Source organism: Dromiciops gliroides, chromosome 1 (genome assembly GCF_019393635.1).
Source record: "Dromiciops gliroides isolate mDroGli1 chromosome 1, mDroGli1.pri, whole genome shotgun sequence".
NCBI classification, from domain to species: Eukaryota; Metazoa; Chordata; class Mammalia; order Microbiotheria; family Microbiotheriidae; genus Dromiciops; species Dromiciops gliroides.
Window position 1 is genome coordinate 94,336,921 of NC_057861.1, and position 144,179 is coordinate 94,481,099.

The following is a 144,179-nucleotide window of genomic DNA, read 5'->3' on the forward strand; positions in this document are numbered from 1 at the left end:
TGGCCTTAGACACTAACTAGCTGTGTGAGCCTGGGCATTTCATTTAACTGTTTCCCTCAGTTCCTTATTTGTAAAATTAGTGTCTCCAGGATCTTTGCCAAGAAAGCCCCAAATGAAGTCACAAAGAGTCAGACATGAAACCACATTTTAATTTTTATCAAATTGACTCAGTCTATGTGCAATTAATATTTTTCCAATTATTTAAGCCTGTATTTATTATAATAAAGAGTATCTCACAATTATATTCACATAGTTCCTGTGTGTATCTTAGTAGATAGACTCCCAAGTATTTCATATATTTTGCAGTTATTTTAAATGGAATTTATCTTTATATTTCTTCCTTCTGGCTTTTTGTCATATACAAAATTACTGGTGATTTGATAGATTTATTTAATATCCTGAATATTTGATAAAGTTATTATTTTAATTCTTTTTAGCTAATTACTATAAGGTTCTCTAAATAAACCACCATGTCATTTGCAAGAAGTAATAATTTCATTTCTTCATTACCTTTGCTTTTTCCCCTCATTATTTTTTCTTATCTTATTGATACACCTAGCATTTCTAGCACTATATAAAATATTGGCGATTGGGGGGGAGGAGAGCCCAAGATCTTGGAGAACCTTGGAGAATATCCATATATCAGAACATGGATATTTTGCTTTAGCTAGGTCTCCGGTTTATCTCCATTATGTATAATACTGGCTCTTGTTTTAGATAGATAGCATTTACCATATTAAGAAGAAGTCCATTTATTCCTGTGCTTTCTAGTGTTTAAAAAAGGCATAAATGGGTATTCTATTTTATCAAAGATGTTTTCTGCATCTAGTAACATATTAATATGATTTTGGGTTTTTTATTAATGCAATCAATTTTAAAATAATTTTAACAATGAATTAACCTTATATTTACTCTGCTATAAAAACTGCTAAAGAAACTGGAAAATAATCTGGAAGAATGAAGATTTAGATCAATACCCCACACCATATACCAAGATGAGCTTCAAATGGATATTAGACTTGTATATCAAATGTCGCATCACAAACAAATTAGAAGAATAAGGAAGAAATCATCAGATGTATGGATAGAAGAGTTTGTGACCAAACAATGGATAAAGAGTCTCACAGATGACAGAAAGACAATTCTAATTATGTGAAATTTAAAAGTATTTCCACAACAAAACCAATGCAGTTAAAATTAGAAGGTAAACAGATAATTAGGGAAAATCTTTGCAGCAAGTTTCTCTGATGGTCTCATTTCTAAGATGTATAAAGAATTGATTCAAATTTATAACGATAAGAGCCATTCCCCAATTGAAAAATTGTCAAAGGATATGAGTAGGCAATTATCAAAAGAAGTTCAAACTATTAGTAGCCATATTTTAATGCCCCAAATCCTTAATAATTACAAAAATGTGAATTAAAGCAACTCTGCAGTTCTACCTGTTGCTAACAAAAGAGCTGGAAAAAAGTCTAATCATAGATCACAAAACTTTATTATCTGAGAAAAAGTTTTGCAGGGGAGAGAAGATCCTGCAAGAGAGGAGAAAGGGAAAGAGAGTTCTCAGCTGTTCAAAGAGTGAAATAAGATAGTTTCTAGAGGCTTTCAGGTGGGGTGGATGTAAGAGAGAAAACATCTGTAGACACAATAAGCCAAGATGTTTAGAAAATCCCAAACAAGGTACTGAGTCAGCAGCTGCTTCTGAAAGTTGTCCTTGAGCTGTTTGATTTCTGGGAGCTACAGCCATCTCCAAATTCTGCTAGAGTTCACTTGCAAAAGTCACTGGTATGTTAAGTAGTTTGGGGCTTCAGAAGCCTTTGTCATTGGCTAGTTGCTATGTAACTCTCACAGGTTAGTATAGTTGTTATAAATCCCATGTTGACACTGTCATATTGGCAAATTTGAAAAGGAAAGTGACAAAATGTTTTAGGGGCAGTGGGAAAATAAGTGCACTGATTCCTTTTTAGTGCAGCTATAAATTAATGGTCAAGCCTTTCTGGAAAGCAATTTGAAATTATGTCCCAAAATCACTGATCTATATATGCCCTTTGATCTAGTGATACTATTGCTAAGATCATACCTCAAAGAAATCTTTGAAAGAGGAAAGGGACTCCTGTGTACAAAAATATTTCTAACAGCTCTATTTTATGATGGCAAATAACTAGAAACTAAAAAGGTTTCAATAAATTGAGGAATAGCTAAACAAATTACAGTATATAATATAAAAAATGACAGAGGATGGATGGTTTCAGAAAAGCCTGGGAAGACTTATATGAACTGATGCAGAGTAAAATAAGTATGAACCAGAAGAACAACTTATTCTAGAATAATACATTGTATTAAAGTAAACAAGATTGAAAGATTTAAAAATTGATCAATGCATTGATGAATCATGATTTTAGAGGACTGATTATAATTATAATACTATTTATATAGCACTTTAAGTTTTGCAAAGCACTTTACATATATTATGTCATTTGACCTTCATGTCAGCCTTGTGTTATACTTGCTGTTGTTATCCCCATTTTACAGATAAGAAAACTGAGACTTAGAGAAGTTTACTTGCCTAAGTACACATGACTAGTAAGAATCTGAAATAGAATTTGAATTCAGGTCTATACTGTAAATATAGCACCTATCCATCTCATAACAAGAGTATCCACCTCTTGTCAGAGAGGTGAAGGTCTGCATATGCAAAATGAAACATATTTTTAGACATGACTGACCTGGAAATTGTTCTGTTTGACTATAGTAAAAGAGTTTTAGTTTGAATTTTTCAGTTTGGGGAAGAAAGTAAAAGGGAGAGAAAATGTTAATTGAAAAATAAAATTTAATTTTTAAAATGGCAAATTACTTAACAATGCAAGTTGTCTTTTCTCTGCAGATAGATTATGATCTCCCTCAGGGAAAGGCAATGACAGATCCAAAATCTCAGATGCAGGGTCACTACAGTTTATTGCTACAAGAGATCTCAGAAGTCACCTAATACAAACCTGTAGGTATCGGGAAACCCCACCTCTGCACCATCCTTAGCACTGTGCCCTTGAGCAACTAGGTGGTGTAATAGATAGAGCACTGGCCCTGAAGTTGGGAGGACCTGAGTCAAATCTGACCTTAGACACTACTAGCTGTGTGACCCTGGGCAAGTCACTTAACCCCAATTTCCTTAAAACATCTGGGACCATTTCTAGTCATCCTATATATATATATATATATATATATATATATATATAGTCATCCTATACTGTATATATATATACACACACACATACACATACATATATATACATACATACATACATATATATATATGTAGTCATCCTATACTGTATATATATATACACACACATACACATATATACATACATACATACATACATGTATGTATATATATATATATATATAGTAGGCTTCTGCAGTCAAGGACAACCACGGATCAGCACCTTGAAGAGCCATAGGCCACAGTGTGGCTGTGCAGTGCGATACGGGAGCCACAGCTCCTGCCGCAATGAGGACATCGGAAAACTGCACTCTCTGTTACCCACAGGTTCCTGCGTCTCATTCGTTTTTCTTTCTCCAGAGCTTGGAGGCCCACCTCAGCTGCATGCAAACTGCTCCTGAGTACTGAGCGCCATCGAGCGTGGTCCTTGGCCATCTCCTCCCAGCTGCCATGTCTATTCCCAGAGCCCTCAAGTCTTGCTTGCATACATCTCTGTAGCGAAGCTGGGGGAGTCCAGCAGGTCTTTGGCCTGAAGCTAAAGTAGAGTAGGTTTTTAGAAATGTGCCCGTCTTGCATGCAGTGCACATGACCGAGCCAGCGCAGCCGTCTTTTTTTCAGTAGCGTGTAGATATGCATATATATGTATTTATATACACACATGTATACAGGTAATATCTATATGTGTGTTCTCTAAGCTGTTATGGATGATACTGGTTAGATAGATGATAGATAGATAGATAGATAGATAGATAGATAGATAGATAGATAGATAGATAGATAGATGATGTAGATGTAGTAGATGTAGTAGATGTAGTAGATGATGTAGATGATGTAGATGTAGATGTAGATGTAGATGTAGATGTAGATATAGATATAGATATAGATATAGATATAGATATAGATATAGATATAGATATAGATATAGATATAGATATAGATATAGATATAGATATAGATATAGATATAGATATAGATATAGGTATAGGTATAGGTATAGGTATAGGTATAGGTATAGGTATAGGTATAGGTATAGGTATAGGTATAGGTATAGGTATAGATATAGATATAGGTATAGGTATAGGTATAGGTATAGGTATAGGTATAGATATAGGTATAGGTATAGGTATAGGTATAGGTATAGGTATAGGTATAGGTATAGGTATAGGTATAGGTATAGGTATAGGTATAGATATAGATATAGATATAGATATAGATATAGATATAGATATAGATATAGATATAGATATAGATATAGATATAGATATAGATATAGATATAGATATATCAGGATGACTAGCAATAGCCCCAGATGTTTAAGGTAATTGGGGTTAAGTGACTTAGCCAGAGTCATGCAGCTAGTAAGCATCAAGTATCTGAGGCTAGATTTGAACTCATGTCTTCCTGATTATAGGGTCAGTGCTCTATCCACTCTACCACCTACCTGCTCTAAGGTCTAGTAGGATAGGACAAATGGGTTGATAAGTATAAAGCATAATACTGAAAGATAATTGCATTAGTGAACTATAAAATTAGGTGATGTACAGTGTTCAAGGGGAAAGATATTGCAAATCTGCTGGAAGGGGTAAAAGATTCTTGGAGAAGGCCATTTGAGTAAAGGTTTTTTAAATGAGCCAGAATTGGATTAATAAAGAACATGAGGGAGGACAGGCATCCAAGAAGAGGAAACATCTTAGACAAAAGCACAGAAATATAACACGAGATGTGCTGAAGAGAGCTGAGAGTCATTTAATTTAGCTGGCCTCTGCCTCAGAGCTCTTACACACATTTGAGTGCATGCATAAACACATAAACACATACACACATTTACTTCTCTAATTTTTCCAGGCTGATTTCCTTTTTTTCTGTTATTCTCCTGAAAAATAATATGGCAATTTTTTGCAAACAAGAACACGGTTCCTGGAAGTTAACAATTTGTTCCTTAGCACCTAAAAATAGTCTCTTCTCTTTAGGTGTCAAAGGTGCCCTCCCTCAAAGGATGAAAGTCTTGGTTTGGTTCTAAAATTACATGGAAAGGTTGCCCTCCATTCATAGATCTGACATCCCTATTCCTCCACACAGGATTTTCCTCATTGCAAGGCACTACTCCAGACGTATGTTGGCCTCTGAACAAATCCCACACGGACACTTGACAGCCAGTATTCTCCCCAAAGCCTCCCAACTCCTGCACTTGGCTCGCAGTCTTGATCCCCTTCCAATGTCACCAAGAGAAGGTTAGCTGTGCTTCCCAGGGCCAGGGGCAGTCAAAGCTCTGATTATTCAGCAGCATCTCAGGAGAGTTGATTCTCATGTGTCTTTGCTGGGGGAGGACAATTGCTTATTGATGGGCTGTCACATTAAAGGTCATCTGTGCTGTTCAAGGCCATTTATATTTGTTAAGGAGAACAATGTCCACAGCTGGCAAGCAGAGTAGTGGGCCCTAGGGGGACTCTAATCCAATGGTTCTCTGGCATGCTAAGTAACTATAGCACTTTACAGATGTGTGAAATGCCTTGGACTTTAAAAGATAGAAGTCTGGTAGCTGCAGTATTTTGAAAAGAACATTAGAACTGAGTAAGAAGATCTGGGTATGAATCCCAGTTCTGAGGAAAACTTGGACAAACTCCTTAACTTAGGTACACTTTGTTCTCCACACGAGTAAACCAGGAGAGAAATCTTTACACTGCTAATGTAGCACCAAGGATCCTCAATGCCCATGTAACCCTTAAATGCTTTCCTAGGTCCAAGGAACATTGCAGGTATGGATCAGAAACCACTCATCACCATAGTTCACAACGCTGTAGATATGTTTCTTTTACCAGTATACCAAAGGACATGCTCTTCTTTCAAAGCTATGAACCTTAGTTCAGTGAGATTTAAGATCATAGAAAGATTAAATGACAATAAATAAATCCCTAATTTACACAGGGATAAACATTCCCACTTGTTACCACACCACCAGTGAGGGGAGAAGACAACACACATGGCAGAGCACTAATCCATGCCTCACATGCTGCATAACCACCAGTGACCTCTGGTGATATCTACAAAGCTAGAGTTAGTCGTTTGACAATCACTGACCCTCAGTAGATGTCCTGGCTGCTGCTACTGCAATTGCTGCTCTCTGCTACCATCTGATGGTCTTTATGGGAAAAAGGATCTGCCAACTCTTCAGCTTGCTAGCCTCAGGGGTCATCTTGATCTCCTTTGTGATATAAACCCTAAACAGCTAGCTAGAGAAGTTCTTAGACATCTTTTAGTCTGTCTTTTGAACTCAGTTTTAGATATGTCTTTTAGACACCATCCAATTCTTACCAGAATTATTATCAGAAAATTCATTTTATTTCCTAGCATACCCATGGTCTGGGAAAACCATTCCCAAGGACTCAAGCTATCAAAACAATCCAAAGTCAAGAACGAGGTTTCACATGCCAGGCACTGAACTAATCATTTTACAAAGATTATCTCATTTAATATTTATAACAATTCCGGGAAATAGGTGGTATTAATATCCCCATTTGATAGAAACTGAGACAGACAGTAGCCAGATTTTAATTTAAGTCTACATGATTCTGGGACCAATCTTCTATCCAGAATTCAGGTCTATTGTTTTCAAATCTAGACAGACAGAGGTTAAATGACTTTCCCAGGTTCATACAACTAGTAAGTATCTGGAGATGAGATTTAAACTTGGGTCTTCCTGATTTTAGGCCCAGCACACTATCCACTGCACCACCTAAATGCCTAGGTCAAGGAAGATCTAGCACAACCCTGACCATGACACCCTGTCCTTCTTCACAATTGTACTCAAGGTCTTTATATTTTTTTCCCTCAATCTTTGTATGGATTTAATATTCCTTGAAATTTTTGTTTCTACCTCACTGTGGTACATTAGGCATAGGAAACAAAAAGGCGAGCCTGGGCAACAAGGCAATGTTCACTTTGACCAAAACAAGTCCAGTGCCTTGCCCTCTTTTGGTTTGCCTCTCCAGTGTCAACCTCTATTCTCTCTTTTTTTTCTTTTTTTTGGGGGGGGGGTTGTTTTTTTGTTTCTGCAGGCAATGGGGGTTAAGTGACTTGCCCAGGGTCACACAGCTAGTAAGTGTCAAGTGTCTGAGGCCGGATTTGAACTCAGGTACTCCTGAATCCAGGGCCAGTGCTTTAACCACTGCGCCATCTAGCTGCCCCCTCTATTCTCTCTTTCTAAAGACAGAAGGCAATCTGAGCAGCAACCTTATGACAACTTAAGAAAAATTAATCTCACATCTTTTGTGTTGCTCATAAGATCCTAGGACCATAGATTTAGGACTGGAAGAGACCTTAGAGATCATTGGGGCCAAACCCCTCATTTTCCAGATGAGAAAACTGAAGCTGGAAGTGGCTAAATGATTGAACCAGAATCTCATAGCTAACAAGTGTCTGAGGCAGGATTTGAACGTAGGTCTTCCTGAATCCAAATCCATTGCTCTATTCACTATAAAATACTACTTAAGAACCATCAATGACTTCCTATTTTCTCTTACTACATCAAATCTAAACTACTCAGACTTATTTTTCCATAATCTATCCCATTTCAACCATACAGACTGATTTCCTTCTTTTTTATGGGGCAATGAGGGTTAAGTGACTTGCCCAGGGTCACACAGCTAGTAAGTGTGAAGTGTCTGAATCTGGATTTGAACTCAGATCCTCCTGAATCCAAGGCCAGTGCTTTATCCACTGTGACAGCTAGCTGCCCCCAAACTGATTTTTTTTCTTGCAATAATTACCCTCTACTCCAGCCAAGCCTATCTCGTCATTGTTGCAAGAGAATATTCAGGAAGGCCCCTGACTCTGCCTCTGTTTCTATAATTTTTCTCACCTGAAATACCTTTCCTTACTGCTTCCCCCTACCAAAACTGTGCCTGTTCTTCAAGTTCTAGTCTCCATTCCACCAAACTGCTTGTGCAGCCAGCGTCTTTGATTGCCATTGACTCTGAATTCCTCTAAAACATACAATATGTATTATACAATTTACCACTAAACTGTAGGCTATTTTGGAATATTTACTATTGTTTTATGTAGGTAAGTTATGTCTACCCAACTAGACTGTGAGCTTATTGAGGAAGAGGGACCAGATCTTAGAGAGTCTGGGAATCAAAAAATAAAGTGAAGAGTTTGACAGTATTTTATCCTTTCCTTGTGGAAAAGATATGAGCTAGATGAGAGTACAATAGTGTGGATTTGGAACTGTTTGAGTGGTAAAGCTCAAATAATAATCATTAATGACTCATTTACAAGTTGAGGGAAGGACCCCTCTATAGTCTCCCAGGAGCTGTCCTTGGTCCTATATTATCAATATTTTTATCAATTAATTGGATAAAAGTTTAAATGGCAGATTTATCAAATTTTCAGATGACACAAATGTGGGGGGATAATTTAGCTAACTGGATGACAGTCAAAATCAAAAAAGATCCTGACAGGTTAGAGCCTTGGGCCAAATTGAATATGATAAATGCAAAGTCTGTATATTTGGGTTAAGAAAATGAAGGTCACCAACACAAGATGGGGAGATCTGTTAGACAACAATTCATCTAAAAGAAGGCTGGCATTTTAGTGGACAGCAAGTTCAATATCAGTCATCAGTGGGCTATAACAGGCAAGAAAGCTAATGTAATCCAGGGCTGCATGAACAGAGACAAGAACAAGAAGCTGATAATTCCTCTATCTTCTGCCTTAGTTGTACCACAATGGGAGCACTTTGTTCAGTTCTGGGTGCCATGTTTTATGACAGTGATGGGCTGGAGAATTTCCAGAAGGGAGAGACCAGAAAAGGACCTTAAAAGCAAGTGATGCAAATATTGAAATGCTAGTTGGAGGAACTAAGAATGTTTAGCCTGGAGAAGAGAAGACTTAAGTATGGGAGAAGGGGGACAAGATAGGTGTAATCAAGTATCCAAAGGGCTATCATATGGAGGGGAGAAAGTATTGATTCTGTTTGTAAAAAGGGAACAGAATCAGGAATTTGGGAGTGGGGATCTTTGGAGAAGCCAATAGCTGGCTCAGTGCCAAGCAAATCTTTCCAATAATTATAGCTATATAAAAATGGAAATGGGTGTTCTTGGAAAATAGTTGACTCCATCTCATTAGCGATCTTCAAGCAATTTCTAGAAGATTACTTGCTGAATGTTCTGTAAAGTTGATTCTTTTTCAGGCTAAGATGAAGTAGCTGATCTCTGAGGTCCCTCTCAACTCAGAAATTCTGCAATTCTCTAATACCCAGGAGTTACTACCATTATTAATTACCTATTTAATTTTTAAAAGGTCTTTTCTTGTCATTGAACGATTCCAATAGAACCTCAGTTTCCTCACTTGTAAAATTGGGGAGCAGAAGACAGGAGATTGATTTATATGAATGGGAATAACTAGCATTCAGGTAACATTTTAAATTTTTCAAAGCCTTTTGCAAGGCAAATATTATCTCATATGATCCTCATAACAATCCCGGAAAGTAGTTGATATTATTTTTCCCATTTTACAGAGGATGAAAATGAGGCAAACAAAATAAGTAACTTAGCTAGAGAGCCTGAATCAGGATTAGAATTCAGATCTTCCTGACTCCAAGTCTATTTATCCATTATACCATGTTGCAGCCTAGGTATATTGGATCATCTCTAAAGTCTCTGCCAGCTCTAAATGCTATGACTAACAGGACTCTGCTTAAATCCTCTAGCAGAACTCAACTTTTCCCAAGGCAGGCCATTTCGTTGTTGCATAATGTTATTTGTTTTCTATATCTCCCCACATGCACACCCCCTACATCACCCAGCACAAGCCTAAGCACATAGTAAAGGTTCAATAAATAAATACCTGTTGATTGATTAATGGTTCAAGATATAAGGTTCCCTCTAGGATATTATATCTGACTCTCCTTTCAGACACTTTTGAATGAGTCACAGCCTTCCAGAGCTGAAGGGGCTGGATGACAATGGCAGGGTAATGGTTACTCCTGAATGTAGGCTTTTCAGATAAATGCTATTATTGTCATTTAACTTTTCTGTTCCCCTTTATACTCTGAGTGCTTTATGACAACAAACTAGTGATTAGTCACCTAATGTTATTTTTCCTTAGTGACACAAGGCTGGAATAAAAAAACCTTCATTTCTGGCTGTATATGAAGTTACATTTACCCTCCCTCCTCACTTCAACCTTTATACCACATCATCCCACAATAGATTGTCAATTTCCCATGACAGGATGAGCCAGGGTAAAAAAGGTAGAGGAAGGGGGAAATGTGGAGGGGTGGAAAACCACCACTCTACCAAGTACCATCTATCTACTCCTCCGAGATTTACCACCCACCTGAAGACACACACACACATACTATATATACATACATATATACACACAAACACACACACACATACATATAGAGAGAGAGAAGGAGACAGAGACAGAGACAGAGAGGAGACAGAGAGACAGGGACAGAGAGACAGAGGAGACAGAGACAGAAAGACAGAAAGAGCAAGAGCCTAGTGATGGAATATAATAGAAGCTTTAGAGGAGTGTGTTGTGCCCAGATATCCTACACTGGGAAGTGATGTGGTATGATGTCATACAGGATTGGCAGCAAATTATCAAAAGAGGAATATTTATTTTAGAATAGTTCAGAATATAAGATCACAAGTCCTTGAACTAGAAGGGAGTTAGAGATAATCTAGTCCAATAACCTTTTATAGATGAAGAAAGTCAAGATTAGAGTGGTCAAGTGCCAAAGGTCACATAGGGAATATGCATTACAGGTAGGATTTGAACAAAGGCCTTTTTACTTCAGAGCTAGTGCTCTTCTGTAACTGGAGTCAAAAGACATATGTTCAAATCCCAGTTTTGAGAATTTACTCCTAGTGTGATTTTGAGTAAATCACTAAATCTTCCTGGGCATAAATTTCTTCATCTGTAAAATAAAGGAGTTGGACCAGATGGCCTCGGATATTCCTTCAACCCTAACTCTATGATCATCTCTAATTCATTTCCTTATTGTTAAGATGCAGTCAAGGTGGGGCGGAGCCAAGATGGCGGAGAAGAAGCAGCAAGCTGCCTGAGCTCTCCTTCTGTTCCCTCAAAAAGAACATTAAATCAAGTCTCTGGACGGATTCTGAAACCACTGAACCTGCAAAGAGACAGAAAGACACAGTCCTCCAACCAGAGATAATTTAGAAGACTTCAGGAAAAGGTCGGTCTGACTCGGGCAAAAGGGAGGCCCAGTGCAGGGCAGGCAGCTCAGTGCCGAGGGGGTTGGGGCAAGTCAGCAGGAGCTGCGGGCCACAGCCGAACAACTGAGGCCCCTGGAACCTGGTTCAAAAATCTGGTGGCCAAGAATGACAGTGGAAAAACCTACCTGCACCGGCCGAGAAGGCCACGAACGGGTCAGGCGGGAACAAACGCTGGGGTCCAGCACCTGGCTGGCCAAGCACAATCAGACAGGAAGTGCAGGGCAGGGGATCTCCACACACCGTAAAGGCTTCAGAGTAAAAACCCAACCGGGTGTGACCACACAGCACCTATACCCCTGCACAAGAAGCCCAAAACAGGGACCCTGGTGCCCCCAGAGCAGACCTCAACTTAAAGAATAAATAAATAAGCTGAAATTATGAGTAAGAAGCAAAAAAGAGCCCTCTCCATTGAGAGCTTCTGCATCAATAGGGAAGAAGCCAACACAAACTCAGATGAGGACAATAGCCTCAAATTGCCTATATCTAAAGCCTCACAAGGGAAGGTGAATTGGTCGCAAGAACAAAAAGCCTTCCTGGAAGAGTTCAAAAAGGATTTTAAAAATCAATTGCAAGAGGTAGAAGAAAAAATGGGGAGAGAAATGAAAGCAAAACAAGAAGACTATGAAAAAAGAATCAGCAGCTTGGAAAAGGAAGCACATAATTTCACTGAAGAAAACAAAGCCTTAAAAAATTCATTTGGCCAAATGGAAAAAAAGGTGCATAATCTCACTGAAGAAAACAATGCCTTAAAAATTAAAGTGGGACAGTTGGAAGATAAGGAATCTATGAGACACCAGGAATCAGTCAAGCAGAATAAAAAAAATGAAAAAATAGAAGAAAATGTGAAATACCTCATTGGAAAGACAACTGATCTGGAAAACAGATCGAGGATTTGAGAATCATTGGACTGCCTGAAAGCCATGACCAGAAAAAAGAATCTAGACACCATATTCCAGGAAATTATTAAGGAGAACTGCCCTGATATCATAGAATCAGAGAATAAAAGACTCAAGAGAAGTTTAAAAAGGTAAACAGAGGGGGAAAAAAAAGGTTACCCTATTAGGTTAAACTGTTTATATCCCTACACAGGAAGATAATACTCATAACTCTGAAGAATTGTAAATGTATTTGGGCAGAGAGAAGGACTTTACACAGAGGGTATAAATATAAATTGTCTTTGATGTGATGATACAAAAAAGAATTAAGGGGTTAAAAAGGGGAGTCTATGGGGAGGAGAGGAAAGGGGAGGTGGAATGGGATGAATTATATCATATGAAGAGATGGAAAAAAACCTATTACAATATAGGGAAAGAAAGGAGGGGGGAACATGGTTTGAACCCTATTCTCATTAGATTTGACTCAAAGAGGGAATAACATATACGTTCATTGAGATAAAGAAACTTAACTCATTCTTTAGGGAAACAAAAGGGGAAGGTAAAGGGGGGGACTGATAGAAGGGAGGACAAAAGCAAGGGAGAAAAGGGTAAAGAAAAGAGAGGGGGGTGATAAAAAGGGAGGGCAGATCAGGGGAGGCAGGGGTAAGAAGTAAATGTCGGTGAGGAGGAATAGGGTGAAAGAAGGGGGGAAAAGTACAAAGGGGGTAAATAGAATGGAGGGGAACAGACAGTCAGTAATAATAACTGTGAATGTGAATGGGATGAACTCTGCTATAAAACGGAAGCAAATTGCAGAGTGGATTAAAAACCAGAACCCTACAATATGCTGTTTACAAGAAACACATTTGAAGCAGAGAGATACACACACAGTAAAGGTAAAAGGCTGGAGCAGAATATATTATGCGTCAGATAAAGTAAAAAAGGCAGGGGTAGCAATCCTTATCTCAGACAAAGTGCCGGCAAAAATAGATCTCATTAAAAGAAATAAGGAAGGAAATTACATCTTACTTAAAGGTACTATAGATAATGAAGTAATATCAATATTAAATATGTATGCGCCAAGTGGTATAACATCCAAGTTCTTAGAGGAGAAGTTAAATGAGTTACAAGAGGAATTAGACAGTAATACTATACTAGTGGGGGATCTGAATCTCCCCCTCTCAGAATTAGATAAATCTAGCCACAAAATAAATAAGAAGTGAAAGAGGTGAATGGATTACTAGAAAATTTAGACATGCTAGATGTCTGGAGAAAATTGAATGGGAATAGAAAGGAATATACCTTTTTCTCAGCAGTACATGGCACATTTTCAAAAACTGACCATGTATTAGGGCACAGAAACATCATAGTCAAATGTAGAAAGGCAGAAATAGTAAATGCATCCTTCTCAGATCATGATGCAATAAAAATTACATGTAAGAAAGAGCCAGGGAAAAGTAGAACGAAAATCATTTGGAAACTAAATAATTTCATTCTAAAGAATGAATGGCCCAAACAAGAAATCATAGAAACAATCAATAACTTTATCCAAGAGAATGACAATAATGAGACAACATACCAAAATCTATGGGACGCAGCCAAAGCAGTGCTTAGGGGAAAATTTATAGCTCTAAATGCTTACATGAATAAAAAAGAGAAAGAGGAGATTAATGAATTGGGCATGCAACTTAAAAAGCTAGAAAAAGAACAAATTAGAAATCCCCAATTAGACACTAAATTGGAGATCCTGAAAATTAAAGGAGAAATTAATAAGATTGAAAGCAAAAAAACTATAGAATTAATCAATAAAACTGAGAGCTGGTTTTATGAAAAAAAACAATAAAATAGATAAAATATTGGTTAATTTGATTTAAAAAAAGAAAGAAGAAAACCAAATTACCAGTATCAAAAATGAAAAGGGTGATGTTACCACCAATGAAGTGGAAATTAAATCAATAATTAGGAATTATTTTGCCCAACTGTATGCCAATAAATTTGACAATCTAAATGAAATGGATGAATATTTACAAAAATACAAACTGCCCAGGTTAACTGAAGAAGAAATAAAATCCTTAAATAAACCCATATTAGAAAAAGAAATTGAACAAGCCATTAATGAACTCATTAAGAAAAAATCCCCAGGGCCAGATGGGTTTACAGGTGAATTTTACCAAACATTTAAAGAACAATTAATTCCAATATTATACAAATTATTTGGAAAAATAGGTGAAGAAGGAGTTCTACCAAATTTGTTTTATGACATAAATATGGTGGTGATACCAAAACCCTGCAAAGCAAAAACAGAGAAAGAAAATTATAGACCAATTTCCCTAATGAATATTGATGCTAAAATCTTAAATAAGATATTAGCAAGGAGATTACAGCAAGTGATCACCAGGATAATACACTATGACCAGGTGGGATTTATACCAGGAATGCAGGGCTGGTTCAACATTAGAAAACCTATTAACATAATCAACCACATCAATAAGAAAACCAACCAAAATAATATGATTATCTCAATAGATGCAGAGAAAGCTTTTGACAAAGTACAACACCCATTCCTAATAAAAACACTGGAGAGTTTAGGAATAGGTGGAGCGTTCCTCAAAATAATAAACAGTGTCTACCTAAAGCCATCAGCAAGTATTATATGCAATGGAGATAAATTAGAGGCCTTCCCAATAAGATCAGGGGTGAAACAGGGATGTCCATTATCACCCCTATTATTTAATATTGTCCTAGAAATGTTAGCTTTAGCAATCAGAGAAGAGAAAGGAATTAAAGGAATTAGAATAGGCAAGGGAGAAACAAAACTATCACTCTTTGCAGATGATATGATGGTATACTTAAAGGATTCTAGAGAATCAACTCAAAAATTACTTGAAACAATTAACAACTTTAGCAAAGTAGCAGGATATAAAATAAATCCACATAAATCATCAGCATTTCTACACATGACCAACAAAGTCCAGCAGCAAGAGATAGAAAGAGAAATTCCATTTAAAGTAGCAGTGGATAATATAAAATACTTGGGAGTCTACTTGCCAAGACAAACCCAGGAACTCTATGAACACAACTACCAAACACTCTTCACACAAATCAAATCAGATCTAAATAATTGGAAAGATATCAATTGCTCATGGATAGACAGAGCTAATTTGGTAAAAATGACAATACTGCCTAAATTAATTTACTTGTTCAGTGCCATACCAATCAGACTACCTAAAAATTATTTTATAGAGCTAGAAAAAATAATAACAAAATTCATCTGGAAAAACAAAAAATCAAGAATATCCAGGGAAATAATGAAAAAGAATTCACAGGAAGGTGGGTTAGCAGTACCAAACCTGGAGCTTTACTATAAAGCGGCAGTCATCAAAACTATCTGGTACTGGCTAAAAAATAGAGTGGTAGATCAATGGAATAGGCTAGGCACAGGAAACACAGTAGTAAATGACACTAGTAATGTAGTGTTTGATAAACCCAAAGATTCCAGCTTCTGGGATAGGAACTCAGTATTTGACAAAAACTGCTGGGAAAACTGGAAGATAGTATGGCAGAAATTAGGCATAGACCAACATCTTACACCTTATACTAAAATAAGGTCAAAATGGATACACGATTTAGACATAAGAGGTGATACCATAGGTAAATTAGGAGAGAAAGGAATAGTCTACCTGTCAGATCTTTGGAAAGGAAAACAGTTTTTGACCAAACAAGAGATAGAGTATATTATAAAATGCAAAATGGATGATTTTGATTATATTAAATTAAAAAATTTCTGTACAAACAGAAGCAATGCATCCAAAATTAGAAGGGAGGCAGAAAGCTGGGAAACAATTTTTGAGCCCAGTACTTCTGATAAAGGCCTCATCTCTAAAATATATAGGGAACTAAATCAAATTTATAAGAATCCAAGTCATTCCCCAATTGAGAAATGGTCAAAGGATATGAACAGGCAGTTTTCTGATGAAGAAACCAAAGCTATCTATTCCCATATGAAAAAATGCTCTAAATCTCTAATGATTAGAGAGATGCAAATTAAAACAACTCTGAGGTACCACCTGACACCTATCAGATTGGTTAAAATGACAAAAAAAAGAAGATAATAAATGTTGGAGAGGCTGTGGGAAAATTGGAACACTAATTCATTGTTGGTGGAGCTGTGAACTGATCCAGCCATTCTGGAGAGCAATTTGGAATTATGCCCAAAGGGCGATAAAGCTGTGCATGCCCTTTGACCCAACAATTCCACTTTTAGGTCTTTTTCCAAAGAGGTCATGGAGGGGGGAGAGGGACCCACATGTACAAAAATATTTATAGCTGCTCTTTACATGGTAGCAAGGAATTAGAAGTTGAGGGGGTGCCCATCAATTGGGGAATGGCTGGACAAGTTGTGGTACATGAATACAATGGAATACTATTGTGCTGTAAGAAATGATGAGCAGGAGGAGTTCAGAGAATCCTGGAGGGTCTTATGTGAGCTGATGATGAGTGAGATGAGCAGAACCAGGAGAACATTGTACACAGTATCATCAACATTGAGTGTTGACCTACTGTGATGGACTATATTCTTCTCACCAATGCAATGGTACAGAAGAGTTCCAGGGAACTCATGATGGAAGAGGATCTCCAAATCCAAGAAAAAAAAAAAAAGAACTGTCGAGTATGGATGCTGATTGAACCATACTATTTCTATTGTTTTGGGTGCTGTTGTTTTTTTTTTTTTCTATTTTGAGGTTTTGCATCACTGCCCTGATTTTTTCTCTTATAGCAGGATTAATGCAGAAATAGGATTAATGTTATTATGGAGATATATATATATACATATGTGTGTGTGTGTGTGTGTGTGTGTAGATAGATATATATATATATATATATATGTATATAGATATATAGATATAACCTATATCAGATTGCCTGCTGTCTGGGGGACAGGGGAGGGAGGGGAGGGAGGGAGAAAAATCTGAAATTGTAAAGCTTGTATAAACAAAAGTTGGGAACTATCTTTACATGTGGCGGAAAAAATAAAATACCTTATATGTAAAAAAAAAAAAAAAAGATGCAGTCAAAGTAATTTTTGTAATGTTGTTCAGTGATCAGCACATCCCAACTCTCTTCTTGAAGAAAGTACTGGCGTTAAATTAAACTCTTCTTTGTAGTCTACAAGCCAGTTGAATGAACCTCTATGGCAAATTTGTGGCACAGACAAAGTCAACGCTAAAGAACTCCATATTTTCTACCATAACGGTCATTATGACAGCATTAAAAGAATCAATGATGATTCAGAAACCCCTGCCACTTTGGCATGCAGAGAATTGGGGAACCAGTTTAAAAAATATGGTGTACCCCAAATTCTAGCATTGCAAGCTTTTACCTTAAACAAGCTTTTCCTCCTACAAGTGAAGAACTTCTCCACCAAGAAGACATGGCTCTGTCTTCTAGAAAGGGTTATTGAACCTTATTGCTTGATTTATAAGGCAATTAATGAACATATTGAAACTCACTGATGTTTTATTTCCTTTTGATAAATTGTTTATCATTTCAAGTATCTGTTATTGTCATTGTACTAGATAGAGAATTCATGGACAAGATGATGTGGTTTACTTGCTTAATGAAGATTCTGTAATAATGTTTAATAATATCAGCCATTTACATTCATTTATCATTTGTATGTCATTGTGACTATGTATACTCTGGGTATGGTTTGGGATTATATATATATATATATATTTCAAGTATATCCTAAGTTATGCGGTGTAGCACGCATTTTTACCATCAAATTGTCTTTGGTGAAATTAATACGAGATTTAGGATTTATGGAAACTTACCATTTCAGAGACTAATTGCTCTTACAATGAGCTTAATGGAGATGGTTCAACTCCACATTGCAGGCCCTGGAGAGAATATATGTACAACAGGAGGGGAGACAGGTACATGTAAGATACTCTGATAGAGGCTGAGAGAACAGCCAAATACATTCAGGAAGTCCATAGTTTGCTTATGAGAGCAGCTATGTAGAGCACAATTGCTAGACATAGTCCAGTTTCTTCCTCTCTCACTCCAAAAACGTTCTGGTGTCATCTTAGCCCTAATGCATGCACCTAGTTTAACTTAACTTGGCTTCTTCACTCAATCTGGTGGCATGGTCAGAACTGATCCACCTGAGGCCTAGCACAATTATTAGATATCTATGCACCACGAGATGTGGTATGGTAACCTTTCCATAACATTTTCAGGTGTCATCATGGACACATAACTAAATTTGGCCTTGATCCAGACATATAGTGGTGAAAAATGCTAGTAATGCCATAACTCTCAATTTTGTATTGCGTATGGATATGAGTATCCTCCAAAGGGGGGACTCCAATATGCTGTATATATCAAGTTTAAACTAGTTTTGTATATTTTGAAGAACTTTCATTGTTTAATTTGAACATTTTTGGACAATGCTATGCTAAAGATTAATGAAAATCCAGCAGTTCCAGAGACAACCAGAATCCAGAGACAGCCAGAATCCAGACCAGAGTCCAGTTCCCCTGATGACATCTCAACCCTCCTTTGAAGACAAGATTTTAAGTACTTTAAATGGACATTTTTGTTTTTCCTTCTGTTACTATATACATCATCTGTAATATGTATTTTCCCTTTCCTATATTGTTATTAGTATATTGTTTGTTAGCATTGGTTATGATATTCTGTTACTTTTTAAAATTTATTTATTGTTTATTGCTTATTGTTCCATCAAGGAAACACCCCGTGTTTCTTGACGAAGCCAAGGGGGGAGTTTAAAGAATTGTTATTTGGGGTTTTTATGCCTCAGCAAGCACTGGCCTGGGGCTCCACAAACTGCACAGTGCTCCATCCACTGGTTGTAGCCGTCGCCAGGACTCTGGCACCTCACATCATCACCACTCGCCGACGCCTACATGGGCCTGGCAAAATTATAATGATTGGAAGCCTAGTGAGGGCAGTCATGTGACTGTCAGAGTAGCCATACCATTGGCTGGGACTGTGTGGGGTGTTTCTAGGTTTGGGGGAGGAGAATTGGGCATTCTAGGTGTAAGCTGGAAAGCAACAGGCATTCTGCTGCGTATTTTCAGCTGATTCCTGGGCTGTGGTATTTTTCAGGTATTATAATTTCCCTTTCCCCATTTTATTTCCTTTCCCTTGATCCTACTGATCCTGTTTGTGTTTTTTTTTTAAGTTTGTTCTTGTTAAAATAAATCTTGTTCTGTTTTGAGGGAAGTTGCCAGTTTCCTTCCTTGCCCCAATATTGCGGCGAGCCGCTTAGCTAGCACTCCCCAGTTAAAAATTGGTCCCCACAGTTTTAAGGATAGAAATTCAAAAGGTGGAGTGAGGAAAGGCATTCTACATAGGAAACAGTGTGAACAAAGGAAGGACAATGGGAAAGTGTGTTTCAGATGCAAAAGCAGAATAACAAGTATTTACATTAAGACTCAGAAGGCAAAACTAGGAATAATGGTTGGAAGTCACAAGGCAGTCAGTTTTTAGCTCATTGTAAAACAAATTCCTAACAAATGGAGCCATCTGAAAAATGGAATGGTGTTTCTTAAAGGGTAGTGCATTCACAGGACCATTGAGTTTAGAGCCAGAAGAGACCTTAGAGACTACCTAGCCCAATGCTCTCATTTTACAGATGAAGAAATGGGATTCAGAGAGGGGATACAAGTAACCCAAAGTCCACAAATAGTAAATTTACCATCACTTGAAAGTCTTTAAGCTGAGATTTGCTGTTGTTGTTCATTCTTCTTTCTTGAAGAAGATCAATGACATTAGGAGGGTGATGCCTTGACTGGAAAGTGAATTGGATTTAAGTGAGGCAGATTTTTTATAGTTATCAGCCTCACTCTCTCCTCCAGAGTTATCCATGCTGAGACTTAATAACCACTTGTGAAGATGTTGTACCTTAGGTGTTGGCCTAATATTCCCTCTAGACCAGAAATCCCAAGATCCTAGAATTAAAGAGACATTTTATACAGTGGAAAACCATGTAGAAACATGCAGTTGAAAAGTGAATTGATGAGAAGAAAGCCCACTAAATGGCTTCAGAAGGTACCATATTCTCTCCTTTACTACCATATGGGTGTTTAGCTAAGGTTTGTTGATTATCCTGTTAATGAGGTCAAGATCATGAATTTGATACTAGTATATTAGCATAACTTTGCCTCACCTAATTACATTAAACTCGACCTGAAACCTTACAATCATCTAGAAATCTGTTAGTGTTGAGTGTGGATGACTGGAAGACTATCTCCCCCCACTAATGAAATATAAATTCAAATCACATGCTTTATAATTACTTAACAAGAAGCATTTGAATTGCCTTCATCTACAAAATGGAGCAGCTAAGTGGTATAGTGGATGGAGCACTGGGCTTGGAATCAACAAGACTCATTTTCCTAAGCTCAAATCCAGTCTCAGACACTTGCTGTGTGACCCTTGGCAAATAACTTAAACCTATCTGCCTCAGTTTCCTAATTTGTAAAATGATCTGGAGAAGGAAATAGCAAATGATTACTGTATTTTTTGTCCAAAAAATGGGGTCACAAAGAGTCAGATATGACTGAATACAGATTGTTTATAACTTCTTCCTTTAGTTTCTTCTAGAACCTAACTAACATACCATGTTCTTCTGACTGTCTCTATCTGCTCTTGTCATCTTTCTGTCTCTCTCTCTCTTGTCTCTCTGTTCCTCTCTCTGTCTCTGTGTGTCTCCCTCTGTGTGTGTATCTTTCCCCCTCTCCCTCTCCATCTTTCTGTCACTATTTGTCTGTTTCTCTCTCTATGTATCTCTGTATGTTTCTTTCTCTTTATGTCTCCCTCTGTGTGTGTATCTCCCTCTTTCCTAAGTTGAGGCAATTCCCTCCTCCCTCCAATTGTACTTAAGTCCTTCAGTCATTCAGCTTTCTTCACCTGGAAAGTAATATCACTGTACATTTTAAAGAGCTAGGTCTTTATTCTTCGTGGGCAGGTAAAAACAAAATATGAGTTTAAATACTTAGGTTCACACAAATATAAAAGGCATTAGACATGTATTTGCCTTGAAATAATTACTCAAAGATTGATGGATTAATTGTGTCTAAACCATTCATAGTGAGAGAATTATAGAATCTCAGAGTTGTGAGGAACCTTAGAGGTCATCAAATCAATCAATCCCTGAGAAAGAAAACTCTAAAAATCCATGACAAGTGATTATCTGGCCTATAACTGAAAACTATCTCATAGGAGAGCCCATCCCTTGCTGAGTAGTACTAATTATTGGGAAGTTCTTCTTCCTATTGCTAATAGTTCTGTCTCTGGGAGCAAACAAAGTAAATTTTATTCATCATCTGTCCAGCAGAGTTTCAAATACTTGAAGACAGCTATCATGCTCTCACCTCCACCACATCATTTTCTTCTTAAGGTTAAACAACTCAATTCCTTCTACTGGCCCTGTGATGTAGTTCCCATTCTGCTCACTATCCTGGAGAAGAAGGAGACTAAAAATACATGGCACAATCGAGAATCCAAGTGTCTGCTTGAGACCTGAATAAGAATTTTTTCAGTTGTTCTATAATAGCTTACATTTCTATACTTCAACATTTACAAATTATGTCCTTTCAAACAACTCTATGTAACTGTATTATTACCCCCATTTTACAGAAAACAAAATGGAGACTCAAAGATGTGAAGTGCTTTGCCCATAGTCAAAGAAAGAAAGACAGGGTAGTGTAATGTATAGAGAGTCAACCTTGGAACCAGGAAGGCCTTACTTTAAGTCCTTCTTCTGAAACATACTGATGATGTGATCCTGAGCCAAATCACTTAACCTCTCAATGCTCTGAGTAACCCTAAAAGTATAAATTGCAGATAATACATGTAGAAAGCATCTTCTCATCTAGAAAGCTCCATAGACAAATGAAACCATAGGTCCACGTTTATTCCTGCCTTCTCTAATCTAAGGGGCTACAATTCTAACTAGAATGTCTAAAAATCTAATGAGTGGTTGCCTTAAATTAGAAGTGTTAGCAAGAGTTTAGACTTTTAAGCCTTTATTAAGGTGCATTAGAATCTAGTGATCAGAGAGAAAGAGGCCAAGATTCCTTCATCTATCTATCTAAGGGAGCCAGTATGTCCGCTCTGGCCAAGCTGAGGTCCTGGGCAAAAAAGACCTTGTTTGCTCCTTCCTCCTCCCAGAAGCCTCCTCTCCAACAGGAAACAGGACTATCCACACACACACAGCTCCAAGCTAATTGTCTGGTAGCTCTGATTGACAAGTCCCATGGGTGGTTCTGTAGATGTAACTTCCAGATGCCGGGCAACTTCCATATGCTAAAGTCACATGGTCTCTAAATCACATGCTTTCTCTTCATGGCAGAGTCCCACTACAATACCCTTCCCAGCAGGGGGTGTTATTCCAATTATCAAACTATATAATGACAAAGTTATAACCAGGACTCAAACATGTCTTCTCACTCAAAGTTCCATGCTCCTTCTACAAGGTTATACTTCCTTACCATACCTTCTTTCTGGCCTCACTGAGAATTCCTATCTCTTCATATCCCCCCAGCAAATTCTATTGGGTCTATTATTGATAAGGTGGTATGGTATACTGGGAAGATCCTGGGATTGGAAGTCAGGAAATCTGAATTCTAGTAGCAGCTCTTCCACAAATTCAGCACGTAGCCTTGAGAAAATCACTTTACTTTTCAGTCTCAATTTCATCATCTATATAAAAATCAGAGGATTAAATGCTATATGAATATTGAGAGAGCATCTAAACTAGTGTGGAGGCAGGCAGTAATGCATGTGGTCTCTTATGTTGGATTGAAGTGAATTGAATGGAATTGAACTATTTGATACAAACATGGAACAGTTCCATCAAACAATAAACTGGAATTTTATTTTGCTGAGTGTTGGAAGAAAAAAACTTCACCATTTTAAGATGCAAGTTTGTATTTCTTGATTTGTTGCTTCTGTCAACATTGTCGATTTTCTTTTTGTGTCTGCATCAGTTCCTTCCTTCCCAACTGCATGGCAGATTTCTCAAAAGGAAGGAATGTGTCCCCTGCTACCATTTGCAAAAACAATAGACTTGAAGTAAAGGGACCTGTATTCAAATTCCAATTTCAACATTTTCTACTTGTGTGACCTTGGACAACAAAAGGAAAAATTCATTAAGTACTTACTATATGTTAAGCATGACAGATAAAAAGTTACCATCCTCCCAGAGCATGCAGTCTAGTAAGGAGATATAACAGTAAACAATGGTAACAATAAGATTAAATAATACTGATAATTATATTAATGAAGTGTGAAGAACTAAATGAGAGGGGCAGAGCCAAGTGCAGAAAGAAGTAAAGATAAGACTTACTCCACAACTCCTCCATGGAGATCTAGAAAATACACCAGACTGAGTCCTGATAAGGAAATACAACAACAACAAAAAATCATAGTGAGTCATTTTCTTTTTTTAAAATTATTTTTAATGTATTGTCTTTTCTTTCTTTCTTTCTTTCTTTTTTTTTTGGTGGGGCTATGAGGGTTAAGTGACTTGCCCAGAGTCACACAGCTAGTAAGTGTCAAGTGTCAGAGGCTGGATTTGAACTCAGGTCCTCCTGAATCCAGGGCCAGTGCTTTATCCACTGCGCCACCTAGCTGCCCCCCATGGGTCATTTTCTATCCCAAGTCAGCAAAGGGAGAAAGAGAGGTCTACAGATACTGGAGGTGAAATCTAATCATGAATGGTTGCACAAAACTTTCCAGTAAAGAAGAAGCTGTACACCAGGACAAGAAGAGATCATCATAAGAAGAGTTCTAGATCTAGGGATCCATGAAAAGCGTCCTGTCTCTATAGGGTCAAGAATAGATATCAACATTGAATACTGAAAAATTTTAAATTAGCTCAAAATGTTTAGTTCATAAGTATAAGAACACCTTTGAAATACTTTTGGAATTTAAATTAATCCCAAATGAGTACCTCTTGATTAATATTAGTATAACGCATTCCAAAAGAATTAATGATTAGTACTTTATGGTTAAGTGTTACCACCAGGCCATGTCTTTCTTTATTCATGTGTTTATATTTATATTTGACTTTTGTCTTGGTAATTCTCTATGGTTATTAAAGTCTAATCTTTGACTTCCCTTTCCACTTGTATGGGGGGGGGGTGATTTCAAATGAATAAATAAAACATGTAAGAAACATGGCAGCCTTAAAATATAGATATCAACTGATTGCTCTGTTGTTTACTATTCACTTATGGGTCACAGATCCAGGGCAGACTGAGAAGGGAGCCTATGCTTAGGGTCAGCATTCCATAAGGAGCAGTCACGAACCCCAGCCTATGCACTAAGGAAAGGTCAAGTTCAGAAGCAAGTGATGACTTGGTGGCTCTGAACCTAGAGGCAGAACAATATCTCAGCTTCAGGCTCCAGTCCAGTATAAAACCTGCACAGGAGGGCAGTGGCGACAGGAGTGGGGGCCATGGCGACATCAAGCGCGCAGGCAGCCTGACATGCCTGAACAATGTGAAGCAGCCCAGTGCTGAAACCCAACATGCCCCTGATGCTGGCCAACCAGGTCGGGGTGGGATGCCGTGAGTTCGGGGAGGCAACCTGTATAACAGAGATGTCTCTGATGATGGCTTGCTGGAAGCAGAATGAATTTAGTGACACAATTTGTGCCAAGGAAATCAAAGACCAAGGCAGAGTGGAAGCAGAAAGCAAAACAGGAGTTGCTGGGCCCCTCTGGGAATCTGACTCCCAAGAAAACAAATTGTTGGGGAGGTTTCCTAATATATCCTACATCATCTTAAAAGGTGTTCAATAGCTTTTTTTTTCCTTTTCTTTTCTTTTTTTGTGAGGCAATTGGGGTTAAGTGACTTGCCTAGGGTCACACATCTAGTAAGTGTTAAGTGTCTGAGGCCAGATTTGAACTCAGGTCCTCCTGACTCCAGGGCCAGTGCTCTATCCACTGTGCCACCTAGCTGCCCTGTTCAATAGCTTTTTAAGGACTGACCTCATGGAAGCAACTTGGTGGTGTTTGGACTGAGCGGCCTCTTAATGGCAAAGGGCATGGTCTCACCCCTGTAGGGTTGTGATTTGGGTGAGAGTTCTGCTTTACTCTGAAATAAAATCCTTACAAGAGAAAAAAACCTGCACAGGAATAACAAAAGCAGGAATCTGTGGCCAAAGGGGAGCCTACCTTTATGGCATTCTGAAATAGCACAGCTTTCCAGATAACCGGTACTAGCTGAGTCTAGCAATGGCCTACTGGAAGTCCAACCAGAGTCAAGCTCATTAACATTTTACTAAAAACTCAAACCCTGGTAAATGTAAGGAATTAATTGTTATTTGGGGTTTCTATGGCCCCATTTTTGGCTAAAATTAGAATCCCCAAATCACAATTAGTTCTTTACATAAGGAATTTGTAGGGCATAATGCAGGGCAGTGAACAGACTTTGACCCTGGTTTAGACCATCTTGGGAGCACTGACAACTTCTAGGTCCCCAGCTTGAGCTATCTCTGAGATCCTAGAACTCAATACCCCAGAGACACAAAGTCAGCCCAAACATTCCTTCTAAAAATATGTAGATCCTGCCCTTAATACAGATTCTAAAGACAGAAAGTAGGCTGGAGGAATGAGGGGAAAAATAATCCAACCATAAAGGGCTAATATGATGATAGGGACACTCAAAACAAAAACGAGAAGAAGAAAATTAGTCCAATATTTTACAAGAAAAACCTCAACAAAATTTACACCTTGGACACAAGTTCAAGAAGGATTCCTAGAAGAAATTAAGGATGAGGTTTAAGAGTTAAAAATGTTAAATGAAATGATAGTACTGAGAAAAATGGGAAAAAATAGTGATAGAAGAAATAATTAGAAAAGGAATTATCAGCTTACCACAAGATGTACAAACTTTCACCTTAACAACAAACTTCATGAAAATTAGAATGGACAAAATAGAAGCCAATGATTCCATAAGGCAGCAAGAAATATTCAAAGGCAAAATCTCATAACAAGAACAACTAACCTTGAAAGCCAACTGAGGAGAGATAATTGAAGAATAATTGGATAACCTGAAAACCATGTCCAAGAAAAGAGCCTAGACATTATTTTTTTTTTGGTAAGGCAATTGGGGTTAAGTGACTTGCCCAGGGTCACACAGCTACTAAGTGTTAAGTGTCTGAGGCCGGATTTGAACTCAGGTCCTCCTGAATCCAGGGCTGGTGCTCTATCCACTGCACCACCTAGCTGCCCCTAGACATTATATTTTAATAAATTATAACAAAACTTACCAAATTTCTTAAAATCAGAGAGCAAAGTAGAAATAGAATCTACTTGTTATCTTCTAAAAGAATTCACAAAATAAAAGCTCATAGGAATATTATAGCAAAAATCCAAGGCTTTCAGTTCAAAGAAAGAAAAAAAAATACCTCAAGCCACCAGAAAGAAATCATTCCAATACCAAAAAGTCACAGTCAGGATTACATATGATATAGAAGGTACCACTTTAAAGGATTAGAGAGCTTGGAATATAATATTCCAAAAGGAAATATTACTCAGCTTACAACCAAGAATAATTTATCTGGCAAAACTGAGTACAGTCTTACAGAGGGGAGAATGACTAATGAAATAGAGGACTTGTAAGCATTCCTGATGAAAAGACCAGAATTGCACAAAAATTTTGAAGCGCAAATACAAGAGTCAAGAGAAACATAAAAAGATAAACATGAGTAAACAAGCAGAAGGGACTAAACTGGAATAAACTGCTTACATTTCAATATAAGAGAGAATTCTCCATACCCTTAGAATTCTATCCTTATCAGGGGACTTTGAGGGCCTGAGAGTTGTTGAGTCACTTCAGGTGTGTCCAACTCTATATGAACCCATTTGGGATTTTCTTGGCAAAGGCACTGGAGTGGTTTACCATTTCCTTCTCCAGCTCATTTCACAGATAAGGAAAATGAGGAAAACAGGGTTAAGATAATAATTGTTATTTTTTAATTATCTAATCTTGAAAGAAAAATAAAAAGGTAAGGAGAAAGGAATATAACAAGGGAAGAAAGGAAGAGGAAGAATGGGGGAAAATATGTCACATTAATAAGATGGGCAAGTAAAAGTCTATACAAACAAGGAGGAAGAGATGTGTTGGAGGAAATAGAATATCAGTCTCATCTGAAGTGATGAAAGAATACACACACAGAATTTAATATAGAAATACATCTATTTCACACACCAATGAAAAAAGAGGGAAAAGAGAAAGAGGAAGAAGGAATAGAGAAATAGGGATGGTGTGGTGAATAAGAGAGGTTGTATGAGAGATTTGCTTAGGATTAGTGCGGAACAAAAGGGTTTTGTCCTAAAGTACAAAAATATTTATAGCAGCTCATCTGTAAAATGAGAGGGCTGGATGAGATGATCCTGAAAGTCCTTTCCAGCTCGAGATCCAATATTATTTTTGTGTATTTCTCATCCCCTCCCAAAGGGTCCTGTCTGGTGCTCATTGCATACAGAAGGTACTCTATATGGGCTTGAAGATCAATTAAAATCCTCCAGCTTGTCAGAATTGCTCAGAACCTGATCTCTTGTTGAATTCTACGGTAAGGAAGTTCCCAGACCCCGTGTGTATCCCTCGTTTGCCCCCCAAATTGGATTTCTCCAGCTGATAAGACATAGGATGGACGGCTGCTTAAGCTGGAGTGTTGTTCTATCTATGATCCTGATTGATGCTGACACCAATTAGTTGGAAGAGAAATTTTTTCAGATAAGGGACAGGAGGTTTTATTAAGCACTTAATGCCAAGAGGCAGAACATGGTGCAAAATTCATTAGTGTTTAGAGCGGACGCTCTTATCCACTCTCACCCAGGGGTTAAAGGGGAATGAAAACTATATAAATAAGGGATACTGGGGCCTGTTAAATCTTGGCTTTCACCAAAATAGAGTTTCCATCTCTTTAATTTGTGGTCTTAGTCCCTTGGTGAATCAGAACTGTTAAGAGTTTAGGCTTTTCTTATTAAATTGAACGCCTCTCTTGTGGAATTTTTATTCACTATAAATTATATGTCTAAACTACAGTGGTTAGCCAATCTCCAATTGGAACCACATAAGAATATCATCTAGCTATGTTGGTTTTCTCTTTGGTATCCAAATGGCCTTTCTTTTTTAACAAATAAACCTTATGAGTTATTTCATCATAAGTTAGCTTGTACATAAATTCTAATTGTCTTAAAAATTATATTTATAAACCAAATTATTGCTGCTTTTGAATCACTCTTTTGATGTCCTTATACCTTCTAATGAGAACTAATAGCCCCTGAAGATTAATCTTTACAGAATCATAAAATGTTAGAAATAGAAAATAAAGATCATCTAGTTCAATTTCCTCATTGTGCAGGTGAGGAAAATGAGTCTATAAGAGACAAAAGTGACTTGCCCAAGATTTCACAATACTTTCTAAGTCTAGGTATTATAGTAGATGGACCACTAGAGACCTACATTAAAATTTGGCCTTAGTCACTTAGTAGTTGTGTGACCCTGGGCAAGTCACTTAACCTTTATCTTAGTTTCCTCTTCTGTAAAATGGGAATAATAATTATTAGTGTCTACCTCCCAAGGTTGTTGTGTGGATCAAATGAGATAAGATTTATAAAGTACTTTAGAAATCTTAAAATACTATATAAATGCTAGCTATTAGTACTGATACTTGGTGATATTGCTCTATCCTGTTTCTCCATCTACCATATTGACCACTATTTTTCAGTCTCCTTTGATGAGTCTTCATGCAGGTCCATCCCACTAACTGTGAGTATCCCCAAAGGGTGTCACTTGTCTCCCAGTGTGGATGTCCTTACACCCATCCATGACTTATTTCACAGTGAAGTGAAAGGAAAAAGGAAGTAGAGGGGAAGACCATCTCTCATGACAAAGTGTCTGATTTCCCCACCCACTTTCCCCAGCCTATGGTTCCATTTTCCAGTAGTTTAGAAGACAGAACAAAGGACCATTTCCCTGCAACCCTTAACAGGTTTTTTTTTCCTTTTAATTTGTTCCTTTCTTTCCTTCTTTTCCCTCTTCCCCTCAGAGCTTCTCAGACATAGGTCCCTTAGACTGAGTTTCTCAGGAACACTGCTGATGCCCCTTTAGCTCCCACCATCCTGAGAGCTACAGCTGTGGGTGCTTTTAGATTTGCCACTTTAGCCTTTAGTGTTTCTCCCCCATAAGGCCTGGGTTCTACCCTTGGATATATAGATACAATTCCACTGGGTCTATGGAAGGGAAAAGTATTTAGCCCAAGGAACTGAACTCTGTGAGTCCCTCCTCCACCATGAGACCAAGAATCAATTTGTGTTCCACTGTAGCCTAATACAGTAAGAGAAAAACCTTATAGGTTTAGCCAATCTGACCCCCTTCTCCAGGAGAGATCTGTCAATCTTAGCAAAGCCACTTAACTTCTACCTGTCTCAGTTTTCTCAACTGTAAAATAGGAATAACAATAGCACTTACCTCCCATGCTTATTGTGAGGATCAAATGAGATAATATTTGTAAAACACTTAGCATAGTGCTTGACTCATTATATACACTCAATAAATAATTGTTCCCTTCTCCGCTATACTTTCAATTGGTGACTTCATCACTTCCCATGGGTTCAATGATCATATATGTATATAACTATATATCAGTGATCATATATGTATATAAATATACACATATACCAATTATCATATGTGTATATATGGGCAGGTGGGGCTCATTAGCCTTGGCAGGCAACCCGCCTAGGGGAAGGAAACCCTGATTTTAAACCACTGCTGCCTTGCAGCTATACCAATATATGGGAAAGGCTTCAGGAGTTAACCCTGAGGAAAAATCAGGAGTCGGAGTCCCTTAGGCATTTGGATGTTGGATATCACATCCCTCTGGCAACTCCTGGGGCAGCACTAGTGCCAAACTGTATTGGCTCTGCCTCTCCTTTGGATCCACCAATGTCACGGAGAGGGGAAACCTGCTGCATGGGCAACAGCTTGTTTTCCATATTGATCTGCCCAGGCCAGCACCCTGGAGAGGACACTCCAGCTACTCCTCGTGGTGTAGATACAACACAGGATGTGGCAGTTACCGGTTATAAGTCACTCAGGAGCTGTGGCTCCTGTATCAGACTACACAGCCACACTGTGGCCTATGGCTCTTAAGGCACTGATCCATGGTCATCCGTGACTGGTGGAGGCCTACTACTACTACTAATACGACTACATAAATATGAATATAGATAGATATATAGATATCTCAACTACCATTCTCCCAGCCACTCAGGTTCACAATTATAGAGTCATTCTTTGAATCCTCACTCACATTCATCATACAAATGCAATATGCTGTCAAGTCTTATCAATTCTGCCTTTGATTCCACCTTTGCAACCTCTCTCATACATTCCCCCTTTTTTCACCTGACACTGAAATCACCCTAGCGCGGGCCCTCATGCTGGGACTATTGAAATAGTTTTCTGGTGGGTCTCCCTGCCTCACGTGCCTCTTCACTCCACTCCATCCCCCATTCAGCTGCCAAAGGGATTTTCCTAAAGCATAGCTGTGACTATAACACTTTTTCCCCCAACAAACAATAAACTCCAATTGCTCCCTACTACCTCCATGACCAAATAAAACTGCTCTGGTCTTTAAATCACTTCACCAGCAGGCCCTTCCTGCTTTTCCAGTCTTCTCATACTTTATTCCACTTCATGTGCCCTACAATCCAGTTATCCTGACTTACTTGTTGCTCCTCATATACAATACTGTTTTTCCTGACTGTGTGCCTTTTCACAAGCTGTCTTTGACTTCTGTGTATCTTCATTGCTTAGTTCAATTCCTGGCACATAGTAAATGATTGTAGGTTTATAGTTGCCCTTAAGTCATATCTGACTCTTTATGACCCCATTTGGAGTTTTTTAGCAAAGATACTGGAGTGGTTTGACATTTCCTTCTCTTGCTCATTTTATAGGTAAGGAAAGTGAGGCAAGCAGGGTGAAGTGACTTGCCCAGGGTCACACAGCTAGTAAGTATCTGAGGCCGGATTTGAACTCAGGAAGATGAGTCTTCCTGCCTCCAGGCCCAGCATTCTATCTACTGTGCCACCTAAGAAGGCTGTTAAGGGCTAAAATTCTAGCTATTCTGTCTAAAATATCTAATGAGTGGTCGCCAATAAATTATAAGCTTCAGCAAGAGTTAGGCTTTTAAGCATTTATTAAGGAGAATAAGAATTTGGTAAAGAGAGAGAAAGGCCTACATTCATCTATCTATTAAAGGGAGAGCACGTTTCTAGCTCCGCTCTCTGCCAGAGTCCCCAGGAAAGAGAGCGAGTCAGAGCACCCAGCTCTTCCTTCTTCCTCCCACTAGCAAACGTCACTTCCTGATGCCAAAGAAAAGACACATGTTCTTGCCCTCAAAGACCTTCCTTTCATGGTGGAACTTTTCTACAGTAAGTCTCCAGCAGGTGGCATCATTCCAATCATTACAAGGCCAAACATGGAGTTAGGAGACACGGTATTCAAAGAGTCCAAAAGCTAAATCTTTCACACAAAGCTGGTAGCTTTAAGAAAATATTTCATAGATGCTTGTTGACAGATTGACTGAATTATATGAGCAGGAACAGTAGTAGTGGTAGCAGCAACAGCAGTAGTTATATGATAGAAATTGATATGTGTTTGTGTGTTGCTTTAATTTTTACAAACTGCTGTAAAAAGAATTTATTAAGCTCTATATCATGTTCCAAACACTGTGATGAGTGCTGGGGATACAAGACAAAAGGAGAGACAGTCATTCCCCTCAAGGAACTTTTATTCTAATAAGGGAAACAACATTTAGGAGGGGATGGGAGTTTTGATTTGATTATTGATCCAGAACTGGAAAGCAGGGGATGGGGTAAAAGGAGAAAGGTAAGAATTGTTTGGGAATCCAACTGCTGAGAAGACATGAAGCATCGATGGAGGCCTCCTAGATATAGTGAGATATGGGAAATAGTCACCAATTAGGATAGTGGGACCCAAACACAGGAACTCTTCCTCTTGAGCTGAAAGGGTTAAGGCCTCCAGGGTGTGGTCCCACATCTTATGTCTTTCTTAAACTAAAACTTCCTTAAACTTTTACCTTTCTAAAAATTAAGTGTCTGGTATATAGGAAGTAATCACTTCTTATATGCTCATTCCCTCCCCCCTCTACACTATCACATATGGTGACCCATCAGTTCCCATGACCGTATATATACATACATGTGTATACACATACATGTATAGGTATAAGGGTATAAATCATTCTTTATGATCCCCTGTTCAAGAACCTTCAATCATTGTCTCTTCTACTATATTAAGTCTAAATTTCTTACGCGGGCTTTCAAGGACTTTCACAAGAGTACAAGTATAATGTAGCAGAAAGAACAGCAGACCCAGAGTTAGGAGACATGGTATCTAAAGAATTCACACAAAACTGTGGTTTTGAGCAATTCACATTCTCTCTCTCTCTCTCTCTCTCTCTCTCTCTCTCTCTCTCTCTCTCTCTCTCTCTTTCTCTCTCAACTTTTCTCATCATGCATGAGAAGAAGGAGTTAGACTACATAAGGACTCTGGTCCCTTCCAGGTATAATATTTTAAATTCTAACCAAGATGTTTTCCCACTGTTTGCTAATGGTCATTCTCTTTTTCATTCATGTGGAGGCCAGGAAGGATGATCTAGGCTTCTCACAGTAATTCTGAGTAGAACCATGGACAGAGATAACATCTATCCTAGGCTTCTTCTGTGGCCCCCATGTGTAGGTGAACCATCAATATTTGTTAAATAGAACCGATTTAGCTGGATTGGCTTCTGCTTCTGTGTAATGAGAAGCAATCTAGCCTAGCCCCTGCTTAGGCAGGAATCCCATCTAAAATACAGTGTTCATACAACCTGCTCTTAAAGACCTCCAGGGTCCCTACTACCTCCCAAGGCAGCCCATTCTTCTTTTGGATATTGCTAATAATTCAGGAATTTCCTCTTAGAGTATAAACCTAAATCTGTCTCTTTATAACTTCCATGTCTTTGCCTCTAGTTTTGCCTACTTGGGCCAAATAGAACAACCCCCCCCAAAAAATTAGCTGATCTCATATGCCCAAACCATGCTTCATTCTATCCAGTCATCAAGAGGCAAGGCCTAGCCATTGGAAGCTTTTGTGATCTGCCCTACCAGCCCATATGTAATCAGTACCTTTAGACAATGCTTTTCACCTCTTGTTTCAAAGACAATAATTAGTTCATTGGAAAACTAGGTCGTTCAGTGGATAAAGCACTAGGTCTGGAGTCAGGCAGACTCATCTTCCTGAGTTCAAATCCAGCCTCAAACACTAACTAGCTGTGTGACTCTGGGCAAATCATTTAACCCGTCTGCCTCAGTTTCTTCATCTGGAAAATGAGCTGGAAAAGTAAATAGAAAACCAATCCAATATCTCTGCCAAGAAAACCCTAAATAAGGTCACAAAGAGTCAGATATGACTAAAATGACACAATAACAACAATCATAATAATACCATACTACTGAAAATGTTATGACAATCTACTGCTTTATGGTTCCATCACAATCACTTTGACAACTGCCTAGACCAAAGCCCCCTTCCTGGGCCACCACTAACTAATAGGCACTGTATACCTGAGTAGAATGTAAGCTCCTTGAAGGCAAGTACTATATCACTCTTATATTTATATCCACAGTAGCTAGCACAGCATCTCATACGTAAGAGTGTATTTAATGAATGCTTATTTATTGATAGATTGATTTTGTTAAGGGGTCCCCCGAACTTGGCTTTTTGAGTTGCCATATTTTCCAGAAACACTGGACCTGTAGTATGCAAAAGTCCCTGAATATGTCAAGGATATAATCCCCATCCCAACTGACATAATTTATTTTTGCACCCCTTAACAATTCATAGAAGTCTAATTCCTTCTCCATATTATATCTATTTATATGAGTAAAAGGATCACATTCTCTACATGTTTTCTCTTCTCTAGGATTATCATATTCAGCTCCTTTATCTGATCCCATATCTAGCCAATTAAAGGGGGAGGAGAGGAGACAAAGATGACCTAGTAGAAAAGATAAGACACACTCATAAATCAGTACACTACCCAGCTTTATGTGATAAGTGCATAAGAGAGATACGATTGTTCAGAACAGTCCCCTAGTTTTCTCACTGTGATGGAAGGTGGGCCAAATAAATCTTTCCAGTGACTTAGTGGAGGCCGGGAATGGCAAATTGATGTATCAGAAGTTCAACTAAAAGAATTGGGTTTCAGATTCCCAATATAAGTAAGTTCAAAGGAGAGAGTGATGACAGGAAAGAAGAAATTGGATAATGGCATTATATTGACAGGGCTAGCCCTTACAAGGAGGTAAGTACCTATATGCAGTAATTTGCCAAAAAGTTCCCCACTTTTGAAACATCTCTCCTTCCTCTGACTATCTTTAAAAGGATATGAAACAGACTTCTTAACTTGGCATGGCATGATTTGAATGGTGCTGACCCGGACTCTCTTTCCTAAATAGCAACCTAATCACTAGTCATGGTACCTAGACATCACCTCACAACACACACACACACACACACACACACACACACACACACACACACAAATACACAGAGAAATAACATTACTGTTTTGAATCTTTTCCCCCTTTTTTCCTATTTTTAAAAAATTAATAAGCATTTATTTTCTTTTCCATTCCTATGCCAAATGATAAGGGAAAAAGAAAAACAAAACCTTACTAACAGTATACATAATCAAGAAAAAGAAGTTCTCACATTAGTCATGTCTAAAAAATTCATGTCCCATTCTGTACTCCGAGCCCTTCACCTCTCTGTTAGGAGGTACATAGCATGCTTCTTCATCGGTTCTTTGGAATTATTATTGGTCACTGAGGTTGATCAAATCTCTTAAGTTGTTCAAAGTTATTCACCTTTTGATCACCAAAAAACCCTATTAAAATTCAAGTATCCCTAGAAGAGGTAAATGACCTTAGTAGCCATTAATGGAAAGCCTAAAGCCTTGATGGACTGAGATTAACATGTTGCCATAGCAAGGGATAGCAGGGGGAATGGGAGGTTGAGACTGGTAAGAAGACCATAAGTAAGAAGGGCACATTGAGAGAAGAATAAAAGGACACTATGTCTGCTTCTCAATTTTGCCAAGGTCTTTTTTCCCATTCTAGCTACAAAGCAGGACTCTGCCTGAACAATCCTGTAAACAAAGTAAGGAAAATAACACAACTGAGCTGCAGGGTCAAGAATAGAGGCACTACCACCAACGACCCAAGGAAAAACATTAGCTTCTCTTCTACACTGAAGACTCTCAAGTCGAACTTGAATTGAATTGAATTGTTGTTTGGAAATTTGATCCTATGACACTGAATTTGCGCTGCTATACAGTGCTACAACGCCCTAAGTGTTCAATAAATGTATTTTGAGTTGAGAGGTGGAAGTACATGTGGCTATTTTTTCCAGTGGAGCAAATAGATAATAGGAAACAAATGCTTCTGGATGTTCTTCCCTTTGTGTTCTGACTTGTCCTATATCTTGTGAGATGGGTGTCAGGGGAATAGATAGAGAAAGATAGAGAAACAAAGACAGAGACAGAAAAATAGGAAGAAGAAGAAGAAGAAGAAGAAGAAGAAGAAGAGAGAGAGAGAGAGAGAGAGAGAGAGAGAGAGAGAGAGAGAGAGAGAAATAGCTGCCTGTTTGCCAGATAACCTCATTAAGGTGGCATGAAGCTAATAAATCCACTGCCTCTGCCTGAGCCCTGATAGAGACCAAAAGGCTAGTTTACACCACGGTGATCTACAGCAGAGGCAAGAGAGATGGGCCTGCATTCGAGTGATTTACACCGTTTTGAAGCCTGTAAAATGGATGAACCCATCATCTTTTTCTCCCTCCCTATCAACTCCCTGATCTACCTCACCCCTCCACCATCTCTTTTATTAACTTCTGAAGGCAAAATCCTTCTCAGAGACAGAAAGAATCTGGGAAGCAGAAAAGGAATTGGTAAATGACAACAAACCTGACAACTTCCCTTCTTCCTCTACTGCAATGGTCAAGTTGGGGAAGGGGCTCTTTTCTTATGTTAGGAGAGTTTTACCATGAAAAACATGCCCCACACCTCTACCTTCCATCTCCCCTCCCTAAGGTTTGACCTGTGGTGACATGGGAGATAAGATTTCCTTATATTGTCTCCTTCAGGGTTTTTGTCTATGGGTGGGGGGGGGGAGTATTGGTGGGAGGGGCCTCTTCCTGATTGCCCTCCCTTCCTTTTTTTAAGCCCATGTTCCCATCTAACACTCCAAGGGTTTGATTTTGATCAAATGAACCAAGAGGGAAAATGCCCTCCTTTTCACCACACTCTCCCCTAAAGTGATTTGTATCACTTTATATTGTATTTGAGCTACTGGCCTGATCAATTCATAGGTTTGTGGGCAGCAGAAAAAGCCATGAGAAACATTGGATTTTGGTTCAATGAACATTCATTTGGGCAAATAAGCAATTTTGTTGTCTTTTGTTCCCTCTTAAAAACATCAATGAAGTGGCCAGCAGTTCCGCTGACAGCACATATCATCATTTCATTGCAAGGAAGAATGTTGTCACTTTTGAAGCTATTTATATCTGACCCCTGCATGTTCCCTGCTTCTGCTTTATAGAGTCTTCTGAGTGACCGCCATGACACAGTGTACTTATTACAATCCCTAAACAATGTGGTAAAGACCCTTTGGGGAGGCAAAAATGTAACTAATGTATATCAGATTTGACTGCAAATAAGCACACTAAAAAGAGACCTGGGTTCTGGTTCTTACTAGCTGAATGACCTTGGGCCAGTCATTAAACTTTCCTGAGTCTATGTTTTGCCCTCCATAAAATAAGAGGTAATTTACCAGCCCATTTTGATATACTTCACCTCTTAAAACAAACCATATGTAATGAAGCACTGGTAGTAACCCAAACTTGCAGAGTTCGCCCCCAGGCAAGACTAGCCGAGGTTCAAGATACTGTGTGGGTTTACATCTAGTCAAAACTGCTACAGTGAAGTGGGGGTCAGAGACCAATTACAAAGGCTTGAAAAGTGAATGGGAAAAGAGGAAATAAAGGCAAATAGAGTCATCTTCCCCCCACCCCCAGCACTTTAGATGTTAGAGGGAACTAATGACTCCCAATAAGTTAAGTATCTGCCCTCTCCCCGCTGCATCCCTCCCACCTTAGGTCTACATTTTTTGTAAAGAGGAACAAGTTTCCAGCAGGGATTCAAGGTCACCAAATTATAGTTTTAGAGCTAGAAAGGAAGGAGAAGAGAATAATCATTTCTCTATCATGAACTATGTGCCAGGCACTGTGCTAAGCATTGTTTTACATAAATTATTTCATTTTATCTAACCAGAAGGGACATTAAAAATCATCCAGCCCAATTCCTTTGTTTTACAAATAAGGAAACTGAGCACTGAAGAGACAAGGTCACTTGGACATGATCACACAGATGCAAGATTTAGTCTGATATGGGGGCAGCTAGGTGGTGCAGTGGATAAAGCACTGGCCCTGGATTCAGGAGGACCTGAATTCAAATCTGGCCTCAGACACTTGACACTTACTAGCTGTGTAACCCTGGGCAAGTCACTTAACCCTCATTGCCCTCCCCAAAAAAACAAACAACAACAACAACAAAAAAACACTATTTAGTCTGCTATCCTCTGACTCTTACTCCAGTGTTCTTACTAGGGAAGAAAAGGCTACAAAACAAAAAGGCCTATAATGAAAGTTGTAAAACCCAAGAATACTGGAAGGGCTTGCATCAACAAGCCTCTATGCTCCCTTTGAACTCAAAATTTATAAGACTCTATGGTAATAAAACCCAATTTGTTCCAAGATACTTTCAGATGTTCATCCAAAAGCACATGGTTCAATTTACAATTGACTGGTGACTTTATGAGAAACCAGACAGAGTAAAGCAAATCCAAATGAATAAAAAAGTAGAGGGCAATATAAAATATCTCCTTGGAAAAACAACTGACCTAGAAAATAGGTCCAGGAGAGATGATTTGAAAATCATCAGACTACCTGAAAACCATGACCAAAACAAGAGCTTAGACATCATCCTCCAAGAGATTGTGAGGGAAAATTGTCCTGATATTCTAGAAGCAAAAGGCAAAATAGAAATTGAAAGAATCCACCAATTACCTCCTGAAAGAAATCCCAAAAGGAATACCTCCCAGAATATTATAGCCAAATTCCAGAGCTCCCAGGTCAAGGAGAAAATATGGCAAGCAGCTAGAAAAAAAGAATTCAAATACTGTGGAGCTCAAATAAGGATAAAACAAGATCTAGCAGCATCTACATTAAAGGACCTGAGGGCATGGAATATGATATTCCAGAGGGCAAAGGAACTGGGACTACAGCCAAGAATCATGCACCCAGCAAAACTGATTATATTCAGAGCAAAAAATGGGACTTCAATGAAAAAGAGGACTTTCAGGCATTTGTGATAAAAAGACCTGAACTGAATAGAAAATTTGACTTTCAAATACAAGACCCTGGAGAAACATAAAAAGGTAAACAGGAAAAAGATTTCATGAGGGACATTAAAAGATTAAACTGTTTACATTTCTACATGGGAAGATAATACTTTGAACTCATAAGAACTATCTCAGTAAGGAATTCACAGGGAACACAGGTCTGAACTGAACATGAAGAGATGATATCTGTAAAGCATTTATGTTTTATTCTTTATGGGGCAAACAGGGTGGGGTGTCTTATGTCTGGGGCTGGATTTGGGCTTGGGGCCAACTGGGTCCAAGGCTTGCGCTTTGTCCAATGTGCCACCTAACTAACCCATGATGACATCTTTAAAATAGGGTTGAGGGGTAGGAAGAATAGACTGGGAGAGGGGAAGGGGAGAGATGGTCTGGGGAGAGGTAGTTCACATGAAGGAAAGAAGAGTGGGGAAGTGAGTGAACCTTAATATCATCAGAATTGGCTCCAAGAGGGAATAACATACATACTCTAGTGGGTATAGTAATATATTTTTGCCCTAAGGGACAGTGGAAGGGGATGGAGATGAGATGGGAGGGGAGAAGAGGAGAAGAAGGGAATGGAAGATTGGGGGAGAGAGCAGTAAAAAGCAAAACACTTTGAGGAAGGTGAAGATATTCTGCATAACTGCACAAGTATGACATATTCAACTGCTTGATTTCATAGAGAGGGTTGAGGAGGAAGGGAGGAAGAAAAATTTAGAACATAGAATTAGCTCAAAGACCTTAATCTCATCAAGGTGGGCTCAAGGAGGGAATAACATTCCCACCCAATTGGGGGGAGTAATCTATCTAACCCTGCAGGAAAGTAGGAGGAGAAGAGGATAGGGAGGGAAGGGTGAAAACAGCGAGTGCAGAGTGGGGGAGGGCAAAGTCAGAAGTAAAATACTTTTGAGGAGGAATAGGGTAAAAGAAGATAGAAAATAGAGGAAATATCATGGGAAGGGAATAGGATGGAGGGAAATAGTTATGATGATTGATTATAATGGCAAAATGTATGGAACCTATGTTGCTGGGCTATTATGAAGAAAATCCTTTGTCAAGTTTAAGGTACTATATACAGGTTATGATGAACAGGATACTATCAGAAAAACCTGGAAAAACCTACATGAACTGAAGCAGAGTGAAATGTACTATATACAAAATAACAGCAATAGTGTAAGATGATCTGCTGGGAAGCATATTGGTATTTTCAGCAAGGCAATGATCCAATATAACCCTGAAGGATTTTTGAAAATTGCAACCCATCTACAGAGAAAGAACTGATGGTATCTGAAAACAGATGGAAGCACATTTTTTTATTTTAATTTTTTTTCTTTGACAATTCCTTAATTTGAAGTTTTGTTTTTTAACTGTTTTCTCCCACAACCTAGCTAATGTGATTATGTTTTCCATGAACACTCATGTATAACTTTTTTTGAATTGCTTGAATTCCTGTGGGTGGGGGATGGGAAGGGAGGGAGGAACAGAAGTTGGAACACAAAGTTTTAAAAAATTGATGTCAAAATTTGTTTATACATATATTTTGGAAAACAATAAAAGGAAAATGAAGCAGGGTGTAGATTTAAAGAAAAATTTTTTTTTTTAAAAAGAAGATGTTGGGCTCAAATTCCACCTCAGATACAGTATTACTAGCAGTGAGACCATGGACAAATCTCTTCATTTCTCTATGCCTAATTTTTCTCATATGTAAAAAGAGGCAGTTGGACTCAGTGGACTTTGTTTCCTTCCAGCTCCAAATCTATAACCCTCTGTCCCACATAACAACACCATTTAAGCAAAAAGTACAGTGATGAACCAGGGCTAAACAGAGCTCCATGCATCAGGCCCTCTCTCCATAAATTTCTGGGAGCCAACTCTGTGACAATGAGTAGAGTTAATTGAGTAGAGTGGATGGTGCCAGCTGGAATTTAAGGCCCTCTGCCATATCTTTCAACCTGCCTTTCAAGGCCTATTTTACATCTCTCCTCATTATGCACACTATGTTCCAGTCAAACTAGGAGACAGTGACCACTCTTTCTTGGGAAGAAGTGACCTTTCTATTTTAGAACTTTTGAGAGAGAAGGAGAAAAAAGCTTCCAGTTTTCTGTTTCCCAGATAGAAGGGAAGAGATATTTCAAAGAGTTCAGAGAATGTGTGGCTAATATCCCTTGGCCTAGAAGCCTAGATTAAGTTAGTCCAAGAAGTATAGAAACTCTTAAGAATAAATTGTAACGGGGGCAGGTAGGTGGCACAGTAGATAGAGCACCAGCCCTGGATTCAGGAGGACCTGAGTTCTAATCCGGCTTCAGACACTTAACACTTACTAGCTGTGTGACCCTGGGCAAGTCACTTAACCCTCATTGCCCTGCAAAAAAAAGAATAAATTATAACAAAACAAATGGAGGTTATTTTGATTAGAAGGAAAGGAAAGGGGGCAGCTAGGTGGTGCAGTGGATAGAGCACCGGCCATGGATCCAGGAGGAACTGAGTTCAAATCTAGCCTTAGACACTTGACACTTACTAGCTGTGTGACCCTGGGCAAGTCACTTAACCCCAATTGCTTCACCAAACAAAAAGAAGGAGGAGGAGGAGGAAAGTAAAACTATGTTTAAAAAACCCAATGTAGGGGCAGCTGGATGGCAGATAGAGGCCTGGGCCCTGCAGTCACGAGGACCTGAGTTCAAATCTAGATTCAAACACTCTCTGTGTGACTCTGTGCAAGCCACTTAACTCCAATTGCCTCCAAAAAATAAATAATGTGCATTCATAACAAACACAGCAACCAGCTTAAAAGATGTCTAAGAGATGGAAACAAGGTCAAGGAATAGAAGAATGTAAACACATAACACAGTTTTGTTAGAATAGCATCAGTATCCCTTAATTTGAGAAAGAACTGAGGCAAGTGATAAATCTAAGAAAATCTAAAAGGGCTTTTTTTAAGCTGAAAGAAGGGGAAGGTACCAGAAGAATATTTTTTAAAGGGATGGAATCACTGATCATGGAAAATTAGATAATGGCAACATGATTGGAGAATGACAGAACTGTTTAAACTCTTCTTCAAAACTCTCTTCCAAGGAAAATGATTTTTAGACTGGAAAGACTGTAGTAAAGTTAACAGACATTGAATCCAGAATAAGTAAAGAGATGAAGACACTTAAGTGCCCTCTGTTCGAGTAAACAAACCTGTGAGGAAAAATGAAATCCAAGGACACTGAGAGACCTGGAAGTTCTAATTACTGAGCTAAAGTGAACAGCATTCAAAAAATCATAAAGAATGGGAAAGGTACTTCAGGACTACAGACATCACTACAGTTGTCCTGATTTTTAAAAAAAATTAAAAGGGAAGAGGGTGGAATCTTCCAGCTGTGGTCCAGTGAGCTTGATTTCAATTCTTGGTAATTATATAAAATTATCTAAAATGTATTACTAAAAGGATGGTGTGTGAATATTTAGAAAGCAAATCAGTGATCATTAAAAGCTAATGTAACTTCATCAAGAACTAATCACAACATACTAAACTCAATTCTCTTTTTTTAAAAAAATATATAAGTCATAAGGTTGGTTAATCAGGGAAATACCATAGACACAAAATACATGGATTTCAGCAAAATAATTGCCAGTTCCTTGTACTATGCATTTGCAAGATAGAGAAATGTGGACTAGACAACAGTATAGCTAAAAAGAGTCTGGAAGCATTTCAATGGCCAGATCAAAAGTAATCATTAATGTAGCCATGTCTACTTAGAGGAATATTTGCAGTGTAATAACCTAAAAAGCTCTCCTTGACCATTAATTACTTATGATTTTAACAGTGACTTTGATGAAAGCATAAAGAGCATGTTTATAAAAAATTGTGTTGATACAAAATGGGAGAGAGCTAACACATTGAATGACAGGATCCAAAAAGATCTCAGCAGGTTAGAATAGAATAAGATAAATGGAATGAATAGGATAAGATGAAACTTAGTAGGAACAAATGTAAAATCCTAAATTTAGGTTTAAAAATTCAATTTGATGACTACAAGATAGGGAGTATAGTCGTGGCTAAATAACAGGGCATATGAAAAAAGCTCTGGGTGTTTTAGTAGACAACAAGCTCAATATGGTTCAGTAGTATAAAATAGCAGGCAGAACCATGAATGAATAATGAAACTATAAACATTGAAGAAATTTCCAGAATAAGGAAGGCTACACAATCCCTCTGTTTTAAGCCACATATGATGTATTTCATTCACTTTTGGCTGGAGGGAAAGGGGAAGAGAGAAAAGGAAAAGGAGTAAACATTTATAACATTTATAAACTTTGGCAGGCAGTGTTCTAATTACTTTACAAATATTACCATATTTGATCCTTACAACAACCCTGAGAGGTAAGTGCTGTCATTATCCCCATTTTACAGTTGGGGAAATTGAGGTAAGCAAAGGTTAAGTGACTTGCCCAGGGTCACACTGTTGGTAAGTGTCTGAGGCTAGATTTGAACTGATATCTTTCTGACTTCAAACCCAGCACTCTACTTTGGCACTTAGCTATCCCATTCTTAGGAAGTATTATGAAAAATTCAAGCAAATCCAAAAAAAAAATTACTAATGTCAAGGGGAGTGAAAATACTGCAACAGAGACTGTTGAACTTGAGAAAATTGGAGATATTTGTCCTGGAGATGAAAATTAGGCGGGGGTGGGGGGGAATGATGATAATAATAATAACTAGTATTGGGAGCAGCTAGGTGGCATAGTGCATAAAGCCCCCTGTATTCAGGAGGACCTGAGTTCAAATCCAGCCTCAGGCACTTCACACTTACTAGCTGTATGACCCTGGGAAAGTCACTTAACTGACATTGCCCCACAAAAAGAATAGCTAGTATTTATGTAGTACATTATGAGGTTTGCAATTTTTATTGTATTTAGTCATTTTCGATTGTCTGATTCTTTGTGACCTCATTTGGAGTTTCTTTGACAAAAATACTACAGTGGTTTGCCATTTTCTTATCCAGTTCATTTTATAGATGAGTAACTGAGACAAACAGGTTAAGTGGTTTGTTCAGGGTCACACATCTAATAAGTATCTGAGGCCATTTTTGAACTCAGGAAGATAAGTCTTCTTGACTCCAGACTTTGCACTCTATCCACTGCACCACCTAGCCACCCCAAAGGTTTGTAAAGTCCTTTGCAAATATTATCTCAGTTTCATGAAAACCCTGGGAGATATGTGTGATTATTATCCCCATTTAATGGAAGAAGAAATGAGAATAACAGAGGTAAGTTACTTGCCTAGGATTACAGAGTTAGCAAGTCTCTGAATCCAGATTTGAATTCAGGTCTTCATGACTCCACTTCCATTTCACTATCCATTGTGCCATATAGGTATTTTCAAGTAACTGGAAGACTTGTCATGTGAAGAGTGAATTAGATTGCTTTGCTTGGCTCTGGAGGGCAGAATAAAAAGAAATGACTTGAAGTTTCATAATGTCAGATTATGACTCAATATAAGGAAAAACTTACTAGCAATTAAAGCTGCCTAAAAGTAGAATAGACTGTCTCAGGAAGTAGAGAATTCTCCATTGCCAGTCTTTAAGGGGAAGATGGAAAACTACTTTTAAGGAATAATACAAAGGGAATTTCTGCTCAGTTATGAGTTGGACCACATGAATCATTTCTAATATTAAAAATGTTACTAATTATAATAAAGCCTCAATACTTTGAAAGAGACATGATTTCATTGGTTTGGGTACCCTCTCTCTCCATCAGAACAGACCCTAGATGACAGTTTATTTCATGCCTTATTAGACAATTTTCATGAATTGCTATGTCAAAAAAAATTGCTGCCTGGTTTCCCAATCTTTAAGTGAAAAAAACCCTTCCACACTTAACCAGCCTCCTCCTTGCAAGCTCATGAGGTTTCTCCCCACAGTGTAAATGGCCATAATCTCATAGCTCATACCTCTGTGTTACTCCTTTCCCACCACAAATTTAATGTCCATCGCTGACAAGTTGCTTCTGCCTCCAGGGCCTCTGGATCTAATCTATAAAAGCAATATGTTTCTATGTCACTCTTCTCTTGGCTAGTTAACTTCATAGTAACACACATTCACAATCAACAACAGCCAGGGGAATAAAACCCTAAGTGTCAGAAGCAGGGAAGGTGGATCTTAGAACAAAGAATGTTAGAGCTGGAAGGACCTTAGAATAACAAATTTAATTCAACAAGAATTTATTAAATACCTACTATGCTTCAGACATAGTAGGGTACACAGATGAAAACAATGTAATCCTTATTCTCAATGAGGGTTCATCTATCTTTTAATGGAGCAATGTGACATACATAAATAATAATGATACAAAATAAATTCCTTGAGTTCTGTGCTAGAAGAAATATTGGACTTCATCCACAATGACACCCCTCATTTTAACTCTCAACCAGAGAAAATAAGTTGTCTGTTCAAGGTCACAAATGTGGTCATGAACTCAAGTCTTCTGACTACCAAGTTTATATTCCCTTTCCACTACAGCATGTGAAAAGAGTACAAGAGAAATCCAGACAAAATGCATTAAGAAAATTTGAGAAGGGGCATGTCACTTTCCATTGGAGAGATTAGAAAAGACTCTCTGAATGTGATGGCACCTTAGAACATTGAACATGTGATGCAGGGCTAAAAGGAACTTAAAAGACAGGCCCGTAGCATGCAGAATATAAGAACACCAGGGGACCCTGGCAATTTTGGATTCCAACACCCTCATTTGACAAATGCAGAAACTAAGACTCAGAAATTCTAAGTGCTTTGCCTCAGTCTATACAATGATAGATGGTAAAGACTCTATCTTCAAGTCCTCTGCTTTTTCCCCTACACTGAGCAGAGCATCATGTTGCTTCTGGGCATTAGTGTTTACATAAACAAAAGCAAGCAGAGAAGAGTTGGGGAGTGGAAGAGAGACATTGATTCTGACTCACCAGGAAGCTCTGAAGTTTAATAGGGAATGAAGAGCCAACCGTCAGCCAAGAAGCCAAGATACCCAGGGCAGGACTAATAGACTTGGTAAGCAGGTTATAATTGTATCTGCCACGACTCCTGGGTACTCGGAAATCCAAGAAGACATGCTCTCTGACAAGCCTGAACCTCCAGGAAGCACAATCATTAAGAACTGTGAATCCTCCCCCACACACTCTGGTCTAGGGAAAGGATTTTGTTGGCAATATTTTCAGGCCAGTCTACATTTTTCTTTATAGGTCTGCAAAAGTGCTTTGCATAAGAGCAAAAGTAAAACATTTTTCCCATTTGGAAGGATGGTCTTTTGTTGTTGTTGTTATCACTGTTGTTTTTAATCCTCTATAATCCATTTTCCTTCTCATAACATTTAATTTAGTGAAAGGTGTTTTGGATTTGTAGTTAGCAGACCTTGGACAGACACTGTTCCTCATGCCTAGAATTGCCTTCCTACTTTTGGTGGATTCCTAGCCATCCTCTAATACCCAACTCTAATGTTACCTCCTCTAGGAAGTCTTCCCTACCCTGTACAATCGTCTTTTCCCTCTCAGACTTTACATAAGGCTTTGGTTTTTGATCTTCCTAATACACTTATCATCTATCATTTTGCATTATAGTTTTCAGTGGTTGTATTATATTCCCCAAGCAGACTCTGCTCCAGTTAGAGACAGATGTGCTGACATCTAAACTTAGTTGTCGAGTCATTTTTCAGTTATGTCTGACTTTGTGACCCCATTTGGGGTTTTCTTGGCAGATACTGGAATGTTTTGCCAATTCCTTCTCCAGTTCATTTTACAGATGAGGAAACTCAGGCAAACAGGGTTAAATGACTTGCTCAGGGTTACACAGCTAGTAAGTGTTTGAGGCCAGATTTGAGCTCAGGAAGATGAGTCTTAGTGAATCCTCTTTCCATTGTGCCACCTAAGAGCCCATCAAAGGTTTATATCTCCCCTTAGTTTAAATCTCCCCTTAGTTTAAATAAGGAAGAACGTGGGTTAGATGCTAAAGGATGGATGGAATTTACAAACACACGTAAAAAAATATAGAAAAAGCTGGGAGTCAAGAAAAGTATTCAACACATTCTGAGGACAGTCAGAAAATATTCCAGCCCACATTCCCCGGTTTCATTGTCATCCAAAGTTTTCAATTCAATTCCTTTGCAAATGTCTATCCTGGAAGGGATAGATATGAAGTTTAGATTTAAACACTGTCCTGATCTCCGTACAGTCTAAGTACTCAAGAAATTGGACTCAAGCTAAGATGGAATCCTGCTGGATAGGGTAGAAATCCCTAATATATTCTCTAGCAGCTTTTTTAAAATGTTTTTTTATATATTCTCATTCAAGAACTTTAAGGAGATATGACTAGTTCTAAAAGGAGAGACTCCTCTCCTCTCATCATTAATGAAGGGCAGAGCTGAAATCTCATGAGAAGCAAGCAAATATGCTAAAAGGTTGTGGTGAGATATTTCACCATGCAATATAAATGGGCCCCAGAAATGGAACATCTCACAACTACCCCCCACTCCCCACTTCCCACAAAGATACGTTTGCATACTTATCCAACTATACAGCTCCCCCTTGTCTTTAGGATGAGGAGAAGAGACTTGGATTTTTTTCCTTTCTTTTTCCTTTTTTTGCTTAATTAATATCTTTAGTATTATATTACAAATATTTACAGATTCCTCCCACTTCATGAGCGATCTCTTATAGCAAAGTAAAATGGTTAATTAAAACTAATAAAAAATATGGTGATCTCATCTGAAAGTACATATAGCATTCCACATAGTATCCCTCACCTCTCTTTAAAAAAAAAAAACTAACAGAAATCTATTTTCTCTCCCTCCCACCCATACCTCATTTAAAAGAAAGAAGAAAAAACAAATTTGTCATAATAAATATGTAGAGCCAAGCGACATCTCACAGCTTATACAAACAGAAGCTCCAAATGAGCATATGACCTAAATACAGTAATGTACACTTTTAAGTTTATCTACATTTTTGACATTTTCTCCATCACTTTCTTAAGTCTAGACAATCAACAAACAACAAATGAAGTAATGATTTGTACTGTTTGCTTATTGCTGAGGTATAAATGCTCACGAAAATTTCAATAATTGGCAGAGTCAATTCCAGTTGGCTCCAGCACACCCTTGCCTAAATATAAAAGATCATATCAGAAACAGATTAGAGAAACATGGGAAAATTACCTATTATATCTATGCATGGAGGTGGAGGGGGAAAGTTCATGACCAACTAAGGATTAGAGTGGATGCCAGAAGATAAAATGAATAATTTTGAAACTATCTCACAGGATAATAGATACAGAGTTGGAAGGGAACTCAAAGGCCTTTGAGTCTAGCCCCTTCATTTTACTGATGAGAAAATAGACACAAAGAGGTTAAGTGACTTCCCCTAGGGTCACAACACCTAGTAAGTGGAGAAACCCAAGTCATCTTAACTCCAAGTCTAATGACATGCTGCCATTTACAATCCTTGAATCAGATTTCAGTCTTGCCCTACAGACACCAATCCTAGCAGAATTCCAATTCCTTGGATAAGAGGAAGCTAGGTGTCACAGTATCCCAGCACCCAGCCTGAAGTCAAAAGACTCATCTTCCTGAGTTCAATTCTGACCTTAGACACTTACTAGCTGTGTGACCCTGGGCAAGTCACTTAGCCCTGTATGCCTCAGTTTCCTTACCTATGAAATGAGCTGGAGAAGGAAATGGCAAACTACTCTAATATCTTTGCCAAGAAAATCCCAAATGGGGTCACAGGGTCAGACATCACTGAAACAACTAAACAACAAAAAGGGCATATTATGCTTAGGGAGAATAATACATGTCTGAATCACCCAGATACTTAAATGCTAAGTGCTGAGGTATAAAACAAAGTATGACATGAAATCAAGGGGAAAACTTTTTTATTGAGAGAGGAAAACAAGAGTAGCTTCATGGAGAAGGTGGCATTTAAACCTTTTCAAACAAGGCTTGTTCTACTTGTTCTGGATACTTGTTCTAGAGATACTTGTTCTAGAGATAAGCACACCCAAGGGAAAATTTTCTATTGTTGCTGTTGTTATTGTTATTATTAATGTATTCTGTGCCTTAAGCTTTGCAAAGTACTTTATACATATAAATTCATTGGATTTTTCAAATACGTATTAATGTCCCCATTTTACAGTTGAGGAAACTGAAGATGAAAGTAAAAGTTGTCCATGGTTATATAACTATTGAGGGTCTGAACTGAAATTCAAATTCAAGTCTTCCTAACTCAACTTCTAGTGCTCATGCCACACTGAAACAAACTTCTGCATGCCCTCTATTTCCTTACCTCCACTGCCTCCCAGTGATTTATACTTTTACTTGGTTTTCCCCTCTCCCCACATCACTCTCCAAGTAAATAGAATTTGTCCCTGAACTCATGAAAACATTGGAGATGAGCAGGTAAAATCCACAAAAATGTGGAGGAATTTTTGTCTCTCTGGCTTTGAAATGAAACTTGAGGCAGTTTTATAGGCAATTGCATCATCTTTATTAAGACACAGATGTGGTGTGTTCTAAGCTCACAGTGTATAAAGCCCTCACAATGAATGTCTCCTTCCTCCCCTCATAATGTACAAACAAACTCGCAGAATCACATCCTCATACAAGCAGCCTGGGGACTCACAAATACTGGATCTTCTCCTCCCCTGGAACCTGTAAAAATCAAATTCAGAGGAAGGTGCCAACCCAGATATCTATGAAGAATAAAACCTTCATATCCTCCTCTTATTCTAGACTGATGTTTCTATAGCATTTTCATTGTCTTATCCATTCCTTTTCATTGTCTTATCCATTTCTTTTCATTGTCTTATCCATTCCTTTTCATTGTCTTATCTATCTTAGCTCTTTGGTTCTTTCAAGGGTGTGAGTCTTGTCTCTCCAACTAGTCTGTCAAGGAAGTGACTGCCTCTAAGAATTTTCTTAGAGCAAGGACCCTATGAATAGTGGTACTCAGAAATGAATGAATGAAGTAAAAAAAAAAAAAGATGGGAACATGGAGAAGTGAGCATATTTCAGAGAGTTCAGAGAAAGAATAGACAGAATCACCTAGCTTAAGATTCTCCAAGGGATATCACCTCAAAAGGTTTGAGGCCTAAAGCATGAAATTCTGAAAGAGCTAATTATTTCCATAAGGAAGAAAAAAGAGGATTTGCCTAAGGATATTAGTGTGGCTGCATGGGAAACTTATCGATCATTAAACATTTACAAAGTGCTTGCAAGGTGCCAGGCACTATACTAGGCATTTTACTAGGTACTAGAGATGCATAACAAGGAACCAGTGCCTCCCTAGTCTTACATTTTACTCCTTTCCATATACTCTCTGCTCCAATGACACTGACCTTCATGTTGTTCTCACTCATGGATTAAATTTATTCTGTAGGGACCCAAATGACAGACCAAAGAATAACTAATGGAAGTATCCAAGAGACAGATTTCTATATAAGAAAAAGTTATTTACAATTAGAGCTGTCCAAAAGTTCCCCAGTGCTAGGGATATTCAAGTGGAAAGCATGTGTCCACTTTTTACATGTTGTAGAGGGGATATCTCTTTAGATACAGATTGAACTCTATAATTTATATGCTATTCTATGATTGGAAGAGTCAATGTATCATAACGAATGGATAAAGGGCCAACATTAAAACAATGGATCAGGTCCTGCCAATCACACGTGCTAGCCGTGTGACCAAGAGAAAGTCACTTATATTTCCATTGCCCATTGCAAATCTCTAAGACTATTAAGTTATAGATGAGTTTCAATCAGCCTTGGTGGGGGAGTTTCCACTATATATACAGCATCTATAAATACAAACATCCTAGTTTACATCTTTGACTGATTGTCTAGGACTTATTAACACTTGATTTAATCATCACCCCTTTGGTGGATCGATTCAATAAAAAAAAAATAGAGGGACCTATAACTTCATACCTAGTTCATGTCTTGGATGATTGATTCTGTAACTGAATCAGAGTATTCTTACTTTATGAAGGTATTTGTTTGAATTACATTAAATGTTAGCTACATTCATTGTGGCTGAATATATGTTGGGCTAGATGGCTTCTTAATCCCCTTCCATCATGGAATTTCTTTGTTGGAATATCATCCTGATTCATATACTCACTATGTCACCTTTGTCAAGTCTCTCTGGGTCTCAGTTGCCTTATTTATAAGATGATGATAAAAATATTCATCCTGTCTTCTAATTCTAAATACAATGAACTTTCTACCAATTATTCCACTGAAATGTTCAATGCAAAAATTAGAAAGCCTTCATAGAGGAGATAATTTTTAGGAAGGAAGAATTTAACTCTAAGAAATATATAAGTGCCAGCCACCACCAAAACTTCTGAGTTTCTGATTTTATGATTGGGGTCCAGAAATCTCAAATCACCTTTAGACACCCATATGATCCAGAGGAATTGTTATGTACTTATCCGAATCCAAAATGTGAAGTTCCAAAACCTTTTTCTCTGTAAAATAATCGACCTCAGAGATCATCTAACCTAAAGGCTTCGTTTTACAGTAAAGGAAATTGAGGCTCAGAGAGAAGTGACTTGCCAGGATCACACAGCTACTAAGTGGTAGAGATCCAAGACAAAAGCCTGAATCACCTGACTCTGCTACGGGAACGTGAGTACATACCCTCCTCCCTTGACAGTTTCTAAATGCAGCTGCACAAGTTCCAGATGCTGCTTGCTACTTTGCTGTCTGTTGCCCTTCTGTCTTCACCTGAGACATTTCGTGGCAACCTAGGAAAGTTCAATCATAGCCATTGGTAAACTGGGACAATCATGCAATGTGGGAGCTGAGCTAAGCAGAGCAGGGCCTGAGGAGGCATGACAATAGTCAGAGCTGCTGTGAGCTGGGTCTCTGGGCAAAGTAAGTCGGGAGAAGGGGGGCTGTGAGTGGTGGAGGGGGAAGATGGGAATCAGAGTCAGGCACTGGAGTACGTTCCCGTGCCTTTCCAGCACAGCAGCCCCAGGAGCATATGGCCCGTAATTAGCCGCCAAGGAGATGATTATTGTGTCACAAATGGAGAATTATGACTTCAGGTGAGAATAAGCAGCAGGAAACAGGGAGCTCCAAAGACTCAGAAAATTCTGTTTTCATGCAAATGCCCTCAATAATAATAAACAAAGGTAGACAAACAGAGACACCCGAGATAATCTATGAGGGGCCCAGTTCCTAAATCAAACGTGCGGGTGCGTGTTTATTTGTTTTCCACAGGGATTTCTGTGAGGCCCAGCAGGTTTTTAATAACATTCATCCACAAGTAACATTTAACAAATCTGATTTACCTCATTGTTCCAATGGGGAGCTGGGGCCAGTGAAGGATGAAGCAAAAACATTTGAGCAGTGCAGTCCCAGAGTGGTTTTTGCATGGAGGCATCTTGCTTAAGGTTCAGTAAAGCTATCTCAATGCCTGGAAATTGTGTCATCCTTACTCACTGACGTGCAAGGTCACCCCACAGCTCTGTTATCTTCTCTGCTGATTGGTTTGGGGATAAGAGGACCTGGGTTCAAATCCTACCTCTGCAATTTATAGACTGTATGACCTTGGGCAAATGACTTAATCTCTCTGGGCCTGATTGGGAGCTGGAGGGGAACATAAAGGGCATCTGGTCCAACCCCCTCATTTTACAGATGTAGAAACTGAATCCCAGTGAGTCTAAGTAACTTGACCAAGATTACAGGAGCAGAGGCAGCTAGGTGGCACACTGGATAAAGCACTGAGTTCAAATCCAGCCTCAGACACTTGACACTTACTAGCTGTGTGACCCTGGGCAAGTCACTTAACCTGCAATGCCCTGCAAAAAAAGACTAAAAAAAAAAAAGATTATAGGAGCAAGATTTGAATGGAAGTGTTGTGACTCCAGAGCCCATGTTCTTTCCACTACACCATATAGTTTGTAAAATAAAGGTATTGGTCCAATCTGTCCCTAAATCTATGATTCCATTATGCTGACATTTTTGGTTGGAAAAAAGTATTTTGCCACCGGGCAGTTTTTTTGGCTGTCCTTCATGCCTGGAATACTCTGACTTCCTTCAAGTCCCAACTAAAATCCCATCTTGTACACAAAGCCTTTCCTAATTCCTCCTCTCTTTAATTATCTCCTATTTATCCTTTATCTAGCTTATCTGCTTTGCTCTTTGTCTTTGCCATTAGACTGTAATCACCTTGTGGACAATAACTATCTTTTGCCTCTTTTAATATCCTTAGTGCTTAGCAAAGTACCTGATACATAATAGACACTTAATAAATGTTTACTGCCTGACTGACCTTCAGTTCCTACTTCATCCATTGTACCAAATAGTGATAATGTAAGCAACTACTTGACTAGCATAATTCCTTCAGTCCACTGAAGATCACATGATGACCTACTCTGTGAGTGCTGGAAAAAAAAGAATAAAACATGGTCACAACTGATTTTCAACATAGGCAAAATAGGCTGAGCTCTCTCCTCTTTCACTGAACCCAGGGAAGAAACCTCAGGACCTAGATCTCAAGAAGGATGCAGGGGGCCTTAGCCCAATTCTACTTCTAATCAGCTATAGGACCTCAGACCAACCCCTTCCCATAGGATCACAGCATGAGAAATGGATCACAAAGGGAACCTAGTCAATCTATACTGAGCAGTATCCCTTTAGAGCATCCCTGACAAGTAGTCATCCAGCCCTGGCTTGAAGATTGCAATGGGTTCTTCATCTGTAAAATGAAGGAGTTGGAGGCAGGGTCAAGATGGCAGAATAAGAGAAAACAGTATAGCTTAACTTGCCCACCAACCTCCTCCAAACAGATCTAGAAAACTGATCAGACCAAATTCTGATCAGCATCCAAGAAAAAGTTACAGTGATACTTTTCTCAAGCCAAATGGAGCTTAGGGAGACAGAGAGGTCTATAGACACTGTGAACAATGAGGACACTGGGGATAGTGGAGACACTGAGGGGCAGACCTGGTCAGAGGCATACCACTTGGAGCATTCAGCACCCAGGGGTCAAAAGAGAGCCAACATTGGGTACTAGGATACAAAGCATTGATCCAAAAGAGATCTGGGGGAATCTCCTGAAGCAGTGTAGGGTACAAAAATGGGTGCCACCTGGCAGCTTTATTTTGGGCTTTATTCAGGCCAAAGATTCAAGGCAGAAAGAAGCAGTTCCAGAGGAGAGGAGATAAGTGTGGGTCCTAACTGAGTACTAACCAAGGAACAAGCTCTGCAAGTAAACAGTACCTGTGTGGCTCAGATCCCGGGAGTACAGCAGAGCCATGTTTCTAACTTACAGCCCAGGGTGGAAGCCTGCAGCAGAAAAGCCAGGGAAGAAATCCTAGAACAAAGTGAAGCCTGAAGTTCAATCTCTCTGAAGCTGCAGAGCCTGCCAGCAGGCTAATAGTGGCATGCTACTAGTCACAGTCACAGTCTACTGAAACTCTCAACTAGGAACAAGCCAACAGATGCAAACCTGAGTTAGGAATTTGCAGAGTTCAGACCAGGAGGTAGTGAGCAGACTTTGTTCAGGATCATATCACTTTGGGGAGAGTGAAAGCTTTCAGGTCCCCAGCCTGGGCCGTGAAAATAGAAGAAGGATATGAGGATGGAAGCTTAGCCCAAACATTCTTCCTGTGGGTAGACAGTGCCCAGCACTAATATAAAGTTCAAAGTAAAAAAGTAAACTGAGAAAATGGCAAACATAAGAGAATCCTATCAGAAAGAGCTGATTTGGTGACAAGGAAGCTTGAGACACAAACCCAGAAGTATAACTTGAAGAAGAGAATCTATAAACAAAGCCTTAAAGAAAAATGCAGTTTGAAGACAAGTCCATTGAGAATACCTTGAAGAGTTCATGCTAGAGGTTTTTAAAGAGTTAAAATGATTTTTTAAAAAACAGTGGAAACTATAAGGGAAAGCTATGAAGAGAGAATTGAGAGTTTGGAACAAGAGGTGTGAAACCTTACCCAAGAAAATAATAATTTGAATCTGAAAGATAGAATCAGCCAATTTGAAGCTAATGACTCCATATAACATCAGGAAATACTAAAAACAAAATCAAAATACTGAAAAATAGAAGAAAACAGGATGTATTTCAGAGTAAAACAATTAACTTTGGGGGGAAAAGTTTAAAAAAGATAATTTAAAACCACTGGATTATCTGAAAGCCATGACCAAAAGGGCAAGAAAAAAACCTAGACATCATATAAAAAGAAATTATAACAGAAAACTGTCCAGATATCTTTGAACTAGAGGGCAAAGTAGATATTCCCAAAAATCTAACCAGTTACCTCCTTAAAGAAACCCCAAAATGAAATTTTCAAGAATTTTTAGCCAAATCCAGAGCTCCCAAGTCAAAGAAAAAAAATCCAGAAGCAGTTAGAAGGAAAGAATCCAAGTACCAAAGAGCCACAGTCAAGATCACACAAGATTTATCAGTCACTACTATAAGAAACAGAAACATAATGATCCAGAAGGCAAAAGATCTCGATTTACAATTAAGGAAAAACTTACCCAGCAAAAATGAATATAATGCTATGGGGTGTGGTAGGGGTTGGGGGAGAAATAATGTTTAATGAAACAGAGGATTTGTACCTGATGAAGAGACCAGAATTTAGTAGAAAATTTGACATAAAAACACGAGTCAGGAGAACCATAAAAAGGTAAACATAAACATCATAAGGAACTAAACAGGTTAAATTATTTACAATGTGATACAGGAAGATGATATTTGTAGTCTCTCAGATTTATATCATTATTTGGGGTCATAGAGAGAATCTGAGGCAGCAGGTGACAATGGATAAAGCACTGAGCCTGAAGTCAGGAAAACCTGAGTTCAAATCCAGCCTCAGACACTTCCTAGCTGTTTAACCCTGACCAAGTCACTTAACTTCTGTTTGCCGGACTAAAAGGATCCCCTGGATCCACTGAAGAAGGAAATGGCAAAGCACTCCAGTATCTTTGCCAAGAAAACCACATAAACAGCTATGCCATGGGTCACAAAGAGGTTGGACACTACTGAATAACAACAACAAAGAGAGAATTTAATTTGACAGAGAGCCTGGAATGATTTAAAATGGAAAGAATGGGGAAGAAAAGTATTCTGAGAGAGGGGAAATGGGAGAGTGTAAATGGGGGGAAATCTCATATAAATGGAGTGTGTAAAAGAAGGAGGGAGAAGCAGCCAACACCTGAACCTCACTCTCATTGGAACCAGTCAAAAAAGGAAGAATTCACATACAAACTTGAGTACAGAAATACATTTCATTCAACTTGGAAACAGGAAGGAAAGGGGGCTCACAGAAAGGGAAAGAGTAAGAGAGGCCAACTAGGTGGCACAGTGGATAAAGCACTGGCCCTGGATTCAGGAGGACCTGAGTTCAAATCCAGCCTCAGACACTTGACACTAGCTGTGTGATTCTGAGCAAGTCACTTAACCCTCATTGCCCGGCCAAAATAAAAAGAGTAAGAGAGAAGGTAGATTAAGAGAAAAAAAAATAGTTGAAAGCAAAACAAGAAGGTGTCCCAGAGACATCCCCAAAAAAGAGAAAAAGATTTATTTGTACAAAAATATTTATAGTAGCACTTTTTGTGGTGGCTAAGAATTGGAAATCAAAGGAAGCCCATCGATTAGAGAATGGCTCAACAAGCTGTGGTATATGATAGTGATGGAATATTATTGTTCCATAAGAAATGACAAGCAGGATGATTTCAGAATGCCCTGGAAAGACTTGTATGAACTGATGTATAGTGAAGTAGCAGAACCAAGAGAATGCTGTGCACAGAGACAGTGATATTGTTTGATGAAGAATTGTGAATGACTTTAACTATTCTCAGCAATACAATAATCCAAGACAATCCCAAAGGACTAATGATGAAGCATACTATCCACCTCTAAAGAAAGAACTGATATTGATTGAACTCAGACTGAAGCATGCTGGTTTTCACTTTCATTTTTTCTTCTATTTGTTTTCTTATACAAAATGACTAATATGGCAATGTTTTACATAATTACACATGTATAACCCATATCTAATTGCTTACGGCCTGAGGGACGAGGGGAGGGGGAAGGAGGGAAGGAGAGAAAAAATTTGGAAATCAAAACTTTAAACAAAAATGCTTACTTTAAAAAAAAAAAAAAAGAGGGAGCAGAGAGCTCCCTGAAAGCTTTCACTCCTCCCAAAGTCATATGGACCTGAAGGAAAGACTGTTCACTACCTCCTGGTCTGAACTCTGCAAGTTCCTGACCCAGCTTTGCATCTGTTGGCTTGTTCCTAGTTGAGAGTTTCAGTAGACTGATTGGGACTATTAGCATGCCACTATTAGCCTTCTGGAGGCTTTGTAGTTTCAGAGAAAAAGATCTTCAGGCTCCATTTTGGTCTAGAACTTCTATCCTCGTTATTCCACTGCAGGCTTCCACCCTGGGCTGTAAGTTAGAAACAAGGTCCAACTCTATTCCAGGGATCAGAGCCATACAGGTGCTGTTTATGTCCCAGAGCTTGTTCCTTGCTTAGTACGCAGCTAGAACCCACACTCATCTCCTCTCCTCTGGAACTGCTCCTCTATGCCCTGAATCTTTGGCCTGAAAAGAGGGAGTGCCAAAATAAAGCTGCCAGATGACACCCATTTTTGTCCCTTACACTGCTTCAGGCATTCAATAGGATGTCTTTTTTCCCATGTTTTGCACTCTTGTACCCTATCTTGGTTCTCTTTTGATCCCTTGGTGCTAGAATGCTCCAAGTGGTATGCCTCTGCCCAAATCTGCCCTTAGTGTCTCCACTATCCCCATTATCCTCATTGTCCCTGGTATTTGCAGACCTCTCTGTGTATCTCCCTAAATTACCTTAAGCTTGAGAAAAATATCACTGTGATTTTTTTCTTGGATTTCTGATCAGAATTTAGTCTGATCAATTTTCTAGATCTGTTTGGAGGAGGTTGGTGGGCAAGCTCAGCTATACTGTTTTCTCTTACGCTGCCATCTTGACCCTGCTCCCAACTCCTTCATTTTACAGATGAAGAACCTGAGGCTCATTGCAATCTTGAAGCTGAGGCTGGATGACTACTTGTCAGGGATGCTCTAAAAGGGATTACTGTTCAGGTATAGATTCCCTTTGTGATCCTTTCCCATGCTGTGATCCTGTGCTTCTGTGGGAAGGGGCTTGTCTAAGGTCATATAGCTAGTTAGAGTTAGAATTTGAGCAAGGCACTCTGCATCCATTATAGGAAGTTGACCACTGATGGGTAGCAGGTAGGTGGTCTAGTGTATAGACCATAGGAGTTGGAGTGAGGAAGACCTGTATTCAAATCTGGCCTCAGACACTTCCTAGCTATATGATCCTAGTCATCATTTAACTTCTTTGTGCTTCAGTTTCCTCAAAAGTAAAATTACAATGAAAATAGCACCCCGAGCTACTGTGAGGATAAAAAGGGATAACTTTGCAAACCTTAAAACACTATATAAATGCCAGCTATTATTATTGAATGTGTTGTCCTCAATGTATCCCTGGATTCTACATGTCAGGAAAGACAATCTCACATAAATATTACAAGCTTATATACCAATGGTCCAAAGACATATAGACATTTGCTTAAGGTCATACAGTGAGTTTGTAGCAAAGATATAGCAAAAACTTGATTGATTATTGTTTATCGATTGATTGGCAAGTTCTCAAGAGTAAGAGAAAGTTAAGCCTCAGTACTCTCTTGCCTAGTGAAGGATGTCCTTGTAAAGCCTAGTGAAGAACATTAAATCTACAGTGTCACGAGTAACACTATATGTGGCCGCCCTATTTCTGTTCCAAGTGTAGGGAATTTTAGTTGGGGTTTATCATACATTTGTTACTTAGAAATTAGAGGCTACTGAATCAGTTTGGGGCATTAAGCATTTATTAAAGTATATTAAATATTAGTAAAGAGAGTGTGCATGGCTCTGAAAGATAGGAAAGCCTAGCTAAGATCTAGGGGGGAGAGAGAGAGAAAAAATGGGGAACCCTAATGGCCTGTGTCAGTTCTCACCCAGTTCCCACGCCAATGAGAACAAGTGTCTGTACAAGCTTGCTGAGGGCAGGAGCAGAGCCCGCCCATACACATTTTTCAAAGCTAATTAGCTAGCATCACTCAAATCTATTGCTTCACTGGATTATGAGTAGAACGTGCTGAGGTCAGAATTCAGAGAACACACCCCCTGTTGGGAACAAGGCTTTCAGATAGGTGTGGTTTTGAATGAGGTAACTTAAGAAAGGTCAGGCCAGGCTCAGCAGGGCTTCTGGGGAGTCCTATAACCCCATTATTTTCTCACAACAGTCAAAAGACTTATCCAATCACAGAGTCTAAGAGTTAGAAAGGATTACAGAGGCCATGTAGTCCAATCCACCCCCAAAAGGAATATCTATTATGGAATGCCTGAGCAGTCATTCACCCTTTGCTTGAAGACTTCTATTGAAAGGGAGCCCATGATTTCTCAAGGCAGTCTGCAGTACTTTCATATGGTTGAATTGTTAGGAAGCTGGGTTTTTTCCTTCTGTCAAGCTTAAATGTACCTCTTTGCCACTTCAATTTGTTGCTCCTCCTTCTGCCCTCAGTGACCAAATGCAAAATTTCTGATCCCTCTTGCAAAAGGTAGCCCTTCTATATTTGGTCCAGAGAATAGAATACAAGTTCTAGAGTCAGGAATATGAGCTCAAATACAGCCTCAAACACTTCCTAGCTGTGTAACCCTGGGCAAGTCATTAACCCTGTCTGCATCAGTTTCCTCATGTGTAAAATGGGGATAATAATAGCACCTATCTTGCCAGGGATTTTGTGAGGATAAAGTGAGATAACAACTGTAAAGTGCTTATCACGGGTCCTGGCACATAGTAAATGCTATATAAATGTTAGCTATTATTATTATTATTATTACTATTACTATTATTATTAAATATTTTAAGAAAGCTAATAGCATGACTCTGAAGATGCAGTCTCAAATCATGTCTTTGCAGGGGGAAGATAGGTGGCACAATGAGTAGAGTGCCTAGCCTGGAGTCAGGAAGACCTGAATTCAAATTTGGCCTCAAACATTTCCTAGCTGTGTGACCCTGGGCAAGTCATTTAACCCTGTTTGCCTCTCTTTTCTTATCTGTAAAAAATGAGCTGGAGAAGAAAATGGCAAAACACCCTAGTACATTTGCCAAAAAAAAATAACCCAAATGGGGTCACAGAGAGTTGTACACAGCTGAAAAAACTGCACAACAATACTACTACTATTGCTATGTGACCATTTCTCTGGGCCATAGTTACCTCAGCTATAAAATAAGAGGGTTGGACTAAATCAGTGGTTCTCAAAAGTTTGGTCTCAAAGTATGAGGCCTTTGAGCCCCTATCAGGGGATCTGTCAGGTCAAAACAACTTTCGTGAAAATACTAAAAAATTTTAATTTCTAATATGGTAAACATCAATTGATATTAAAACGAAAGCTGTTGGGCACAAGGTTATGCAATATTTTTGAGAACATAAAGGGATCCCAAGACTAAACAATTTGAGAACAGTTAGTTGAAAGGATCTCTAAGGTTCCTTCCCCCTCTGATATTCTGGGGTTGGCTTGTTTGTACCTCATCTTTTCCCCTTCAGTAGCCTCTCTCCATTGCTAGTCCCTCATCACTGTCAGACTTTCCTTGCTTTCACTCTATCAAACAAAGAAGTGACAGCAAAAAGTTAAGTTTTCTTCGCCAAAAATTACTCTTCTTTGTGTGCAAATCATTTTCCCCCACTTGCCACCTGGATCCCCCACAACATGACTTGCTCCTCAGTTCCCCAAAGGAAAACCTGCCACTGAAAACTGGGCCAGCCTTTTGAACCTTAAGCAGCTCTAAGCAACAACGCTATTCATTGCTGTGGCTTTTATGCTGTTGTTTTGTTCGGTTTTTTCTTTTTCTGCTTTCTTTTGTCAAATCTTTGAATTTGAGCTGCTGAGAAAGGGTGGAAACTGGCAAGGGATTGCCATACAGAAACTGAAGAGAAGCTAAAGACTGCTGCCCAGCACACATGACCAGACCCGCTCTGTCTGACAGGGCCTTGGGCAGCTCCAGCGTTTGTGGACCAAATCGATTGTCTGCTAGCTTCTCTGGAATGCTTTTGGGATCTAACGCAGACAATCCAGATGAATTATTTTTGTGTTATTGATGGTGGATGTGGCTTTGCGATCGCTTTTGACGAGCTTTTTTTCTTTGTTTTCTGTTTCTTTGTAGGTCTCTGCCTTATTTTGGCCAAACAGGTGGTTAAGAACCTGTACTACTGGGATTTCATGCTCATAATGTACCTAGAGCACTGTAAGATCCAAAGAAGTAAAAACTAGGACATGGTTTGTTTGTCTGCCCTTTACTCCTAAGGTCTTTCTGAGGGGACTGAATCATGATTATTGAAGACAGACTCACAGGTTAGAATAAAAAAAGTTTGTACTATATTGATCATTAGACTTAGAGAGGGTATGGAATTGGGAAACTATCTAGGCTACTCCCCTGATTTTACAAAAAGAAAAAGAAAATGAAGGCCTCAAAACAATGATGGTGGTGCTGGTGATGATGATGGTAACAACAGTAATAATAATAATGGGCAAAGTACTCTACATATACTTTTTCATTTGAGCCTCACAACAACCCTGATATCATCTTCATTTTCCAAAATGAGGTTACCAAGGCTCCAAAAGTGTAAGCGATTGACCCAAATTCAGGCAGTAAGTGCTAGAAGCAACATCTAAGCCTGATTCTCTCCTGGTTGCAAATCTTGTGACCTTTCCACTGTACCAGAGACAGCATGGTGTAATAGAGAAAGTATTACACATGAAGTCAAAAAGCTATGGATTCAAATCCCATCTCTGTTACTAGCTGTGTGGCTGTGGGCAAATCGATGACCTCTCTGTGTTTAAGTTTCCTCATCTGCAAAAAGGAGTAATAATAGCACTTGCCTCCTAGGGTTACTGTGAGGATTAAATGAAATCATGCATATTAAAAACTGCCTTGCAAACCTTAAAATGATAAATAAATGTCAGTTATTGTTAATGATAATAATAATCATTACTATTATACCATACTCAGTCCTAGGACAACATCATGAAGATACCATTTACAACTTACTAGCAGGCAACTAGATGGCACAGTAGATAGAGTGCACGCCCTGGAATCAGGAGGACATGGGTTCATATCTAGCCTCAGACACTTATTAGCTGTGCAACCATTGGCAAGTCACTTAACTCTTCTTGCCTCAATTTCCTCATCCATAAAATGAGCTGGAGAAAAATGGCAAACCACTCCAGTATCTTTACTAGGAAAACCCCAAATGGGATCATGAAGAGGCAGGCATGACTGAAAAGAATGAACAACGGCTATATGTACTTGGACAAGAGACTTGAAGTTCATAAAACTTAACTTATTTTTCTATAGTTGTATAGTTAATAAATTTCACAAGTAGGCTTTGAGTTCATGTCTTCCTGATACCAAATTTCACATGTTGTTTGATAGATAAGAAGTAATAATAAAGCCAAGAGTTTAAGCCAGATCCTCTGATTCCAAACACCATAGTTCTTTACATTAGTTGACAGGAGGGTGATATCCAAAATAAGTAAGAGAGCATCTATTTGTTCTTAATGAATCCAAATAACATGATCCTGATGATCTGTATCTTCAGGTTCCGAAAGAATTTTCAAATGTGATTTGTTGAGCCATTGTTAGTAATATTTAAAAGATCACAGAAAATAAGAGTCACCAGATGGGAAAGAAAACCTTAAAATAATATATAAATGTCAGTTATTATTAATGACAAAACATCACTATTTTTATACCATACTGTGTCCTAGGCTAACATATGAAGATACCATTTTTCACAAAAGGGAAGAGAATGCAGTCTATAAACCATAGGCCACTGAGCTTGACTTCAGTTTCTGGGAAAATTCTAAAACAGGTCACTAAAGAGCTAATAGGTGAACATCAAGAAAGGGAGGTGGTGATTCCAAAGACACATTATGGTTCCATAAAGAATAGGTCATATTAGACTATCTCATTTCCTTTTTTGACCTGATTATTTAACTAACAGATTAGGAAAATACTATGTAAATAATTTACATAGATTTTAACGGAGCTTAAAGTATTTCAAATTATTTTTGTAGCAAAAATAAAGAGATATTGTCTAGATATTAGTACAATTAGATAGATTCAGACTTCATTGGATGTTGCTGTTGAGTCATTTCCATAGTATCTTATTCTTCATGATTCCATTTGGGGTTTTCCTGGAAAAGATGCTGCAGTGGTTTGCCATTTCCTTCTCCAACTCATTTTTCAGATGAGGAAACTGAGGCAAACAGACTTAAGTGGCCTGCTCAGAGTCACAAAGCTAGTAAATGTCTGAGGTCAGACTTGAACTCAGGCTTCCTGACTCCAGGCCTCGTGCTCTATCCACTGTTCTACCTAGATGATTGGAAGGTCAGATTCAAAAAGTCATTATTATTGGTGGTATATCAACATAGCAAGTTTCTAGGCTTAGGCTTCTGTAAAACTAGGAGGGACAGCTGACACAGTGGATGCCAATCAAGATCCAAAATTATCTAGACAGGCAACAAGCATTAGGGCGAATCTAATCTAGTACAATGTAGTAAGGGTAAATAAAGGTAAAGGAAAATTACACTGGGTGCAATCACTAGGATAACATGGAGGAAATATGATTAGATAGCTGTTTGAGAAAGATCTGGAGGTTTTAGTAGACTACAAACTCATTATGAGCATATAGATGAGACTCATATTGAGTCTCCCTTTTGCCTTAGAAGACAGAGCCAGAAGCAATAGGTTGTTGATGTTGATGATGATCCTTTGTTTCTGAAGAAGACCAATGATATCCTGAGGTGATGTCTTGACTCATGTGTTAATTGGATTTAAGTAAAGCAGAGTTGCACCAAGTTGTCAGCTTCTTTCTTCCAGGAGTCATCAAAACCCAGTGACAGGACAAAAATCAAGATGACTGTCAATGGCTCAGGATGCAATGGGTGGAAATCACAAAGGGGACAATTTAGCCTGTATGTCAGAAAAAGCAGCTTGCTAGAAGAGGAAATATTGCCTTGAAAGGAGGTGGACTTAGAGATGTGGTACAATTTCTCCTCTACTGGGGATGTATATGTTGTACATGAATTACATGGTCGATTAAAACATTCTTGCTCTTGCCTCTAAATAACAGCAATGGCAGATGGCCAGAAGGTCTCCCCAATTTCTTAAGACAGGGTCATAAATCCTGGGGACATTTGAAGACACTGATCCATTTAGGGAAATCCTTCCCATGCCATGTGACTGCTGAAGTAGCAAAGGAAACTCTAAGAAGCAGTCTGAGGATTTCATCATGCTCACATTTGCTCTGGCATTCTGGCAGCTGAGGTTTTACTTATTTAGATGCTACTTAAAATCTTCTCTATTATCATCAAAGTATGTAGAAGAGGGTAGGAAGGAGCAGATGTCAGTGTCTTTCAGTCCCTGATGACTAAATTACCAATGAACTACAGGACAAGAGCAGTCTATCACCTAATTAATTAGGAATAATTATCTTGAAAACTATGACATCTCTGGTTGTTGAGCCATCTTTGGGCAAAAAAGATTATTCCAGTTGGTCAGATTACCAAGGATGAATTGCAGAAGGGAGAGACCAATGTTGACCACTCAATAGTTATGATAGAGGATTCTTTCTTTAGGAAAAGGCTTACATAGATAACCTCTGAGGCATAGCAAAGACCATAATTCTAAGATTTATAGAATCCAGAACTAGGGAGATGTTGTTGCTCAGTTATTTTCAGTCATGTCTAACCCTTTATGACCCCATTTGGGGTTTTCATGGCAAGACAGGAGTAAGTCACCAAACCTCTGCCTACATTAGTTTCCTCATGAGTAAAATGGGAATAATAATGCTTATAGTACTTACTTAAGTTTTCATGAGGCTCAAATGAGATAATTTAAAGTTCCACATAAATGTCAACTATTATACACATGAAGAAGCAGAGACCTGGAGGAGTAAAATGATTGTCCAACATCACACAGCAGTTGGAAGTAGCAGAGCTGAGATGTGACCCCATATGCTCTGTCACCAAAACCAAACCTCTCCTTTATTACATTGCCTCTTAACTACAACCCAGATCTCCCAATAACCATGACCCAGACAAAGAACTCTTTCTACCTTTCTCCTTACAGCACAAGCTTTAATATTCTATGATTCCTGGAGTAAAAGTAGTTTGGGGAGTATTTGACTCCTACCCCTAAAGTCCCTTTCAGCTCTGAGGTTCTATGATTGTTTCCTTTTAAAATAAATTCATATATTTTTATATCACCTTAATTTGTAAATAAATCCCTGCCCCTTCCCTACCAATAGAACCCTACCTTGTAATAAGGGGGTGGGAGTGAAAAGGAAGAACTCAGCAAAAGTAACCAACATTTAATCAAGTTGGGTATTTTTTTACCCAAAGCCCTCAATTCTGTGTGTGTGGGTGTGTGGGTGTGGGTGTGTGTGTGTGTGTTTGTGTGTGTGTGGGTGTGGGTGTGTGTGTGAGAGAGAGAGAGAGAGAGGCAAGACTAGACATTATAATAACACAGTGTTCAGTTTTGTTGTTGTTGTTTTCTTTCTGTTTATATTGTTGCAGCCATTGTGTATATTATTTGTCTGATTCTACTGACTTTGCTCAACACTAATTCCTGTAAGTCTCCCCACCCTTCTCTGAATTCTTTAGGGTTCCTACCTTGAAATAATGTTTTATTACATTTTTGTATCACAATTTGTTTTACTATACCCTAATTTCCTCCACCCCCTTTTTTTGTAGAATTACTAATCCAGCAAATGTTATAGAAGTAGCATATCTTTATTTAAGCAATCAGTCAATAATCATTTATGAATCACCTACTATGTTCCAAGCACTGTGTTAAGTGCTGGGAATACAAAGAATGGTAAAAGACAGTCTCTGCTCACAGGGACCTTCCCTGTAATGGGGGGGAAACATGCAACTAATTATGTAAAATTATATATACATATACATATATATAATGTGTATGTATGTATATATGTATATGTGCATATTATATATACACATGTGTACATATACATATATATGATATACTGGAAATAACCAACAAAGAGAAGACACTAGAAATGAGAAATTGGGAAAGGCTTGGGATTTTAACTGAGACATAATAGAAGTCAGGAGGAAGAAATGAGAAAATAGAGCCTTTCATGTATGGGGGATAACCAGTGAAAATGCAAGGCCTTGGACAAAGTGTTCCCTGTTACTCATGTGAAAAGAAGGAGATATGTAACTTACTTGTAAGGTGGTAGCTAAGTGCATACAGAACTGGCTAAATTCTCAGACCCAATGACTCATGATTAAAGGATCTGTGTCAATCTGGAGGGAGATCTCTCTGAATGCCCAAGGATTCTTCATCAAGAATTCTAAACCTCAGCATATCATCAAGCAATAAAAGGATAAGGAAGGGTTTTTTTCCAACTTCATTTCTCTTCTTACCCAATGCTTTAACTTGGCTCTGACCAGGCCCTTCAATTCATTTATCCCCAAAGCACACCATGCATATTCCAGCTTTTCTTTTCAAATCAGGGAAAGGGACACAAACTAACCAAAAATAAAAATTGTACAGAGAAAAAACGGACAGTTTTCTCCAACAGGAAGACCTGGAACCTTTGGATGGAAATTTCAAGAAGACAGATTTCAGTTTGTAGGATCATACCTTAATGCTCTTCCTGAGACTTTGAGCTGCCTATATTTGCATGTGAAAAAACAACAACAGTAATATGGATTTAGGTGGTCTTGGTGCCTTTTTCCTCACCCTATCCACTCACACATATTGGAGAATGGAAAAGTTTTATGGATGTAAAAGTAAAGAAAGACATGCTTTTGAATCATTGAGCCAAGAGCCATTATTTGACTTACAGTCAGGCCTTCAGAAATTAAAATTTAGAGGTATATGGAATGCTTACTGTAAAGTAGGATAAGGTCCCTGACAAAGGGACCCAAGTCCCTATACTAGGAAGAATAGTTAGTTCAAAGAAAAGTCTAAGCCTGAAGGTATTAGCTAGCTGGAAGCAATCTACTTTTCATTCCAAAAACTTTTGTACTTGGAGCTAAGAATCTCTTCTTAGCAAAATAAAAGGCTTCAGTATCCAAGACTGAGGGAATATGTCAGAAGAACCCAAGGGGATGCTTTTTCGCTAGTCCTAGACAAGGATTTTTGCCTCTAAAACAGGTGGAACAACAAATGGGCTCTAAGCTAAAAGAACATAACAACATGTGCTCATTTGGAGGAAGAATTTCACTTGGACCATACCCTAGAAGTGGTGGGGACTACTCGTCTGTCCAAACAACATCCAGTAGACTCTATAGAACCAGCAAGGAGAAGGCCAGACAGAGCAAAATGATGACAATACTAGCAGCCATTTGTGGCCCAGTAGGTCAGAGTTGATCCATCACATACATTACCTGTCCATATTTGATTCCTATATGTATGCCCTGGCTACATAGATTCTCTGTATGTACCCCAGGTAGGTGGATGGGAAGCTGGAGAAATGTTGTATTGCTACTTTTCCTGCTATGCCATTTCATTAAATGGCTTTGGTTTGAGCTAATTATATCTTTTGTTGACTCCTCAAGGTAAACACATCAGGGGTTTTGTTTTGTTTTGTTTTTGTGGGGCAAAGAGGATTAAGTGATTTGACCAAGGTCACACAGCTGGTAAGTGTCAAGTGTCTGAGGCCGGATTTGACCTCAGTTCTCCTGAATCTAGGGCCAGTGCTTTTATCCACTGCACCACCTAGCTGCCCCCAACACATCAATTTTTAAGATATGGTTTTGTGGGGAATCACCAAACAAGTTCTGGTATATGATTGTGATGGAATCCTATTGTGCTATAAAAATATGATGAGGGCGATGGTTTCAGAAAAAGGTGGGGAAATTTACATGAACTCATACAAAGTGAAATAAGCACACTCAAGAGATCATTGTATTAAGGAACAGTAATATTGCAGTGATGATCAACTGTGAAAGACATGGCCACTTTAATCAATACAAATGATCTAAGACAATCCTGAAGACTCATGATGAAAATGCTAATGTACCTCCAGAGAGAAAACTGATGAACTCTGAGTGCAAATTGAAGTATATTTTTCACTCTCTATTTTTCTTGTTTTTTGTGACATGGCTAATATGGAAATATGTTTTGCATGATTTCACATGTATATGCTTGTTTTCTCAATGAGGGGGAAAGAGTCTGGAGGGAGGGGGAGAATTTGGAACTCAAAAAATGTTAAAGAATATTAAAAATAAATAAGAGAGAAAGACAGTGAGAGAAGAGACAGAGACAGAGACCGACAGTTTTTGGTGGATGCAGATTTGCAGAGTATCTTGAACATAAGATAACCATTCCCTGCAAGTTGGAATATGGTACCAGGTGCAACAAGGTCAATTTAAGGCTAACATTCCTAATAATCACAGTCTTTTAAAATAGAATAATTTGCCTCACACCCTACAAGAGGGAGTGTTCAAGCAGATGCTTATTAATGATACTTTGGAGGTAGTTTTGGGTACAAATTTAAAAAGATAATCTCTAATGTCTCTTTCAACTCTGAAAAGTCTGTGGTTTTATTTCTTAACTCATAAGCTAAGTAATCTCCCCGTTTTTCCTTCACTCATCATATCTCATCTCCCAGCGACCTCTTGAATGTCTGCCTAGCAACTTCTTTTTTTTTTTTTTTTTGCGGGCCAATGGGGGTTAAGTGACCTGCCCAGGGTCACACAGCTAGTAAGTGTCAAGTGTCTGAGGCCGGATTTGAACTCAGGTCCTCCTGAATCCAGGGCTGGTGCTTTATCCACTGCTCCACCTAGCTGCCCCCTGACTAGCAACTTCTAGGGCACTAGATTTAGACACAAGAAGGATTTACCTAGCTCTATGAGGACTTCCAATCCATGTGACCTTTTTGCAGTCACAACCTCTATAGGCTACTGTTTCTTCATCTTTGAAACAAGGCAGTTGGGCTAGAGAATCTCTAAGGTTCCTTTCATCTCTAAATCTGTGGTCTTATTATTCAACCCAACATCATTTTTGTCCTACCCCCATTATAATGATTATGAAGGGAATTTGAACAAGTAAACATACTTATTAAAACTGAGGTTCAGACCTTAGCAGGGACCAAGTAAATTTTGAGTCTATCTGACCATTATGAGTATTCAGGTTGGTAACAAAGGAAACTAGAAAGGTTTTTTAATTGGTTATTGCTTTTGAAGCTCAAAGAAAGGAAAGAAATTGTGACTTGCAATTGTGACTTGCAAAGCCTGCCATTCGGATTCTCTGTGGACAGCTGTGACTAGAGATGATCTCATCCAGTGTGAGTGAGAGAAAGCGTTGGCTGTGAGAAAATGATTTGCAGAGAGGGAATTGCACAGTTCTGAGTGTTTGTGAGAGAAGGCTAAGGAACTGTAATGGATACGTTTTATGACCCCAGAGTCCAATAAAATAATGCCCCATGGGTCAGCAGTGGTCCTCAGAATCTCAAGCCACCCTGTGTAAATGGCCCCTGACAGTGTCCTCACTGGCCCAATAATGAGATCATGGCTGAGAAAGCACTTTTAAAAGCATCTTATTTTTACAGTATCTTATTTTTTAATGGTTAAAAAGACAAAGACACTATTGGGGATATATTTAATGAGTACAGAAAATGGAGCAAGAAAGATACAGAATAGATGGACAAGCCAAGTGGGACATCAGTCCCACAATATATTAAAATAACCAGAGGACTGGTGGTATACAATGACTGGGGTGGATCTTCTGTCATGGATTTATGTAAAAATAGAGAAGAATGTCATGGAAGTGAGAGGGTGTAGAGAATTTGTATTTGCATTACAGGAAGCAACTATGTGGCTCTGTGGATAGAGCACCAGACTTGGAATCAGGAGGACCTCAGTTCAAATCTAGCCTCTGATACTTATTAGCTGTGTGACTCTAGACCTTTAACTACTGCCTGCCTCAGGTTCCTCATTAGAATAATAGGAATTATAATAGCCCCTATTTCCCAGGTGTAGTTGTGAGATAATATGGGTAAAGTACTTTGCAAACCTTAAAACACTGTATAAACGCTATCTATTATTATTGCTATTTTTCTGCATCAGTCAAAGGAGTACTCAAATGGATAGAATCACAGAACCAACAGAGCCCCAAAGTAGCAATGTTAGGACAAAAACATACTCAAACAGCTCCAGGGATATTCATTTTAGTATGAAACTACAAGTTTTTCCACTCTCTTCTCTTCTATAACCTATAGTAGTAACAATTCAGTACATCCCCTGTCTGCAAATGAAAAATCAGAAATCCCTTCTATGTAAGGGATTATTGAGATTATGATGATTATCATCTTCCTTAAGTATTTAATCATGTCACTGCCCAGCTCAAAAGCTTTCAACAGCTCCCCATAACCTAAAGGATAATCCAAATTCTTTAGTCCAGCATTTAAGACCCTCCATAAACTGACCTTAACTCACAAACCCAGACTTCTGTCCTACCACTTTCCTGTAGGAACCTCCTTCACTCTAGCCAAATAAGCCTATTCATTATTGCTCAAAGTGTAACTTGAATGTCCTACTTCTTCACCTTTTCTCATTCCATTTCCCCCTTTGAATGTCCTTCCCTCTCTATTTTGACTATCCAAATAGCAATACCTAGAAGTCATATAGCTCATTAAGTTTTGTAAACCATTTTGTAAATATTATCTCATTTATCCTCACAACAACCCCAAGCAGATAGATGCTATTATTATCCCCATTTCACAGATGAAGAAATTGAGGCAGAGATTAAGATTTCCAGTATCACATAACTAGTAAGTATTCTAAGTCAGGATTTGAACACAGGCATTCCTGAGTCCAGGGCCAGCACTCTTCCCATTGCAGAGCCTAGCTGAACCCTACCCTAAAGGCTCCACCCTACATATCCCCCCTCCTCCATAAAACCTCTTTAACCCACCCCTGCCCACAATGTTCTCTCCTTTCTTTGACCTTCTATCGCAGTAACTAGCTATATCACTGGGGCAGTGGATAGGGTGGCTGGCCTCAGATATTTTCTTGCTGTGTGACCCTGGACAAGTCACTTAACCCTGTTTGCCTCAGTTTCCTCACCTGTAAAATGAGCTAGAGAAGGAAATGGCAAACCACTCCAGTATCTTTGCCAAGAACACCCCAAATGGAGTCACAAAAAGCAGGACATGACTAAACAACAAAGCTATATCACTGACTTCCCACTTATTACATACTGCCTTGAAATCTCCTAGGAATAGACTCTAGGTTCATTACATTCAGGGCTCTTTGTATTCCACAAAGTGCCTTGCTCTGGTGCCTAATTCATGAGGATAGGAATAAGATCAAATCCCACCTCCTGCACAAGACTTTTCCCAGGACTCCTTAATGTTCTCTTCCTTCTTATTACTAAATCTGTCCCTCTGAGATTAAATTCCATTTACCTCATATATGTCTTCTATGTTCCTAATTCTTAGTATGTTGTCTCCCCATTAGAATATGAAGTCCTTGAGGGCTGGGGATCTATTTGTCTTTCTTCATATACAGGTGCTTGGCAAACAGACTGGCACATTTTAAGTACTGAATCAATGATTGGTTAACTCATTACACTCCTCAGTGTCTCCAAATCCTATTTATTTTTCAAGGATTAAGCTAACATTCACATCATTATTATTATTTTGCTCATCGTTTATTTTTATATAGTATTTTCTCATTATAACGTACTTTGTATATACATATATACATATATATGTATATATATGTATAAAATCATATGAGGTGAGAATCCTATGAGGTAATATGGCATAAACAGTAAAATTCTGGAGTCAGGAAGACCTAGGTTCAAAGATCACCTCAGACAATTATTATTTGTGTAACCATGAGTAAGTCTTGTTCTTGTTGTTTAGTTTAATTGTGTCAGACTCATCCGTGATTCCATTTGGAGTTTCTTGGCAAAGATACTGGAGTAGTTTGCCATTTTCTTCTCCAATTCATTTTACAGATAAGAAAACTGAGACGAATAGGGTTAAATGACTTGCCCAGGGTCACACAGATAGTAAGTGTCTGAGGCCAAATTTTGAATTCAAGTCCTTCTAATTCCAGGGCCAATACTGTGCCTCCTCACTATCCTACAATAAGTTGCAGCCTCTCTATACCTGTTTCCTTGTCTGTAAATTGTAGGCAATAATACATATTGTACCCATATCAGTGAGTTATGAGGTTCAAATGAGATTAATATGTAATGAGAATTTTGCCAATTTTAAAGAACTATACAAATGTCCATTATTATGAGCCCTAATTCTATAGATTAAGAAACTAAGGTTTAAAGAGATTAAGTGATTTGTCCCAGGTCACATAGTTAACAAGTGCTACAGTAAAATTAGAACACAGGCTTTCCGAGTCAATCAGGTTCTTTTTCCCACTCTACCATAGAGATCTCTGATCTCCCTGATCATCTCAAATTTACTGTCTGTTACCCACTTCCTGTCTTGGATTATTCTCAACTGTTTCATGGGCAATATAATTCAATTCAATTCAATTCAGCATGCAAAATATAAATGCTTATTGTATGCAGATTGGTGGAGGTACAAATTCTAGAAAAGTAATTGACCCTCATGGAGCTCACATATTCCAGCAAAGGATAAGACACAGAACAAATAATGATCATTCAATAAATAATTTAACAAACATTTATTGAACATCAACTATGTGCCAGGCACAGTGATACATGCTAAGGAAACAGATACAATGTAACAGTTCCTGACCTCAAGGAGTTTATGCTTTTGAAGAAGATATATAGATATAGATATATAAATATAAACAGATAATATATATGGGTATGTATATGCATACATGTATACACACACACACACATATATATATGTTGTATAGGTATATAAAATTAGCACAAGGTAATTTTCTGGGGGAAGGCACTAGAAACTAGAAGAATGAGTAAAGGGCTCATGTTGTAAGAGTTACTTAATCTGAACTTTGAAGGACACTAGGAATTCTAGAGACGGGGAGAAAAAAAAGCATTCAATGAAAAGGGAGAAAACCTGTGAAAGCAGTCAGAAAAGGATGACAGAATGTGTCATGTGGGAAGAACAGCAAGAAGACCAGTTTGATTTGACTGATAGAAAATAATATGGATAATAAGGTTGGAAAGGCAGCTTGAAGCCATGTTTGAATGGTACAGAGAAGGTTTTTGTTTTTGTTTTTGTTTTAAATGAATCCCAATGTAACAGGGAGCTACTGGAGTTTGTTGAGCAGGAGAATGATATCATCAGACCTGTGCTTTACAAAAATCACTGGCAACTATGTGGAACATGGATTAGATGGTAGAGCCTGGAATCAGGGAGATCAATTAGGAGGTTACTGCTGTAATCCAGGTGATCCATTATACATATCTGAATTGAGGGTGGCTATATGAGGAAAGGGAAAGATACACAGGAGAGATATGGAAATATAATCGGGGCAGCTAGATGGCACAGTGGATAAAGCACCGGCCCTGGATTCAGGAGTACCTGAGTTCAAAGCCGACCTCAGACACTTGACACTTACTAGCTGTGTGACCCTGGGCAAGTCACTTAACCCCCAAGAAAGAAATATAATCAATGAGAATTATCAATTCATAGATTATGTAGAATAAGGGAGGGTGAGAAATCAAAGATGACTCCTAGGTTGTGAACCTGGGTAGGTTGGAAGGATAATAGTACCCTCAACACAAATAGGAAGGTTCAGAAAAGGGGTGGAGTTTTGGGAGAAGAAAGCTAAGGAGTATTGGTTTGGATATGGTGAATTTAAGGTGTCTGCAGTATATCCATTTTTTAATATCCAATAGTCACTTTTTATGCTGGAGTAGAACTAATATAATACTGTATAACAGAGGTGAAAACAAAATTTCTATCCCAAATTAGACTACTAGCTCCTTGGGAACAAGAATTGTATCTATTTGTTTTATAATGGTGCAAAGTGGGAAGGGAGAAAGGGAGATAAATTAGGACTTAAAAATATAACAAAAAATAAATTAATTGAATTAAATTTTTATTTAGCACATCTGCCTGGAATAGTCTTGGGTACCTCATCGATTCCTCTCAGTCACTCATTAAGCTTTATTAAGCACCTACTTTGTGCCAGGTACTGTGCTAATCACTGGAAATAACAAAAGAAATGCAAAATACAGTTCCTGCTCTCAAGAAGTTCACAGTCTGGGGCAGCTATGTGGTGCTGGATAGAGCACCAGCCCTGGAATCAGGAGGACCTGAGTTCAAATCCAACCTCAGACACTTAACACTGAGTCCCTGGGCAAGTCACTTAACCCCAATTGCCTCACAAAAAAAAAAAAAAACATAAGAAAGAAGTTCACGGTCTAATGTGTGTGTGGTGGGGAGTTGGGGGGGGGACAAAAAACAACAAGAAAACAACTATGTATTAGCAAGCTATCTATGTATATGATAAATAATCAATAGATAATCAATATAGGGAAAGCAATAGCATTAAAGGGGAACAGGTTTCTCAAAGAAGATGATATTTTACCTGTGACTTGAAGGAAGCCAAGCATTTATTAAGCACCTACTATGTGCGAAGTACTAAAGCTAGCCTTTGTCCTCAAGGAGGATACATTCTCCTGAAAGATATGTTTATAAAAGTGTGTTCTTTATAAGTCTTAGAGAAAAGAGAGAACATTAATAACTCTTATGCAGAAAACTTCCTATGGGAGATGGCATATGAGATGAGTGTTGAATTGTCTATAACACCAACTCAAGTGGGAATTGGTGGCCATCTTGCTATCTAGTATAACAAAAAGTGAGATAGATTTGGAATTGTCCTGCTTTTAATTCTTGGTTGTGCCATATACTATCCATATGACTTTAGGCATGTCTCATTTATTTCCTTGAGCTTCATTTTCCTCCTCCATAAAATTAGGGAGACAATCTCTGCCAAGTCTACCTCATAAGGTTGTTGGGAGGACTGAATGAAATGAAGTCTACAAACCACAAAATACTACATAAATGCAAGCTGTTACTATTCCTATCAATATTGTTATTCATAATTCCCTACACTGTTCAGTATCTAAGGAGGCTGCCTTTAAAGCAAGTGTCAGCATCTCAAGTACCAGGACAGAGGTTTCAGAGTGAAACTCTGGCTGGGCTTTATTATCTGATATAGAGCCCTTTTTGATGTGGATCAGTTATTTTCATTTGGAACATGAGTTTTCTGATATCTAGCTGCTAGGAAGAAACATTTTTAAAACTTTATAAAGGGATTTTTAGTACTCCATTGTACACAGAAAAGGAAAAAGTTTAACCTTCAAGAAAATACAAAGAGAATATAGAGTGTCTACTCCAAATTTAAAACAAACAAAAAAGCCACATCCAGGATTAAGAATCTACAACTTTTGACATCAAAGAAGTAGAGATATAAGGAACCTTAGAAGTCATCTGGTCCAATTCCCTTATTTTATAGATGAATGAACCAAAATCCAGAGATATCGAGGTATCAGTGTGGTACAGTGGGGAAAAGGCTAAACTCAGGAGTCATAGATCCTAAGTTCAAATCCTACCCCTGCTACTTCCCAGGTATGTGATACCAGAAAAGTTACTTTACTTCTCTTGGACTACTTTTCTTCATTTGTAAAATGAGGGTAATGGACCATAGGACCTCCAAGGTTGCTTCCAACTCTATATATGTGAGCCTAAGTCACTTAAGCCATGTCCCACCACTGGAAAGCAATAGAACTAGGACTCCAAACCAGGCTTGTTGGTTAGTTGGTTTTTCATTCCAAGCCTTCCTACACTGAGCTACCTCTCTTAGATGATGGATTAGTTCAGTCTAGAGTAAGACCTTAATTGTCATCATCACTGTCACCATTCTTTATATTAATATTGATTACAAAGAACATTCACATCCATTAGGTCATTTGGTTTTCATGACAACTCTATGAGACTGGGAGTACAGGTATCAGGATTGCTATTTTATCAAGGAAGAAACTGAGATTGAATGATTTTCTCAGGGTCACATAGGTAGTAAATCAAGTAGCTATGATTCAAACTTAAGTCTCTTCAGTCTCAGGGCATTGCTCTTTCACTAAGCTGTCTTGCATAATAGAAATAGGAAGGTCTTTTCATGGTATGCTTTGAATGAGATGCTGGAGAAAATTCTATAGTCTCAAAATTGCACTAACACACACATATACACACATGCTGCTGCTATTGCTATTGCTGCTACTACTGTGATTCTTAAAATACCACCATTAGTCATTCATTTCTTTAGGTTAAAAAGTCCTTCAAAAGACAACTATCAAAACACAAATAATCCTGAAATTCACTAGCCAATCAACAAACATTTATTAAAGGCTTACTATGTGTCAGGTATTGTGCTCACAGAGGGGGAAAAAACGTCTCTGTGCTCAAAGAATTTACATCTAGGGCAATAAAAAACAGCCCCTAACCTCAAAGCACTCATATTCCTTTTTGTTTGTTTGTTTTGGTTTGGGGTTGGTTCTTTTTGTTTGGTTGTTTGGTTGTTTTTGTTGTTGTTGTTGTTGTTGTTGTTGTTTTTTTGTAGAGCAATGAGGGTTAAGTGACCTGCCCAGGGTCACACGGCTAACAAGTGTCAATTGATGGAAGTCAAATTTGAACTCAGGTCCTCCTGAATCCAGAGCTGGTGCTTTATTCACTGTGCCACCTAGCTGCCCCAGAACTTACATTCCAATGGGAGAGAAGACATCTAAAGGGAAACTGAAAGGAGGGTGTGGTTGTGCTATAAAAATAAATAGCTAGGAAATGAGGTGGGGACCTGGATCCAGACAAGATAAGGAAAAAGCTTCCTAAGCAGAGCCCAGGGTGTTTTCCAAAGTCCAAATCCAAGTTCTTAGGGGGGAGTAAGTAGAGATGATAAGCTGAGAAGGCATGGCATGGAGATGGCTGTGTGAGCAGAGGAATGGCATGAACAGACCACTCCTTTAGAAAAATCATTTTAGCAGCTACTTTGGGGTGAGAGAAGGAGGAATGAGGGAAGAGGCTTGAGGCAGGGAAGCCAATTAAAAGATTATTGTAAGAGTCCAGGCAAGAGGAGATGAGGGCCTGTACAAAAGTGCTGGCTTTGTAATTGGACACATCATTATCGACACATTTTTATGCATTTGTTTATCCAGACCCTTTCTGAGGTGAAGCCAGAAGAGAACAGTATCCTAAAGGGTAAATTTTCATGACGTTGCTGCTGTCAGTATCTTACAAAGTACTCTCATATAACAGTATGAACGGAATGATTAAGTGCTTACTATTTGCCAAGCTCTGGAGATTCAAATACAAGCAAGCAAATTGGACAGAGTAGAGGCCCCGGAAGGCAGTTAAGGCCTGGAAATTCACAAAGATGGTGAGTGAAATTAGAAAACAGTCCATAAACACACCCTTTCCAGAGAGCTCCATGAGATTGTGGATTTGTTTATAGTTTTCAAAATATGGCTGAGGTCAGCAAACTAGGGTCCTAATCTGGCCAGAGCCAGTTTTCATATGATCCACAAACTAAGAGTGAATTTCACATTTTAAATGAAGATTTATTATATATATTTTTTGTAATATAAAAACCATTCTTAGCTCAAGGGCTGTAAGAAAACAGGGGCAGACCAGATTTAGTTCTCAGGCCAGCTCTAGAATATATTATATTATGCCTTTTAAAACTTAAACTATTCTCATGTGGTAAACAGCACATGTATTATTACTCCTATTGCAAAGATAAAGAAACCATAGTATTTAGTTGGTCAGCAAAGTGGCACAATGGACTCTAGGCCTGGAGTCAGTTTAAATTCAGTCTTAGACACTCACTAGATGTGTGACCCTGGGCAAGTCACTTAACCCTGTTTGCCTTAGTTTCCTCGGAAATCTGTAAAATGAGTTGGAGAAGGAAGTGGCAAACTACTCCAGTATCTTTGCCAAGAAAAGCCCAATGGGGTCACAAAGAGCTAGACACAACTGAAACTACAAAGTGACTTGCCCAAGGTCACATAGCTAATAACTGGCATAAGATTTAAACCCAATCTTGTGTTCCCATACAGTAGGTGAGCCAGGAAGACCAAACACTGCCTGGAAAGAACAGTACCAGATCACTAAACCATAGATTTAGTACATAAAAGCATCTCAGACTAAGAACAAAAACTAGAAATTGTTTTCATCTGAAGCAAAGGCAAATGGGGTAAGAGGAGTTTAGCAGAGCAACAGATAGTCTGACCACTAGTTCAGTTGCACCAGAAAAGGAGAAGAGACAAATTCAGAAGGATGACCAGCTATACCTATAACACAAAAGGAGATACAAGCACAGTGGTCTCATGGGGAGGAAGCACCATCCCTTCCCCCACTATATATCAGCATGAAGAACAAAACTAGTTATGATTCTACTCAGAAGTTATCTGTTCCAATCTTCTGTTCACACATACTTAACAGACAAGGTAACACAGATTCAGAAAAGTGATTTACACAGTAACAGTTGGGATTTAAACCTCTGTCTCCTCTGACTTGAGATCCGACACGCTTTTCATTGAATGTAGCTCTGTGGGTTAGGGTTGGGGTTAGCTAATGAAGAAATGGCAAGCAGAACCAATAGGGTCAGGGGCAAAAAGAGATGGTGGAAAGAAAGCCTGACTGGCACCAAAGAAGAACTTGACCTAACTTGCAATTTTGCCTGACTCTAGCCTAATCACACAGTCAGCCTCTTTTCAAAATCTGAGATGCATAGGAGACCAAACAGTGATTCACTGTGAATAGTATACATCTCAGCTTGTAAAAAGGAAAAAAGATAGCTTAAAATACAGGGTTGAGACCTTAAGAGTCCCTTTCACCCAGTCTGACTATTAAATGGAGAGGTGGATGAAGGCATTTTGCTTTTCAATCACCAGTGGCTACATTGCCTCCTCACATTTCAGATAATCTGCTTCTTGAGGGATTTGCAAGAAGCATATGAGTATTTTTCCATTGTGGGAAGGGGACCTCTTTCCTTCAGGTCTAGAGCAGACAAAAAAGCTCTAAGTAAGGTAAAAAGCAGCTAATTATCTATTGTTGTTCCATTAATTATTGATCATTTTCTAGTGACATTATACAACTTGTATCTACCACCAATAGTAACCATCCTATTGAATAATGTATCATCCAGGCAAGACTGTGACATGGGAAGAAAGATTATAGACCAACAGCACAGCCTAGTGGCAAAGGGAGAGAAGACAGATGCAGAGACAGCCTTCAACCTCTTAACAATGTAAGCTAGAGATTGAGTTATTTTGGAAGGAAAAAGGATTGAAACAAAGCTTTTCTTTTTCTTTTTTTTTTAACCCTAGAGCTTTTTTCCTGGAAAAATCCACAGGCCTAAGCTTTGGACCAGTCATTCAACCATCATTTATTAAGTATTTCACATGCGTTTAGTATGTGTTTAAGAACTGGTGATAAAGAGAAAGGAAAACAGTCCCTGCCCTTAAGGTACTAAAAATCTAATTGGGGGTGGGCAGCTAAGAGGTGCAGTGAATAAAGCACCGGCCTTGGATTCAAGAGGACCTGAGTTCAAATCCGGCCTCAGACACTTGACACTTACTAGCTGTGTGCCCCTGGGCAAGTCACTTAACCCTCATTGCCCCACCAAAAAAAAAAATCTAATGGGGAAGACAACATGCAACCAACTATGCATGTGTAAAATATATACAGGGAAAACTGGAGATAATATCAGAGAAAACACTAGAACTCTGAGGAAAAAGTGAGACAGAAAAAGATTCAGACCATGGAATTTCCTGCTTTAATTTCTATCCTTGGCCCTCTTCTCTGTTTTTCTATTCTATAATCTCTTCTTTTGTCAAACTCATTCAATTCCATGGTTTCAAGTACCACCTTTATACCAATAATTCCCAAACCTATATCTCTAGCTTTGACCTTATTTTTGAGATCCATAAACAAACCTCCCACTGCCTGAAGGGCATGAGATATACAGAGTGATGTTGTGAAAAGAATGCTGACCAGTGTGCAAATGCTGGTTCTGCTACCTACTCTCTGTATTACCTTGGCAAAGTGATTCTGTTCTTCAGTTCTGTTCTTCAGTTTCCATATCTATAAAATGGGGGGGGGCGGGTAAAGTGGCTAATCTATGAGGTCTCTTACAACTCTATATATCTGTGATCCTGTGACCTCCAATGGCATGTCCCACTGGTGCCTCAAACTCAATGCACTCCTAATTAATTCCATTTTTTCCTATTTATAATAGAAAAATTTAGAGTTAGAAGATGTGAGTTCTAATCCTCTGTCTGCCATTTATTAGCTTCTTTAAGTTAGATAAGTCACTTCACCTCTCTTGGCCTCTTATCCAAAAAACAGAATTGGATTGGATGACTACCAATGTCCCCTATGAATCTGAGTCTATTATCTTATCTCCTACTCCTTCAGATTTTACTGCTGGTGGCACCACAATTTCCTGAATCACCCATTTTGTAAACTCTGAGTCATCCTTGACTCTTTCCTCTATGCTACAACCAGTCATGGAGTCTAGTCATTTCTACTTTTGCAATTGATTTCATACCTTTCCCCTTCCCTCTACTCCCAATGTCACTTCATCATCCGCTGCATGCACCATCCTAAATGGATTTCCATCATCTGCTCTCTTCCTTCTACCCTTACACATGAGGTCAGGTATAGTCCATATATATTTAGACATGTCACAACTTTACTCAGAACCCTTCAATGGATCCCTATGGACTACAAAAGTAAGGTTTAAACTCCTTAACCTTGCACATTCAAAGCCCTCCATATTCTGAACCTATTCTATCTTTCAAGGCTTAGAATGTAAGCTCTTTGAGGGCAGGGACCTTTTTTGTTTCTTTGACTCTCCAGTGCTTATCACAGTTCCTGGCATATTGTAAGCACTTAATAAATGTTTATTGATTGATTGGCTATCTCACACTGCTCTACTTCATTTAATCTATACTCCAAACAAACTAGGTCTTTTGCCATTATCCAAATAATATCTTTACTAAACACCTACTATGTATAAGGCATTCTACTAGATTCTGTAGATGCAAACACAGCATGTATAAGAAAGTGATGGCCTGGGAAGGATATTTTGGATTAGAAAGATAGCAAGATGCAGTGGATAGAGCACTGGCCCTGGATTCAGGAGGACCTAAGTTCAAATCCAGCCTCAGACACTTGACACTTACTTAGCTGTGTGACCCTGGACAAGTCACTTAACTCTCATTGCTGCACAAAAAAGGAAAAGAAAAGAAAGATATCAAGATGGTAAGTGTAGTTCCTGCTATGTGCCAGCTGACATTCTACTGTCCTGCCTCCATGCTTTGATTTGTGCTGTTTCCTGGATTAAATGTGGAATTTTTTAAAATAGATTTGGAAAGTATCTCAGAGATCAGTCTAGCTCCCTTCTGATTATGGGAACCCTCTATCTCCTCAGGAAATTTTTCTTTATATGAATCTGAAATCCACAGCTAGATGGCAAAACAGATAGAGCACTGGGACTGGAGTTAGGAACACCTGAGTTTAAATCCAATCTCAGGTCAGACACTTACCAGCTGTGTGACACTGGGCAAGTCATTTAACCTCTTTCTGCCTCAGTTTCCTCAACTGCAAAATGGAGATAATAATAGCATCTACCTTGCAGTATTGTTGTGAAAATCAAATGAGAAAATGTTTGTAAAGCATTTAGCACAGTAGGTGGGCCATAGTAGGCACTGTATAAATGTTTATTATCTCCCCTTTCTCCCCATCCTCTTCCCTCCCTCTACAATTTCTGCCCATCTGCTGCTGATTTTGCCTATTAGGCCAAACAAAATAAATATACTCCTTCTTCAACTTTTAAAATAGTTGAAAACATTGACTGTGTCTCCCTTATGTTTTTTTTTCTTCTTCAGGTTAAACATGCCCAGTTCTATCAATAGATTCTCTAGTTTTTTTCATCTTTGCTTCCTTCCTCTGGATATGCCCCCAATCAGTTAGAGACCAAAATGAAACACAATATTCTAGATGTGGTCTAATGAGAGCAGGGGAAATCCAGATTATCACTAATATTTCCTAGCTGTACGATCATGGGTTTCCACAGTCCCCTCCAATTGAATTCCAACCTGCACTTTAAGGCTGAAATCATGTGCCATATCTTCTAGGCAGAATTCCCTGATAAATCTAGTTAGTCACTATTCATCTTTCCTTTCCTCTGACTTCACATAGCATAGAGTGATATATTTAGAGCTAGAAAAGACCATCAAATCTAGAGGATAAGTGAAGATGAAGTGATTTGTCCAAGATCATAAAGGTCAAGATATAAACCCAGGTAATCTGACACTAAATTCATCCTACACCTTGTAATTCTTTTATTGACATATATATATATATATATATAGTATTATTTTGCATGTGTCACCCCTCTACTAGACTATATACCATAATCAAAACTTTATATTTCCCCCAAGATTATATGAATGTGATCTGAATGAATGGATAAATTAATGAATGAAAAAGCAATGATTAAATACTTGCTATGTTAAATACTTAGCACCATGTGCTAAACTCTGGGGATGCAACCACAAAAGTAAGGAAGATCCCTGGCTTCAAGAAGCTCCATTTTAATAGGAGACAGGATATCTAGGGGAGTGGTATCCAGGGAAGGATATTTTAAATCAGAAAGTTACAGGGATGGGGACTGTAGCCCTAGAGGAGTCGAGTGACAGGAGATGACAGCTAATTTGATTATGGTTCCATAAGAGGAAATCAGGGAGGAGGGGAGAAGAGAATGTGCATGCAGCTTCATGGTGGCTGGAGATGAGATGGAGCAGAAGTGAAACAGCCAGAATCAAGCCTAGATGTAATGGGTTACAAAAATAATCACCATTTGGGACAGTGGAAGCTAGGGGATTAAGGGATAAGGGGATTAAGTCCTCAAAGGATTGTTTTCTGATCCAGGCAAGCTGGAAACATTATTGTTAAACACGTCCTCCTGCTCAATTACATTGTATACTCTTGTCTGAAGTGCTGACATCCTTTGCTGCTTTAGGTTTTCAATGCTCTTCATCCTCTCATAGATGAAAAGAGGCCTATTTATACTTGCTACAGGGTTCTATGCTCAACTATGTCCCCCTTTACAGAGGATCTACCCAAAGCACTGGAGTACTTCCTCTGGCTCTTTAAGCATTTGGGGCACCAATGCAGAGCAAAGGTTACTGAACAAGCCTGTCCAAATCCAACCCTTCCACCAAGACTTATCTCTGATGTCCTACCTCCACATGAAGTCTTCTCCAACTAGATACCAAAGTCATAGAACTAGAAAGAACTTGAAACTTCTGGTCCAGCCCCTCATTTTAGGGAAAATAAACCTGAGGCCTAGAGATAAAATGGCTTGTCTAAGTCATACAGGAGGGTAGCGGCGGATCTCCTGACTCCTAGATAAAGCCTCCTTCCACCTCGTCATGCTGCTTTGACTGACCAACACTGATTCTTCCTTTTTCTCACCTTCCTTCATTAGCTTCCTGTAGCATTGTTTGTCTATACCAGACATGACTCTATTGACCTTTGTGGGGGTGGGGGGAGACAAAGCATTTGAATTTTAACCTCATTGCCACCAACCTCCCTATTCTGGACAATTTCCCTAACCTTTCTGGTGCTTCTCCACCAAAACTGGCCCCCAATCCCCTCAAAGTTTCTTTATCTTCCCCTATAAAAATCTGTTCTCAGGTCCTTCATTCACAACAAAATTTTACATGACTCACAGCAAGTGAAGGCGTGAATGATTCCAGGAGATAGAAAGCTCAATGTGGGCAGAATTGAAAAGCATCATGGTACAGTGACCAGAATATTGGAGGTAGGAGAGTTGGGTTTAAATACTGAGTTAGATCCTTGCTCATTGTGAGACTTTGGGCAGGTCATATCTATTCTCTGAGCCTTAAGTCTTCTCATCTGTTAGATGGAATTAATAATACTTGCACTACCTATTTCACAGGGTTGTTGTACGAATTAAATGAGATCAAATACACTATCTATAAAAGTACTTGTAGGACATTGTTATTATTAAAATCATCAGTAGCACCTCAAAAGGATTTAGTGGGGGTAGCATTTATTTTACAGCCTGAAAGAAATGTCAGTTAAAGGACCAAGGAAAAGCATGCCAAGTACGTTTAGGGAATTTTGTAAAAAAATTGTTTTGGCAAGTAGTGGGAGAAAAAGTTGGGAGTGAAAAGATTGTGGGAAAACTGTTCACAGCTGGAATAAAGGATGTCCCAGTTCCTTTGGACTGTCCTGCTGACTTTCAGGCTATTGGCTACCTTGGACCTAATTGGGTTATTTGTCCTTAAGTCTTTTTCTATTGTCTTCAGTTATCTTTGCTCTGTCCCTCTGATACACTGATTAGAAAAATGCTTTGTAAAAGTTAAAGGGCTATATAAATGTTAGCCATTATTAATACTAGTTCTGGTTCCCAGTCACCAGTCCATGGTGTTAACAGCAGTCCATGAAAAGTTTGTAGAAGTCTACAAAACTTTTCCTATCAAAAGTCATTACTTTTTGAATACCCAAAAGCTCCAAGATGATATAATGGAGAGACTACTATATTTGCAGCCAGATAACCTGGGTTTGAATCCTGGCTTAGTCATTTAATCATTGTTAGACAGGGGCAAGGCCCTTCAGGGAATGACAGGATCTCATAGATGAAAGGGACCTACAGTCCTACCCCTTTCTCAACAGGCCCCAACAGGCCCCAACAGCTGAGTTGAGAAAAGGCCACCAACTATTTGTTTGAAGACTTCCAGGAAGGAATAACTCATCACTTTCCAAAGCTGTCTATTCCACTTTAGGATACCTCCAATTTTTAGTAAATTTTCCTCTACCTCAAGCCTATATCTACCTCTCTGAAGCTTCCATCCATTGCTCCTGGTAAAGGCCAAGGAGAAAAAAAATCTAATTCCTGCACTAACCTAATAGCTACCATTTTTATAGCTCCTTAAGGTTTGCAAAGTGTTTTACTTATGTTATTTCACCCATTCCTCACAAAAATCCTAGGATACAGGTACTATGATTATTCCTATTTTGCAAATGTGGAAACTTAGAGAGGTAAAGTGATTTGTCCAGGGACTTATAACTGCTAAGTGTCTGAGGCAGGATTTGAACCCACTAACCGCTGTGCAACTTAACTGCCCCCACATGATAGCTTTTCAAATACTCGTAGACATTTCTCCTGTCCCTACTAAGTCTCCAGATTAAACATCCTCAATTCTTTCAACATATCTTCAAGGCCCTTTATCAATCTGTTCTCTTACTCTGAATGCTCTCCAGCATATCAGTGCCTTTTCCAAAATGCAGAACCCCAAACCTAACATATGGTACAAATGTTGTCAAACAATGAGAGTGAGACTATGATATCCCTGGACTTTCTCTGTCTCTCTGTCTCTGTCTCTGTCTGTCTCTCTCTATCTCTCTGTCTCTGTTTCTCTTTCTCTCTCTGTCTCTGTCTCTGTCTCTCTCTGTCTTTCTGTCTCTCTGTGTCTCTGTATGTGTGTGTGTCTCTGTCTCTCTCACACTTTCTCTCGCTCTGTCTCTGTCTGTCTATATCTGACTGTCTGTCTCAGTCTTTCTTCAACCAATCAACATTTATGAAAAGCCCATTATTTGCATGGCATTGTGCTAAGTACTGGGGACACAAAGAAATACAAAAGAGCCCCTGCTCTCAAAGCAGCTTAAGATCACCTTAGTTTTCGCATATTGACTCTTATTGAGCCCGAAGTCAACTAAAACCTCCAAGTCTTTTTTTTTTCAAATAAATTGGTATCTAGAAAAGCTTCCACCATTCTGTTCTTGTGAGGTTAATTATTTGGAACCCAAGGGTAGATTTGGATTCATTTATCTCTATTAAAAGACCTATTCTTAGTCTTCATTCATTCTGACCTCTTTGAAACATTGGATATTAGAAATAGCAGTGCCCCCCACCCCAAAACCATCAGATCTGCTTCCAAGTCAGTCCCTAAAGCCATGATTGAGAGAAGATATCATTGTGGAGAGGTGCCTATCTTCCTCATTACCAACAACCAACTGTCACCAACAGGCAGATAAGCACAGGCAGGACCTCGAAAATCCTATTTTCCTTTCCACTCCTTTTATATTACATATCTGGTGCCTAGAATATAGTAGATACGAATAAATGCTTGATGGTCAATCCATTCATTTATCCACTCTCTATTCCAATCACATTCAGTGACACACAATATTACATCTCCTGCCTTTATGCTTTGGGATATCAACCACCTTGTCTGAAATGCTCTCATCCCTTACATTTGTCTCTTCTAATTTCTAGCTCTTTGAATGCATGACTGGTGTGAGCCCTTTCCTGGTAGCCACAGTTATTACCTCTTTTTTCTTAATGAAATTATGTTGTATTACCTTGTATAGGATTAGGGTCCACAGTTGTAATTTCTGTGATATGGGAACCTCTAGGCGAGGAAACTGCCCTCTACTGATGCAGATTGGTACATTCTCTATACCTTAGAGTCTTACAGAGTTTCCTAGAGTACCAAAAAGTGAAACAATATAGCTAGTATGTGTCAAAAGCAGAACTTGAACCCACATCCTTCTATCTTCAATGGCAGCTCAGCTTTGTTGTTGGATAATAAATATTTGTTGAAATTCTATCTTCTGGGGCAGCTAGGTGGTGCAGTGGATAGAGCACCGGCCCTGGAGTCAGGAGTACCTGGGTTCAAATCTGGCCTCAGACACTTAACACTTACTAGCTGTGTGACCCTGGGCAAGTCACCTAACCCCAATTGCCTCACTAAAAAAAAAAAAAAAAAGAAAGAAAGAAATTCTATCTTCTTAGTTTCATCTAATGTTCTAACCTATTGAGATATTTTTGTACATTGATTCTGGCATTTTATGTACTTAGTTTGAATAATGGCAATGATGGCACAGTCATCCAATTTGTATAAGACCCAGAAGGGGGACAGATAGCTAACATATTGGGTGGCAGCATCCAAAATGATCTTGACAGACAGAAGCATTAGGCTGAATCAAATAAGATGAAATTCAGTAGGAATAAACACAAAATCCTACACTTGAGTTCAAAAGCTCAACTTCACAAGTACAGGAAGGAGGAGGTATATCAGTTTGTCTCAAAAAGATCTGGGTATTTAAATGTAATGAAGGCTCCACATGAGTCAGCCAAGTGATGTGATGACCACAGAAAAGTAATGCAATCTTGGGCTATATAAATAAAGGGATGTCTAGACTTCTCATAAATATGGCACTGTGAAAGGTCACAGAGAAACCCAGTTCTCCTGTATCTACTCAGGCAAAGATCTAAAAAGAGCACTGGGTGAAATAATGATCAAGAAATCCAGAGAAAAACTATAATAGAGCCCTTTCTTTACTCCAGGACTGCTCAAAAAGGAAGTATGAACCTTGAAGGCATTGGAAAAGCAATCTCACCAGAAGAGTCAGTGAAAACTGGAATAAATGAATCAGAAGCCCAACAGCATGAACCAACGATGCTCTGGAGAATCTGAAGAAGCTATAACAAGAAGCAAAAAGTCTAAAGTGTATGAGTGGGAGAACTCTAGGAATCTCAGATACCCATAGTGTTCTGATTGGTCTGATCAAGGACATAGGAGTGAGGGGGAATGAGCCAAGAGTATTCCGACATGGGATACTCCAGAGGGTCCTGAAGTGCTCTGTAGAGGGGCAGAGAGATAGCTAGCCAGGATTCCTATACCACTTATAAAGCTTGCAAAGCACTTGACATATGTTAATTTATTTGACCCTCAAAATAACTGTGTTAGGTGGATGCTATTTTATCCCCATTTTCCAATTTACAGATGAGGAAACTGAGGCATAAAGAGGTTAAATGACTTGCCCAAAATCATACAGCTAAGGAGAATCTGAGTCAGGATTTTAACTTAGTTATACTTGATTCCAAATCTTACTATCTATCCTGACCAAGGACATAAAGTTAGATTTGGCCTAGATGCCCCAAGGTGAAGGATAAGAAGTAGTGGGGTGGGGGGAATCATGACATGAGACACTTCAAAATGGCCTGAAGATTGCAGCTATTTGAACCCAGATGATCCAGGGGACAATAAACCCATGAACATTTTGAGCTTAGGCAGACACTAGGAGGTGTAAGTGAGTAGAAAGAGCCTAAATACCTAAAGGTCAGAACCAAACAGGGCCTGACCATCCCATTCCAGTTTGCAGAGGAAGGGAGCCGTATCCTGGCACAATGTCCCAAATCAGGAACTGAAACTGGAAATATGAATAAACAAAAGAAAATATCAAATACTATAAAATAACATATCAGTCAAAAGATACACCAGGAGAAGAGAGAAATTCCACAATAACTATAAGCAGAATGGCAGAGGAAAATATGGCTTGACCACAAGGATTGTACAAGTAGCTGGAAGAAATTAAGCAAGGAATTAAAGCATGAAATTATAAGTGAAATATGTCATTTACAGGAAACACACTTGGAACATAAAAACCCACACAGAGTTAAAAATACAAGGCTTGGCGGAGGAGGGGATCAGAAAGACAATAAAATAACTTAGAACAGAAAGTGGGAAAATGTACCCAAGCAATGAACTCCCTAAAAAAAATTAGAATGGAGCAAAGAAAATTCAATGATTCCATATGAAAACAAGCAAATTAGAAGAATTTTAAAAAGTGAACAAAGAAGAAAATATAAAATATCTACTAACAAAAACACGTGGCATGGAAAGCATATTGAGGAGATTTGACTCATTTATCTCCCTGAAAACTGGCCACACAGAAGACCTAGATATCATATTTCAGGAAAGTGTTTTATATGGTTAAAATCTCTGACCTTTTAATGACCAAGAACATTTTTAGATAATTTTTACTTAGTAAGCCTCAACACTCTTTTGAGGTAGTTAAGTAAACAACACTGCCCATTTAAATATGTGGGTAAAGTAAGGTATGAGTATATATATGCAATGAAAGTTATAATAGAGCCCTTTCTCTAGCTCAAACCCGAAAATTGTAATGAATCTAACTTTGACAATAATTACTTTAAAAGGTTCTTATGATTTAAAATTGTATCACTGGTTCATTTACATTTATTGGTAGATATATGGCTGCTTAGTTTGTTTAAGATAGTCTTTTTATTAAGAACTTTATTTTTAATATTCTTTTTTTGTTGTTCTGAGTTCCAAATTTTCTCTCTCCCCCACCCATGGAGAAGGCAAGCAATATGATAGTCATTATATATGTGAAGTCATGCAACACATTTCTACATTAGCTATGTTGTAAAAATGCACAAAAAATAAAATGAAAAATATTATGCTTCAATTTCTACTCGGAATTCATTGATTCTCTCTCTAGAGGTAGACAGAATTTTTCTCATGAGTCCCATAGAATTATCTTGAATTATTGTGTTGATCAGAGTAGTTAAGCTTTTCACATTAATTATTGTACTTTGTCATTGTAATTATTAATTATTGTAATTAATCATTGCAATATTGCAGTTACTCTGTACAATTTTCTCCTAGTTCTGCTCACTTCACTTTGCATCAGTTCATATGTCTTCCCAGGGTTTTCTGAAATCTTTATCATTTCTTATAGTACAACTGCAATGTGATCAGACAGTCCTCAACTGATGCTTTTTCAAGTTTGGTCTTTTCTCTCAAATAATGTCTGTTACTTATAGCTGTCATGGTAGACTTCTAAATGTATCAAATTAAGACTTTATTATTATTTAGTGAGAATTAAAAGAGGAGGGGCAGAGCCAAGATGGCGGAGGAAAGACATTAAGCTCACAGGGCTCCTGACACAATAACCCCCAAAATAGCAATAAAAAACCCTTGGGGAAGAGAACTAAAACTCTGGTTGGTAATTTATTTTATTTTATTTTTGATGAGGCAATTAAGGTTAAGTGACTTGCCCAGGGTCACACAGCTAGTAAGTGTTAAGTGTCTGAGGCTGGATTTGAACTCAGGTCCTCCTGACTCCAGGGCCGGGGCTCTATCCACTGCACCACCTAGCTGCCCTATAAAGTAGTCTCTCTTGCTTTCATTTTCTTTTTTTTCTTTTTTTTGGAATTTATTTTAAAATATCAATTAAAAAATTGAGATGCACTTATCATATCATTAAAGTGCTTTTTTTTTTTTTCAGGAAAGGTATGACACAATACCACTAAGAAAAGGAAAGATTCTTCAAGTTTGAATGTACGCAGGTACATAATTATTAGCAAATGTTAACTTTTGAAAATACTAGGTTTTATTCATTCCCCACTGGTAAATAACAAACTTAATAAGATGTCTAATTTTCTTTGTAGGTCACTATGTTACGCTTATCAGTTTAAAAATCTATACACAAGCAGACAGTTACACATATTAGATTTGATCTTACTGGAAATTTTTAACCATATACTAGTCTATACTCAAATCCAATAGAAAAATGCATTGTCTCCTTCTTAGTATACAAGTCACTGCATTTCTCTAGCAAAGTAATGCTGTCACAGCTAGTGCAAGCAGACTTAAGCCCATTTAACTACTGGGCTGCAAAAATACTTTGGTTCTTTGGAAATATTTCTTTTTTCTAAACCAACATTGGTCTCAATGAACAGTTTGGATAATATTCACAGCTGCAGTCTAATAGCTACATGACAAAAGACTTCACAAGAACCAAACTATGTAGCAATGAGCATGTTTTAGGGAAATCACTACATTCTGCATATCTGGCAAAAATATATATATATATTTTTAAAATGCTAGTCAAATAAACCTATAGTTTATACTGGCTACTAAATGTTCTTTTTTTTTTTACAAAATTATTTACTTGATTCTACCAGGGAAATACAAAAACATAAAGCTATAACTAATTGTTGTTTTTAGGCTATGACAGGACAGGTAATCCTCAAAGCCTCATAATAGCTCAACATTTATATAGCACTTACTCTGTACCAGGCACTGTGCTAAGAAATTTATAATTATTATGATCCTCAAAACAACCCTGGCAGGTAATTGCTATTATTATCCCCAATTAACAGAGGAGAAAATTGAGGCAAATAGAAGTTAAGTTATTTTCCCAGAGTCACATAGCTAGTAAGTGTCTGAGGCTTGATTTGAACCCAGGTCTTACTGACTCTAAGATGACCACTCTTATCTACTGTGCCACCTTGCTGCCCAAATAACATACATCCTGTTGCTTACACTCCACGGGATTTTTCATTTCAAATCATATTTTGGATCATTTTCCTTATCAACTTCTTCTTCCCCTTCTTCATCATCAGCATTTTCACCTTCTTCATCATAACTATTATCATCTTTAATAGTTTCTCCTGTGAAATACAATATTAATCTTAGTCTATAAATCATGTAAAAAGTGACCAATTTTGAAGCCCACAGAAAGGATCGCTTCCACAATATTATCCAGGTCTCCACTTCCAGGAAGTTCAGGAGGATAAAAGAAATTGAAGAAAGAATTATTGCAAACTGTTTCCAGGACAGTTCAAACTGTGCTACATCCCTTGTACTTGTTTCTTCTGGTTTTCAAACTGATTTTCCCCCTTTTTTCTAATCTACCTGATTCCCTGAACAACTCATAATTTCTGCTTCATCAAAGAATCATCTGACTCTGACCACATATGATGGGTCATCAATACCTCATTTAGAAATAATCATTGGATTCAAAGTAAAATTGCAACATAAAACTCATAGTTTGGCCAGCATCTTTCAAGTGCTGTAGAATAGGTTCATCATCTTCTTGAACCTTATCACTAAGAAAGTCAACATTTTTTAAGGCAGCCAGGAGGTGGAGCCAAGATGGCAGAGGAAAAGCAGTAACTTTCCAGACTGCTCCCCACAAACCCTCTAAATAGCTCCAAATAATGCACAAAACAATTCCTGGAGCAGCAGAACCCACAAAAGGATGGAGTGAGATCATTTTCCAACCAAAGACAGCTTAGAAGGTCGGCAGAAAAGGTCTGTTGTACCAGGGTGAGAGTAGAGCCCTGACCCAGGCCATACCAACACAGATCCAGGCCTAGGTCACACCATGCAGATCCAGCCCCAGGCAGGCCACACCAGAGGGAACCTCTGAATCAGCTACAGTGGTGGCCACTTCTAGAACTCAACCCATGGTTCAGTGACGGGGTTGAGAGGCTGACCAAGGAGAGATTGCAGGGCTCTTTGCTGGTGCTGAGGGAGAACTCTGTTGTGTTGCCTGAGATCGGAACTTGGAAGCAGTTTTGAATGATGCTCCAAGTGGGGGAGGGGCAGAGGCATGCCTGAGCTTGAAATCACAGTGAAACAGAAATCTGTTCCTCAGTTAAAGAGCAAGCAAATCTGTGGTTACTTACAGACCAGAGCACAGGCCAGGGAAGTGCAGAACGTGACTCTCTTTAAATCATACCACATAGGACCCCCTGAAGCTTGGGACAGTGTGCCCAGGAAGTAGTGCCCCACTTTAAGAAGGAGTTAAAAGTCAAGAAATAGGCTAGCAAAATGAGCAGACAGAAAAAGATGCTAATCCTAGAAAGCTTCTTTGGTGACAGGGAAGATCAAAATACACCTTCAGCAGAAGATAACAAAGTCAAAGCTCCCACATCCAAAGTTTCCAAGAAAAATATGAATTGGTCTCAGGCCAAAGAAATGCTCAAAAAGGACTTTAAATATAAGGTAAGAGAAGCAGAGGAAAAAATGGAAAGAAAAATGAGAGTGATGTAGGAAAGTCATAAAAAAAAGTCAACAGCTTGAAAAGCCAAATGAAAAAGGAGATATAAAAGCTTTATGAAGAAAATCCTTGCTTAAGAATTAGGATTGAGGGAGCAGCTAGGTGGCACAGTGGATGAAGCACCAGCCCTAGATCCAGGAAGACCTGAGTTCAAATCTGACCTCAGACACTTGACACTTACTAGCTGTGTGACCCTAGGCAAGTCACTTGACCCCCATTGCCCTGCAAAAAAAAAAAAGAATTAGGATTGAGCAAATAGAACCTAATGACTTTGTGAGAAATCAAAACACAATAAAGCAAATCCAAATGAATGAAAAAATAGAGGGCAATGTGAAATGTCTCCTTCGGAAAACAGCTGACCTGGAAAATAGATCCAGGAGAGATAATTTGGAAATTCTTGAACTACCAGAAATCCATGATCAAAAAAAGAGCTTAGACATCAACTTCCAAGAAGTTGTGAGGGAACACTACCCTGATATTCTAGAAGCAGAAGGTAAAATGAGAATTGAAAGAATCCACTGATCACCTCCTGAAAGAGATCCCAAAATGAAAACTCCCAGGAATGTTATAGCCAAATTCCAGAGTTCCCAGGTCAAGGAGAAAATATTTCAAGCAGCCAAAAAGAAACAGTTCAAGTACTATGGAGCCATAGTCAGGATAACACAAGATCTAGCAGCTTATACATTAAAGGATTGGAGGGCATGGAATATGATATTCTGGAGGGCAAAGGAACTAGGATTACAACCCAGAATCACCTACCCAGAAAAAAACTGAATATAATCTTTCAGGGGAAAAAAGGGAATTCAAAGAAAGGGAGGACTTTCAGGCATTCATGATGAAAATACCTGAACTGAATAGAAAATTGACTTTCAAATAAAAGACCCTAAAGAAGCATAAAAAGGCAAAGAGAAAAAAGAAATCAGGAATATTAAAAGGTTAAACTGTTTATATTCCTACATGTGAAGATGATACTTCTAACTTATAAGAACTTTCTCATTATTAGTGCAGCTGAATGGAGTATAGTTCGACAGAGAGCACAGATGTGAGTTGAATATGAAGGGATGATATTTTAAAGCATTTATTTTTTATTATTTTTTTCTGTGGTTGGGGGGGTTGGGATTGGGTGGCTTGCCTAGGATCATGTAACTGGTGTGCGTTGGGTGTCTAAGTCCAGATTTGGGCGAGTCCTCCTTGGTCCAGGACTGGTGCTTTGTCCACTGTGCCACCTAACTGCCTCATGTTGATATCTTTAAAAAAATAAAATTAAGTGGGGAGAGGAATGTACTTGGAAAAAGGGAAAGGTAGAAAGGGGTAAAGTATTTCACATAAAAGAAGCAAGACAAAGTGTATGGAGGGAAGGGAAAGATGGGGAAGGTGCAGGGGAATGAGTGAGCTCTAGTCTCATCAGATTTAACTCAAAGGGGGCAACTAGGTGGCACAGTGGATAGAGCACCAGCCCTGGATTCAGGAGGACCTGAGTTCAAATCTGGCCTCAGACACTTAACATTTACTAGCTGTGTGACCCTAGGCAAGTTACTTAACCCCAATTGCCTCACACACACACAAAAAAAAGATTTAGCTCAAAGAGAGAATAACACACACTCAAGTTGGTATAGTAATGCATCTTGCCCTGTGGGAAAGTGGGAGGGGAAGGAGAGAAGGGGGAGGGGTGAAGGAAGGGAGGGCAGATTGAGGGAAGGGACAATAAGAAGCAAAACACTTTGGGGGAGGGATAGGGTGAAAGATGATAGAAAATAGAGTAAATATCAAAGGGAGGGAATAGAATGGAGGGTAATACAGTTAGCAAAAAATTGAAGTCAGTTTGTCTGATAGGCCTCAGTTCTCAAACACATAAAGAACTGAGTTAAATTTGTTAAAATGGGAGCCATTCCCCATTTGATAGATGATCAAAAGACATGAAGTTTTCAGATGAAATAATCATAGCCACCTATAGCAATATGAAAAAAATGCTCTAACTCATTATTGACTGGAGAGGTTCAGGTCAGAACAATTCTGGATACTACCTCATACCTATTGGATTGGATAATAGGACAGCAGAGGAAAATGACAAGTGTTGTGGGGGATATGGGGGAAATGACACATTAATACACTCTTGGTAAGGTTTTAAACTGATTCAAACATTCTGTAGAGCAATTTAGAACTATGGCCAAGGGGCTATAAAACCATGCATACTCTTTGACCTAGCAATACCACTACTAGGTTGGTATCCTAGAATAGACTAAAAAAGAAGTTGAATTCAAAATTGGGATGATGCCCATCGCATGGAGAAGGGCTGAACCAATTGTGGGATGAGATTAGGATGGAACACTATTGTGTTGTAAGAAATGATGAGCAGGATGCTATCAGAATGACTTATGAAAAATGTAATCCATCTACAAAAAAAGAACTGATGGTAGCTGAATACAGTTTGAAGTATATTTTTGTTCTTCTTTCTATAGTATTTTTGTGTGTTTTTCTTTCACAACTTGACTAATGTGGAAATGTTTTGCATGACTGCACATGTATAACCTATATTGAATTGCTTAAGTTCTTAAGAGGGAGTGGGGAAGGAGGGAGGAAGAGAATATGGAAGACAAAGTTTTAAAAATCAATGTGAGGGGTCAGTCAGGTAGTATAGTGGATAAAGCATCAGCCCTGGATTCAGGAGGACCTGAGTTCAAATACAGCCTCAGACACTTGACACTTACTAGTTGTGTGACCCTGGGCAAGTCACTTAATCCTCATTGCCCTGCCAAAAAAAATCAGTGTGAAAATTTCTTAATACATATAGCTTTAGGAAAATTCTAAATTAATTAATTAAAAAGATAAAAGACTTTTTTTAAAGTCAGCCAGTATTCAGGAATTCTTTTAGAATTTTCTTTTTCTTCATTCTTTTCTCTTCTTCAAGCTTGCTCTTCTCTTTCATTTCTCCTGAAGTTATTATCTGATTCACATTCACATTCTTCCTTTGTAGGTTCATAAATTTCATTGATGACTTCACTTCTCTTATCAAAAAGTGGCCAGCAAAGAACAACATTCTTTCAAGAGCATGAACTTGCTCATAGAACTTGACTTCTATCTGTGCACATTTCACCTGAAGATTTTTGAAAGCATTCCCATGTAGCTCAACTACGTTAGGCCAGTTTTCCATGTATCTAGTTCATGTCCCCACTAAGCCATTCAACATTTCTTACTGAGCTGTAAACATTTGAGGTTTCTGAATAATCCCAATAGTCACTCAATGAGCTTTGCTGCTTGAATCACCACCAGTTTCTTTTTCCACTTCTTCACTATATTCCAAATCTTGTTAGTCAAGTTCAGTTAATTTGTTGTTCAATGTCTGCTATTTTTAGGACCTCTGAACATTTTAGATCTCTGGCTACTTTGAGGACCAGGCAGCCCAAGTTGTGCTGTCTGTGACTTTGGGTGGCTACAGCCACTAAAGCACCTGGGATGGCAGTCACTGGAAGAGGAAGGGCAGAAGGATGAAACACCTTTAGCAAATAGAGCTAGAAAAGCTATTTAAGGAAAATATTAGTGAGAACTGTGCAAATCTATTAAAACTAGAGAACAAAGTAAAAACAGAATCTACAGGTCATCATATGAAGGAAATTTCAAAATTAAAACTGCCAGAGTTTTCATAACCAAAATCCAGCATTTGAGGTCAAAAGAAAATAATATGACGGCCAGAGAGAGTTCAAATAACAAGAAAAGACAGTCAAAATTGCAGAATGCTTGTTGGGCAACTATTTTTTTTAATTTAGTTTGTTTGTTTTTGCTTTTGTGGGGCAATGAGGGTTAAGTGACTTGCCCATGGTCACAGAGCTAGTGTCAAGTGTCTGAGGCCAGATCCAAACCCCAGTACTCCTGAATTCAGGGCCAGTGCTTTATCCACTATGCCACCTAGCTGCCCATATGGGCACCTATTATTATAAAAGAAAGAAAATCTTGGAATATAATATTCTAAAAGGCAAAAAAATAAAAAAGCAAAGGCTTACAACAAAGAATAACTCATATTACAAAACTAACCATAATCCCACGGGGGAGAAATGGAATTTTAATGGAATAGATGACTTCCAAGTGATCCTGATTAAAAAACAAAAAACAAACAAACAACAAAAACCGAGAGCTGAACAGAAACTTTGAAATGCAAACCAGGAGTCAAGAGAAACCTAGAAAAGTAAATATACTTGAGCAATTAAAAATATCTAAACAATAATAAAATGTTTATTGTATAATAGAGGAGCAAAAGAAAAGTGAACTTTCATGTCTTTAAGGGTCAAAAATGGGCTTCAATAAAATAGTGGACTTGAGATGATTTTGTTCTGTCTTGATATTCTTAAGAGATGAAAGAAAAGGTGGTAGGGAATGAACACGCTAGAGAATAAATGAGAATGATGGAGATAAAGCATACTATTTTTTTCAATAAGAAGATATAAATATAGAGCATAGGGGAAATAGGCATCACATGAACCTCACTCTTATCTGAACAAAGGAGGGCTAAATACATACACATGCAGAATTTGGTAGAGAAATTAATTAAAATCAGTAGGAAAACAGGCAGGCACTGGGAGATGGGAAAAAAGGTATTTAAGAGGGAATTTAGAGATAAAACAAACTTCAGTCTTGTAGACTAGATAATAAACAGGAAGATTAAAAGGAGGAAAAGGACTAAAAACCAGTGACTGGGATCTGGGCAAAAGGAAGAGAGAACAGCAAATATAATGGAAGGAGATAGCTTTAATTATAAAGCACTAGTGTTGATTACATTCTTTTTCTTTTATTTCCTCCTTCTACCCTATAAAGACAGGAGAAGGAAATAAATGAGGTAAGGTAAAGAGGTTACGATGGCAGAAAACATACAGGTAACTATCATAACCATTAAAGCAAATGAAATTAAGTCAACCATAAAGGAGAAGATAGCAGAATGAATTTCAAAGAAGAATCTAGCAATGAGATTTACAAGAAATATACTTGAAACAAAGATTAGCAAAGAGATAAAATGAAGGGCTAGAGCATTACTTATTAAGTTTAAGACAAACTTAAAGAAGTTTGGGTAATAATCATAACCTCAGATAAGGCAACAGTAATCACAGACATATTAAAAGAGATAAACATTTTTCTTAAAGGCATAACAGACAGTTAAACCATATCAATACTGTGTGTGTGTTTGTACCAATAGAATAGAATTAAAGTACTTAAATGAAAGTTAATAAAATTACAGAAAGAAATAGATGCAAAACTACAATCTTGGGATATTTCGATGTGTTTATTTCAGATACAGATGAAACTAACCAGCTGATATTCAAGAAAAACGTTAAGGATCTTTCTTTAATGTAGTAAATAGTATTAATCTATAACCAAAAGCTAGCATCATACATAAAGGGAAAACACAAAACCTTTCTAATATCAAGGTTAAAGCAGGGCTATCACTTATCACATCTCTTATTTGATATTGTGCTAGAAATATCAGCTACAGATCATGAGAGGACTCAGTTAGATTCCTCTTTCCATATTTATCAAGCTTTTAATGACCACTCTTTGAGTCTAGTAATTCTACCAGTTTTACATCTCCTAACTATATTATCGTCAAGTCCATCTCCTAGTCAATAAGAATAACATGAGAGAATTTATTATCCAAAGTGTTGCTTAAATCTGGAGAACTATTATCCTTTGATTAATCAGTTTAACAACCTTCTCATAAAAAGAAATGAAGTTGAGAGGCAGCTGAGTGGCACAGTGAATAGAGCACCAGCCCTGGATTCAGGAGGACCTGAGTTCAAATCTGGCCTCAGACACTTAACAGTTACTAGCTGTGTGACCCTGGGCAAGTCACTTAACCCCACTGCCTCACCAAAACAAAAACAAAAACAAAAAAGAAATGAAGTTGGCTTGGAACTATCTGTTATTGATGAAGCCTTGCTGATTTTTTGTGCATGATAATCACCTATTTTTCTGGATATGCACTAATTATCTCTTTAATAATACATTCTAGAAATGGATAAATATGTAAATGAGCATAACCTCTGAAAGTCATACACTGATAGAAATGGGAACAAATTCCTTTAAAATACTCTAAGGTGAGAAAAGATATTGGTCTCAGGGCTGTCTGACTTCCATTACAGATGATTAGTCTTCAATTGCTCAAGTTTTCACAGTCCCAAAGCTCCTATGCCACTGTTTTTCTACCCTATATTCCACTGAAACAATGTCTGTTTTCTCTCTCAATATGTATTATTTTTTCTGCCATGTTGCTGCTATGTACCTTTTAGTGTCCATGCACTGAAGCTCGTTTGCATAATTTCAGTGATGCTTCTTCTGCTTCAGAGAAGTGTCTCTCAATTCTTCAAACTTTCAAACGCTCAAGTTTTCTGAGTGACTTCCTGGGCTACATGCCTCAGGACTAGTCAACACTTTTTCTTCTATCATTGATTTACCTCACAAATCTATCTAGCTAGTGCACAAAAAGTATGCACAGACAGCTGTGACATCTTTATTCTTTTTGTTGTTGCCATTTCAATCATGTTCAACTCTTCATTACTTCATCTAGGGTTTTCTTGGCAAAAATACTTAGAGTGGTTTGCCATTTCTTTCTTCAGATCATTTTTTAAACTAGGTAAAGATTTTATTCTTTTTTCAAACTTTAATTCCAGACTTGTTCAGCATAATTAAGCCACAAAGAATGAATTGTGTATAAGCAATAAATGAAAAGAATTGTAATATCCAGTGAGCTTTTAAGATTAGTGATCTAATTCTCTAGATCCATAAACAAAAACAAAAAAGAAAGAAAAATGAAAAAGAAAAATCTCAGTCACATGACATAAAATAGTAGCACTATATATAACTTTCAAGTTTTAACTTTCAGATTGATACTCAATTATTCCATTTGCTTCCTTTTTAGAAGCCTCATCAAAATTCCCAATGAGATATGGTTCTTCTTCTTCATCTTTGTCTTCATCATCATCATCACCACCACCACGACCACCACCACCATCATCATCATTCCCCCCCACTGCAGTGGCAAGTGCTTCTTTTTCATATACAGATTGTTTGGGCAGAGCCTCTACAAGTCTTCTTAAACTAGTCAGACTGTCAGCTCCAATCCGGTTTAAGATGCTGGAAGCAATTTTGTTAGCTGCTTTGTCTCAGAATGACCTGTAATAGTGAAAGTGTTTGCTGCTAAAGATGTCTGAACTTTAGAATTGTTAAAGTGAATCACTTCTGCATGATTGGTAAACATACTCACATCTTTGATACAAGAAATATTATTTATTCCTAGTTTCTTAAAGGAAAACTGAAGTTTCTTATCATCTGCTATAGCTGTTCTATGACCCCCCTCCCTTCTTCTTTCTCTGAGCAGTTACTTTCCCACCAATGCACACTTGTGCCTAAAGCTTGGCAAGTTTCAATTGGTTCATAATCATTTCCTTTATCTGTGGTTCTAGATCTCCTCTCACCACACCCTGGGTCATGGGGTGGGAGAACATGGTCCGATGATGCAGGCAGGGCCTCACCCTACTCAATGGCTTGATCACTCAGCCTGTCCTATCATCTTATACATGAGGAAACTGAGGCAAACAGGGTTAAGTGACTTGCCCAAGGTGACACAGTTTGTAAGTGCCTGAGTCCAGATTTGAACTAAGGAAGAAGAGTTTTCCTGACTCCAGCAGCAGCACTCTATCCACTGTGCCACATCACTACCCATCCCCCTTTTCTCCCTTTACCCATCTCAAGGAAGGTCTTCAGTCCTTAGTCTCAGCTGAGTTAGAGTGACTGAATTCCATTCACCTTTTTCTAACCTCAGAACTCAATCACTGTGAATCACAGGCCATGTATATTACACTGACATTCTAATAAGCCTTTAAAAGGCAATATAAACAAGAAGGATAAGAGAGCTAGAGCTGACAATCTTTGCCAACATTCCATCATAATAAATCTCACTCCTCCCCTATAATTTAAACATTTGAACTTGACCATTCCCTGAAGCACTTCCTGCATTCTCCTTCATCTTTCAAAGATTACTGAAAGTGGCTTAGCAATCACATCTATTCATCCCCTCAGTACCCTAGAATACAGGTGCCTCTTCCCTTTCCTTCACTTCTCTGGGCCTTACTTTCTTTATCTGTAAAATGAGGGGTTTAGTCTAGATGATCACTAATGTTCTTTGCAGTTCTGAATCTTATGAAAGTACTGATTCCTTTTTCCTATGTCCTTTTCCTCCCATCCGCTGTTCCCCAGAACTGATTAGATAACTGAATTCAAAGGATACTCATTAATGGATAAATTTGAGCTGGAAGGAATAGAGTGCTCCATGGATCTGTCCTTTGCCATGTGATATCTATCATTTTTGTCAATAACTTAGATGAAAGCACAGATGGTGTGCTTGTCAAATTTGCCAATGACGCAAAGCTGAGTAGAATAGTTGACATGTTCAGGATCCAAAAATATCTTAATAGACTAGAATTATGAGCTGAATCCAATGAGAAGGGTTTATAGAAAACATGAATCCCTGCTCTTGGAGGTCAAAGAATCAAGTGTACAAGTTCAGGATAAGGGAGACATAGGATCATAGATTTAGACATGGAAGAGACTTTAAAGGTCACCCAGTTGAATGTCTTTCTTTTACAAGTGAATAAATTGGTGACAGACTAAATGATTTACTGACGATAACATAGGTAGAAAGTGGTAGAGAGGAGATTTAATCCCAAGTTTTATGACTACAGAATCTGCACACTTTTTACTTGTTTGTGTGAAAAGAATATGAGTATTTTAGTGGACTATAAACTCAATATGATTTAACATTATGACATGAGAACCAAAAAGACTAATGTGATTCCATGGTGCTTTAATCATCAATAACCAATTAACAACTTACTATATGCCAGGCACTGTGTGAAGCATTGTGGATACAAAAAGAAGCATAAAAAGTACCTGCCCTCAAAGAGCTTACAATCTTATAGGAACAAAGTATCAAGTACCAAGGAATGATGATCTCAACATAGGTTCTGTCATACTCAGACATCCAAAGTACTCTGTTCATTTGAGGAAAGACAATCTCACATCTCCAACTACCTAATCTTAAATTTGACATGACTAAAATTAAAGTCATCCCTTCTTCCTAACTTCCTTATGATTATTAAGGGCATCACTATCCTCCCAATAAGCAGGACTGACATTTTGGTGTCATCCTTGACATCTCACACTCTTTCACTTCTCCATATACAATCAGTTGCCAAGTCCTGTTGATTTTAACTTAGTAACAGTTTGCATTCATATCTCTCCTCCTCTGACATTGCCACCACCCTGGTATAGCCTCTCCCCACTCTATGACATCTTCTACTTAGCTATCAAAATTATCTTTCTAAAGCAAAAATGTAATTATATCACCCCTTTATTAAATCAACTTGCCTTTCTTCTTGTTGCTTCCAGGATTAATAAAGAAAATCATGTTTGGCTTTTAAAGCTCCCCATAACTTGACCCCTTCCTACTTTTCCAGTCTTCTTACTCCTTACGCCTCCTTCCTCTCATGATATACTTTGTGATTGTAGGGGCCAAATTTAATATGGGGAGAGTTAATTGGGTGGCTTGCCATAATATTGGGGTTCAGAAAATAATGAAGGACCTCTAGGTCCAAAGTTTCCTTCCTTCCAAACTGCCTTTTTTAGTTATTTCTCCCAGGCCAATAAGAAAGGAGATTAACAGCCTCCTTTCCACAAACAAATCAGGTTTTATTAACAGGAATAAAATATATAACAAAGGTGAAATTAATAAAGCCAAGGACAAGGGAATAGGGGAAGAGAAAAATGGAAAAGCTCCCTGGCTCTAGCAAAGATTGACACAATCCCCAAACTTGCTTCCAGCTCAGCTAATTGAAGATCTGGCTTTGTTTCTATTAACTCACCACCTGGGGTCCATAGTTGCTATAGGAGTCAGCTGTGCAGCTCCTCTCCAGTCCACTCTTGGGAGCTCACCAACCAGAAAGGAAAGACTCCCAGCCTCAGCGTTCTCTTTTCTACCTTTTATCTCCCTCCCCGAAAAGGGGGAGGCTGGATGGCTGGAGAGTGGTCCCCCTGCTGACATCAGCAGTATATGTCACTCAGGGCAGGCCAGGTGTGGCCTGTATCTAATCATCCCAAATAAGTACTTAGTTGGTTTCTCAAACAATACTAAATCAGGTGGGACCCCTGGGCATCTGCCAAATTCCATTATTTTATCACATTATCCAGTATCCCTAGGCTCCTTACTTTACCTTGAACAAGATACTCCATTCCCTGATTTATGGTATTTTCACTTACAGTGCCCCATGCCTAAAATTCTCTAATTTCTTGTCTCTGACTCCTGGCTTCCCTGGCTTCCTTCAAGTCTTACTTAAAATCTTACCTACTGTAAAAAATCTTTTCTGATTCTTCTTTATTGCTAATATCTTCTCTCTGTTGATCATTTCCAATTGATCCTGCATGTTTTATAGGGAGTTATTTGCATGTTGCTTCCCCCATTAGAATATAAACGTCTTGAGAGCAGGATCTGGCTTTTACCTTTCTTTGTGTACCCAGAGCATCACATAATATCCAAGCATTTAGTAGGCACTTAATAAATGCTTTGATTACTTAAATTCACATTTAAAGAGGAACATCAACAAATAAGCATTTGCCCAGAGAAAGGTAAATCAGCATGGCAAAGAAACTAGAGTTTAAACATCCAACTGTCAACTGAAAAGTTGGGGTTTTTAGCCAAGCAAAAAGAAGAATTGGGAGGGGGAGGGGAGAGACACATGAATGCTGTCTTCTAGAATTTCAAAACAATCTTCTGGAAATCAGTCTCATTTTGTTTCATCCAAGAGGACAAACAGGAGCAATGCATGCTTATCATAGAGTAGCAAACTCCAGTTCGATATAAAGAATTTAACTTTCTACTTGTTACTCATCCTCAAGCAATATGAGGCTATCTGAAGCATGTTCATCATTGTTGGAGGGAATGGTTCCTCTATATCCCACTACATTTTATGTCCCTCATCATCATTTTAGGGACCCCATTAATACAAATTACAACACAGCCCTTGATATGCTATGTGACAGCCATGTTGGGGTCTCAAACCTTCTAACACCAGTCTATATATACTTGAGAAGAACAGAAAATAAACCCTAATATATTATCCTACTTCTTTCTCCAACCTCCAAATCCCTAGATAATAAAATTGGCAAATAAAAAGATAATTCTCTGTTTAAAGTGTCTCATGACTCAGTAATGAGACATTTCACATTCACATTTCACTCTAAGCCATTCTGCCAATACTAAATTGGTTTTTGTTAACATTTCTACTTGTTTCTATTTTTCAAAATAAGTTTTCATTATTCTCCTTTACTTCATACTTTTCTGGGAGCTTTCTCTTTCAATGCCCCTTCTTCTGGTGCCAAATACCACAGTTCTAAGTTCTGACATTTTCACAAAAGAAACATAAAAAAGTATATTTTTAACTTTATATTTATTCTGAATTATACAGACATCAAAAAATTTTCATATACAAAGTAGAAAAGACAAGGAGAATTTGATATGAAAATATGAATCTGTTACATATAGCTTTCTCTTTTTAAAAAAATTATAAAATAAGTTCAACATGATGCTTTCAAAGCTGTCCTGCTTGTCTGTTTTCTTCAGAACTTCCTTCTGTTCTCTTCTGTGCTTTTAAAAAAATGCTTCAATGACCTAATTTTCTTTCTTTTTTGTCAGTCCTATTCCTAGCTCCACTTTCTGTCCCAAATCCTCCCTAATTAGCAAATAAAAAAGAATAGTCAAACAAAGCAAATCTACACAATTTTTATATTTTTTAAAAATGTATGTTTCTTTATTTGACCTCACAGTGCAAGTTAAAGCAAAGACCTGGGTTAGGAGATACATAGGAAATTGGTATAAACATGAGCTTTATTTTTATGCAAAACAAAAAGCACAGAGCATGCACACGCTATATGGCAATATAGACAGACAGAGGCTCATCCTTACAGATGCAAGAAACTCATCCAGCCTGAGAAGGAAGGAAGAAAATATTCTCAAAGACAAGGTTTAAGCAATGAAGCTATATACCCTAAAAATGAACTTGCTGGATGGAGAACAAGTAATCAAGGCCAGATATGGGAAGGGACATTCCTAATCAAACAGAAAGGTGGTAGAAAAGCTCTCAGGGCCACTTCTGCATATCAAACTTGAGTTAAGCTTGGATACAGGGAGTTTCTTTATTGGGTCCAGAAATTGGGAAAGAGTTTGAATTGTCTAGAAGCTAAGTGATGCAGTGAATAGAGTACTGGGTCTGGAGTCAGGAAGACATCTTTCTGAGTTTAAATCTGGCCTAAGACACTTACTAGCCCCATGACCCTGGGCAAGTCACTTAATCATGTTAGCCTCTGTTTCCTCATCTGTAAAATGATCTGAAGAAGGAAATGACAGACCACTCTAGTATCTTTGACAATAAAACTGCAAAAATATAGTCACAAAAATTCAGATACAACTGAAAAAAATGACAATTTGGGTTGTTTGCCTGAAGCAACAGAAAAGGTGTTACTCATAGACTTCTGTAGTTGACCAGGAGGTTTTTATTTGTTTGTTTGTTTTTTAATAATCAGAAGATGAGAGCATTAAATGCTTGACACAGGGATTAACAGAGGTTAGACTAGGTAAGAAGTACAACCTGGTCTCTATCTCTTCCTGTATTCTTTATGGGAACATAGGATGTTCATGGAGGGCTAGTTCCTCTGGTGTGAGGACTAATCAAAATTTTTTCATTGCTGCTCATCCATCTTTGGTGCCCACCTGATTCACTTAACTTTCGTCTTAGCAAAAGGAATAAACCAGGTTGGTGGTAACTGACAGGCCTCAAATCCATGAGTGAGTTAAGGGCTGTCTACCCCCAAACAAGTGAAGATTTCCCTCCAGGGAATGGATGGATAAGAACAGTTTGTTCCAACAGCCATGAAGGCGGCTGAAGCAGGCTCTGTGGAACACTTAGAGCTTGGCTACACATCAAAGACACCAAGGTCATCCACTGCATTCTGGGCCATCACCAGTTGTCCTGACTTTTGTCTTGCCACTGGATTTTGATTACTTAGGAAGAGAGAACAAAGCTGAAGACTTTGTACAACTATACCTCACTTAAATCCATTTCATATGCAAGTCAAAACTTTATTCCATGATGTCATTGGTCCTTTACAAAAAATGAAGGACAAACAACAATATGTTTTAAGGGCATTAGGCCCACTTAGCCAAAGTGAGTCCATTATGTAATCTTATCATTATAACTCTAACATCAAACAATATAAAAATTATCACATGTCTAATTCTATAACTTGAGCATCACTCTTTCATCATGAAGTGTATTATCATCAATCCTCTGGAGTTGTCATTAGTCGTTGCATTGATAAGAGTTTTTAAATCTTTCAAAGTTTTTTTTTTCCTTTAGGTAACATGGTTTACTCTTGTCCCCATCTCTCAAGGTAAGAACTGTTACATTTTAACCCTTCATTCCCACAGTTCTTTAGTACCCTAAAGGGGTTAGGGAGTCTCTTTCCTATACCATAAGCTCAAGGCCACACTGGCTGTGCTGCCAATGTTTTTAGAGGTCCAGTGACTAGCACCCCCAGTTCCAATCAAATACTTATCATTCTTTTGGGATTGTCTTGGATTATTGTATTGTTGAGAAAAGTTAAGTCATTCACAGTTCCTCATCAAACAATATTGCTATCTCTGTGTACAGTGTTCTCTTGGTTCTGCTCAATTCCCAATACATCATTTCATGCATGTCTTTCCAAGCTTTTTTGAAGCCATCCTGTTTGTCATTTCTTACTGCCCAGTAATATTCCATTAGTATCATATACCACAGTTTGTTTAGCCTTTCCCCTATTGATGGGCATTCCTTTGCTTTCCAATTTTAGCCACCACAAAAAGAGCTACTATAAATATTTTTATACAAATAGGTATTTTTCTCTTTTGGGGGGATATTTTTGGGATATAAACCAAGTAGTGGTATTGCTGGATCAAAGGGTATGCACAATTCTACAGCCCTTTGGGCATAGTTCCAAATTGTCCTCCAGAATGGTTAAATCTTTTCACAACTCCACCAACAGTCAATTAGCATCCATTTTCCCACAATACCTCCAACAACCAATATTTTCTGTTCTTGTTATATTTGCCATTCTAATAGCTGTAAGGTAATATCTTAGAGTTGTTTTAATTTGCATTTCTCTGATCAATAATGATCTAGAAGGGGCAGCTAGATGGCATAGTAGTTAAAGCACCGGCCCTGGATTCAGGAGTACCTGAGTTTAAATCCGACCTCAGAAACTTGACACTTACTAGCTGTGTGACCCTGGGCAAGTCATTTAACCCCCATTGCCTGCAAAAAAACCCAAAAACAAAAAAAAATAATGATCTAGAGCATTTTTTCATGTGATTATTGATAACTGATTTCTTTGTCTGAAAATTGCCTGTTCAAATCCTTTGACCATTTGTCAATTGGGAAATGACTTGTACTTTTAAAAATTTGATGCAGTTCTTTATATATTTGAGAAATTAGGCCTTTATCAGAGATACTTGTTTCAAAAATTCTTTCCCATATATCTACTTGCCTTGTAATCTTGGTTACATTAGTTTTGTTTTTGCAAAAGCTTTTTAATTTTAAATAATAGAAATTATCTATTTTACATTTAATTTTATTCTCTATATCTTCTTTGGTCCTAAATTCTTCCCTTGTCCATAAATCTGACAGATAGACAATTCCATACTCCTTTAATTTTCTTATGGTATCATCCTTTATTTGTGAATCATGAACCCATTTTGACCTTATTTTAGTATACAGTGTGAGATGTTGGTCTATACCTAATTTCTGCCATACTGATATTTGAATTGTTTCTGCTTGATTGCAATATTTTCTCCTTGAGATGGAAGTTCTGAAGTTTGGCTATAATATTTCTGTGGGTATTCATGTTAGGATCTCCTTCAGGAGGTTATTGGTAAATTCTTTTGTGATAAAATAATGGTATTTGGCAGATTCCCGGGGGCCCTACCTGAAGATTAATTTAGAATTGATTGAATTGGGTGAGACTGAGATATTGACTAAAAACCTACTTAAGATTGATTAAATCAAAACCTCACCTGACTGGCCTTGAGTGGGGTATTGTTCTCAGAGGCTGTGGACTACAACATCAACAGGAGACCACCCTCAATCAGTCATCTTAAAGGACCTCCCCTTTCAGGGAGGGAGACAAGAAGTAAGAAGGTGAGGGTGGCTTGCTGGATTGGCCCTTTTTCATTTGGGATCCTGCTTGTAGTGACAGAACTTCACGCGTTCTTTTTGGAAGTGTAGGCTGCTAGGGAAAGACAAGGTTTTCTCTCTGGCTATCCTAAGATAGATCTAAGATAGGGTTTTACATTCTATAAGAGATCTGTTCTCATCCTCTCTCTCTTCACTAACATAATACACTTTAATAAATACTTAAAAGTCTAAACTCTTGCCAAATTTATCAGTAATCTTAGCTCTTTCCACTATGCTACCATGTGAGTTCACTTTGGAAAATATAATTCATAGTACATCTGTGAGGGCATTTTGTGGCTAAGAAACAAATTCTTCCTGCCCCAGCCCTAGTGCTTTGTTGAAAGAAAATAGTGTGACAGACTGACTTTGAAACATGACGTTAATAAGAGTAAAGAATGTAGTACGTGGCTTCATCAGAAATCACTAGAGGGGAGTGATAACTCTTCAGAAGAACTAGAGCCTGCTGAGATTAACGGCGACAGATCAGACAAACCAGAAGAACAACATAATGAATAAGGAGGCCTTCACATGACAAAGCAACTGGGCTGTTAGGATCTATCTATTTTTTTTTTATTCATTGCTCAAATACTAGAATTTCACTTTGGTCTGAGGACCAAAGAAGAAAACAAGGAGCCCCTTCTCCCTCTTATTCTGAGGCATGCATCAACTTCAGGGACAGGGGAAGTCCTCACCACCTCAATTCAATATGATGAGTATTTGCTTGGCTTTGTTATTCACTATTTCATATGACCTGTGCTAAGTCACTTCCCCTCTTAGAAATCTGTTTCCTTTTTTGGTAAAATGAGTGCCTCCGTATTGCTTCCAGGATAAAGTACATATAAAACCCTGTGTTTTGATGTTCAACTTCACAACCTGGCCTTAACCTATCTTTCCAATTTCAATGTAGCTTATTATAATTTTATTATAGTCCTTCCCTTATCACATTTTCTAGACCAGCTAACATGGCCTTCTTGTTCTTCATCACACATAGTACTCCATCTCCTATCTCCATGTGTTTTCACTGACTGAAGCCCATGTCTTGAATGTTTTCCATGCTCATCTCTACCTCATAGAATCTTTTATTTCCTTCAGGACTCAGTTCATATACCACCTTTTACACAAATCCTTTCCTTACCTCTCCCATAAGTGCTAGTTCCCTTCCTCCCTAAATTACCCCCCCAAAATGCATTTATTTAGCATGTGTTTGTATATGTATTTACTGTCTTTGTCAATAGAATATAAATTCCATGACAGCAGTTTCGTTTTTTTCTTTGTGTCCCCAGTACCTAACACAGTACCTCACATATAGTAGGTAATTAATAAAAACATAGTGATTGAGAGATTTATTGGATTGATTAGACTGGTCCCCAAAATCCCTTCCAATTCTAAATTCTATGACCTTTAGAAACTATCATATTGATGCAAACCTAGGATCAAAATAAAGACTGTCCACCTAAAATAAGATCTCTTTGAAAGGATGAACATAGCTATACACTAAAAAATATCATTGATTACAGGATATAGTCAGGTTCTATAACAGCTAGATTTGGGGGTGGGGGAAGCATATATGAGTATTGACTATGGGGAAGCCTACTGCAGAAAATAGATAAGATGCAAAAGATTCATTGGAATCCATGAATAAGTAAAAAAAGAAAAAACAAAGGGCATTCAAATGGCCTGGTAGAAGCTGCACTTTACCCTCTCCAAATCCCAATGTAAACAAACTGGGAAAGTTGGGTTCAAAACTACTAAACAAACACTTCTTTTCATCACATCTGTACTGGGAAAACAACTCACAGCAATAGGCATGTTAGCAAAGTCCACATCTCATGATCTTCCCAACCTATCCCCAATCCTTCATGGTGTAAAGAATTAATTGTTATTTGAGGTTTCTATGACCCCATCTTTTGGCTAGAATTAAAAAACAAAACCTCAGCATGCACTGGCCTGGGGCTCCGCAAACCGCACGGTGCTCCACCCACTGGTTGTAGCCATTGCCATGGCATTGGCACCTCATGTCATCACCACTCGCCGAAGCCTACATGAGCCTGGCAAAATTATAATGATTGGAATACTAGTGAGGGCAGTCATGTGACTGTCAGAGCAGCCAGCCAATTGGTTGGGGGCTGCTGGGGTTTGATGGGATGGGGGAGGAGAATCTGCCATTCTAGCTGGAAGCTGGAAGGTGATCGGAGCGGGGCTGTGTATTCTCAGCTGATTCCTGGGCAGTGGTATTTTTTCAGGTTGTATAATTTCCCTTTCCCCATTTTATTTCCTTTCCCTTGATCCTACTGATCCTGTTTGTGTTTTTTTTTTTAAGTTCATTCTTGTTAAAATAAATCCTGTTCTGTTTTGAGGGAGGCTGCCAGTCTCCTTCCTTGCCCCAATATTGCAGCGAGCTGCTTAGCTAACACTCCCCAATTAAAAATTGGTCCCCACAATGGTATAGTTTTAGTCAAACAACTTCAAAGTGAGTTGGCTAAAGGTTCTCATCCTTCTCGAAGAAACACACTATCAAGTAAATTTTCTTCTTCTAGGAAACCAGTGTCAGACCAGTGATAAAACTGAGGCCCAAAAAGATGAAGTGACTAGTCCCAAGTCACACAGGAGGTTACTGGCTACTCACAGAGACAAGACCAAAACCCATATCTCTTAACTCCCAATCTTTCTTGAAGGATAGATAAGATTTGTGCAATAATAAAAAACAATACCTAAAGAGTTATAGGTCATGACACTTTACAATTGCTAAGTGTTCTGTATAGCTTGGTAGATTAATACAGAGATGAACAATCATCCCAGGTTACCGTGTAAATAAAGATATGGAGGTTGGACTATATCAAATGAAACCTTCCCTAGATGATCAAAGTAAGAACTGATATAAGTAGAACCTGGACAGGGGAATGTCTAGGGTCTGGAATGTTGACCTTATAATTTGAAACATTAGCATCCAATAACATTTGAAAATATTAGTCAGCATCTGGTCCCAACCCCTCAATTGACAAAAGGGGACACAGAAGTCCAGAAATTAAATTAAATTACTGACCAAAAGTGATAGAACAAGCTAGAAGCACAGGTGGGACTAGAACCTGCAGGGCAGGGAGTTGGGGGGAAATCTGAACATTTTAGGGAACTATGGAAACCCTGAAGACCTAAAGAAAGGAATAAAAAAATGGGGAAAGGTCCTGAAAAAGAAGAAAGTGATGGTGAGGATGTGTGAGGTGGGGCAGGGAAAGAACCTCCACCTCCTTCATAGTGGTCATAAGATTACAGAAATTTAAGATTTGGAGCCAGTTTGGAGATCACCTAGTCAAACTTTGTCCCTCTCCACCCCCTCCCCAAATTACATATAGAATAACAAAAATGCAAAGAGGTTAAATTATTTGCCTCAGGTCACACAGATAGTAAGTATTATACAACAGTACTAGGTCCCCTGAGTCCTGTCTTCTTCCACTAAGCAGGTACTTACGACAAATGCTAAAGCCCCACCTTGAGAGGTTGAGAAAAGTGAACTAAAAGAGAATTTACTGGTTTGTCATTTAAACTAGTACCACAAGAGGGCAGTACAGCACAACTGCTCCAAGAGAATTATTTGATTTCATATCATAAATCAACAAATATTTGATGAATAGCTATTATGAAGAGAATACAAAGGTAAATAAGATGTGGTCCTTACTGTCAAAGTGCTTACTATCTAGTTGGGGAAATATGACACATACATGAATTCAGCAAACAGGAACTTGAACCCAGTGACACTTCAGACACCTTCCAACAATACCAACTGGACTCTACGAACAACCAAAAATTAAAGTAGTATGATATGATGGCCTTGTGAAGTACCCCTAAGTCTTTCCCAGATGCATTATTGTGATGTGAAGGGACCCTGGGTTCTCAAAGTCTATCAGTGTAACTCAAACTTTGGCAGTTTGGAAACTTTTCAAATATAAGACCATGGATGGACTCTATGGGAGTTGTCTGAAAGATAACCTAGTTGGGTTTTTTGTTTGTTTTGTGTTGTGTTGTGTTGTTTTCTTTTTTCTTTTTTTTTTTTTTTGCAGGCGATGAGGGTTAAGTGACTTGCCCAGGCTCACACAGCTAGTAAGTGTCAAGTGTCTGAGGTCAGGTTTGAACCCAGGTCCTCCTGAATTCAGGGCTAGTGTTTTATCCACTGCACCACCTAGCTGCCCCTGTTGTGTTGTTTTCTTACAAAATAGGACCATTTATCCAAATTAATAGAAAAATAGAAATCAAAGGAAGTATACATATGAAAATATATGTGCTAGACAATATAGAGTTAAGGAGTTCTGCCATTGGTAGTGAGGCAACTAAGGTCAACCAATGGAGTTCCAGATCTCACTCAAGGGGAAGTTCCCTGAAGCCTCTAATGTTGCAACTCAAGTATAAGGATAGTATCACTGTTTTCTGTGGAATCCTTCTCATAGTCTTTCTCCCTTTGTGACCCTGAAGGTTAGAATTCTATGCAATTTTTCTCTTAAAGCTGGAAGCCTGAAGAGCCCAAAGAACCTGAATAGACAAAATATCTCCTCTCTCCCACTCTCACCAACTCTGTCCTGCACCTCATGTTCAGGGCATTTCTCACTACCAATGAGGAAGTGCTTTGTCACTCAGGTTACATTCCTTCCCTGGCTGAAAATCTTTGAAGTCCCTTGCAAGGATCAGCTAAGCCAAGTCTAAAAACTTGTAACTTTACAGCATAAACACAAACCAACACTTTGAAAGAACAAGGGTGATTTTTTTCAGGAGTATCAGGAAACCAACCTTCAGTACTGTTGAAAATGAAATAAAACAAATGTATATTAAGAGTACCTAAAATAGACATGACACTATATAAAGAGTACCACCTGGAAAGATACTACAGTGATAACATCTAACTGCATATTAATATAACACATACAATGTACATTTTGAAAATGCATGCATATTGGTAGTACACAAAAATCAATCAAAAGCAAAAGCAACAAGGATGACTAATAAAACAAAGGGAGCTAGCTGCAACAATAATACTATTCATAGGCCTTTATATAAAACATAACAACTCTAAACAGTAGCATATATGCAAAACAATTAACAAACAGGTATTTCAATAGCATGAACATAACACAAAACATACTCAGATGAACATAAAAATAAAATAAGATTCCAGTCAGTGATGACACCTCATTGAGTGTTGAAGGGCCTTGCCAGACTAGAACCACAGTGTCTACTTTTTTAACTGATAACAACAACTTCCTTGGGAAATGTCAAGTTCGCTGGGATACATCACAGACATTGATAGTCTTTATCACTCCAACCAGCAAGTACAAGCTCTGTCATATGCTTTGAAGGTATTGTGATATATAAAATCTAAATGTGTGACTAAAAATCTAATGTGTGGTCACCTGAAATTAGAAACTCATAGCACCAGTCTTTGAGGCATTTAAGCATTTATTAAAGTATAATAGGGGTTAGTAAAGAGAACACGCGGAGTTCAGAAGGAAACCTAGCTACCTTGCACCTGCAGCTGCTCCTACTGTGACCTCCAACAGAAAGGGAAGATTCCTCATACTCTCCAAGCAGAAGCTCCCTGTGGGACCACAAGAGGGAGCAATCCCCACACACAGCTTCAAGCTAATTGGCTGATAGCATAGATTGACATGACTTACAGACAGTTCTATGAATAGATGTAACTTCGGACACTAATCACATGCTTTCTCCTCAGGAGCTGCCCTGGTTCTCACAATGTCTTTCTCAGCAGGGGGTGGCACCCTGATTCTCACACTCCCCCCTGTGCTTCATGAAGAAACATTGTTTCCTTATATGAAGCAATAACATTACAGATACTTATGACTAACAAAGTGAAGGGAATGAAAAGAGAGAAAAAGAAATTGAGCAACGCATTAACAAAGGCTAAAGTATTTAATTCAAAGAATCATTAGAAAATAATTAGAAAATGAAGGTAATGTGATCCACCCTCCAGGAAGTGGAGTCTTACAATCTAGTGAGTGAGTACGTTATCAAGAGGATGCTTCAGATTCCCAGAATCCCAGAGTCTGGATTCCAATGACGGTGAGAATGGCTGTCCTGAGGAACAGGGGATCTTCTTCAGAAATGACCTTCTAGACCCTAGCCCAGTGGAAGAACTCATGTAGTAGACAAACAGCATTCAGATATGAACTGGGCAGGATCAATACTATACAAGAATTGAGTGTGCTCCCCAGCGACCAAGGTGGCATAAAGGGGAGTCTGCCCTTCTAAGTTCTGGATGGAGAAAATGTGTGGACATTTGTTCTTGTTTGTTTTTTTCATTACTATCTTCATATTGATATTCCTTAGTAAAAGCTAATTAATGGTAATTGACAAAATGGAATTAGGGCACTAATCACTGATCCCTAAGGATGAGGGCAACACAGTCAGTGGAAACTTGAGTTGATAGTGCTATTGGTATTCATCCTTCCTTTTGAAGTGAACAATGATATCATGGGGTGGTGATGACTTGTTAGTGAACTGGATTCAATTGAGGTAGAGTTGCACAGCATTGTCAGCCTTGCTCTCTCTTCCTGATTCACTGAAGTCCAGTGGCAGGACAAAAATCAAAAGGACTGGTAATGGCCTGGGATGCAGTGGATGACCTTGGTGTCTTCGATGTCTGACCAAGCTCTAAGCTTTCCACAGCCCCTGCTTTAGCTGCCTTACTGGCTGTTGGAATAAATTATTCTTATCTACCCATTTTGCCAGGGGGAATCTTCATATGCTTGGGGTAGACATTCCTTTACCCTCAACCTGGTTTAGCCTGTCTACGAAGACAGTTTTATAGAGGTATGGCCACTGTGAACTCTAGATCTTCTTGGAGCAACAGGTAAGAGTTGGGTGACAGGTGGACACCAAAAGTGGATGAGAAACCCTGAAAAGGGTTTGGCAAGCCCTCACACCAGAGGTGCTAGTCCTCCTAAATACCCCATACACCCCCAAAATTCTTAGGCAGAAGTGTAGCTGATATGACTCCAAGAAAGTGGACAAGAAAGGACATGTTACAATTAGATTCGTTTTAGGTATCCTATGATTCTACATTCTAAAACTATTTCTCCTCAGGTCCCTTCAATTTCTTTCATGACGTCTTCTGCATTCTAAAATACTGTGTTCCTTCCAGCTGTGACATTCTACATTCAATGTTCTAACATTCTATTCTAAGGTACCTCTCAGCTCTAACATTAAGAGTTTACATCATTTGTACAAATTTAACATTTAATAAATGTTAGTTTGATGTGCATTTGAATGTTTCTTAGCTTTTCAGTTATTTTGTAGTAGATAAATTGCAAGTTCTACAGTCTTCAAAATGAAGTCATTTTATGAATGCTTACCATTCCCAAACAGCAGGAGATACTGCTATGCAAAAAAATGAAAATAAACACATTTTCTTCCTGGCTATTTATGATCTGCCCACCTCCTTTCAAGCACCATCACTCTCTTTCAAGACAGTGTGTAAAGACTCTAAGGAGAGGATTTAATGTACATCCAGCTGAGCTGCCAATATTACAGCTGATTTCCAAGGAAAATTACTAATATCAATCAAACCATCCCTGAGTTGGATATGCATTAGTGGAGCCCACAGCAAAGCACCCCAATGTGATTGGATTTTTCAGAAGGCAGATTGAAGCAAAGGCCCTTTCCATTAAACAGCAAACAAACAGAGGAAAACACCTAATCTTGCCCAATTTGAGTATGTTTCCCTTCTCTGTAATCAGACAATTTTTAGACATCAACCCATGATGACTGGCCCATTTCTTTGAATTTAAAAATAACTTTTCTTTCAGTAACTTCTGACTGATTAGAAAATCACAGTAGCTAGCCATACCCAAGTGTTTGGGGGTAATTATAATAATAGTACCACATTATTATAGTAACCTAGTATAATGGAAAGAGTCTTGAGCTTAGAATCAGGGAAGTTGGTGTGTGAAACTGTTTCTTACATCTATTAATGATGTGATCGTTGGCAAGTTACTTTACCTTTCTGAGCCTCAGTTTCCTCATTTATAAAATTGGGATAAAGTAATCCAAAGGCCTGAATTCCCTGGACCAGAGGTGCACTGCAAGAAACTCCCTTTGTAAACTTTAGAGCCTGAATGTGAAGAATTCAGAAAATCTTGGGAAGGCTAATATGAATTGATGCACAATGAAATCAGTAGAACCAGAGGAACAATTGACAAGATGACCACAATAATGTGAAAAAAACTACTTTGAAAGTTATCCTAATGAGGATTAACAAACTGATAAAACATTACTTCAGGAAGCTAATGATTAAGTATGTTTCCAACCCCTTGGAAAAGAAGTGATATACTAGAAGTGTAGGATAAGATATATATTTTCAGATATGGCTCATTTTAAAACAATTTAAAACTATAGAAATGTAAGTTACTATTGTGGCTATTCACATATTATTGCTGCTCAGTTGTTCAGTGATGTCAAACTCTTCATGAACCCATGGACTATAGTATGCCAGTACTATACATGGTGTTTTCTTGGCAAAGATACTGTAGTGGTTTACCATTTCCTTCTCCAGTTCATTTTACAGATGGGAAAACTTAGGTAAACAGGGTTAAGTGACTCAACCAGGGTCACACAGCTAGTAAGTGTCTGAGGCTATATTTGAACTCAGGTCTTCCCATCTTCAAGTCCAGCACTCTATTCAATGAGCCACCTAGCTGCCTCCTGTTCAAAGACAGAAGGTGACAAAGAAGGAGTAGAAGGATAGACAGTCAAATCCAATGTGTTTTCCTGTGTTGAACTACCTCACAAAAGAGATAAAGGTGAATGAATGAATGGATGGATGGATGGATGGATGGATGGATGGATGGATGGATGGATGGATGGATGGATGGATAGATGAATGAATAAATGGATGACTGGATGCATGAATGCATGCATGCATGAATGAAAGAAAACTTAAGGACTGGTGGGTGGTGTCTTATTGTACAGAAAGTACCACTTTACAAATACTTGCAGAAGTACAACAAAGCTCAACAAATGTGAGGAACTGTAGAATTTGATGCTCTGGTATATTTACAGACCCAACTTTGCCAACAGATTGAAGTTACAACTCTAGCTACAGCTGCTTCAGTGAAGCCTCCTGCCACCCATTGCTTCCAGGTTCCCATTATACTTAACCTTCAAATAGAAGATGAAATTGGCTGGGATATAGAGATGAAATACAATATGATTGAAGAATCTCACAATAATGTGAAGTCCTCCATATTTCCACTGACAAAAATTCAGCATAGGTCAATGTTTATTGTAGTGCCTTTCAATTGCTATAGTCATTGTCTTGATAAGTGCATTGCAAGGAAGATGGATTGCTTATAAATTTATTATAACTGCATATGTACCTTTTCTAATTTACCACAACCTCTTTCCTTGATTCTATCATAGCAACATCACTACCAGTTCCCTTTCAACAATGAAGGAAGGTTTAGTGTTAGCCAGAATGTTAAACACTGGGATACAAATACCCAAGTAATAATGGGAGCAATAAAAAACTCTGCTCTCAAGGAACTTACATTTTTGGAGGGAAAGATATCACCCACGTGGAAGTAGTTGGCTGGAAAGGGCCCTTTGGTCTAGGAAGTCACAGAGCTGATAAGAACAACAGGGAGGTAAATTAGAATAATGTTTCCAGAAGCTATGGTATTGTTGATTTTATTTACAATTCCCAGAGCAAAAGGTGAAAAGGTGTTCACAAAGCAAAGCTACAGATAGGCTACACCTAGTACTTCTTATACCATGCCCCAACTCTTCATCCTGAAGCTAACTTAAGCCTTTGAATTCACCCATTGCAAGTGTCCCCCATCCATGGGGCCTCCCTCTCCCTCTGATTGAATGGCTCCTCCCAGAGGCTTTATTTGAGAAGGACACTCAGGCCTCTATGTCTCATTCTTCTCCAGATTGCACTCTGCACTGTCTTTACAATGCTGGATATCTTTGTCTATGCTACCTACCCTGCCTCACTTTGCACCTTCAGCCACATTTAGAAGTGCAGCACTAGGGCTCCTATATAATTTTCATTTGTGGTAGTAACAAGTCAAGAGAATATCACATATTTATGTAGTACTTTATAGTTATAAAGCACTTTATAAACAATTATCCTCTCTGATACTTAAAACTTCTGTGGGGTAAGCAAGTCAGAGATGATTATGCCCCATTTTATGGATATATTTTAATTTTGCATTGCCTAAATTTCCCTTGTATCCCTCCACCTTCTCCTCAGAGAACATCCCATACAACAAATTGTTTTAAAAAAAAAAAAAGGAAAAGAAATCAGCAAAATGATCATTACATTAAAAACATCGAATAATATATAAAATGTTCCACACCCATGGAACCTCCACCCCCACAAAGGAGTTGACTTCACATATTTCTTCTTTAGGACTATGCTTGTTCTTTGTAATTTTGCAACATTGATTTTTAATTATTTTGTGCATGTTCTTCCCATTTAAATTGTTTAGGTCATTGTATATGCTATCTTCTTGACTCTGATTACTTTATTTTGAATTGGATCATGTAAGTTGTTCCACACTTCTTTTTATTCCTTATGTCTGTCATTATTTACCACACAGTAACATTCCTTTACATTCACATACCACAATTAATTTAGCCATTCCCTAGTTAATGACCATGTACTTTGTTTCCAGATCATTAGTACCACAAAAAGTGCTTCCATAAATATTTTGTTGTATATGGGACCTTTTTTTTTAATCTGATCGCCTTGAGATAGATGAATAGTAGGAGAATCTCTGTGTCAAATGGTATGGACATTTTAGTAACTTGACTTGTATATCCCAAAAGTCTTAGAGTATATTTAAGTATGTTAGGCCAGAAAGATAAAGACATTTGCATAAGGCTTCACAGTTAATGGAAGGCAAAGCTAGGACTTGACCTCCGTTATTGTGATGTCAAGAACAAAATGTGTTTTACTGTGTTGCCCTACCAAAAAATCTATAGATTTTATTTGTGAACTCTAAGTAAAATAGATGTTATTATTGGTGAGAGTGGATTCTTGTTAAACACTTTAAGCACTGCACCATCTAACTGCCCCCCAACCTCATCTTTTTTAACACACATCTGGAGTATGCCTTCCCCAACCCATCACTCTTAAAATAAAAGCATCATAGAGATAGAGTGGAAAGTTAACCTAGAGAATAGTGAGTCCAACCACTTCATTTTACAGATAAGAAAACGGAGGCCCAGAGAAGTTAATGTGACTAACCCAAAGCCACATAGGTAGTAAGTGTCAAAGACTGGAAAATAGAACTCCTGGCTTCTAACTCAAGAGTCATTACTCTTTCCACTTTGAAGTAGGTGGAGAAACGGAACACAGATTCAAATAGGAAGGGAATTCAAAGACTGAATATGGACAAAGAACACAGGCATGAGACTTCAATCCAGATAATGATGCTAGTTCAATATCTACCTGTGATAATACAAACAAAAAGAACAAAAAACCTTTCCATTCTGTGTATGTGTTTTGGTAGGGATGAATGGAATGGGGTGTGCCTTGTTTTTCTTGGGGCAGGCTTCTTCTGCTTTAGAAATGGTAGGGTCTGGCAGGGACAGGAAGGGCTATTGCTGCGTCTCTCTTTTTTCCATTCTTCTTAGTTTGTAATAAAATCTCAAGAATAACAAAAAAAAAGGCAGCTAAGTGGCGCAGTGAATAAAGCACCGGCCCTGGATTCAGGACAACCTGAGTTCAAATCTGGCCTCAGACACTTGACACTTACTAGCTGTATGACCCTGGGCAAGTCACTTAATCATCATTGCCCCGCAAAAAAAAAAAGAAAGAAAGAAATACTCCCTCCTCAGCACCTTTGACCTCCTTTGGTTCATTCCAGGCTTCTTACATTATAGATGTGAAACCAAACGAAAGCAAAAGACCTAGAACCTGCTGTCTCTCTCCCATAGTCCTCATCTCATTGAACTCTTGTGGTACAAAGTTAATAAAGAACCCAGGAAGAGTAACAAAAAAAACTGAAAAAAACAAGTCCAAGGTCCACCTCTTCTAAGAACCATTGTCGATTCCCTCCCTTCTCCCTCAACAACCAGTAGATGATTCCCTATTCCCTCCAGAAGGAAATAAAATCCTGTTTGAGTTTTTAAAGCCCTTCAAAACCTGGCTCCTTCCTACCTTTCCAAACTTCTTCTACCTTACTCCCCTTCCATATGCTCTAATATCTGGAGATATAGGTTCCCTTGATGTTCCTGTTACAGGATGCTCCATCTCCTGATTCCTGGCTCTCTCCAATGCCTAGAATTCTCTCTCTGCTCTCCTCCTACTCTGGATTTTTCTAGCTTTCCTTCAAAACCCAAATCAATTCTCACCTTCCATAGTAGAACTTTCCCAGTTTCACCCATTCAATTTCTTCTCTCTGAGATTACCATTTATCTACTCTGTATATATCTTGTTCGCACATAATTGTATGTTGACTCCCTGAGTTGTCTACATCTTGTTTGCAAATAGTCAGTTCTATATTTTCTCCCTCATTAGAATGTAAGTTCCCTGAAGGCAGAGACTGTATTTTGTCTTTATTCACATCCAATACTGCCTGTTTCTAGGGTAGTTGGGGGGAAGGCATGGAATCTAATCCTGTCCTAATCACATACTTCCATTGCTACTCCTGCCACCAGAAATCCCCTTAAGCATTCCCTATTGTGAATTTTAAAAATTCTATAATAAAAGACTACTACTTTAAGCATTAACTGGTCAGTCTGATGATTTCTGAAACTTCCTTTAAGTCCCAAAGCTTCATGGGACTGAAACAACCTAAACCATGAATCTTTTCTACAAGATCCATGGGAAGTTGTCATCCAGCACTTCCTCTAAGATCTGTAGTGAGGGGGTACCCACAACTCCCTGATGCAACCCATTCCTATTTTGGACTGTCAAACATGTTAAGAAATCCTTGTGTATATTGAGCACAAATCTGATTGCCTAGAGCTCTCACTTATTGACTCTAATTCTGCTTTCTGTGGTCAAGGAAAATAAGGTGAATTCCTCTAAACAGATGTTCTTAACCTTGGTTATATGGATAGATTTCAGGACAGGAAAAAAGTACATCTTTATTTTTCACTAAACTCTAAAATTTAGCATTTCTCTCATTCAATTAGACATGTAGACTTCAAAACATTGTACCAAGAAGTAGTCCATCTCACACACACACACACACACACACACACACACACACACACACACACACACAAAGGGTTGAGAAGCCCTGCTCTAGCATATAGCAGCCCTTCTGAATACATGAAGACAGCTTTCACATTTCCCTTCAGTCTTCTCCATGGAAGAAACTTATGACTTCAGACTTAGAAAGGCAGAAAGGAAAAGAGAAAGGTTGTCTGTGCTAGAAACAACACCTGTTTTTTGCTGACACCACATTAAGGCTGTGATAAGACTCACTCAGCTTCTGCTCCTTTTGGCAGATCCACCAAGGATGCAAATAGCTGAGGGCCCATAGCAGAGGAGGAGAAGACACTCTGCCATATCAAATACTGTTGTGGATTGGAGCTCATTCATATTCCCATTGCAGCTACAGGGAGAATGGGGCAAAGACCCCATCATTCTCTACCTTCCACCCTCTGCCCTATGATTCTCTCCTCCCCTTCTTCCTTGAAGCCCCTCCCAGTGCCTTACCCAATAGGGAGCATTTTGAGACCATGTAGGCTGGAATGGTCTTTAAAATAGATCCAAAAGACCATTTGGTTTCCTTTCCACTTGAAATATAAAAAGCCCAGTCTAAATGGAATTAGAGTCATTGGTTCTATCTAAACTTCTACTGCCCTTATTGGAATACCTTCATGACCTAGAGGGACTGATTGATATGGTTAGGAAAGGACTAGTGATAGCTAATTCAATATAATTGAATTCAATATTATTTTTAACTTTGGAAATTGTGTTCCTTTTTCCCTCTTATCAATAAAATTGTGTTACTGAATTTTATGGTCCCTGAGTACCTCACTGCTTTTTTGTTTCTGTTTTGTTTTGTTTTGTTTGCATTTTTTTCCTGGGGCAATGGGGGTTAAGTGACTTGCCCAGGGTGACACAGCTAGTGTCAAGTGTCTGAGGCCGGACTTGAACTCAGGTCCTCCTGAATCCAGGACTGGTGCTTTATCCACTGCACCACCTAGCTGCCCCGCCTCCCTGCTTTTTAACCCCTGAACCTGAATCATTGGAGTGGGCTAGATTAGGCTTAGCCTAGAAGAGTCATTTTAGGTCACAAATCCATCCATACCAGTATATGCACCATAAACACACACACACACACACACACACACACACACACACACACACACACACACACACACAAGAAAACTACCAGATATTCAAGAATCCTGCAGCTCTATAGTTCCACCATGAAAAGGTATTATATTATTTGTTATTTTGTCATTTTCAGTCATATCTGACTCAGTGACCCCTTTTGGGGGGGCGGGTAGCAAAGAAACTGGAATAGTTTTACCATTTCCCTCTTCAGTTCATTTTATAAATAAGGAAATTGGGGCAAACAGGGTTAAGTGACTTTGCTCAGTCTTACACTGTAACACTAAGTGTCTGAGGCCAGATTTTAACTCAAGTGTTTCTGACTCTAGGCCCAGTACTCTATGTATCGTGCCACTAGGTGACTCATGATATGATCTCATGATACCATCCAGGGCAGCTAGATGATGTAATGAATAGAGTGCTGGGTCTGGATTCAGGAAAACCTGACTTCAAATTTGACTTTAGATACATACTGGCTGTGTGAACCTAGGGAAGTCACTTAACCCTATTTACCTCAGTTTTCTCATCTGTAAAATGACCTAGAAAAGGGCATGGTAACATTTCCCTCCAAACAACATTGAAATAACCCCTCAAATCCAATTTTGAAATAGAAGAACCAACAAAAGGTCAGCATGAGACATTTTTCCAGAATAAGACAAATTAGGAGAATGGCAGGAGAGGTATGTGATACTGGGGTGGCAGCTGGTCTGGCTGATGAGAGTTGTAAATAGAGCAGAGGGATCAGGGATTGTCCTCAGGATGCCAAAATTTAGAAGCTATTGACTGTATTTGAGCTCTGACAGCAGGGTAGAAACTGAGCTTAGCACCTAATTAACAAGAATACTAAGTTAAAATAGGAAACTACAAGAAGGCAGGATTTCTTTCCCAGGACTAAACCCTAGGTGAGGTCCTCTCTGACATGGAACTAGCCAGTAGTCTATCATTTCTGTATCTCCCCAACACAATGGAATCCTGGGGTTCTCCCCAACTGAATTTATCTTTAAAAGCTGATATGAATTCCCAAGGGGATAAGTGGTCAGAGAATGTGACCAAATAGTTTTCCAAAGAATTCCAAACTATCAGTTATCATAGGAAAAATTATTTTAAATCACTGATAATGAGTTTGTAATGATTGGAATGACGTCACCTGCTGGAGACTTACTGTAGAAAATCTCCGCCATGAGGTGAAGGTCTCTGAAGGCAAGACCATGAGTCTTTTCTTTGGCATCAGGAAGTAACGTTTGCTTGTGGGAGGAAGAAAAGGGAGGCTGGCGCTCTGATTCAGGCTCTTTCCTGTGGACTTTGGCGGACAGCAGAGCTAGGAAGGCTTTCTCCCTTTAATAGATAAAGGAATCTAGGCCTTTCTCTCTCTCTTTACCAAATTCTTATTCTCCTTAATAAATGCTTAAAAGTCTAACTCTTGCTAAAGCTTATAATTTATTGGCAACCACTCATTAGATTTTAGACAGACTAGCAGACTAGCTAGACTTTTAGCTTTTACAAGTTAAATGCAAGAACATGATGATAGCTAGAATTTGAAAAGAATAAGATTAATAATAGGGAAGGAATACAAAGAACATAAGCAAAAGGTACAGAAAAATACAAACTTAATAATGACATCATGAATTAGTGAGTTAAAGAGCAATACGTATGGTCAACTAATAACTGTATGTAAGAAAAAGATAATAATGAAGCTGTACTCCAAAAATGTTTCATCTGGAGCTAAAGAACTCAAAAAAAGGAGGAAATTACATATCTGAAAACATGTTACATTAACAAAATAGAAAAAGAAAAAGATCAATAAACCACATATGCATTTTTTAAAAATATAAAACCAAACAAAAATAAGAACTAAAGAGGAAATTTTGAAACTTACAGGAGAAATGGACAAATTAGAAAACCAAAACAATTATAGAATTGATAAGCTAACAAAAAGAAATAAGAAAACCAGGTAGGAAATAACAGAAATGCAAGTTTCATTCAACGTTTCATTCAAAATGACTATAAATAGCATCTATCCAAAAAGGAAGAGCCAAAGTCATACATAATAAAGATAAACTAGATAACCTTCTGATAATATCAAGGTGAATCAAGAGGCACAGCACTGGGCCAAGAATCAGAAAGACCAGAGTTCAAATCTGGTCTCAGACACTCACTAGCTGTATCACCCTGAGCAAGTCACTTAATCCTGTTTGGCTCAGTTCCTCATCTGTAAAATGAGCTGGAGAAGGAAATGGCAAACCATTCCTGCAACCTTGCCCCCCCCCCAATAAGGTCATGAAGAATTGGACACAAATGAAGTGATTGAACAGCAACAACAACAAATCAAGAATTTCTATTATCACCATTATTATTATTAGTGCAAGATATACTAACTGCAGTGCTGAGAAAAAAAATTGAGGTAATATGCATAAGCAAAGAGGAACAAAACTATCACTTTTTTTGAAGATGGCTTATTAAGAGAACCATAGAAAGTCAACTAAAAATTTAACTGAAACAACTAACAACTTCAGCCAAGCTGCAAGATATAAAATAAATCCTCATTAAATCATCAGAATATATATATAGAGAGATTACCAACAAAACCCAACAGAAAGAGAAAAAGGGAAATTCCATTTTAAATAAATACAGAATTTGTAAGATACTTGATAGTCTACCTGCCAAGAAACACATAAGAACTACATAAATACAACTATGAAACACTCTTTACATAGATAAAGATAGACCTAAATAATTAGAGAAAAATACTAGCTGCTCATGAGTAGGCCACGCCAATATGATAAAATAACAATATTTCCTAAATTATATTTATTCAGTGTCATATCAATGAAACTACCAAAGAATTACTTTATAGAGGTAGAAAAATAATGAAATTTATCTGGAGGAAAAAAAAAGGTCAAGAACTCAAGGTAAAAAATGAAAGAAAGTGATAAAAAGGGGTGGGGGGGAACCTAGTACAAGATCTCAAATTGGGCTATAAAACAGTAATCATTAGAATGGTTTGATACTAGATAAGAAACAGAGAGGTACATCAATGAAACACATTAAATATACAACATATAAAAGCAAATTAACACAAAAACCTCATCCCTGAAAAACTTAAAGCCTCCAACTACTAAGAAAAGAACTCATTATTTGACAAAAACTAGGAAAAAATAGAAAACAGTTTGGCAGAACCTTAGGTATAGACCAACAACTCATGCCATATTCCAAGATAAGCTCTAAAAAGATGCATGAATTAGACATAAATGTTGGCAACATAAACGAATTGAAGAAAAAAGGGAAAAATAGATATATTACACTTCTGTACACTGTGAAACTATGCCAAGTACCTCATCTCCCAGGTTTCTCCATTCCAAATGTGCACATTTCTTTTCTTAGCTGACCCTAGAGAAAGACACTACCAAAATTACTAAAAAAGAAATTCTTTAAGAATTTCATCTTCTCCCCACCTCCTTTTCTCCCTATTCATACTCCTATTTGTGTTCATACCATCATTACCACTAGGTCTCCAATGTTGTCCCACAAAGAATAAACATTCCATGCCCCTTCCAACCTATGAAGCTGTCACTATCATTAAATTGGTCTAGAAAGAGGCCCATAAAACCCCTCTATAAGTAGAAAATGGGGCACGTCAGACTAGAAAACAATTCTTGTAAAGGACATCTGGGTACTAAAGTAGACAGAAAGTTCACTATCTGTCAGTTTGGTGGGATGATAGCCCAAATTGCTAATATGAACTTTGACTGCATTCACAAAATTATGGTATCCAAATAAAGCAAGCAATAGTCCTGCTGGACTCTTCCTGTGTCAGACCACATCTAGAATGGTATGTCCATGTATGGATGCCAAATTTTTATAAATTCATAAATATTTCAAGAAGAGGCTAACTAGAATGTTGAGAGGGACTGAAACCATTAAATATATGAATGAGTTGAAGAAACTGAATGTGTAGCCTATAATAAACTTGAAGAAGATATCATGGACCTCTTTAAGTATTTGAAAAACTGTCATGTAGAAGAGACACTGTACTCTTACAGTTTGGCTAGAGAGGGGAATAAATGTCTAGTCAGCAGCAAGGTGAAGCAGTAGATAGAACATTGTATCTGAACTCAGGAAGCACTAAGCTGAGACTTAAGTACATACTAGCGGACCCTAGGCAAGTCACTTAATCTCCATCTGCTTCAGTTTCCTCAAATGAAAAATGAGAATGAGGATGATGGTGCCGACTATGATGATGACAATGATAATACCTTGTTGTGAGGATCAAATGAGATAATATTTGTAAAGCACTTAGATCAGTGTCTGGCACACAGTAAGTACTTAATAAATGTTTTTCCCCTCTCTTCCCCTGTAGTGATTTTGGCTGCTGGAAGGAAGTAGAAAAAAGATTGTCAGCTTCATTGGCTCCACCAGGACTACTTCAGTTTTACTCCTTACCTTATTACATGGCAACTGGGGACATTATATGGGATGTAAATAATCTCCTTGCCCCAGTCCAGTGTTGTGCTGGAGTTAGATCATTCAGACTCCTAATAATGGATTGTTAGAATTTTATTGTGAGTTTTGACAGCTCATAAATTGTCATAAACTACAAATCCAAGCTTGGTTTAGGAATTTAGGACCATAACACAGATAAGAGTTTTTGCTAAAGAGTCTAATTAAGAATAAGAGGAAAATCATCTCAAAGACATAATTCAAATGATTAAAAGCTTCTCCCACTAGAGATCTGGGGTGGGAAGGTGATCGTAGCTCAGCCTACATCAAAAAAAGATCTAAAGATATTCCCCTTCAGCCATGATCTAGAAAACTAAATTCCAATCGGGGTTCCACTGCAGTGGTCTGTGCAATGGTTGGGAGTGTATAAACTCAGGATGGGGGAGGGAATATACATATATATGTGTGTGTGTATGTATGTATGTATATTGTGAGATTTAAAATTGGATATTAGATCATAAATCTCCCCTACTTAACTTTTCCCTTAATTATCTCCCAGACTAGTAAATGGAAGAAGCTTCTGGTTTTCTAGATAGAGCCTTTATTGTATATAAGGTGTTGTTGATTAGAAGGATAGGAAAATAGAAATACAATACAAATCGTCTTAAATCTAGGCTTAGTCTATATTCCTTATAAAAACTCACCAAACCGAAAAGGCCACCTTTGGAGAGAGTGGGGGCAGAGAGTATATATATATATATATATATATATATATGTATGTATGTATATATGTATATATGTATATATATGTATATGTATATATGTATGTATGTATGTATGTATATGTATGTATATATGTGTATATATACAGTATCTTCTAATTGAAATTTAGCATTTTCTTCAATTATTAAAAAAAATTTACTAAGAAGGGGTCCATAAGCTTTATCAGACTATCAAAAGGGTCCAAAACACAAAAAAGATTAGGAATCTTTGCTCTGTGAGGAAGAAAGCAATGGTATCAGAGACCAGCTGCTAAAACAAAGATGCTACATTGCAGCTAATGACCAGAAGATGGCACCAGAGAGAAGCATCATCTTTGCATAGCTGCCCAGCTGAAAACAGAAGAGAGTTCTATGGAGACACCTGGCAGAGACTAGCCCCATGACTTTGGCAGCACTACAACAGAGGAGATGTGAGTTGTCTCAGCCATGAATGTTCCCAGGCCATCTGTTTCACCCACTGTGTCCTGTTACACCTGTTCCTTGGCCACTCATATTCTCTGTATGTGTGCCAGTTTCCAATGCTAATTGAGTAACCTGTGGAAGAATCTACTTTTGCACGTATGGGGAAAATATTGCTTATTGCTTATTTTGTTAAAGCCTGAGTCCTGGGCCATGGTTTACATTTCATTCACAACTTTGCTGAGTATTTCAAAAACTTAATTTGGTTTACCAAAAAAGTATATGAGATACTCTTGTTGATTTATACACAGCTTTTCAAAATATATATTGTGTAAAGGGTGTTATAATTTATGATTAAACAAAGAATAAATGTAAAAAGAAGTGGGTAAAGTTCAGTTTCATGGTTCTCATCATCAGAAATATCATCATCTACCACTATCTATTATCTATTTATCTATTATCAATATCTATTATCACTTTGTTTTGAAGAAACTGTTAATAACACTTGTAAAAACTTTCTACAGAAGTTCTGTCCACTCTTTATGTTTATAAACCAAGAGATAATACCTCTGTCTTAAAAACCTGACAGGTTTTGTTTTGTTTTGTTTTTGCTGAGGCAATTGGGGTTAAGTGACTTGCCCAGGGTCACACAGCTAGTAAGTGTCAAGTGTCTGAGGTCAGATTTGAACTCAGGTACTCCTGACTCCAGAGCTGGTGCTCTATCCATTGTCACGTACCTGCCCCCCAAATCTGACAGTTTTACTGCCCTTTTAATTCTTTTAACTTTTTACTCTTCTTTTAAAAAATAATGAATGAATCTGAATCAATGTATAATATTTCTGTGCTCACATGGGTTGTCTAAATATGTACATGTGACTTATTGGTGGCATGGTTTGATATGATCTGAGTTATGATCTTCTTCTGCAGAGAGAAGGCCAAGGGCAGTGTCTCAAAGATGATTGTGCTTGCTGGGGATCGGAGGAGGAACAGGCAGGTCCCAAGATCTTTAATGAGACTGGATGATGAGTATCAGGCAAGAATTACAACTATATGCTCCCACAAAATATTGGCAGCTTAGGAGATGATATATTCAGAACAAAAGATGCTTCCCTGATCATTCTTAATGGTGGAGCTAATCACTTTCAGCTTATACTTCTCAGCTTAGTCCTTTCCCAATAAACACTGGTTATACAAAGCACCATCATAAATAGTGAATAATGAGTAAATCCACTTATGCCAACAAAACAGTAAACAAAAATCAGAGGGGCAGCTAGGTGGCACAGTGGATAGAGCACTGGCCCTGGAGTCAGGAGTACCTGAGTTCAAATCTGGCCTCAGACACTTAACACTTACTAGCTGTGTGACCCTGGGCAAGTCACTTAACCCCAATTGCCTCACTAAAAAAAAAAAATTAAAAATCAGGGAAGTTACACAGACAGAATAGACCAAGAGTTAAATAGATAGATGAATTTTTCTTGCTGAGTTGTTTTTCAGTCAGGTCTGACTCTTTGTAACCCCATTCAGGGTTTTCTTGGCAAAAATACTGGAGTGGTTTGCCATTTTCTTCTGTAGCTCACTTTATTGATAAAAAACTGAGGAAAACAGAATTAAGTGACTTGTCCAGGGTAACACAGCTAGTAAATGTTTGAGGCCAGATTTGAATTCACAAAGAAGAGTCTGCCTCATTCTAGGCCTGTCACTCTATCCATTGTGCCACCTCAAGATAGATAGATAGATAGATAGATAGATAGATAGATAGATAGATAGATAGATAGATAGATAGATGGATGGATAGATAGAGGCATAGATACATAGATACATACACACATTCAGATATGCATCCATGCATACATACATACATACATACATACATACAAGATTGAATTAACTCTTCAAATACTGAAGGTCCATTCCCTGTCTTTAAATTCTCTAGGCTTTGAGAGTGCTTGTATAATGTAGTAAAAAGATCATTAGACTAGGAATTAGGAGGCCTGGGTTCTTCCACCTACTGGTTTTATAACCTTCTTTGAACTCCAGTTTCCTCATCTGTAAAAATAAAGAGAGTAGAACTAAATGATTTCTCAAGTTCCCTTCCAGCCCTAGACAATCACTTTTACCATTTTCTACAGCACTATCGATTTGATTAGAAGCTATGCTATAGCACTCACTTTAGGACTTCTCTGTAATTCAAAGAGAAATTCCAACAGCAGAAAAAAAAAACTTTAGAAAAAGGAGAATGGCAGGGAGAGTAAAGTGGATGAATTGTCCCCAGAAGTTACAATAGATGATTGAAAACAGTAGGAGTAGTGGAATGACCTGCTGTCAGTCATGGTTAAGTTGATCCATTATTCTCTCCACATCCCAATGAAAAGGGTGGGGGATGGAGGGAGGGAGACAGTGTCCCAGATTAGATCTGCCTCAGACAGCAGTTATAGAGGCATAAAATCTCCAAGTTTGAAAGAATCTCAGAAACCACATTAATCTATACTTGGACAAAAAAATCATTCTACAACAGTTTGAACAAGTAGTCCCCCTACCTACAATTGAAGACCTCCAGTGATAGAGAAATCCACCTCCCGAAACAGTTCATTCTACTTAAATGAACCAAGAAGCATTTACTAACCTATTACTATATACCAGGAGCAGGAAATATAAAGAAAACCCAAGATCAATCCCTTCTTTCAAGGAGATATCAATTTAATGGTGGAGACAACATGTATAATTATTGGTAAATGTAAGTAAATATGAGTTGACCTTAGAAGGGAAAGTATCAACAGCTGGGGGAACCAGAAAAGGCTTCTTTGCAGAAGGTGGTATATGAGATGACTCTTTGATTGAAGGGTTTTCCTTGCTTAGAATTATAAATCTGTCTCTTTGCCACTTCCTCCCATTGTTCCTAGTTCTACCCTATAGGGCCAAGATGAGCAGTTTAGATGTGTCCAAAAACAGAATGGAATACCCCAAGAGTTCAGAAGCACTCCATCACTAGAGGTGTTTGAGCCAAGGGTGATTGCCAGGTATATGATAATGTTGATTCAGGCATGAGAAGAAAGCTTGCACTTTATGACCTTTGAGGACTATTTTACTGCAGAAATTCAAGGGTTCATAAAGCTTGCCTTGCATTCCTGTTTAGTTATGTCTATACCGAAAAGGAGATGGACGGCAAGATGGAAGCATGACCACAAAGTGTCCCCTACTTTCCATCATGATCAGTGAAATCTAATATGGGAAAACTAGGCTAGGTTCTGTTGTTTGAAAACCACCTAGAAGGCTGGCACCATAGAATTGCATGCTGTGTAATCTTCTAATTGCTTACTTGGCACATAATATGGGCAAATCATTAGCTCTGTTGCCAAACATGTGAGAGAACATGGGAAGAGAAGAGGCTACAGCCAAAAGGGGGAGGGGGGGGACATAGCCTAGCAGAAGAAGCAGAGAATTTGGAGTCAGAAGACATAAGTTCAAATCTCAAGCTAGCTATGTGCAAACTGTGTCACTATAGGCAAATCAGTTCCCCTCTCTGCATCTCAATTTTCATATTGGCAAAATGGAAATAATGCCCTACCTCATATAATTTTAGTGAGAAAAAATTACTTGTAAGCTGTGGTAAAAAGTGAAAGTTTTTTAACAGTTGATTAGCGATAACTGAAGGACACCAGTTTTTGAAGGACCACCCTTTCGGGGAGGAGACCGTGACGAGCCACCCATGCATCTGCTAAGCACTCCACTTCCAGGGTGCGAGCTTAAAAGCAAGGAGAGAACAGAAGTTGGTCTCTTTTTCGCTCGCTCGCTCGACTGGCTCACTCGGCACACAGACGCTGACTCAGGTCCTTGGTGATCAGCCTGGTCCTCCATAATAGCACGTGCTTGATGCAGTTCTCAGCCTCAGAGGTGGTTTTGGAATTTAGTGAGTTCTATATGGAATATAGACTAAGCTTAGATCTAAAACTATTTGTATTTCTACTTTCCTATCCCTCTAATCAACATCACCTTGTTTTGTTGGCTAATTAATTCCCAAACAATAAAAGCTCTAACTAAAGCTCAGAGGCTTCTTTCACTTACTGGTCTGGGAGATATATAAGGGAAAGGTTAAAGGGGAGTTTAATGCTCTTGTGTCCAATTTTAAATCTCACAAAGCCTTAAGTCAATAAATAACCATGAATTCTACTCCTATTCGAAAAATTTCGAGTTATTTCCAATAGAGCTGGAGGAGTAGGGGGAGCTAGAACTATCCAGGTTTATCATTTCTTTATGTACCCTCACCTATAGGCAAACTGGCCTACTCATTGTGTGCTGAGCAAATCATTCCACTTGTTCATTTAGCATGATGTTTTTGACATATAAAATTACTTCTCTACCTATATATCCACTCTCCAAGGACTATCACAAAAGACATGTTCTCCATTAAGCCTTCCCTATATAAACCCATTTTGATTTCTTCCTTCCCTGAACTCAAAGCATTTATTATCTGTAGTACTCACTTGGCTCATCACATACTGCTTTATATACTATTATTAAATTTTTCTGTATATTATTCCTACCTCCTTAACTAGAATGTAGATTCTTTGAAGACAGGAAGTACATCTTACATACATGTTTTTACTCCTCAGTGTTTAACAGGGTGGCTTGTACATAGTAGGTGCCCAATAAATGTTTGTTGAAGGATCAGCCACTAAATACTATTTCTTTTGGAAAATACCAAGCATTCACATGGGGAAAATGTTGGGGTGTTGTTGCTAATTCAAAACTAGACTCATCTATTGACCTAAGGGATATGAAAGCACTTTATAAACAGCAAAGTGCTAGATAGACTTGAAATTATTATCATTGCTCTTATTAAACTTATGCTATATTATGTATTTTTCAATTTGGCAAGGATAGCTCATTTTAAAACAAGACTTATATGTTACAAGTTATTTGCTTGCAATCATCCAGTGAGAAAGGTAGTACAAATGTAGTATCAGCATGGTGCACCTGGAGGTGTACTCTGAAGTATAGCCCTTAGCATGGGACATAGCTACTACCCTCATTCTCTACAATGATTCACCCCTAAACTGCCCTCACCATGGCAGGTCTAAGAAAACAGAGAATTATCACAATGCAGTTACAATTCAAACTGTCCAAGAGTTATATGGAAAAGTCTACCTGTTCAGGAACAATCAGCACCACAGTAAGGTACTTCTATGCTGACTGTTTCCTTTCCAAGTATCACCACTCTTCAACTAGGAAAATCCACTTCTTTTCTGTTCTCAAACTGATGAAGGAAAATGTCAAATTCTTTTAATTCACAATCACCCTTAAAAGGGCACTGAGAAAGTGTTACACTATTATGTTGATAAGCAGTTCCTTTAAGCCAGAAAACTGCAAAGCTCCTCAGGTTGACTCCCTGGGAAATTCTGAAAAGCCTGACCAGTTCCTCATTCAAATGGACTTTGAGCCATCCAATCAGCTTCAAATATATACTTACAGCAAAGTGGATGCAAAGTCTACCTTTTCCCCTCTGCTTTTCATTCTCAAACCATAGTGGGAAGAAAAAGAACAAATAGGCTACTCTGAGAGACTTTTCCTCTCTCAAATTATAGCTAGCACTGAAGGGTGATATCTGAAACAAGCTCTTCCAGTCAAAAGTTTCCATCTTTTTCCTCAGCAAATCCACAAGCAATGCTTTTTCTCCAATTAGCAGTCTTTCAAGTACAGTAACTGAAGCCTTCCTATGAGGCAACTCTAAATACAAACACCCCTTGCACCATACCACATTGTTTCTATTTTACATCTGGAAATCCCTTGACACTATCTCTGAGGAATAGCTTTTCTTTTTGCCAAGAACAATACCACTACTTGGGTTCATTATCTCACCATGTCCAATGACTTTGGAAGTTTTGCTCCCACTATCATCCCTTTCTCTAATTTTTAGTATCTCCAAATCTACCTAGTCATTCCTTGTTACCTACAAAAATTTCTAATCCCCCCAATCCCTGAGGAAATTTTGTTTGACCCAATAATCTCCTCAAGCTACCATTCTATATCTCTCTTTTTCCCTTTTCTAAACAATCTCTTTAAAGAGAGCTACCTAGATTCATTGCCTCCACTTCTTCTCAAACTAACTTCTTAACAATTTCAATCTGGCTTCCAACCTCACTCAACTTAAATTGCTTTCTCCAAGGTTGCCAATGAGCTCTAAACTATCAAATCCAATGACGTCTCCTTAGTTTGTATCCTTCATGATCTCTATACAGCTTTTGACACTGTTGATCACCACTTTTGATACTTCTGGATATTCCCTAGGTTTTTGTATTAAGAAACACAAAAATTCTAAATTCTCTTTCTTAATTTTCTGCCTACATGCCTGGAAGCTAATACTGAGTCTCTTTTGTGGGATCTTAATCTATGTTTCACTCCTAACCATGGGTTTGACCCAAGACACTATCTCAAGCACTCTCTTTTTTCTCTTTCTAGACACTTTCATTCAATAATTTCATATGTTCCCATTAATTAATATATCATTTCTATTCATATTATTCCCAGATTTATATAGCCAGTTCAGGTATACATTTTGAGCTATAGTCTTTTATTATTAATTGCTTAGTGGACATTTCCTACTAGATGTCCCATAAGCATATAAAACTCAAAATTTCCACAGAAGAACTATTTTCCCTTCCAGACACTGCCTTATTCCTAACTTCTGTATTTCTCTTTAGGGTGCCATTATCTTTCCAGTCACCCAAATTCACAACTTCAAAATCATCCTCAACACCCCTCCCTTATTTCTCATACTCGAATAGCTGTTGACATGTCAATTCTACTTCTGCATCACCCACCACATTCATACCTTTCCTTCCACTCACATGGTCATCATCTTAGTTCGCATCTTTACCACCTCTTATCTGGTACAGTATCTCCCTAATTGGTTTTCCTGACTCTACCCTCTCCAATCCCAAATCCATCTTCCACACACAAATATGACTGATAATCCTAAAGCACAAGTTAGGTCCTGCTTAAGAAGCTCCAAGAGTTCTCTTAACCCTTGGATAAAATAAAACTCTTCCAGGGTTATTGTGCATTACTCCCCTTAATTCACCCTAAGATCCAGCCAAACTGGGTTTATTTATACAAACTTCCACTTCCCATCTTTATACCCTTACACAAGCTGTGCCCCAAGCCTGTAGCACATTAATTTCTCAACATCACTTTGCAGCTTCCTTCAAGTTTCATCTCAAGTTCCACCTCCTGCATAAAGCCTGTGGAAAGTCAGCTCATTTCTAGAGCTTTAAAATTATTTTCTTTGTGTACATTTGTCCTTACTTATGTATAAACATTTTGTTCTTTCCCCACCTTCCCTACTATCACTAACACCACTAAGAGACCATTAGACTGAGAGTAGAGGACTATTTCATTTTCACATTTGTATGCCTGGTGCCTATAGGAAATGTGGCTTAATGGGCAGAGAGACAGTAAGCCTTGGAGTCAGCAAGACCCATGTTCAAGTTTTCAGCCTCTATTGCCATGGGTAAAAAGTAGAACCACTCTATATCCTCTAACTCTCTAAAACTGTTATAGATCAATCAAATTTCTGTCAGCGGAAGTTCCTTCGATGCTGATAAAGTCATCGGTCTATACTCTTACCCCGATTTTAAAAAAATTATTTACATTTTATTTAACATCTCTATGAAAACAAAATGCTTTTAATCTACTTCCTATTTATTTTTCTGCCCAGGCAAATTTTAGGCCGTGTGTGTGTGTGTGTGTGTGTGTGTGTGTGTGTGTGTGTGTGTGTGTGTGTGTGTGTAAATTATTCCTGGTCCCTGTATACGGAGGACATAGGCTTTTAAAGTGGATTTGAAAACAAACTTCAGATTCTTGTGAAGCCCACTTAGTGAGTCTCCAAGATTTATATTTAGATGTGAGATTACGTAAGGGCTCTTGGATCAGTTTTATGAGACAGACCAAGAGAGATCATTAGCCGTGTACTGCTCTGATTACTGATGGAGCCAATTAAGTGGCAGATTTCCTTCTCCCCAGCCTCCTTCTGCTGCTCTTCTTCCCCTATCACCCTCACCTTCCCTTTCTCCTAAGCTGATTCATGGCTTGATTTTTAGGACCTTCTTTTCCTATACTCTGGTGGGACAGAAACTGTGAGGTCTATATGGTATCTAAACAGACCTCTTTAGATACATCCTGCATATCACCACCATATTAATCTTCCAAAAATTCTACTTCTATTATATCATTTCCTGGCTCAAGGGCAGCTCCTGTTCATTGTATGTATGTATGTGTGTATGTGTGTGTTACATGGGTGTGTATTATAGACATATATGTCTACATGCACATATACATGCACATGTATATTGTATATGTGTGAATATTTATACACATGTATATGTGTATGTGTGTGTATTATATATACCTATATATACACACATATATATTGTTACACATATAATATATAAATGCGTGTATATATATAATTTCTAGGATTGGCATTCAAGGTTCTTCACTAACTAGTCCCACTTAGCCTACCCTAACTTTTTTGCTGTTATTCAGTTGCTTCAGTAGTGTCCGACTCTCCATGACCCCATTTTTTCTTGATAAAGCTACTAGAGTGGTTCACCATTTCTTTCTCTAGCTCTTTACAGATGAGGAAACTGAGTCAAATAGGGTTAAGTGACTTGCCCATGGTAAGTGTCTGAGGCTAGGTTTGAATCAGGTCCTGCTGATTCCAAGTCCATTGCTATCTTAACTCATTTTCCCCCATTTGAGAATATAACCAGGTTGATCTCAGTTTCCCCAGAATATACCCTACTTATTTTCAGCTGTTTATACACTTATATATGCAACATATCATTAGCCTGGAGCCATTCTTCCATCCTCTCTGACGGTGTAAATAACACCTATACTTAAAATATACTTAAGAAGCATAGATTTAGAATTGGGAGGCAACAGAGAAGCCATCTAATCCAGCACTGTCATTTTACAAGTGAGAAAATTAAGAACTATAGAAGGCAAATGACTTGTTATTGAGCTAGTAAGGACCAAGATTCAAACTAAGATATCTTCTAATGACAAAGCCAGTGTTTACAAAAGAACCTACGTATATAAAAATATAGCAGCTCTTTTTTGTGATGGAAAAGAATTGGAAATTGAGGGATGTCCATCAATTGGGGATGGCTGAAAAAGTTGTGGTATATGAATGCTATGAAATACTATTGTGCTATAAGCAATTACAAGCAGGCAGATTTCAGAAAAACCTGGAAAGACTTACCATGAACTGATGTAAATGAAGTGAGCAGAACCAGAAGACCATTGTACATAGTAACAGAAACACTGTACAATGATGAACCATAAATGACTTAGCTCTGCTCAGCAATACAATGATCCAAGACAATTCCACAAGACTCATGATGGCAATACTATATACATCAAGAGAAAGAACTGATGGAGTCTGAATGTAGATCAAAGCATACTATTTTCACTTTCTTTATTTTTGTGGATGTGTTTTTCCTTTTGGTCTGTTTCTTCTTTCATAACATGACTAATATGGAAATATGCTTTACATGATTGCAATTGCACATATATAACTTATATGGAATTGTTTATACCATCTTCATGATGGGAAAGGAAAGGGAGGGAGGGGGAAAATTTGGAACTCAAAAGTTTATTAAAAATGAAAGTTAAAATTGTCTTTACATGTAATTGGAAAAAATAAAATACTCTTTAAAAGAAAACAAAAAAAAGCCTTCATGACTGTGTTTAAGTTCTATCTCCTATGTAAAGTCTTCTCTAAATTCTTCAATCCACAGTCACAGACTTGACAGAGCTAAAAGGAAACTTAATCTAATAAAAATAGGGGAGGAAAGTGAGGCCCAGTTTAGTAAGTTGTCCACAGTCTGGGCAGACCCAGGCCCAGACTCAGGTCTCCTGACTCCATTGGTCTTTCGCTTTTGTCTCAACTGTCTTTTTGCTTCCCTTATCATCTGAACCAGACTTTATTACTTGATATTCACATGTGAGAACTGAATGAGATATTTGCAAAGAACCATGTAAAAGAAGAAATACAAACTATCAATAGCCATCAAAAAAATCACCATATCACTAATAATTAGAGAAATGCAATTAAAGCAACTCTGAGATTATATCTCTCACCCAAAAGATTGATAATTTTTTTTTGGTGAGGCAATTGGGGTTAAGTGACTTGCCCAGGGTCACATAACTAGTAAGTGTCAAGTGTCTGAGGCCAGATTTGAACTCAGGTCCTCCTGACTCCAGGGCCAGTGCTCTATCTACTGTGCCACCTAGCTACCCCAAGATTGATAATTTTGACCAAAAAGTTATTTAACAAGTGTTTGAGGAGCTGCAAGAAATTAGGAATATAAATGTACTTTTGGTGGAGTGGTACATTAATAAAGCCATTATTCAAATCAATTTTAATCTTTGCCCCAAAATCACTAACTTGTATATACCCTTTGGCTCAGCAATGAGTCTAATAGTTCTATACCCCAAAGAAGTCAAAGACAGAAGAAAAAAGTCCATGTATACAAAAATACTTATAACAAGTCTTTTTTTGTATTGGCAAAAACTTGAAACTAGGTGGTTGCCCATCAATTTTGGAGTGGCTGAACAGATTACAGTAAATGAGTATGGAATATGGATTATGGTTTGTGAATTCCAGAACATGGAATACTATTGTATGGTAAAAAATGACAAAAGGGATAATTTCAGATAAACTTGGGAAGATTTTTAAAAAAAACCTGATGATACAGGGTGAAGAGAGCAGAAAAAATTATATAATAACAATATAAAAACGACAACCATAAAGGCATACAACTTTAAAAGATTTAAGAACTCTATTAAACACAATGATCAATCATCATTCCAGAAGCCATATGATGAAGATAGAGAGATGGTAGACTCCAGGAGAAGAATGAAACATATATTTGTGACATGACTAATGTGGGGGTTTGTTTTGATTGACAATGCATATTTGTTACAAAGGTATTTTTTTTCTTTTTTCCCCAATGGTGGGGAAGGTTTTTGTTGATTGAAAATATCCATTATGATGATGATGATTATGATGCCTTTGGTCTATTTTATTTAATAATAATAAATCATTCCTATAGCATGTTAAGGTTTGAAAAGTACTTCTATAATACTCCTGGACACATCCCCATTCACTTCATTTTTTTTTTTTTAGTGAGGCAATTGAGGTTAAGTGACTTGCCCAGGGTCACACAGCTAGTAAGTATTAAGTGTCTGAGGCCGGATTTGAACTCAGGTCCTCCTGACTCCAGGGCCAATGCTCTATCCACTGTGCCACCTAGCTGCCCCCCATTCACTTCATTTCGATGATCTCCAGCTTGTCAATATCCTTCAGGAGGTACCTGAAACTGGATACAATACTCCAGTTAGGGTGTGACCAGGACTTGCAACAATTTCTCCTCAAAAAAAAAAATGCCATATGGAGACAGCTAGGTGGCACAGTGGATAGAGCACCGGCCCTGGAGTCAGGAGGACCTGAGTTCAAATCTGGCCTCAGACACTTAATACTTACTAGCTGTGTGACCCTGGCTAAGTCACTTAACCCCAATTGCCTCACCAAAAAAAAAAAAAAAAAAAAGTCATGTGGAAAACAGTAGGTTCTTCTTCAGCCCAGAAAACAGTTCTGTCTTCCTTAGGCACTCGAGAAGTAATTGGTCTCATGTGTACTTTGCTATTGTAGGCTTTTGAAAAAGCACATCTCCCAAAATGTCTTGTCTAGCATTTACCACCCAATAGTGTCCAAATGTGCTAAGTAACATAATTAAAGCATAACAAGGGAGTGGCCAATAGGGGCTGAGGAGTCACAGCATGTACAAGGGGTTCTATCTGCTGCCAACTCATGTGGGAGATTTAATGAACTTGCTTCTGGCAATGTGGGATGGCACTTAATGGAGGGACCTTGTCTATAATTCAGAGGATGCACAGGTATTCTGTGACCATTTCCTGACCACTTACTGTCTTGTGACTAAATGCTTCTTTGGTTATGAAGATAAAACTAAGCGTGCATACAAAAGACTCCATGGGAAGAACCCACTTTCTCTCTTTTTCTGGTGGTGATGAAGACAAGAATTGTTGTAAGCTTCTTGGTTGGGAAAGAGAGATATAGCATCAGTGGCCAGATCTCTCTGTCTAGGTTGATAAGTGGCGTAACACATTATGCCTAGCACATAGTAGGTACTGTATAAATACTTATTCCTTTCCCTTTCCTTTCCTTTCCTTTCCCTTCCTTCCTTTTCTTTTCCTTTCCCTTCCCTTCCTTGTTGTCTTTCTTTGCTGCTGGTAGGTGAGTATCAAGAGATTCAATGAACTAGGCTGAGACCTTATGGGCTTCAAAAAGTCAGAAAAACTAATCAAGATCCAGCAGTTAAGCTCAGGAAAGTGCTGTCCCTGAGGAGTACAACCTGCTTGACCTAGCCCAACAGTGGATCAATCCAGCAACTGAGACACTGTACTGTAAACACAGCATCATTATGACCATTAGTCACGCTCCATCTGAAATTAAATTCAGGGGCAGAATTTTTTTGCGCTCACCACTTTAAGTTTGAACCTGCTCTCACCAAGGAACCAAAGGGTTATATATGCAGGAGAGGGTGCTTCCAGTTTGGAAAGTCATTCTGCTTTGGTTCTTGTCATATCATTTCGGTATATATCTTGCACTTAGCACAGTGCCTGGCACATAGTAGATGCTTAATAAATGCTTACTGACTGACTTTGTAAAAGATAATTGATTTTCAGTGATATCAAGGAGATATTAATGGGTTAAATAATATTGGTGTGATAATCACTCATGATCATGTTGGGAAAAATATATCAAATAGGACCTTAGTGACTAGAATATTAGAAGAAGCCTATTACCTGCTTTGAGAAGAGGTTAGAGTAGTAGCTTTGTTCTGGTGACCATCACTACCTGTAAGAGCAATGGTTGGAAGAGCAAGCCCAAAGTTTATATTTGGGATTCATGGGTCAAAGGTCTAGAACTAAAAAGACCTTAGAGACTATCTAGTTCAATCATCTCTTTTTACAGAAAGAGGGAAATGAAACCCAGGGAGGCTAAGTCACGTACCAAAGTCACACGGGCACCAACTATCAGAACTAGAATTCAAACCCTGGTCATTTAAGTACAAATCAAGTGTTCCCTCCAACATTAAGGTCAGTAGAGTGGCAGCTTTCTAGCTTGAGTGTGTTCATAGGGCAGCTTCAGGAAAGGGTACACTAAGCAGGATAAGATGCATTGCTATTGAGCTGTGTAATGCTGGGTTTAAACATTTTTGAGGATGCATAAAATGACCAGCAGAGAAAGAGACGGAGACAGATAGATAGACATAGACATAGACATAGACATAGACATAGACATTGACATAGACATAGACATAGACATAGACATAGAGATAGAGATAGAGATAGAGATAGAGATAGAGATAGAGATAGATGGATAGATGGATAGATAGATAGATAGATAGATAGATAGATAGATAGATAGACCCCCCACGATATATGTACAAAATAGGCAAATGTGACTGGGCAACTGTAAAAAACACCTGGGAATTCTGATGTACTGCAACAAGCTCAATATGAGTCAGCAGTGGGACATAGCAACCACCCCACACCACCCCCCATCTAGTACAATCCTATGCTTCATCAAGAAAGATATTGTGCAGGACAGCTAGGTGGCACAATGGATAGAGCACTGACCCTGGAGTCAGGAGAACCTGAGTTCAAATCCGGCCTCAGACACTTGACACTTAACTAGCTGTGTGACCCTGGGCAAGTCACTTAACCGCCATTGCCCCTTGCAAAAAAAGAAAGAAAGAAAGAAAGAAAGAAGGAAGGAAGGAAGGAAGGAAGGAAGGAAGGAAGGAAGGAAGGAAGGAAGGGAGGGAGGGAGGGAGGGAGGGAGGGAGGGAGGGAGGGAGGAAGGAAGGAAGGAAGGAAAGAAAGAAAGAAAGAAAGAAAGAAAGAAAGAAAGAAAGAAAGAAAGAAAGAAAGAAAGAAAGAAAGAAAGAAAGAAAGAAAGAAAGGAAGGAAGGAAGAAAGAAAGAAAGAAAGAAAGAAAGAAAGAAAGAAAGAAAGAAAGAAAGAAAGAAAGAAAGAAAGAAAGAAAGAAAGAAAGAAAGAAAGAAAGAAAGAAAGAAAGAAAGAAAGAAAGAAAGAAAGATATAGTGTCCAGAACAAAGAGTTAATAGTTCCATTTCTCTATGCCTTGGTAAAACCATACCTAAAGAATTTGCTCTTTCGAGTTTTGGGTACCAAATTTAAGGAAAGCTATAGATAAAATGGGCAGCTAGGTGGTACAATTGATAGACTGCCAAGTCTGGAGTCAAGAAGACTCCTCTTTCTGAGTTCAATTATGGACTCAAACACTAGCTGTGTGACCCTGGTCAAGTCACTTAATCCTGTTTGCCTCAGTTTCCTCATTTGTAAAATGAGCTGGAGAAGGAAATAGCAAACCACTCCAGTATCTTTGCCAAAAAAAAACCCATCCAGGATCACAAAGCATCAGACATGACTGAAATGACTCCACGAGACAACAGAAAAAGACAAAACAGAGTGTGCCTTGAAGACTTTGACCAGGCTGTCAACAAGAATTAGACTATGGGGGGCAGCTAGGTGGTGCAGTGGATAAAGCACCGGCCCTGGATTCAGGAGTACCTGAGTGCAAATCTGGCCTCAGATACTTGACACTTACTAGCTGTGTGACCCTGGGCAAGTCATTTAACCCTCATTTCCCCGGAAGAAGAAGAAGAAGAAGAAGAAGAAGAAGAAGAAGAAGAAGAAGAAGAAGAAGAAGAAGAAGAAGAAGAAGAAGAAGAAGAAGAAGAAGAAGAAGAAGAAGAAGAAGAAGAATTAGACTATGCCTTTTTAGAATAAACTGGGGCTGTTTAGATTGATGAAATCTTCAGAGAAGTAAAAAAAAAATTCTTTCAAGTATTTATTTGAAGGTCTGCCATGTTAGAGAGGGATTCAATTATTCTCCTTGGCTCCAGAAAGCAGAACCAAAAGATGACAATTGCAAAGAGATAGATAAGGCTCTGTCTAAGGAATATCTTCCTAAGAATGAGAATGATCCTAATGTGAGAGAGAATAGTTTCCAGAGATAGTTGGTTCCCCTCATTTTAATTTCAGATAAGGAATGGATTGGAACAGACATCCTCTGATGTTCCTTCCAACTCCAAGATACTGTGACCTAAGTCAGGAACCTGCATTTCTGTGCCTGGGTTTTTTCATCTGCCAATTCATTTAGTCATCTTTTCTAGAGCTTGATCAGATTCTACTCTGTAGGCTCAGGGGTTCCCCCTAAACAAAAGCTGCCACCAGCTTCTACCTCCAGTTTCCTTCAGTACAGGAAAACTTCCTCAATCTGTCTGCCTTAGATAAATCACTCAAGATACCACAAGATCAAAGAAATTATTTATTAGTTCAAGGTCAAGTATACACAGAACAGGAAACAAAAATCAAGTACATAAACATAACAAAGCAAGATGTTCTGAGATTAGGTATAAGGATGGTAGACCTTAACGACATTCTTCAAATAGCTCCAACAATGTTCTCTCTTCCATGTGTCTCCCTGTTTCTTATTTAAGCCCCCTTTTCAAAAACTGCCTTCAAGATGAGTGCCCTTTCTTCACTCTTAGGGGATCATCAGTGCCCCTCCTATTGAACTCCCTATGATCCTTTTGGTCACACAGCATGTTGTTAAGTTTTTATCTCTCTATTAATGAACAAGCATTTATGCCAGGCACTATGACAGAATTCAAATAGTCCCTGCCCTCAAGGAGAAAGCGTTCCATTACTAGTTCTTATCTATGTAGCAATGAATACTGGACTCACTCTTTCAGAGTGAAGCTGTCTATCTCAGGGAGCCAATGTCTCCAGCTCCTCTCCCCACTGAGGTCCTTGCAAAAAAAGAGTGAGAGAGCAAGCCTCGCCCCTTCTTCGTCCCGCAAGCCTCCTCTGAAACTGAGAACATCCCATCCACAAGCACACACAGCTTCAAGCTAATTGGCTGGTAGCTTTGATAAGACAGTACCCACGAGCAAATGTCACTTCCCAACACCAAGGAAAAGAGGCATGGCTTGCCCTCAAACACCTTCTCCTCATGGCAGAGCTTTCCTACAGTAACTCTCCAGTAGGTGGTGTCACTCCAATTGTTACAGTAGGAACGGAGTAGGAGGGGAAATATGGAAGGACTCCCCCTAACTTAGCGAAGTCAAAAATTGAGACTCAGTAGAGCAGGAAA

At 38.4% G+C, this 144,179-nt stretch overlaps 2 pseudogenes; both read right to left on the reverse strand.

Annotated features, from left to right (window-relative positions):
* Window positions 1-24,752: 24,752 nt before the first annotated feature.
* Window positions 24,753-97,206, reverse strand: LOC122746127 (annotated as a pseudogene).
* A 2,338-nt stretch (window positions 97,207-99,544) lies between these two features.
* LOC122746138 lies at window positions 99,545-100,177 on the reverse strand (annotated as a pseudogene).
* Between the last annotated feature and the right edge of the window lie 44,002 nt (window positions 100,178-144,179).